We start from the raw sequence: 144,179 nt of genomic DNA on the forward strand, positions 1-144,179 counted from the left end.
TTTTACCTTCTTTGTTGGAGTCAGGACCAGATGGTCGCAGCATACGATGACGTTACCAATAGCCACTGCAACGAGACACCATGGTGTCCCCCGAAGGTCACTTGGGGACAGGGTCAATGGTAAGGTTCCACTCAAGCGTTAAAGGCAAATGAAGGATTGTCACACTTACTGAAATAGGATGTTAAAAAACAAACTACCTCTGCTTTCATCAGCTAATAGAACTGAATTTCCACATTGTCCAAGAGAATTGAAACTAAACCAATTTGGAGAGGCCTTTTCTCCTTTCAATAATTACCAAGTTGCAGAAAATCAGAATTTGTGGGATATTTTTTAGGTTACTGCAAACAATATTTCAACAGTAAATTCACTGTATCGTTTCAATACTGATACACACACCATCCCTGGAACTAAAGGAATATCTTCTCTACAAAAGTTTTTACATGTTTGAAAATGAAAGACCACAGAAGTGTTTTGAAACCTCTGTTTCAACAGTATGTTACAGATGGTTTAGAGAAATTTTGGCTGACTCAAGAAATGTACCAGTGGAAAGACTTCCTTAAAGAAAGTCCTTGTGAAGAAGATACTGTAAAAACAAAGAAAGTTGATTTTTCAAGTTCTCAAAAAAGAGGAGGAAGAAAGATAGTGACTCTGATTGGAACAAAGTGGATGAGAAAGAACCTGTTGAAACTTTAGACACCACAATGTATCCACAAATGTTAATGACCAACAAAGCATTCTCTCTTTCACATCCAGTGGGGGAAATGTACCAATTAGGTCATTACAGGCTGAGGAATTGTTAAGGAATTATCATTTACAAATATATTCTGCAGGGAAAGAAGACAAGTAACAAAGATAGAGATATTCCTCTCAAGAATGAAAATAAGAATTTGAACATTCCAACCAAAGCAGCAAGAAACATCTTTTTTTCCAAATGCACGAGACTACAAATGAAAAAGATCAAAGACAAACTTTGGCTTTCACTCGGGTGGTATAAAACATCAGGAAAGTCATATACTGCAGGAGATGTCAGACAACAAGATGTGGTTGAGTTGGTAGGAACTAAAACGGCTGATCGATGTCGATCAATCATAGAAATTTATCGTAGACAGAAGACCCCCTAATTGTGCTTACTTGATGCTACCTACCGTACTACTAAGTATGCACTGCCTTTGTTCTTTCTTGCGGTTAAAACAAACTATGGCTACTCAATTGTTGGAGAGTTCGTCGTGCAGTTTGAGACAGCTGAAGCAATCCAGAAGGGACTACAGACTATAAAGGCATGGATGGCAGAAGTGGGGAATGAGTGGCTTCCATCATACTTCATGACCGATTTCTCTGAGAGAGAAATCAAGGCCATTGAACAGACAATGAGTGAATATCTGCGCACGCAGTCTGCACATGGCCATCGGAATGGCGCATCCCCATCCGAATAGTGATCTCCTTGAGGAAATACAGAACTCTGACGGAAGCTCTATCCTGTTGGCAGAGACAACCGTCAACTTCAAGATCAACACCAAGGTCCACGGCCGTGGCCTCTGCCAGCTCTGGGGCCGCGGAGTCAAGCACCAGGCCAGGGACTGCATCGGGGACTGCATCATCATTTGCGTTGTCAGGGCCAGCCCTGGATCTAGATTGTCCCGGTCGAGGGCTGCCGCCCCAGGGCCAACGCCAGTGTCAAGTCTGCGACCATGCCGGTGTTACCAGCAACACTAACAGTCTCTGGGAGTTTCGCAAGTTATTTGGCCTATCTGGATCCGGATCTGGACTCGAGGCAGGACGATCTGCAGCAGCAGTAGGCATAGGCCTAGATCTAGTGCTTGTCCAGCTACAGGCCGTATCTCGGGTTAGTTTTTACTTTCTATTCTAGAAAATCTACTTTCTACTTTCTATTCTAGAAAATCTACTTTCTACTTTCTAGATCTATCATCTAGATCTAGATCTACTTTCTTTTAAAGTTTTAGTTTTACTTTTTTTTTAATATGGTTTCAAAATTATAAAAATGATAGATCTATTATTTTATTAAAAAGTCTAGGCCTAGATCTATCTAAAATCTAACAGTAACAGTTAGATCTAGATCTACAACAGTTCTAGATCTAGTTAATTTGTAGATTGTACGACTAAAGTTAGACCTAAGGCTAAGTAACAGTTAGAGCTATTGAGAGTATGATGCATCCACCCTGCATTAGAATCTATAGATCTATTGGAAGTCCACTCTCACTCGAAAATCTAAATTCGCACACAGAAAGCAAAGTAGATATCTAGATCTCTATGCACTTCACTGCTCGCAATGCACACTAAAATTGTACAGGCTTAATTAAACTTAAAGTTTAGACAAACAATCGAGTGGTAGACTACTGCCACAAGTAGGGCAAAAAACAATACAATTATCAGTGTTAATAATTGTTAAATGGAGGAAACACACTTTAATCTTCATTCAATATCAATGCATTTTTGTTTACAACACGGCGTTCTATGACTTATGAGGCTTGTTTATTTTGTGTTTACTTGCTATGTCAATGACAAATCCAATGGTTTTTGTTTCTGAGTTAAGGAGGAACCATTTTGATTGTGAGAAAATGACACAGCGGGGGTTGAACGGGGATATATTCGTGCAGATGAGACAACATTTAGGTTTAAGTTGGAGATTTCGAAATTATACTTTTTATAGAAAATTCTTATATTTTCGATAGATGGTGGCCAGCCTCCACCATAGTAAAACTGGGATCTAGACGAGTACACTGTATAGCACTAGTCCTAGTAGTAGTAGACTAGATTCCAGGGGGGGAGGGGGCAATCAAATATATTGCTGTACACATGCTCAACGAAAAAGGCGCGTTAAATCCTTTTTTCATGATAATGCGTGTGACGCGTTTAGGGTATCAAAACGGGTATGTTAATATATACGCTAGCCCGGGCTGCACTAGTACTATCGGCCGGTATCGCGATAAGTGGCCCAGCTGCATGAGGATTTGTCGAACAAAATTTTGTAGTAAAATGAAATTTTGCCGAATGAATTGATATTTCATCGATTTTAGTCGAATAAAATGTTTTTCGCTTTGAATACTATTTTTTCGAATTAAATTTTGTCAAATATAAAATTATCAAATGAAACATTGTCGAATTTTTTTTTGTGGAATGAAATTTTTGTTGTGGAATCGCACGTATGGTACGCCAAATGTGTAGGTCAAATGAAATTGTGTCGAATTTGTCAAATGAAATTTTGTCGAATGAATTTTTGCCAAATGAAATTGTGTCGAATATAATTTTGTCAAATATTCTTTTGTCAAATCTATTTTTTTTCAAATATAATTTTGTCAAATATAATTTTGTCAAATATATGTTTTGTCGAATATGTTTTGTTGAATATATTTTTGTCAAATATATTTTTGTCGAATATATTTTTTGTCGAATATATTTTGTGTCAAATATAATTTTGTCAAATATATTTTTTATAAAATATATTTTTGTCAAGTATATGTTTTGTCGAATATATGTTTTGTCGAATATAATTTTGTCAAATATTCTTTTGTCAAATATATTCTTTTGTCAAATCTATTTTTTATCAAATATAATTTTGTCAAATATATGTTTTGTCGAATATATGTTTTGTTGAATATATTTTTGTCAAATATATTTTTGTCGAATATATTTTTTGTCGAATATATTTTGTGTCAAATATAATTTTGTCAAATATATTTTTTATAAAATATATTTTTGTCAAGTATATGTTTTGTTGAATATATGTTTTGTTGAATATATGTTTTGTCGAATATATTTTTGTCAAATATATTTTTTGTCGAATATATTTTTGTCAAATATATTTTGTGTCAAATATATTTTGTGTCAAATATATTTTTTTCATCAAATATATTTTTGTCAAATATGTTTTGTCGAATACATGTTTTGTCGAATATATTTTTGTCAAATATATTTTTTATCAAATATATTTTTTTCAAATATATTTTTTGTCAAATATATTCTGTGTCAAATAGAATTTTGCTGCGTCAAATAGTATTTTAGTTGGTGTCGAATATAAATATTTGATTCCCTTCTGGCGTGCCATACAAATCACATCAGAAAGTCATGTACAATGGGCACAAGCAGATACATGCCTTAAAATAGCAAGCCATAAATAACTGCATCAAATGGTTTGATTGCCCACTTGTTTGGACCAGTTGAAGGGCGAAGACATGATAGTTTCCTGTTCGTGAGTCATGTCTTGTTAATGAGTGACAGAAGCATCATATGATCATCATGGTAAATGTTGAAGCAAGGACGAACATTCTGAACCATCCAGTGGAACAAACAGCAATGGAGTTTAACCATCTCATGTCTGCAGATAAAATGTCAGTATTGAGTCTCATTGAATTTCATTTCTAAAATGAGAGCACTTCTCCCATTCTTCAAAGACTGCCCTTTTAATTTTGGTGATGTATGTCATTTCTACGTACATTCTTGAAAATGAGCTTCTCTTCAAAAGGATACAAAGAGTGAATTGCTTGATGAAAATGAAGATATTTACTCGAGTAATAATCTCAGGTCAATGTTGTATACGTTTGATGTAGAAGTGGGTGAGTGAGAGGTAAACATGGTACAAGCCAAGATCAAAGACCTGCTTGACCATGATTCAACACAATGAAGACATTCTAGATCATTGTATGGAAGGAAAAGAATACACAATGACCAGCCGATTGTGTTTGAGAAAACTGTGTTCAACGTTCAGTTTTGTCATCAGGTAATGGGTGATGACAGTTGAGAAATAAGGCTAAAAGTAAATACAGATATTACTGGCAGTGAATGTGAAAAAATAAGAGTGGAAAATAGAATACTAAAAGATAAACTGGTAGGAGTGTATCAAAAATTATTGTAGAGCCAAGTGAAAAGATATACTTACTGTTACTGCGACGCATTGCGCGCATTAATTGTTACGTAATAAGTGTCATTTTAATCTTGATCGCTGCGTCATGGTTGCCATGCATATTTGCGCATAATGATAATAATAATAATAGTTGCGCATGCTTTATCAATAATTGTCATTGTCAAGGAAGAGCTAAAGACCAGGGCTGCAGGGACACTTGCCAGCTATTGTTCTAGCGCGGCCATTTTCCTAGATTATCTTGGAAAAAACGAGGCAGCCCAGGTGTGGAGAAGGCTGGGCAGCACCTGCAAGAAGGAACAGAACATTCATTCCATAGAGGCCGAAGAAGAGGTGTTGCATCAAGTCACCGTGGACGACATACGTCAGATCGCCAGTGGACTAGAACTTTTCTACAAACGCGACATAGAGCCTTTGAGACGAATTAAAGCGCATGAAAAATCTTGGGATTTCCCCTTTTTTGAGACTGCACTGAGCATGCTCAGTATCATAAAAACATAAATATCTGCAGCATATACACAATAAACCTAAAATATATTATTCTAAAATACATGTTTGCTGGTACAGACCCACCCCCCCCCCCCAAGAATTATGTTTGCTGGCATTGGTTGTTGTGTATCTCTACACACACACACAAAATAGAAGCACATCATCAGCTAGCTGCACTTGATCAACCATAGCCTTGAAGTGGCAGAAAGCAGAAATCCATTATTTAATCAAGTTAATCTCAGAAAGACAGGATAAGATATGTAACCAAGAAACTAATCACAAAGCCAATGCGGCAAAGAACCAGGCATGGAACGAGGTGGAGGAGCAATTCTGCGCTCGTTTTGGAAGGCGGTGGCCACTAAACAAGATGAAAGAATTATGGAAACGACAAAGGGTGTTCACAAGAAAGGAGTACAGCAAGTACAAAGCCAAACTGAGGCAGACTGGTGGTAGTCCCCCACCATCCCCACTGTCTGCCTCAACTATCCTGATCAAGGAAATGTTACCAGATTTCGTTCAGCTCCAAAATCCGTACGACGATGACGTAGTTCTCGCAGACAATCAGGAAATGACAGCGCTTGATTTCATCAGAGGCCTACACAAGTAAGTCAAAAAGAGTACAGTACTGATAAAAAAATTGATGAGAAATGCATTTGATTTTATGCTTGTAAACATACTCATGCTGATAAAGTATGTAAAATCATTATTTTTACCCCTCCCATGCATTACTAATAAATTTCCTTTGAAAAAACAGGATTATACCTCACTTATCAATTAAAAACTTGTCAATTTTTTTATATTGATAATATATTACAATGTCGTCTGCGCCACCACCGCACCGCAGAAAGAATTTGTAGTCCCATCGTTCGTGTTTTATAAGGACTCTAGTATGGGCAACAAAAACAAAAAATGCATCGTTAGATCAAGAAGTTCAGTCACTCATATCTCACACTAAAATGTTGTAATGACTAATTAGCACTAGGAGAAAATATGAAAGACAAATTCCCATCTTCTGATATGAACAATAAAAACAAGTAGCAGACGGCAAAATTGTCAGCAGGATCGCGAAAGTCGAAAAAATTTGTCAACATTCATTTGCATCTAATTTACCTATAAACAAGCTCGCTCATGAATATCAGTGTCTTTTTACTAATCAATCACACTTAGCTTACGAGCAGCTATATAAAACTGCATTTCCGAGTTGCATGGAGCTAAGTTGCAACTTCGATTGAAAGATAAGTTTGTGGTAGGGCCTTTCAACAAAGAGCATGGTCACATTGTTCAAATGAACGAAGAGTATACGACCGTAAACACCTGCTTTGAGAGATGGTCAAATGACTCAAGTCGTTTCTTATAAGGTGAAGATGTTTAATACCACCCCAGGAGGCACCTGTAAGCACATCGAGCAGGAGATGAAGTTCTTCGACTTTCCTTGCCGACCTGATCTGGTCATCAAATATTTGACTATTCTCAGCTGGGTGGGGGAGGGTAGTGCAGGAGAATGTTCCCCTATCCACCCACAATAAGTGGTTATACATATTTAATGCCACCCTAGGAGGCACCTGTAAGCACATCGAGCAGGAGATGAAGTTCTTTGACTTTCCTTGCCGACAATCGGCAGTTGTATGCAGATGCTGTACCTTTAATGGAGGGCAGCACTAGATAACTGCTGGGGGTTCATTGATGGAAGTATTACATCAGAGAATCATGTACAATGGACACAAGCGGATCCATGCCTTAAAATATCAAGCAGTAACTGCATCAAATGGTTTGATTGCCCACTTGTTTGGACCAGTCCAAGGGCAAGACACGATAGTTTCCTGCTCCACGAGTCACGTCTTCTTAATGAGTTACAGAAGCGATCATATGATCATCATGGTAATGTGCTTTGTTAATATGGAGACCCTGCGTACCCTCTTAGGGCACATCTTCAGTGTCCCTTTAAAGGTGGCCACATAACCCCAGAGCAGCAAGCATACAATCAATCTATGAGCTTGGTGAGAAAAAGTGTTGAATGGCTCTTTGGGGACATTGTAAACATTTTTTCAAGTTCATTGACTTCAAGAAAAGTAAAAAATTGTGTCTATCTGCTTGTGGCAAAATGTATGTAGTATCTGGATTACTCACAAAATTGAAATGCCCATGTATGTCTGTATGGAAATACTACCTGGATTAAGAGACAGGAAGAATCCATTTGAATGCTATTAGGATGAACTTTTCAGAGTGAGGTACCGTTTCTCAAAAGAAACAGCAATATATATCATCAATATGCTTGAAGGGGTTTTGGAGAGATTTGAAGAGAATCTAAAACCACGAACGAGCCTTGCCTGTGCTTCTGCAAGTTTGCATTGCACTAATGTTCTATGCTAAGGGCATGCTGCTTTATCAAATAGCACGGGCCCATAGAGTGAGCAGTGCATCTGTTTCAAGATGTGTATTAAGGGACTGTAACAATGGCAGACCTGCCAACCTCTGGGAATGAAAAACTGTATTCTGTGATTAAAAAAATGTATTTTTCCCAAAAAGTGTATTTCATAATAAAATGCTTGGCGCACTCGCGCATCGCGGCGCTCAAGCTGCATGCAAGCTAAAATGCGCACTGCTCTTGCAGATGAAAAAAAAACAACATTAAAACATGTGTATATCGTCACCCTGGTTTTAACAAAATGATTGAAAAAAAAAACAAGTTACCTGAAATAACATTGATCTAATAACCATATTTGTGTACGTTTTATGAAATAGAGACATATAGAGATTATTTTTCTCAATAAATTACGATTTAGTAAAAAAAAAAAAAAATTTTTAATATATATATATTTTTTTTATACAAAAAACATATTTTTCAAAGAAAAAACGTACTGCCGTATTTTGGTTGCAAAAAACGTACTAAATACGGCTAAAACGTACTGGTTGGCAGGTCTGCAATGGCCCTTTTTCGACGACAAAGTGATGTATGCAGTGACCTTTTTCAATATATTACTGTCCAATGCAGTTTGTTTGTGTTTTTATAAGGACCGTAGTATGGGCAACAAAAACAAAAAAATGCATTGTTAGATCGAGAAGTTCAGTCACTCATATCTCAACCTAAAAATGTTGCAATGACTAATTAGCTCTAGGAGCAAATACGAAAGACAAATTCCTATTTTCTGATATGAACAATCAAAAACAAGTAGCAAACGGCAAAATTGTCAGCAGGAAGATCGCAAACATCGAAAAATTTGTCAACATTAATTTGCACCTAATTCACCTAAGAACAAGCTCACTAATGAACATCAAAGTGTCTTTTTACTAATCAATCACACTTAGGTTACCAGCAACTATATGAAATTGCATTTCAGAGTTGCATGTAGCTACGGTGGACCTATGAGTGACTCTTTATGAAACATCCCCCCCCCCTCTCCCCGGGTGTAAGTCAGATAAGCCAACAGAATTCCAATCTTACTTGAAGGCAAAAAGACTTTACATCAGTTCCCCTGCCTCCTTTCAAGGGGGATAGATATAATATTAGATTTAACAGTTCAGCAGGAGTATTCTTTCTCCTAAAAAAGTTGAATTCTTAAGAGAAGAGCACAAGGATGACAAGTTGTTGTTGAAATCAGACCTTGGTGTCAATCAGGACCTATCAACCATACAGGCTCTTTGATTGATAGATAAGTTTGCGAACAAAAAGCTTAGTCATATTGTTCAAATGAACGGAGACTATACGACCATAAACACCTGCTTTGAGAGATGGTCAAATGACTCAAGTCGTTTCTTATAAGGTGAAGATGTTTAATTCCACCCAAGGAGGCACCTGAAGGCATATCAGGCAGGAGATGAAGTTCTTCGAGTTCCCTTGCCGACCTGATCTGGTCATCATATATTTGACTATTCTCAGCTGGGTTGGGGGAGGAGGGGGGTAGTGCAGGAGAATGTTCCCTTATCCACCCAAACTAAGTGGCAATACATCTTCAATGCAACCCCATGAGGCAACTGTAAGCATATCGAGCAGGAGATGAAGTTCTTTGACTTTCCTTGCTGACCTGATTTGGTCATCATATATTTGACTATTCTCAGCTGGGGGTGGGGAAGTTGTTGTTCCGGAGAATGTTCCCCTATCAACCTCCACTAAGGTGGTTATACATATTCAATGCCACCCTAGGGGGCACCTGCAGGCATATCGAGCAGGAGATGAAGTTCTTAGACTTCCCTTGCTGGCTAGATCTCATCGTTGTTGAAGCAGGGACGAACAACCTGAACCGTCCAGTGGAGGAAACAGCAATGGAGTTTTACCACCTCCTCATGTATGTAGATAAAATGGCATGTGTAAAGATATTTGGATGGGATGTACCACTCATGTGTGTGTAATAACATTTGACATGATTGATCACATACATGACAACTTTCTTCATTTGTTGGGAACAATGGATCAACCTTGGCTGTCACCTGACAATCGGCAGTTGTATGCAGATGTTGTACATGAAAGGAGGGCAGCACTAGATAACTCCTGGGAGTTCATTGATGGAACTATTCGATCTGGCAACCCAAGCTTCATCAGAGGGTGATGTACAATGGACATAAGCGCATCCATGCATTAAAGTACCAAGCAGTAACGGCATCAAATGGTCTAATTGCCCACTTTTTTGGACCACTTGAAGGACGAAGGCACGATAGTTTCATGCTTCACGAGTCATGTCTTCTCAACGAGTTACAGAAGCGATCATATGATCCTCATGGTTAATGTACTTTGTTTATATGGTGACCCTGCGTACCCTCTTAGGGCACATCTTCAGTGTCCCTTTAAAGGTGGCCACATCACTCCAGAGCAGCAAGCATACAATCAATCTATGAGCTCGGTGAGAAAAAGTGTTGAATGGCTCTTTGGGGACATTGTAAACATTTTCAAGTTCATTGACTTCAAAAAAAGTAGTGTGTCTATCTGCTTGTGGCAAAATGTATGTAGTATCTGGATTACTCACAAATGCCCATGTCTGTCTGTATGGAAATGCTACCTGGATTAAAAGAAAGAAGCGTGAGGTACTAGTTCTCGAAAGAAACAGCAAAGTATATCATCAATATGCTCGAAGGGGATTTGGAGAGACAGAAAGAGAGGAATGACCCATTGCCCACCGTGTTACAGGTTTTGACAGACTTTGTTTCTATGTGGTTGGTGAGTTAATCCTTTTCTGGTTTTAACATCCCTTGACTTTAGGAAGTTTGCATGTGCCAACTATTAAACAGAAGATGATGGGGAGGTATGTGCTATCAAATTACATTCTTTAAAAGGTATTCTACAGGCAGAAAATAATAAGATTTTTATATAGAAAAATCCAGTTAGCAAAAAATAAAAAATAAAATAAAAATCTGATGAAGAATTATGAAGTTATTGAATTTTTATTGAGTGTTACATTATCTGGGGGAAACTGATCTGTGTGTATCAGTCATCCGTATACAGAATCATCAAAGATGTTTCTGAGGCAATAGCAAGGAGGAAGAGACAATTCATGAAGTTTCCGACAACGAGAGATGAAATTGAAACCACCCAGCTACAATTTTATGATTACTGCAGGTTTCCAGGAGTCATAGGTGCTATCAATGGGACCCATGTCTACATTAGGAGTCCTGGTGGGGAACAAGCCCTGTACTTCCTTAACAGGTAGAATAGGTACTCTGTAAATGTATAGGTTGGTATACTCTTACTCAGTTTTCAATTTGATATTTTCTGTATTCAACACCTACTGGAGGAATGTGATAATGAAAAAAAAAAGAAGACATTGGCCACCCACGGTCAATGCCTTTATGTCTAATGGCCTTACTACCAAGAACAGTAGTTTCTATACTGAAAGTGGTGCACAACTCTTCCTGGTTGACTATGTGATATAAGCTGGAGGGTCCTAGTTTGGTCTGAAACACTATTAGGGAAAAGGAAGGAAAACGATCCACTAGAAATACAAATAATCATGCCGAATGAGAAAGAGGAAGAAGTCAGAAAAGTTCTTAGAAATGAATTATCAGAGTTTGCGATAACAAAAAAATATGCAACGAACATAATGGATGATAATGCTAAAGTATTGGGCCCAACATCCAGTATCAAAGAGTTTTCCCAGTAACGAAGCAAATTTTCATGCTATTAAAAAGAACCATTTGCTATTGAGACCAGTAAGCTCTTTTTGAAGTCATGCATGAATGGCTATGTAAAGAACTGACTTCATTTTACAAAGCAAGAAATTGGAAAAGTACTGTGAAAGATAACACGAACAAATGGTTATGTTAAAAATTTGTAACAATGATAAAAAAATAGTAGTGACACAACCTTGTGCATCATTTGCCTTTGTCATATTGATCAATCATCATTCTACATCAATCACATCTGGGGCCCATAACACAAAACTTAGCAATGATCGTAGAACATTTTTCTATGATTGATTCCATTGACTACAATGTACAATCGATCGTAGAAATCAAGCGTACCATCAATCGCTAACCTTTGTGTTACGGGACCCAGGAGATATTGCCATTGTATTGACTTACACCATGCTATTATGGAGTGCTTACAGTCATTGGTCAACCCAATCTACAAATAATAGATTATTTGAACCTGCAGTGAAAAGCACAAATGAAATAAAAAGATAATACAAATATAAAATTTACTTCAACAAAATTTTTGATACATAGCTTCTTTCATTGACATTGGATAAGTGAGGTGAGCTAACATTCTATAGAAATGTGGGCTGAAATTCTTTTAACCAAAATGTAAATGTCAGGTAAATCCGGCCATTCCCGCTAGTCAAGGACAAAAATTGATTTAACACTTTGGACAATGGTATAATATAAATTAGGTAACTTACAATACCACAGAATATTTTTTTTTTTTTTAGAATAACTATCATCTATCCTGTGATATTTCATCTGAATTCTTTCCTTCTAACTCTCCACAATCATCCATCTCCTCCTCTTCTTCTTCCTCCTCTTCACTTGATGTCGCATCAGGATCATCACACTGCAGTCTGCATTTCGGACAGTCACAAGTAAAGAGATAGTTCTCCCTGCAAAGGGTAAGAGAAGTAGTGAAATGTCTATAATATATCATATGTGCTAGCATTTTTTTTATTCATTTATATTTTATTATTATAACATGACCTTGTGACCAACATGGAATTCTTAAAGACTAAAATGTGGTTATTTCAAACATGCATATTGTCACATGAGTTTAAACTTCCTATGAATGAGAGAAATTTCAAATTGAATATATACTGTATATATAGTATACGAAAACTGTCAATTATTGTTTTTATTATTTCAATATCATAAAATGTAATAAAATTCAATAAGCTCACTTGATTTCTAGGATGCACTATCATGGTATAAAAATTCAATTCAATCACCCAATTCTGACCCTCCAAAATAGTGTTCAAACTCATGTACATAACATTTGTTTCTGTATGCTGAAATCATCTCGGAACAGTTCATGAAAACACTGATGACAAAACACAGACTCATTTACATTTGGTTGTACAAGAAAAACCTTGAAATAAGTAAACAAAACAATTTTCATCTTTTCACAATCAATTTTTTACTTTGAGAGCTTTTGCCTACTCGTTTCTTCAGACTTGACATAAGTATATTTAGAACAATTATCTTAACAGGATTGCGAATAAAGAAATCTTCTCACCGTAACTCCTTTTGTCTAGAGTGTCTACTTCTTTCTCTGCTGCATTCATCAAGATAGCTGATTAATACTTCCTACATTAAAACCATTTGATACACATAGTTTTCAGTCATAACCTACATTCAAATAAAGTCTCATGTGTGTAATCTTACTAAGTATGACAAAGGAGTGTATTTTCATAATTCAATAATTGAAGCAGGGTTGCTTATTTGAAACAAATTGAAATCCAGAAAACATAAAATAAAGTAACAATTTATTTGTGCAGCTGATTTACCTACAAAGCTGAAATATCCAGGTTGTAAATATCAGCTTGTGAAATAGTTGTTTTTATACAATCAAAAAGACCTTATCTCAATTTCCAGAATTTACAGATTTGATATAGTTGAGAATTTAGAATATCTGTGCATATACATCCCATCATAGAATGATCATAGATGTATAGATAGCAAGTTTATAATTTTGTGACGAGTTTTAAGATCAAAATAGGCAAAATTTGTACAAACATTAGAATACATACATAAATGTCAGTTCAAAGCTAAATTACAAATTGCACATTCAAACTGTATCAGACATTTTGTTCTGATGATAATAATAATATGCATTTGTAAAGCGCCTTTTATCGAGAAACAATCTATTCCCAGGCGCATTATTATGATTATTATCATCAACCAAGCTTCAGCTCGAGCTGCCTTTCAGTGCTCGTGCATTCAAGGAACTAATCCTGCTGGGTACCCATTCACCTCACCTAGGTCAAGTGCAGCACATTGTAGAAAAATTTCTTGCTGAAGAAAAACACGCCATGGATAGGATTTGAACCCACGACCCTCTGTTTGAAAGGCGAGAGTCAGAACCACCAGACCACGGCACGCCGATGATAATATGATAATACTACTGACAAACATAAGAAAATTATAATATATTTCATTTTACCAATATTAGGTTGGAATGGGGATCACAGCCCTTCTTGCTCATTCATAAAAACAAACATAATGTAACCTTACCTCTCCCTCAGAAATATCTGTGAGAGCAGTGAGGCTAAGAGTAGAGTTGTTGTGAAGAAAATTAATCTCAGCGTTTGGTTCACAGCTGTGATTACCTGAAGCAATAATAGACAAAGAAAAGGCGTGTCAGTGACTGACTTCCAAGTCAGTCTTGAAAAAAAAAAAAAATGAAAATCCATATTTTATTGTTCGAAATAGACATAAATGAAATACTCCGAAAATTTCTTTTGCCCAATTGATCGAGGCCTGGCAGCCGCTGTGAGCACCAGATCGACGAGGCTCTATCCCTTGGTCGAACGCCAAACAGGGTAGCAGCAATCTCATCTTTTAAAATCTTTTGGTCTGACGCGGCCGGGGTTTCTTCTTATTATAACAAGTATCTATGTATTAGGACCCTGGTGCACATTCTGGATAAAAATTTGTGAAATTTTGTACAGCCACAGATGGCAATGGGAGATGATGGAATTGACAGTGGCAATAATATTTGTGATGACATAATGAAATAACAATAATGTTCATAATAATATATATATCCCTTATTTCAAGATTGTTGCTATGGGAGAGTGTATACAAGGGTAAAGAATGTTTCCCATGAATTTTTCCTTACTGACGTCATATAGTCCATCTTTTTCTCTTGGGAAAAATTGATTTTTTTTTTCAGACCACCACTACGAGCAGTACAGTCAAGATGGGAGTTAAGTCATATTGTACACATCTCACAAGTGTGCTTCGCTAAGCTGGCTGCCAAGCTAGCTATCCGAAAAGTTATCAACTTTTTTCATTATCATTTATTTGATGAGGAATGATACAGGTGGGAGGGAACTATTGTTTCTTTGATGTGAATAATTTTAGCCAGCTCCTCATGCACCACTGTAAATTTGTTTAATATGAGCTTTAATATGGTCAATAGCCATCACTGTACTTACAGCAGCTTTGCAATTTATAGAGTGCTGAGCCCTCACAGTTCAAAAAGGCTCCAGATTCTAGAAAAAATTAATTTGATTTTATATTTAGAATGTAACTTGTAAAGATGGAATATAAAATTGGATAGAATTGTAAACATAATAATAATAATATTCCGCTTTTATATAGCGCTTTACAAATATATTATTACCCTGGTCATCAGACTCAATCAGTCATTCCCAAACAATTACCAAAGAATCTATGCTCAGGTAAATCATTGACAATTGAAATGGAATTGTACCATAATATCATTCTGATCAAAGAGGATTGAAATATGAGTATTCATGTTACAAATTTGATACTATATTTCAAATTTTTGATTGCTCATGTTTAAATATCAGCAACAGGGAAATTCAATGTTATCTACATCCTTCTACATTATATTCAAGGTAAACTCTCTGAAATGCTTATTTTTTGCTCAGATCACCTAACTTTGACAAAGAAACTTATAGATCTCAAATAAGCCACCAAGATATCAAACTAATATATAATACCTTTCTCCATATCAACATAAAGCTGATCAATAAACTGGTCTAGATTCTGCCTTTCTTCTTCCTCCAGATCAAGATCATCACAATTATGAACATACACACTTACAGAACTAGAAATTAAAAGATAGAAATTACAACTTAGTTTTGTTGTCAATAGATATCATAGAGCAATTCAACAGCAAATGGATCCCCAATTGGTGAAAAACATCACAATGATCACAATTATGAAAATACACACTTAGAGAACTAGAAAAATTTAATGACAGATATTACAGTTAAGTTTCTGTTGTCAATAAATATCACTGAGCAATTCCGCAGCCAATGAGATCACAACAACAACAATTATGAACATACACACTTAGAGAACTAGAAATTAAACGAAAGGTGTTACAAATAAGTTTTTTTTGTCAATAGATGTCATAAAACAGGTCAAGAGCCAACGGGCCCCCATTTGGTCATATATCTAGTATCTCTGGTTGAACCAGATTTAAACATGCATTTTGTGTTTAAGCAAGGCATGAGCCATTTTGGCCTGAATTTGTGCAATACACTTGCCTATTTTCATCATCATTAATTATCACTTTTCTCAAATCACTTATCGTGAATGTCTTCTTCAGGGTCCCGTAACACAAAGGTTAGCGATTAATCGTGCGCTTGATTTTACGATTGATTGTACATTGTAGTCAATGGAATCAATCGTAGAAATATGTTCTACGATCATTGCTAATCTTTGTATTACGGGCCCCTGATTGTGAGTGAAGGGTTTTACCTTGAACCAACTCCCTGTCCATTCATACCAATGAGAGCAAACAAAGATCTCAAACCATCTGGAGTAAACCACTAGAAAAGAGGAAGAGAAAAGGGAATCAAAATAAAGATTGTACAATACATGATGGCCATGCTCAGATGACTACTTGTCAATATACAACATTTGGGTCCTGCCATCCCAAATTGAATTATCAGATTTCTTACTGGGCTTGTCAAAGCATTAAAAAGGTTTTTCTTAAATTGTCAAAATTTATCAACAATAACCCATATATTAAGTACTCAATTGAATGCAGATAACAGTTCAGAGAGCTTCAAACAATATGGAGATAACAAGGTTTAAAATTTGTGGACCACTCAAGCATGAGATAAACACACTCTGCAATCTCTGTGAAGTTTCAAAGCAGTCCCGAAAAAGAAAATCTTGCGCATTTTATTCAAATTTTTTAACTTAAAATATCGTCTTAACACAGACCCAAACTCTATACACTGGCAGCTCTACCTAGTGTAGTGCTCCTTAGAGCTCAGCTGATCGCAAGGTGCAAAGTTTCTCACATACAGCGCTGGGCAAGGAAGGGAAGAGAGTTGCGCGATGTGTCAATCAGCGTCCAGGGATTCTATCTACTGCAATGGTGTGCAGATTCTTCCATGTGTGGAGCGGAATGAAACTTCAATGACTCGGAACAGAGGCTTTTGGCAACTGGCCACGGAGTATACATTCTATATTTTCGTTTTGTTTTTTAATGTCTTGAAAGCCTCTGACAAACTTTCAGGCAGCAAAACAACCAGTTCCTCAAAAGTTTGCAGAGAGTTGAATGAATCAGTGAATGGGAAGAATTATTGAAATGAGATATTTATGGCAGCATACCTGAGCAACAGATTCTTCATAGAGAGCATTGAGCAACAATGGCTGGAGAGCTTCATACTGACCCTGCAAAAAAGCAAGAGAATACATTTTGTAAAATATTTTATCAAAATCATAATACCTCCATACAGACACTGATTGTAAGAAACCAGCATTGTGAATATAACTACACTGGAAAGGTAGCTAATGAAAATATTGAACATAGTGTACACAGGTATGATGGCTATATCACAAAAATATGAATGTGAAGTTGAGAGATAAATACTGTGTTTAAATGTAATTGGCTTTTGGTTCAGAACCGCGAGCCGATGCAGAATCGGCTTTTGGGTTTATTTTGCACCACGTTTACACGCTGCATCGGCTCGCGGTTCAGAATCGGCTTTTGGGACAAAAAACGAAATGATCCGCGGCACCAACAATATACGTCATAATAAAGAAAACGCTAGATCTGTGCGCTTATAAGTACGTCATAATGGTAAAGTAAATGGAATGCGCGCCAATGCCGATCCAGAACCGGCTTCCTGTTTAAACGTAGTAAAAAAGCCGATTCTGCATCGGCTCGCTGTTCTGAACTTACTACTTTGGTGGTGCAAAATTGCCGATTCTGAACCGAGAGCCGATGCAAGTTAATCACGTTTACACGCTATGAAAAAGCCGATGCAGCGTGTAAACACGATAAATGACAACTAATTGCATTTTCATTTTACTTTGTCCATGAAATACCATAGCCTTACATTCATTCTGTTACACAATTGATAGTATTTATCCCCTTACAAGCTTTGGTATACCAATTTGGTAGAAATCATTCTGATGGGAAAATAACATTTCTTGAAATTGTCCTTTCATTGATAATATCTCTAATATGCCTATTATATTTATTTTTGTCTTGCTCTCAGATCTAACATGATTTATGTATGTGAAAAGAGAAAAAAGAAAATTTAACAAGAAGTGTTCATGATGATCAATGTGAATCTTTGAAGATGTGAATTGCAATGTCCTACCTTGAATTGCTTCCCAAGTAGTTTATGTGACAGTTCCATCTCTTCATTATGAGGTACATGGCAGAATTGGTTGAAGACTGCTATTATCTCTTCTTTTGACTTGGCCTGGAAAACAATTCAATACATCGTTATTATGCATTAACCTAAAAAACCATCCAAGGAATACAGAAAATTGACCTTTATTCAAATTCCTGTATTCACGTTTTCAATGGGAAACCAATCTTTAATTCTATGTAGTCAAGAGATTATTTCATTACAGATGATCACTTGGGCCTCAGTCACATTCGCCGGCCAGTGGCAGTACACTGCCAGTAATTGGGGTAGCTGGGGGGTGTTTAGCAATTTTTTATGAACATATCATGTCCTCACCGGCCAAATAATCGTTAACATATCGCAGACCCAATTGCCATTGTGCTGAGGCCGTCCATACACCCACCGCACTGTTGGACAAAGCCCGGAGGGAGCGACAGAGGGCACCCAGAGGTCAAAGAAGGTGGTGGGTCCAGGGGAGCGTTTCATGAAAGGACTTGTCGGACGTTTTATCCGACAAGTACTGTTTTATCCGACAGCTACTATGGTAACAGTGAATCTCAGCCAATCATTATCAAGGAAAGTTGTCAGATCTGACAACTTGTCGGACGAAAATGTTGATGAAACGCCCCCCAGGAGTGGATCTTGTGAAGACCCCTGTTCAGCCAATATGAAACCCTGATGCATGAGCTTGAGATCAAACATGAGTAGACTTGAAGTCGTACCTAAGAGTGGAATCCAATTTGTGGCAATGAGCTGCCTGACAGAGTGAGGCCATGCATAACCAAGAACCAAAAGTAATTGTTGTGACTTGTACTTAATTTTGCAAGCACATTTTCAAAAATATTTTATTATGCATGCTTTATGTTTTTCAACCTTTCTTGTTTCGCAGGCAGTGAGCACCTTTGGAGCCCAGCATCAAGTTGGACATAACACTGCTATAACTCGCCACAGGAGCCAGTTACTAAGACTTGGCATATGCTTTCTAATTCTGGGTACCGCACAACACAATCTTTGTTTGTCCGAGGTGTGCCAGGCTATCTTTGATGAGTACCAGGCCAAGGTGTGGAAGACTCCAGAGACCAAAGACGAGTGGCGAGAATTGGCACAGGCCTTCCACGACAGGTGGAACTTCCAACACGTGTGCAGGGCCCTCAGCGGGAAACACACAGCTATCCAGAAGCCAGCAAAAGACGAGTTGCTATACTACAACTTCAAGGTTGTTTTTTTTCTTGATTGTGATGCTAGCCCTCGTCCATGCTAACTATAAATTTGTCTTGGCTGACCTTCGGGTGAACAGCACATCACTGACGCGGGAATTTTGTACTAAGCTTGCGCATTTGCGAAAAGTTGATTCAAGATCTAGTTGACATTTGGGAGAATGCATCATGCATCAATGTGAAGAAAAACAAAGAAGAGTATACATCTCATCTCTTCAGAAAACATTGACAGAAAGAGTATCAGAAGTTAGATACCTGCACAGCACGCCAGAAGGTTTCTATTTTCCTATTTCAAAGTATTGATGAGCATGGGAAATAAGGCAATAAATTTTGGAGATTCAAAAGTCTCTGACACAAAACTGAGATACTCAAGGGTAATCGGTGTACAAACCACTGCAAGGAATATGGGTTTCCTTGGCATGATGGCCTGTGAGCTCTCATCTTTGCCTACATCATTATTAGATGACAGTGAGGATATGAGAATTTCCAAATCTATGGTCACTTTAAAGAATATGACTAAGGTCAAACTCCAAAGTCTCAACAAGAATACTTGAAGACATCAAGGTCAATTACGTGCAGTGATTGATTGCTATGCCCTCTTGTAGATCCCCAGCTGGCCATCTTCTACTCCATAAAGACAAGCAACTGTGACTGATTACTTGAAAAAATTCAAGGGCAAGATAGCTGATTATCCTAGGTTTGGAGACAAGTATCTAATCTGATCGGTACCTTGATTACAGTATGAAGTGTACAACCTGATCGTCCAGAGGAAATGACAGAACATGAGTATATCAGGTTAAATTGTCCTCACCACTTCCTTCACAGAAACTGACTCTTACTGGTAGTTAAAACAACAGACAACTGATTCAAATGATATCCAAAGAACTCCAAACTGACCTTGAGTTCATGAAGCAGAGCTCCATATGCTTGTCATCACTGACCAAAAAGCAACCGCTACTGAAGTTTGACCAGATGGCTCACTAACATGGAGGCCAGATTTGTCAACCAATCATAAGTAGGCTGATACCATCATTGTTCAGCAAGCCATCAAACTGGCAAGCGATAAGGGAAGTTTCACACATGTGATCACAGATGACACAGATCTATGTGTATATCCTTTTGCTTCATCTTTATCATGAGCAAAGTCTTTCCTCACTATTAATAGTGGAGTCACGAACAGAGCTCTCACTAGACCCATTTTACAAAGTTTTATCAGGCTGAGTTAGTGGTTTTAAAGCCAAAAGTAAAGGAACATCAACGTCAATAACAATCTGACTATTACCAAATCTTTGAAAATAAACTAATATTTATCAAATATAAGAATGTTTAATGTAAATTATGCAATAAAACAAGATTAAAGATGGAAATGAATGCAAGTGCAATTCTAATATGCAAGGAGTAAGTTTTAAAGCACTTTTCATTTGAAATCAGTGGTGGGTAGAAGCGGTGTTTTTCATGAGTGGTGGTCAAAAATTGGTTGGTTGGGCCCAATCACTACTGTCCACTGTAGCTATAACACTGGTCACTAATAAAAGACAGGACGGTCCTAGACATAACTGAAAAAGTCAATAAGATGCAACACACCATCCACCTGGTGCTACCTGGTCATGCACTGACTGGCTGTGAAACAATTGGGGCATGTTTTGGCATTGGTAAGGGAACTCTGTTGAAAGTACTAAACAAGTGGAATGCCTCTGGCCGTCTCACCTGCATCACGCGATTCAATATAGCAGCAGTGCTGATTTTGAAAACTACTATAACTCACACAAGATGTTCAGTGATACTTGGTTACTCGTATTTCCACGTTTTATGAATTAGACCAATACACTTATAGAGATATGATGGTAATTCAACAAATACCCCCAACATGGCCAAAGTTCTTTGACCTTACATGACCTTTGACCTTGATCATGTGACCTGAAACTCGCACAGGATGTTCAGTGATACTTGATTACTCTTATGTCCAAGTTTTATGAACTAGACCAACACACTTTCAAATTTATGGCTGTAATTCAACAAATACCCCAATTTGGCCAAAGTTCATTGACCCTAAATGACCTTTGACCTTGATCATGTGACCTGAAACTTGCACAGGATGTTCAGTAATACTTGATTACTATTATGTCCAAGTTTCATGAATCAGATCCATAAACTTTCAAAGTTATGATGGTAATTCAACAGATACCCCCAATTCGGCCAAAGTTCATTGACCCTAAATGACCTTTGACCTTGGTCATGTGTCGTGAAACTCATGCAGGATGTTCAGTGATACTTGATTAACCTTATGTATAAGTTTCATGAACTAGGTCCATATATTTTCTAATGTATGATGACATTTCAAAAACTTAACCTTAGGTTAAGATTTTGATGTTGATTCCCCCAACATGGTCTAAGTTCATTGACCCTAAATGACCTTTGACCTTGGTCATGTGACATGAAACTCAGGCAGGATGTTCAGTGATACTTGATTAACCTTATGGCCAAGTTTCATCAACTAGGTCCATATACTTTCTAAGTTATGCTGTCATTTCAAAAACTTAACCTCAGGTTAAGATTTGGTGTTGACGCCGCCGCCGTCGCCGCCACCGTCGCCGTCGGAAAAGCGGCGCCTATAGTCTCACTCTGCTATGCAGGTGAGACAAAAACAATGCTTAAATGCAGTTGGAGACATTTGAGGCTAACATGGCTTACGTCATGCATGATGGGACTATTGCAGTTTGCTACGGGCAGCCCAATATTATTCAGATTCGATTGTAAATCTTATTCACAAGTTTGATCTCAATATCATCTTCATGAGTTCAGAGTTTATCGCAGTGATTCAATGTACCCTCTAAATGAGAAATGAAAGAATTAATGAGAAATGGAAGTAAATACCTGTTTGATAAGTGCAATCATCTTGGCAATCAACATAATACTAGTCGTCTCTGGGGGATAGTGCATCGTTCTACAAGAAAGTATGGAAAAATGAAATAAATTGAGTACATCCATTCTTCTTTTGATCTATATGGGTGGTTTAGATGTTAAAATTCAAATAATTAAGTTGGTTAACAAATAAGAAAAAAATCCAGGGCCCCATTGCATAATAGTTACCATTATGGCAACTTTGCCATCCAATGCCTTTGATTTTTATTGGTTGATGATGAGCATTGTTGCCATGGTAGGTTACCATTGGATGTCAAAGTTAATAGTAATAATAAAAGTAACTATTTTTGCAACAAGGCTCAGATTAGCTAGTGGTCAGATAGGATATGAAGTGATGTCAAACCGCAAATCTCACCGAAGGTGATTGAATAATATCTGAGGAGCATACATAAATGTAAATAGGCATTCTTCTCTGAATTTATTTTCATTGTAACCAAGGCAACCAACTTCCCCAAACAATTAAGAAATATGTCTTGCACATCTTCATCTCCCGACCAACAAGTATGCCAAGTTTCACAAGCATTAGGCAATAACCAAGAAAGTAAATTTACCGGTAGTTATTGATGCAGGAATCAAAGGATGTTTGAGATAATTTGAAATATTTTATTTAAAAACAAATACAAAATATTAAATCTCCAAGGCTCTTTGAAATATTTTGGGGGCAAAATTGCCAAGGGCCCATTTAATTATTTCCCTGCATCATTGGTTCCTCATTCTCTTACTGCCTTTGTGGACCATTTTATAACTGTTTGTAAAATTAAGAATATCTCTCAAATGCCATAGCCTTATATTACATCACATTTTGATGAAATTTTCAGACCGATGGCATGCTTTTTTTCATTTTTCTCTACTTTTTAAAACTCATTGTCAGAATGGCCTTGGCCTTTATGACTTATTTAGACAAACAGGGGGCCGTTTCATAAAGCTGTTCGTAAGTTAAGAGCGACTTTAAGAACGACTGGTGAACCTTTCTTATGCGCTAAACCATCGCCAATTCAATATACTATTTACCACAAGAAAGGATCACCAGTCGTTCTTAAAGTCGCTCGTAACTTACGAACAGCTTTATGAAACACAGCACTGGTATCACACCATGTAGGATATGTCCAGAAAGGCAAAACAAAGAAAAAGTGGTATTAAACCAAATTGCAATACACCAGTATGGGTTCTTGATCTGGGGCCCATCTTACAAAGAGTTGCGATTGATCCGATCTATCGTAACTATGGAAAGCCAGCAAAGTCAACATATAAAATGCATGTTTGTTCAAAAAAAAATTCTAGATATGAATGTATATCCATAAATTCATTGATTTGACAATTTGGTGTGTTCTCCTTTGTTTACAAAAGACATTTTGCATATTTCCTTTAGAAAAAATTATGACACTAATGGATTTCCATAGAGTTACAATTGATTGGATCAATCGTAACTCTTTGTAAGACGGGGGCCCTTGACTTACTTCCAAACTTCCTGAAGGATAACAAGAGGATGATTAGGATCAGGTGGATGATGTGATATACAGAGTACTTGATGATATTCATTCCATGCTTCTTCTCTACATTCACTGCTGCAATATACAACCTACAACAAAAGGGTATCAAAAGTATCATCACACTGAAAAAAAGAAAGTTTTCAGAAGTTCTGTAAAAAAAATTCTTTCAAAATAGTAACAAACTATGCTCAGAATACCCTACAGCCTGAATTGATGTATAGATATTTTCTTATCTACAGTCACTGTTGCAATATTGAACCTACAAAACATGGTATCAAAAGTATTATCACACTAGAAATGGTTTTCAGAACTGATGCAAATTTTTTTTAACAGAAAACCATGCTCAGAATATGCCGGAGCCTGAATTCATTATATCTGTTATATTTCCAATGGGTTACAAAATGTAACAAGTGGAACGCCTCTGGCAGTCTCGCCTGCATTACACAATTTAATATAGCAGCAGTGCTAACTTTGAAAACTACTATAAAATAATCATTAACAAAAACATCATTCATATGACATAATACCACGTTCATTGACCATAAATGACATTTGAACAGAGACTTAAGACTGTCAACTACACCCATGTCCACATTTCATTCACTCTATCCATAAACTTTCAAAGTTATGATGGCACTTCAACAATTACCCCAACATGGCCTAAGTTTATTGACCTTAACTGACCTTTGACTTGGTTTTGTGACCTGAAACTCACAGGGGATGTTCAGTGATGCTTGATTACTCTTATGTCCAAGTTTTATTAACTAGATCCATAAACTTTCAGAGTTAGGATGGTAATTTAACATATACCCCCAACACGGCCAAAGTTCATTGACCTTAAATGACCATTGACCATGGTCATCAGGTCATGTGACCTGAAACTCGCACAGGATATTCAGTGGTACTTGATTAACCTAATGTCTCAGTTTGATGAACTAAATCCATAAATTTTCAAAGTTATGATGGTAATTCAACAAATACCCCCAACTTGGCCAAAGTTCATTGACCCTCAATGACCTTTGACCTTGGTCATGTGACCTGAAACTCAGGCAGGATGTTCACTAATACTTGATTAACCTTATGTCCAAGTTTCATGGACTAGATCCATAAATTTTCAAAGTTATGATAGTAATTCAACAAATACCCCCAACTTGACCAAAGTTCATTGACCCTAAATGACCTTTGACCTTGGTCACGTGACCTGAAACTCGAGCAGGATGTTCACTAATACTTGATTAACCTTATGCCCAAGTTTCATGAACTAGGTCCATATAATTTCTAAGTTATGATGTCATTTCAAAAACTTAACCTTCGGTTAAGATTTTGAAAATAATTTTCCCAACATGGTCTAAGTTCATTGACCCTAAATGACCTTTGACCTTGGTCATGTGACCTGAAACTCAGGCAGGATGTTCAGTAATACTTGATTAACCTTATGTCCAAGTTTCATGAACTAGGTCCATATACTTTCTAAGTTATGATGTCATTTCAAAAACTTAACCTTAGGTTAAGATTTGATGTTGACGCCGCCGCCGCCGCCGTCGGAAAAGCGGCGCCTATAGTCTCGCTCTGCTATGCAGGCGAGACAAAAAGCACAAAGACCAATTTTCATTGATTTAGGGCAAGTAAAAACAGATTCAGTTTTCTAACCAATCACTTCTGTACTGCATCATTTGGTGGCCAAACATACCTTGGCAGATACAATGGTAACATGCTCAAAATTTACACGATTATTTGCAAATTTTCCATGATACATTCTACTAAAAGGGCAAGACAACTGTCAGAAAATTTTTGTAAATTTTTTAATAAAATACCCATCTTCCATCTTCCTTTTTATGTTGCCATCATATCCCAAAGACAGTATCACATAACAAGACTTACCTGACAATGAGGGCAGTGTACAAAATTTTCTTTTTTCACTTTACAACACTCCGTGTAGGGAAGGACCAGCGAAGGGTTGGCTGAAAGACGTCTAGCCATCTCTTCAGCATTTTCCATCGACCTCAAGCAATGTTCACATGCTTCGTAGTTATAAAACTCATTCCACAAGAACTGAGCACAAACAAGAGGCTTTTCTTCAAAGAGCACCGTTCCTGCAGCTACATCTCTTGTAGAAAATAGACCTCTTCCCTACACAAGAGTGGATAGGTACAACAATTATGAATGGATATTTTTGGAGATGCTGTTTTACTGGTTTTAATTTTTTTATGTGATTTTTTTTTTTTTTGGGGGGGGAACAAACCAGTGCAATCAAGTTATTTACCACATACCCCTGGTACCTCTTCATTTCATTTCATGGTTTATTTATTTCCAGTAAAACAATCATACACATACTGCAGCTAAAGAGCTGAAATGCATGTATTTACAAAGGTATAACAATCGCACATGTATGATGTAGCATAAAACAATTCTGTAATAATGATAAAACTAATGGTACATTAAGAAGATCCAGATTACAAAATGAAATTACAGTGAAAATATGCACTTCACAAGTTATCAAGGAGATTGATAAAATACGGTATTGCACTGTGTTTTAAAACGGGAGGTCCTGCATTTGTATTGCATTTACTTTTGTTTATTGCGTTTAGTCATGCCAACAACATACTGTCATTATAATTAACATTCCTTTCCAGTAACTAGTTTTTACAATGTGGATTTTTTTCTCACTGCAAAATCAGAGCATAATTGTTCACGTTTATCTTTTAGTGCATCCAGTTTGCATCGTTTTAAAGCATTTTTCATAATTTGAATAACTTTTGCCTAAGATAATTTTACAAACTCTTTTCTGGATTCTTTTTAATTTTTGTACATTAAACACAGGGACACAATAGGCCTATTCTAAAACAGGGCGGATGTATCCGATATAGTCAGAAATCAGGGTTGTTTGAATGTTTGAATGTAATATTTAACCAGATTTGCAATAGGCACTTCCTGATATGCTTGTAACAAAATACACATTTTATGTTTTCATTACAGTGTAACCTCAGTTCCAAATAAAACTTCAATAAATTTCGTTGCAAGATGTAGGATAAGCACCACTGTCCACCACATCATTGATGTGCTGTTTTTTCAAACTATTACAGAGATGCCAACCTAAAGGGATGGTTGTCAGGAATATTTACCATATTTGTCAGGAACAAATGGGAGTTTCTCAGGAACATCCCGCGAAGTAGCATCGTTTATACAGGGATGCCACTAGGTGTCCTCCAAAAATACTGAAACTCATCGCGGGCCGGGACAGTGTCAAAGAAAATTTTTTTTAGGGGGGTCCACCTTTAATTTTGGGATGGACACATGTCACAGGTAAAAAATTGGACAAATTGTTGTGATCGATGACTTTGAAGTCAATTAGGTTTGAAAAACTGACGGTAGTTAGTTGTGTGTTTCTCATAGAACGCTAGACCAAAAGCTTCAGTCTCTGTATTTTGGTTGTTCAGCTGAACCGCGTTGGCTCCACTCACCAATACATAGACTGAAGAGTTGTTGGCCCGTACATAAAGACAACGTATCAGCTAACCCAGGGAGCTCTGGGCTAGCTGATACGTACGTAACCCAAGGAGCTCCGGCCCGCTTTTCGGGCCGGAGCTCCCTGAGTTCCGTATCAGCATGCAGCAGTAACGTTAGATCTAACATTCGGCGGAAACCCGATTTTCGGATCGTTTTTGGTACATCAAATGTCACATTATGAAAAAATAATTACATCCAAACTTACGAGAAAATATATAAAATTCAGAAACATCGTACCTTAGACCGCAGTTACCGCTAATTCCTTTCAAATGATGATCAAAACTTAGTAATCCTCGATTCCTTCGTTGGTCATCGTAAGTTGCCATCTTGGATGACGTCATCATCTTTACAGTCGTATTTACCAGTCGCTATTATACCGCGATTCGTGCCGCTGATTTGTGCTTGTCTATGTGCGTGCGTTCGGAACTTGTCACTCGCATTGATTGGCCAGGATATCGATAATTCTAATCAGAAAGCCTTGATAAAAGCATAACTCAATGAACGTAGTAGGCAGTGCGCGCGTTTATAAATTATAGTAGAGAAACTCCCGTTGGTTTACCGTTGGCCACACACACGCTGCATGCACGATACATGTATACACAATACACGCATATACATGCACAATACACAAATATATACACATGCACAGCAAAGCAATACACAATACACATGTATTGTAGTTGTTTTTCCGTAACCTTTTTATTGTTGCCGTAACACCGTAATTGGAGGAATAAAATCGGAACAAATACGGCGAATCCGTAACGGTTGGCATCTCTGCTATTACATGAACAAGCAAGCACAGCAGTTGTATTGCTGCATACAGTAACACTTGCCCAGCAACTTTCCCATTTTTAAATTCTTACTTATTAAGTATACATGTGTACTTTGAAATTGTGTAATTGAATGTATGGGTATTGATAAGAAAATACACAAGCATGCAAATATACATGTAATTCTTATCAAATGTACACATATGCCTTCAACTTAAGTAATTGAAAGAATGGGTATTAATAGTAACAAGAAGGAGGTACATACAAGTAGTTCAGCTGTTTTGTAAAAGTATCCAAGTTGTGGACTTTGAGCACCTTTGTAGATTTTATATATTATTTTATTGAAGATTTAACAGTTTGGTGTACATACAGAGTTATTTATCATTACTTTGTTAGAAACTTGTTGTTTTCATCAGTTTTGCTTGTTTTACAATTTGAAAATAAAACAGTGGTGTTATATCAGACTCCATGAGGGTGTATCATTCTTTTAAAGTATCTCTAAAGCATGTGGAACAGAAATGAAAATGATTACATTGAAAGTATCTGTTAAGAAGAAGAGAAAATAGAGAAAACTAATTTTTTTCATAAAAGTTGATTTGAATCAGTGATTTTTTTGAAAAAAATCAAGTGATTTAAATCGTGATTTAAATCATGATTTAAATCGACATTATTTAAATCAAACAACCCTGTCAGAAATTGGTTATTTTATATTTTTTTCACTAATCTAAACATATAAAGAGCTTTTCATTGCACTTTTTTAACATTTCATTTATATGGAAGTCCCATTTTAAATTTTGATAGATATAAACTCCTAAAATCTTTAATGTATCGACGTAAGGCAGTTCTGCTTCGCCAATATGCAAAAACTCACAAAAGGGGGCATTTAATATGTTCATTTCCATACACTTACTAGGATCCAGTTTCATATGATTACTGTCTGTCCATTCTAATAATTCATCTCATACATTTTTTATAATATTGTTTTTGTAAATTCTGTTTTGGAGTAACGTAAGATCCATGAGCAAAAGCCATTGTTGGAGAAGGAAAACCCGTAACGAACCATGGAAAACCTAAATCACCCTGGGCCAGTTATTTAATGTTTCTTGACCTCGATGGGTCCGGGAAAAAAAAAAAATTACATACGCAACGTGCCCATTCAAGCAAACTCACTAGCCATCGCATGCAGTCATTTTTATTGCTCTTTAATAGTTTTATTTCCGGGCTGATTTTCTTTGCTCAAAACTGAAAACAGAATTAACATTGGATTTCAAAATACAATATGCCTTTGAAAACTTGATTAAATATCATATTAGGGTGTCTGAAGCCGCACTGAAAAGTGTCAGCATAAAACAGGCTGATTTAGGGGGAAATATGGCACATTTTTACAGGCAGTTCAGGCTGCTAGAAAAATGTGATCTGAATTGATTATTAACTTGTGTTTGGCATGTATGGAAAGAGAAAATTCAGGGGCTTCTTTTGAAAGTAAGGACAAGTTTATATGATTATTTTAAATAAGGATTTAGAGATAAATTGCAAACCCTTATTTGTGTGTGTTGAGATTGCCATTTCCCCATGCGTTTTCTATGGGAAAATGAAATGTCTGTTTTGCACAATTTTTTTTCACTTTGTCGCAATTTTTCATTGTGATCTGGTTTCCAAATCTTTATAAAAATCATACCATCAGAAAGAGCATAAAAAATCCTATTGGACACTTTATGGACAAGTTTTTGGCATTAATTGGAATTGTGTGTGTCCATTTCTTAACTACAGTCTATGGCAAAGAAATGCTGAAAATTGACCTAATTTCATTCTTCTTTTTTGCAGCCAATAATTGGATTTTTTTCAAAAATGTTACATTTCTTTCAGTCTGAAGGTCATTTCTCTTCAAATTCACAAAGAAAATGTGATATTTTCTAGTAATAAGAAAAATAATTTTTTTCTCCAGACACCCTAATCAAATACAATTTAATTTTGAAAGGCCTACTACAGGCAGAGATCTCTTACGTAAATGGTTTATGGTCTAACCCTCGGGCTTGCCTGCGGATATGTTACATACGAGGGATTATTGAGCGATTCAGGGTTGATAGCGATGAGCTCAGACCCTTGTGCATGCGATGGTTTGAAATTGGCAGCAAATTATTTATTCGTGTGAGGAACTCGATGTTGGCTCTAAATCACCAATTTTGATCTGGAGTGAAATTAGGAAGAAAAGTAAGAAATTAAGCTTCTTATTCTTTCTTAGACAGGAATAACCGTCGTTTCTGGGGATTTATTCAACACTTTCTGACATTTTACTATAATCCCCATTCACCGAAGGTAGTGTGTTAGTGCGAGCCTGCATGTGTAATCTGGTCGGCATTTCGGAGGACGGGTTTTGTCCAGATTTTAATTTCTTTTAGATTCTAAATGACATTATATTTTCTTGAACGAAGGCCCACTATTTTCGTTAGACTCTAATTTTTCTTTTGATACTATGTAAGTTCTATAAAATATCGAAAATATACGTTACCGATGAGTTTTTCCCCGGGTTATTCCTTATTTTTTTAATTTTCTGCCGGAGAGGAAAAAATGGCAGCCGTCAACGAGTTGTGCTTTTATCAAGGCTTTCCGATTAAATTTTCGATATCCTGGCCAATCAATGCGAGCGACAAGTTCCGAACGCACGCACATCTACAAGCGCAAAGCAGCGGCACAAATCGCGATATACAGTGCGTCCCACAAAAAACAAAACCAAGATTTATAATAACTTAATCACAAATAAAATAGACAAATGACCTACCATTGTAAAGCTTAGGCTTAGGATCTCTTCTTTCATCTGAAATTACTTAGATTATTTCTCATTCGCGCATGAGCGAGCAAAAACAATTTGAAGAGGGGATACCAAAAAGTCATTTGGCGGGCTGTATCTGGGTTTCAAAAAGAAAACCACATTTAAAAACAGTTCAATATCTGCGCTTTAATTTGATACCTCAATTACAGAAAATGGTCAAGAAATAACAAAGTTCTGGTTATTTGAAATAAGGCTTGAATTTCAATAATTTCATAACATGAAGAGGTTTTGCGTTCAAACTCACTCGACACTCCGTTTTGTTGACGATCAGCCATGCATGAAGTCTTTTGTTTAGCTTCTGTAGGAAACCAGCGAAAACACGTTTATTTGATAAAATTATGAAAATACAAGCATTGTTTCGAGTGAACATAACTTTTTTACTTCTTGACCATTTTTTGTGATTAAGGTATCAAATAAAAGAGCAGATATTGAACCTTTTAGGCATGTGATTTTCTTTTTGAAATTCAGATAACCCCCGCCAAATTAGTTTTTGGCATCCTTTCTTCAAATTGTTTTTGCTCACTCATGCATGAATGAGGAATAATCTAAGTAATATCAGATGAAAGAGGGGATTATAAGCTTTACATTGACCAGTAGGTCATTTGTCTATTGTATTTGTGATTAAATACTGATAAATCATCGCTTAATCTCGGTTTCTTTTTTTCTGGGACGCACTGTATAGCGACTGGTAAATACGTCTGTAACAATGTAAGGATGATGACGTCATCAAAGATGGCAACTTACGTTGACCAACAAAAGGATCGAAGATGACGATGTTTCGATCATCATTTGAAAGGAATTAGGGCCTAGCGGTAACTGCAGTCTAAGGTACGATATTTCTGAATTTTTAAAATTTTTTCGTAAATTCTATGGATGTGATTTCTTTTTCATAATGTAACATTTTATGTACAAAAAAACGATCGGAAAATCGGGTTTCCGCTGAATGTTAGATCTAACGTTACTGTCTGTACGTACGGGCCTCCAAGCTCTTCAGTCTATGTATTGGTGAGTGAATAGCCAACGCAGTTCAGCAGAACAACCAAAATACAGAGACTGAAGCTTTTGGTCTAATTCTTTCTAAGCTAGTTTCGGTGTTGGATTTTATTTTACAATAAATATGCATTTTTCCCACCTTTAATTGCCACTCGGAGTATCAGAGCGAGTTTTGGACCTTGATGTTCGGGTAGGCCTAGGTAGGTGTAGTGTAGACTGTAGAGGTATTCAGGTAGTGAAGTGGAGCCTGCACGAACATCACTTGAGGTAAGCTAGAACTCTACATGTAGACTCTAGATCTATCTAGGCCTATGTAAAAAAGTTAGGCCCAACGTTAGATCTAGGCCTTGTCTATGTTAGATCTAGATCGACTTTACAATTAATACATGTCGGACTGAGCAGCTATAAGCCTATAGCTTACTCTACTCTAGTCTAGAGTCTTGAATCTAGACCTAGACATATCATCTCTAATTCTCTGAAATATCAAAGTTTGGTGGCTTATATAATTCCTGAGTTTGCAACAGCCATTTGAGCAAAAAACTGACCGAATACAGGGCATGTTAGACCTACTTATTCTACATCCTCTCCGCTTTCATGCGACAGCGGAGCTCCGCTTAACTTGCACATCAAGATCAACGTGTTCAAACTCTAAGACATAGGCCGACGGCTACGCGTGTACCGGCGGGTCAATGACTTCGCGACGAGCACCCGGTATCTAACCTAGATCGAATTATTCGAATACGATAATTAAGTTCCTGGACATTTTCAAAAGTCATATAAATAAACAGCAAGTATTCATATATATATAGACCACACAATTTAACATACCTTCAATGAATCGATGAAGCGAACATCAACGCAAGATCCGTTCGCCATGGCATGCTCGAATTAATTGATCAACACACCCGGACCCGGTCCAGTAGCTATACGCTTTGATCAGCTTCAGCTTCACGGCCGGCCACGCGGCCACGTGCACTGACTGTACTTGTGCGCGGCATAAATATGGCGGGAACGTTAGACTCTAACTCTAACTTAAAGTTTAAACTGTTACTACACAATCGCTCTATAAAAATGTTTTAAACTTTGTGGGTTTTTTTTTACTTCTCCTTGTTTCCTTGATTTTGCTACAGTATCATTAATTATGGCTTATCAACAATTTTATCAGAACATCAGGGAGTACAATTTTATTTAAAAAAGAAAAGAACCTTTAAAAAGGTTAGCTAGGCCTAGGCGCTAGGCTAGGATTGGTCAAAAGTTAATCATGTGATATGCTCGTACATAAATATGGCGGGAACGTTAGACTCTAACTCTAACTTAAAGTTTAAACTGTTACTACACAATCGCTCTATAAAAATGTTTTAAACTTTGTGGGTTTTTTTGGACTTCTCCTTGTTTCCTTGATTTTGCTACAGTATCATTAATTATGGCTTATCAACAATTTTATCAGAACATCAGGGAGTACAATTTTATTTAAAAAAGAAAAGAACCTTTAAAAGGGTTAGCTAGGCCTAGGCGCTAGGCTAGGATTGGTCAAAAGTTAATCATGTGATATGCTCGTACACAAATAAGCTCAATTTAATCTGCTTTGGGGTTCACTACACGCATCGCGTTTTGGGAGGAATTGTTTTCTTGGTACAGTCTGCGTGTCAGGCGAAAAAAAAACCTCATAGTTTGTCCAAGAATTCATTGATATTTAATATCTAAGTTATCAACTAAGTTGAACCAATGATTGTTGTTCATCTCAATATAGAAAGGAGAAAGCCATTTTTTTAATATGGCATAACAGGCGGGGGCAGGGGGTCAAGCTGCCCCCCCCCCCCCCCTGGCGGAAGTTCACCGGGAAAATAAAAAAGAGGAAAAATAGAAAAGGGAGGGAAAAAGAAAGAAAGAGAAAGGGGAAGTAAAGGGGAAAAGTGAAAGAAAACGAAGAAAAATTATTTATAAAAATGGAAAAGGATTAGGAAACCGGGAAAAGGAACGACTGAAAGAAGAACATTCCGAAATAGGCCTATGTAATGCAATAGCGTGATTAGTAAGAAAGGGAAATCGAAGGTAGAATGGAATTAGCCAAAAGCTAAAAGCTAAACTGGAAAACGAAGAAAAGGGACACTAAAAAAAAAGAACTTAATAACACGACCGGGCTGCCGAGGATTAAAAAGAAAGAGCGGGAAGAAAGATGGACTGCATACAACTGCATTGTGTTATATGCTTGCTAAATTTTATGCAACTAAGCTACCGGGTCTCTGCCCCAGACCCCACGCAGTAGGGGATCTTTATCTATAACCTTCAAATGGCTCTATAACGCCCCCTGTATAGGGACCTTCCTATCCATCATATATAGCTTTACGTTCAATCACTGGCATACAGGCGCGGGGGGTATTTGGTTCCACACCCAAGGGGAAATAAAATAAATTATAGGAGACAAAGTAATGAAACGAATAGAAACAATGAAATGTGTTATTTGCTGAATGTATGGACAAATCTATCACGTAATTAGAATTTAATTTCAATGGGCATTTTTAACAAATTTTCCCACATTGCTGTGTTGTGCCACCTCAAAATATTTGTTTCATTACGCAACTGGGTTGAATAAATGTGTTGTATAAAAGCTATATTCTGTATATACCCACGATTTGATTAAAATAGGGGCAATCTGCGAGGTTTAAAATGGCTTTGATAACAAAAAGTTCCGGGGGCTCCTCCTCGGAATCCAACCACATAGCACTGCCGTATATGATATGGAAGGGTAGGGCCAAGACCCCAAAAGTTCTACAACCAAGAACAAATAAAGGGAGGAAGGAAAAGCAAAAGAAAAGTGTCGGATATGATTTTATTTACTGAATATAATGTCAAAAATGTCTCAAAGTTAGATTCTGATGAAAGGATGATTTTTTTTTCTCGCTCGCTTTGCTCGCTCGGGTTTTTTTTTTTTGCTTGTCAAATTTTTTCGGGTAGGAAATATCCTTAATTTGTGGTTGAAAACCTTGTTTTTTTCAAAATTTTCCTCCGAAAAATGAACCCCCCCCCCCGTTTTGGGAAAAAAAAAACAAGTATTGGAAACAAAACGATACTCTTGGCAAGTGTTCCCTGAATTGAACCCTTAAACAAGTCACGGTACAGCGATATTTTGATTATGTCACGGACGTCGGTTTTACCTTTACCTACATCATTGAGTTTAGTACGGCCCAACCTCCCACATCTCGCGCAAATCGTACTCTAAACACGTAGTGTTGACTGTTGGGGCAAAAAGTACATCCTTTATAAGACATTTTAGTCTTAATTTTTTTGTAGCCTCGCAAATTTGACCCTAAACACGTAGCTTTCCTATATAGCGAAATAGATACCCTTTTTTTCATTATTTTAGTTTTTTTGACACCCTTGTTACGTAACGTACGTAACGTGCCCTATCTTGAAAAAGACATCCTTTTTAGGTTTTTTTTTTGGTCGCGCATGGTATCCACTCGTCAATGTAAGCGCCCCCCCGGGTTTTCTTACAAATACCCCCCAAAAATGAAATACATAATCTGACTGGGCGTTCCGTTCTCCTACACTTTAAGGGGCAAGCCCAGTAGGCTCATAATTCACAGGACATCTTCTACCAGACCGAAATTAACTATATTCTTACAAATACCCGATAAAAAATATAAAAAACATAATCTGACTGGGCGTTCCGTTCTCATACATTGTAAGGGGCAAGCCTATATAGTAGGCTCATAATTTACAGGACACCATCTCCCAGACAGATATTTCTTATACAAATACCAACAATTAAAAAAAACTACTACATAATCTATATGGGCGTTCCGTTCTCCTACACTTTAAGGGGCAAGCCCAGTAGGCTCATAATTTACAGGACACCATCTCCCAGACAAAAATTAACTATATTCTTACAAATACCCGAAAAAAAAATATAAAAAACATAATCTGACTGGGCGTTCCGTTCTCATACATTGTAAGGGGCAAGCCCAGTAGGCACATAATTCACAGGACACCATCTCCCAGACAAAAATTAACTATATTCTTACAACCCCCCCCCCCCCAAAAAAAAAAAAAAAAAACATAATCTGACTGGGCGTTCCCTTCTGCTACCCTTTAAGGGGCAAGCGCAGTAGGCTTATAATTCACAGGACATCATCTCCCAGACAAAAATTAACTATATTCTTACAAATACCAAAAATTAAAAAAATAAAATAAAAACAGAATCTGACTGGGCGTTCCGTTCTCCCACACTTTAAAAGACAAGCCCAGAAGGCTCATAATTTACAGGACACCATCTCCCAGACAGAAATTAACTACATTCTTACAAATACAAAAAAACACATAATAATCTGTCTGGGCGTTCCGTTCTCCTACACTTTAAGGGGCAAGCCAGTAGGCTCATAATTCACAGGACACCATCTCCCAGACAGAAATTAACTACATTCTTATAAATACCAAAAAGAAAAAAAACATAATCTGACTGGGCGTTCCGTTCTCCTACACTTTAAGGGGCAAGCCTTGTAGGTTCATAATTCACAGGACACCTTCTCCCAGACCGAAATTAACTATATTCTTACAAATACCCGAAAAAATATAAAAAACATAATCTGACTGGGCGTTCCGTTTTCATACATTGTAAGGGGCAAGCCTAGTAGGCTCATAATTTACAGGACACCATCTCCCAGACAAAAATTAACTATATTCTTACAAATACCAAAAATTAAAAAAATAAAATAAAAACAGAATCTGACTGGGCGTTCCGTTCTCCCACACTTTAAAAGACAAGCCCAGTAGGCTCATAATTCACAGGACACCTTATCCCAGACCGAAATTAACTATATTCTTACAAATACCCGAAAAAAATATAAAAAACATAATCTGACTGGGCGTTCCGTTTTCATACATTGTAAGGGGCAAGCCCAGTAGGTTCATAATTCACAGGACACCTTCTCCCAGACCGAAATTAACTATATTCTTACAAATACCCGAAAAAAATATAAAAAACATAATCTGACTGGGCGTTCCGTTCTCATACATTGTAAGGGGCAAGCCCAGTAGGTTCATAATTCACAGGACACCTTCTCCCAGACCGAAATTAACTATATTCTTACAAATACCCGAAAAAAATATAAAAAACATAATCTGACTGGGCGTTCCGTTCTCATACATTGTAAGGGGCAAGCCCAGTAGGCTCATAATTCACAGGACACCTTCTCCCAGACAAAAATTAACTATATTCTTACAACCCCCCCCCCCAAAAAAAAAAAAAAAAAAAACATAATCTGACTGGGCGTTCCCTTCTGCTACCCTTTAAGGGGCAAGCACAGTAGGCTTATAATTCACAGGACATCATCTCCCAGACAGAAATTAACTATATTCTTACAACCCCCCCCCCAAAAAAAAAAAAAAAAAAAAACATAATCTGACTGGGCGTTCCCTTCTGCTACCCTTTAAGGGGCAAGCACAGTAGGCTTATAATTCACAGGACATCATCTCCCAGACAGAAATTAACTATATTCTTACAAATACCAAAAATTAAAAAAATAAAATAAAAACAGAATCTGACTGGGCGTTCCGTTCTCCCACACTTTAAAAGACAAGCCCAGTAGGCTCATAATTCACAGGACACCATCTCCCAGACAGAAATTAACTACATTCTTATAAATACCAAAAAGAAAAAAAACATAATCTGTCTGGGCGTTCCGTTCTCCCACACTTTAAAAGACAAGCCCAGTAGGCTCATAATTCACAGGACACCGTCTCCCAGACAGAAATTAACTACATTCTTATAAATACCAAAAAGAAAAAAAACATAATCTGTCTGGGCGTTCCGTTCTCCCACACTTTAAAAGACAAGCCCAGTAGGCTCATAATTCACAGGACACCATCTCCCAAACAGAAATTAACTATATTCTTACAAATACCCCCCAAAAATATAAAAACATAATCTGACTGGGCGTTCCGTTCTCATACATTGTAAGGGGCAAGCCTTGTAGGCTCATAATTTACAGGACACCATCTCCCAGACAGATATTTCTTATACAAATACCAACAATAAAAAAAAACTACATAATCTATATTGGCGTTCCGTTCTCCTACACTTTAAGGGGCAAGCCCAGTAGGCACATAATATTCACAGGACACCATCTCCCAGACAAAAATGAACTATATTCTTACAACCCCCCCCCCCTCCCAAAGAAAAAAAACATAATCTGACTGGGCGTTCCCTTCTGCTACACTTTAAGGGGCAAGCCCAGTAGGCTTATAATTCAAAGGACACCATCTCCCAGACAGAAATTTACAACATTCTTACAAATACCAAAAAATTAAAAGATAAAAAAATAAAACAAATGGCCCGTATTCTGAAGTCAGGTTTAACTTAAACCATGGTCTAATTCTGTACTGAAATTATGGGAGCCAAATTTCTAACATTCTGTTTATGTTGTATATTTCTTATGTTTACTATTTTGTTTTCTTTAGCTTTCATAATGATGAAAAATACTTCAAAATACTTCAGTTATCATTCCCAGACAATTTTTGGGTGTCATATGAGTTAATAAATTAAATGTGCACTGTTAGGGATTTGTGCCCTAATCGGCTCTCCATAGTTAAACCACAACTTTAAACCAGGGTTTAATTTAAACCCGAGTTCAGAATACGGGGCAATCTGACTGGGCGTTCCCTTATGCTATACTTTAAGGGGCAAGCCCAGTAGGCTTATAATTTACAGGACAACATTCTTACAAATACAAAAAAACCATAATAATCTGTCTGGGCGTTCCGTTCTCCTACACTTTAAGGGGCAAGCCCAGTAGGCTCATAATTCATAGGACACCATCTCCCAGACAGAAATTAACTATATTCTTACAAACCCCCCCCAAAAAAAAAAAAAAAAAAAACACACACACACACAATCTGTCTGGGCGTTCCCTTCTGCTACACTTTAAGGGGCAAGCCCAGTAGGCTCATAATTCACAGGACACCATCTCCCAGACAGAAATTAACTACATTCTTCCAAATATCAAAAAGTAAAAAAAACGTAATCTGACTGAGCGTTCCGTTCTCCTACATTTTAAGGGGCAAGCCCAGTAGGCTCATAATTTACAGGACACCATCTCCCAGACAGATATTTCTTATACAAATACAAACAATTAAAAACACTCCATAATCTGTCTGGGCGTTCCCTTCTGCTACACTTTAAGGGGCAAGCCCAGTAGGCACATACTTCACAGGACACCATCTCCCAGACAGAAATTAACTATATTCTTACAAATACAAAAAAAAAAAAACATAATCTGACTGGGCGTTCCGTTCATAATTCACAGGACACCATTTCTCAGACAGAAATTAACTATATTCTTAAAAATACCAAAAATAAAAAAATAAAATAAAAACAGAATCTGACTGGGCGTTCCACTCTCATACACTTAAAGGGACAAGCCCAGCATGTAGGCTCATAATTTACAGGACACCATCTCCCAGACAGATATTTCTTATACAAATACAAACAATTAAAAACACTACATAATCTATATGGGCGTTCCGTTCTCCTACACTTTAAGGGGCAAGCCCAGCATGTAGGCTCATAATTTACAGGACACCATCTCCCAGACAGATATTTCTTATACAAATACAAACAATTAAAAACACTACATAATCTATATGGGCGTTCCGTTTTCATACATTGTAAGGGGCAAGCCCAGCATGTAGGCTCATAATTTACAGGACACCATCTCCCAGACAGATATTTCTTATACAAATACAAACAATTAAAAACACTACATAATCTATATGGGCGTTCCGTTCTCCTACACTTTAAGGGGCAAGCCCAGCATGTAGGCTCATAATTTACAGGACACCATCTCCCAGACAGATATTTCTTATACAAATACAAACAATTAAAAACACTACATAATCTATATGGGCGTTCCGTTCTCCTACACTTTAAGGGGCAAGCCCAGCATGTAGGCTCATAATTTACAGGACACCATCTCCCAGACAGATATTTCTTATACAAATACAAACAATTAAAAACACTACATAATCTATATGGGCGTTCCGTTCTCCTACACTTTAAGGGGCAAGCCCAGCATGTAGGCTCATAATTTACAGGACACCATCTCCCAGACAGATATTTCTTATACAAATACAAACAATTAAAAACACTACATAATCTATATGGGCGTTCCGTTCTCCTACACTTTAAGGGGCAAGCCCAGCATGTAGGCTCATAATTTACAGGACACCATCTCCCAGACAGATATTTCTTATACAAATACAAACAATTAAAAACACTACATAATCTATATGGGCGTTCCGTTCTCCTACACTTTAAGGGGCAAGCCCAGCATGTAGGCTCATAATTTACAGGACACCATCTCCCAGACAGATATTTCTTATACAAATACAAACAATTAAAAACACTACATAATCTATATGGGCGTTCCGTTCTCCTACACTTTAAGGGACAAGCCCAGCATGTAGGCTCATAATTTACAGGACACCATCTCCCAGACAGATATTTCTTATACAAATACAAACAATTAAAAACACTACATAATCTATATGGGCGTTCCGTTCTCCTACACTTTAAGGGGCAAGCCCAGCATGTAGGCTCATAATTTACAGGACACCATCTCCCAGACAGATATTTCTTATACAAATACAAACAATTAAAAACACTACATAATCTATATGGGCGTTCCGTTCTCCTACACTTTAAGGGGCAAGCCCAGTAGGCTCATACTTCACAGGACACCATCTCCCAGACAGAAATTAACTATATTCTTACAAATACAAAAAAAAAAAAACATAATCTGACTGTGTGTTCCGTTTATAATTCACAGGACACCATTTCCCAGACAGAAATTAATTATATTCTTACAAATACTAAAAAAATAAAATAAAAACAGAATCTGACTGGGCGTTCCACTCTCTTACACTTTAAGGGGCAAGCTCAGTAGGCTCATAATTTACAGGACACCATCTCCCAGACAGAAATTAACTACATTCTTACAAATACAACAAAAAAAAACATAATAATCTGTCTGGGCGTTCCGTTCTCCTACACTTTAAGGGGCAAGCCCAGTAGGCTCATAATTCACAGGACACCATCTCCCAGACAGAAAATAACTACATTCTTATAAATACCAAAAAGAAAAAAAAGAAAAAAAGAAAGCAAATGGCCCGTATTCTGAAGTCAGTTTTAACTTAAACCATGGTCTAATTCTGTGCTAAAATTATGGGGAGCCAAAAATTCTAACATTCTGTTTGAGTTGTATATTTCTTATGTTTATTATTTTGTTTCCTTTAGCTTTCATAATGATGAAAAATACTTCAGTTACAAAATACTTTAGTCATCATTTCTTGGGTGTCATATGAGTTAATAAATTGGATGTGTACTGTTAGGGATTTGTGCCCCAATAGGCACTCCATAGTTAAACCACAACTTTAAACCAGGGTTTAATTTAAACCCGAGTTCAGAATACGGGCCAATCCGACTGGGCGTTCCGTTTCGTCCTTCTATACACTTTAAGGGTCAAGCCCGGTAGGCTTATAATTCACAGGACACCCTCTCCCAGACAAAAATTAACTACATTCTTACAAATATCAAAAAGAAAAAAGAAAAAAAACATAATCTGACTGAGCGTTCCGTTCTCCTACACTTTAAGGGGCAAGCCCAGTAGGCTTATAATTCACAGGACACCATCTCCCAGACAGAAATTAACTACATTCTTACAAATACCAACAAATAAAAAAACTACATAATCTATATGGGCGTTCCGTTCTCCTACAATTTAAGGGGCAAGCCCAGTAAGCTCATAATTCACAGGGCAACATCTCCCAGACAGATATTAACTAACATTCTTACAAATACCAAAAATTTACATATACTTATATGTACATGTATAATTTCTCTCATATATGTACTGTATTTAAGCAATAGCTTTGATCTATAGCTTTGGCATGGCGGCTTGTCATTGTTTAAAACCTACTTACACCCGACAAAGGAAAATAAAATTGGTACGGTGTCGAAAATTTGTTTATCTGACGGTCAGAAACGGTCTAGTGTTTAAGGCACCGGCGTTCAAAGCTCGGGGCCCGGGTTCGATTCCCGGCAGAGACATTTTTTCCAAAAGGGCAGGTGGCTCTGGGGAACCTTGATTTAAGCAACGCCTACCATTGCTCTCCTCATTCATTTCTTTCACACCCACACACACACACACATACAAATGTATGTATATATATATATATATATATATATATATATATATATATATTATTTGCAATTATATAATGCGCCAAACATTTTGTGGGGTGCATATAAAACATCGCTTATGGGCCAACATTTTCTTTAAAATTGTGAGAGAGTAATAATTAAGACTTTTTCAAATGAAAATCTTTGTTTTGTTATACATTTTTAAATGATATCATATTCTAAAAGGGATATCATATTTTACCTATTGTTTTTTCCATTTCATTGCTTTTCTTGTTTGTGGAACACTTTTATAATGTTTTAAAGGGGTGTGTCCTCCTAGCCCCCCCCCCCCCCATCTATCCATCAGTGTGTGCGTTTGTGAGGGTGCGTGTGCGCGTATCCCCCAAAATGCAACCTTCCTGGATATTGTAAAAGAATATTGAGAGTGAGCGAGAAAAAAATCAACTCTCTTGTCTTGATTCCATTGTATAATATATAATTATAATCATTAGAAAATAAAAATGAGGATATTATTAATAACTATAGATTTATTTAACGAATATCATCACACTTCTCCCATCCGGAAAGTTTGAGGATGCATTCCCCAAACCCCCATGCCCCCCCCCCCCCCCCCCCGCTGTCTACACTCCTGCCCCCTATCATGGGTTCTGAATATATTTTAAAGCAGTTTGAATATTATGCGCTCCCTCTTATTACAATTAGAAACAATCATTCATGGGGAGGGGGGCTTGTATTAGTCAGTAAGCCTATATAGTCTCCCATCCTCGTTCTGACCATGACAGACAATGAATGACCAATGCCAAAAATTCCTCAAGCCACCCCCCATAAAAAAATATTGTCTAGTATAGTATAATATAGTACAGTATAGTATAGTATTTATTTATTTTCCGTATAAAAAAACACACACACAAAAATGCAAAACGGATGGATATCCCATATTCAGTTTAGTCGACATGACTATACTGTTCTTCCATGTGGTCCATATTATACCAGGATGACGCCAGTGACTTTAACGGATGTATTATCTGATTAATAATCAAAACCATATTTAAAAGACCAAAGTTGCTTAAATCATAGAAATCATGAATGATCAATAAGTTCTAACCATACTTTAATAGGCCTACCCGTGACGCAGTGCAGTAGACGCGTAATGGCCAAATTCAGGGGAGCGTTTTATCTAAGGACTTGTCGGACGTTTTATTCGACAAGTACTGTTTTATCCGACAGCTACTATGGTAACAGTGACTCTCAGCCAATCATTATCAAGGAAAGATGTCAGATCTGACAACTTGTCGGACGAAAATGTTGATGAAACGCCCCCCAGATGTCCATGAAAGATTTTGCGCGGGAGTGGGGCGACCGCCCGCCGGGAAATGTGGGGGGGGGGGGTTAGAATGCAGCAGAGTTTAAGCATTTGAACTACATTTTAAGATGAATATACGCAACAGTAGTATTAATCATCAGGTTACCCCCTCCGAAAAATGTGGGGGCGATACCCATCCCCGAGATTGCGCCAGTGTCTTGTATGTCCAAGTATACTTAACTGATTATTATTCATGTCTGATAAAGGTTCATTTGTTACTTTTTCCAGCAGAATTGATGAATGACTAAAACTAGATCACAAATAGTGCCACCAAATCAATTACTTCATGGCAATCTGGAAGAAGAATAAGAAGGCCTAATAAATATTTTTGTCAGTGCCATTTATTAACTTTGGACGTTAATTATTATTCTTGTAAAATATTGTCACCATGGTCTCCATGTATATTTTTTCTGAAACGATAATAAGACTAAATTCATAAACATCAAATAATTTCCCATTACAAGGGCTTCAATATACAATATTTTCGTCTAAATACAGATCCATAAAGAAATCAATTGTCTAAAATTGTAAAATAAACTTACTGAAATAAAGAGCATTTTGTGCAATGTAGTTTTCAAAAATAGAAATGAAACCATACTTACTTGCGTAGCCTATATATACACGACAACAATACAATAAACGGGTGTGATTTGGTAATGAGAAGCGGCAATTCACCTCTGTTCTTAATTGATAATACAGGGTCCTCATCTTTTTCACACGCACACACTCTCTAAAATTGAAGTCATTTTGGTAAACACCGTTTATAATGTGTTATGATTAATGCCGAGGTAAACACACACTTGATACATTACCGGCAGATCCACAGATGTCAAAGACAGAGAGAACACGAACCTCGTAGAGAGGATGGGTGAGAGAGAAGAGGATCACTGACTGACTGGATTAGCTGTCATATGCGAGTCTACTGAATTCAAAAGTCCCGGTTTTAAACTGATACCAGGAGTGAGCTTTTCATGAGACACGTTGTGATTTACATAGACAAAGTGGGTACCAGCCAATAGGATGCAAGGATATGGCTGTAACACGGTTATTAATGAAAATCTGTGAAAGACCTTCAGATAATGATCGGATACCTTTGCATTGAGTTTGACCACTGGACTCGTTAAATTCAATCGATAAGGCTTTCATTTAAATTGTCAGCTTAACCATTTATGCTAAAAGTGCTTGGACATCACAAGTTCAATAGTAGAACGTGTACCACAGTCAGTCACAATTATGGCGAAACCAACGCAGATTAACAAACAGTGGCGTATATACAGATGGGGGGACTACAGCTTGCCCCCCCCCCCCAAAAAAAAAAGAATCACTACTAAAAAAAAAAGTTAAAGGGAAAGAAAAGGAAAGAGAGAAGGGTGAAATATGATATTATTTTCTAAATATTATGTCAAACTCTATCACAAAATTTGATATTAAAATGTAAAAAATTTCAAATTTTTCATAAATTTTGCCCATTACGCCATATCTAGCCCCCTCATATGCCAATGAACAGTAGCGTAATAAGCAAAAAATTTGAGGGAGCTCGATTTGGTGTATTGCGTGATTTAAAAAAAAAGTTGCGAGAGAGTGAAGCGAGCTAGCAAAAACTTCGACATTTTTATTACAAAAATCCAAGTTTGTGATAGATTTTTACATAATATTAAGAAAATAATATCGTATTTCACCCTTATCCCTTTGCTTTTCTCTTTTTTTAACTTGGTCGTGAAAAGGTCATTATAGTGCATTATATTGAAAAACAAATAGACCAGTTCTTTTTTCCATTCTGTGCATGATCAGAAGAAGGTCTTGCATGGTGATTTAATATTCAATAAGATAACCAATAGACTTTGATTTCTTGACTATTCATGAATTCAACTTGATTATTCATAAATTCAACTTGAACTTGGGGGCACGATTACTCTCCCGCTACTTTAAAGTCATACATTATAATGCTATAAAGTTTATACTGCTATCCCCCGAGGGGGGTCACTCTCCACATGGACTGCTACCCACCCGTGTCCGACAACCTCGGAAATGCACCCTAAATGGCGCAACTACATTAACTAAACTTGCAACCCTAAATGGCGTAACCCATGAGAAAAGCCACCCTAAAGTGGCGTGAACAGGGGAAATCCCCTAATTTGATACCCTAAGTGGCATATATACGTAAACTTTCGATTAATTCGATTACTTTGATACCATACTGATGACTGATGTTAAATTGAAGGACAAGTCTGGGGGACAAGTCCAACCCAACAAAAAGTTGGTTTGAATAAAAAGAGAAAAATCCAACAAGCATAACACTGAAAATTTCATCAAAATCGGATGTAAAATAAGAAAGTTATGATATTTTAAAGATTCGCTTAATTTCACAAAACAGTTATATGTACATCCTGGTCGGTATACAAATGGAGAATGATGACGTTATCCACTCACTACTTCTTTTGTATTTTATCATATATGAAATATTCTTATTTTCTCCTCATTGTCAAGTGAAAAAAATATTAATTCCTCCCTGAACATGTGGAATTAGCATTGTTTAATACCATATGGTTAAGCCAAGTTTGTCCTCATTGTCAAATCTGTAAAAAAACGAAATATTGTATAATTCAAACAATAAAAAACAAAAGAAATAGTGAGTGATGGACATCATCGACTCTGTCATTTGCATGTCACTGAGTTGTGCATATCACTGTTTTGTGAAAAATAGCAAAACTTTAAAATACCATAACTTTCTTATTTTACATCCAATTTTGAAGAAATTTTCAGTGTTATGCTAGTTTGATTTTTATCTATTTATTCAAATCAATATTTTTCTGGCCAGGGTGGATTTGTCCTTTGATGTTCAATACAACAGGTATAGACCTAAATGCATTTTCTGGAGTTATTACCTTACCTTACCTTACCGCAAATACTGGAAGAATGCTGAATTAGCAGTCGAGCTTCCAGGTCTATCTTCTAATTTTGTCAGCTTCCTTCATGCTTCAATAAGTTTCAATAAGTTTAAGGAGGCAGTGGGGCAAGTTGGTGAAAATTGACTTCTCATATCCAGTTAAGAGTAGTGGGAATCATAATGCTTATCTTTCCAGTGTCGGTCTAGCCTGATTTTGAAGGTGTCTACGTGGGAGCTTCAACTACCTCAGCTGGGAGAGTAAGGCCATCATGATCCTCTCTTAGCCACTTTGAATAGCCATCTTTTAGCCTAAATTAATGAATTAGAAAGTCAAAAAGGGGCCTAAGCATTCGATCCTAGCAGAATCTTCGTCGGATGCAAAATGACAAACATATAAAGTGGAACAACCATAATATAGACCACAAACAAGCTACAGCAACACTAGAAACAAGGAGACAAAAGGGGCATTAGTGAGTAGAGAAGACCAATCAGGTTAGTGAAGGGGATGAAAGAAAAGGAGTAGGCAGACACAAAGGGAAGTTAGTGTAAGTAAGGCCAGTAAAAGACCTCAAGCCAAGAGGGATTAAAATAATGAGGCAGGCAACATCAAACAGGATCTGGAACAAAACAGTGATAATGGGATGAAAAACAAGAGAATTAGTGAGAGGTGGGTCAAACAGGTTACAAAGAAAGGCTTAATAAACTGGTGCATAAGAGTGGGGAAAAAAAAAAGAATGGGGAACAACTGATAATGTGCAAAAGACATATAAGTATATATAATAAAGCATTAAACAAACTAAGAGAAGAAGGTAAGTGTAAATATGTATCTATAAGTGATATGTATATAAATATATCCAAAAAAGAAATGTATATGAAAAAATGTATAAATACACATATGGTGTAACTGATAGTGTAATCCGCTAGGTGTGACGGGAAAAAAACATAAGACTATATAGTAGGAAAAAACAAACAAAAAAACCTGTATATGTGTAAAAGAGGAAGCAAATTGCCTAAAAAGGTAAAAGCAAATATAGAAGAGAGGGGGTGTATTATGAAGAAACCATAGTATACATGTAAATAAGCAAATGTGGTAAATCTAAAAGAGGTGAGTGGAGAAAAAACAAATATATATATATATATATAATAATTATTATATCGCCTGAATAAGGAAGGAAAAATTGGAGCTGAGCTTGTATGAGATATGGGAGGAAAGTAGAGTAAGAAACTATAATGTAACTATTCAAAAGAGCTGAGGGGAAAAATTATATGTATATATAAATTGAAAGTGGATAGGAAAGAAAAATCAGTCGTTCCCCTCTTGGATGTTCAGGCCATGAGGTTGGGTGGTGCGAAGTCGTCTCATCCAGAGCTTCTCCCTGCTAGTACGGACTGAGTCAGGACGGGTACCTAAAGATTCGATGCCCTGTAGCATCATGTCAGTGATGGAGTGGTTGGGGAGGTTAAAATGGCGGCCAACTGGAGTGTCCAGCTTTGCTGTGTTGACGGTGGATCTGTGCCCGTAGAATCGTTTCTTGAGTGTGGTCTTGGTTTCCCCTATGTATTGTACCCTACAAACTCTGCAAGTGATGAGATATACAACATTAGTGGTAGTGCATGTGATGTTGCCCTTGATTTGGTGAGACAGGCTGGTAGAGTTTCTTTTTTGGATATATTTATATACATATCACTTATAGATACATATTTACACTTACCTTCTTCTCTTAGTTTGTTTAATGCTTTATTATATATACTTATATGTCTTTTGCACATTATCAGTTGTTCCCCATTCTTTTTTTTTTCCCCACTCTTATGCACCAGTTTATTAAGCCTTTCTTTGTAACCTGTTTGACCCACCTCTCACTAATTCTCTTGTTTTTCATCCCATTATCACTGTTTTGTTCCAGATCCTGTTTGATGTTGCCTGCCTCATTATTTTAATCCCTCTTGGCTTGAGGTCTTTTACTGGCCTTACTTACACTAGCTTCCCTTTGTGTCTGCCTACTCCTTTTCTTTCATCCCCTTCACTAACCTGATTGGTCTTCTCTACTCACTAATGCCCCTTTTGTCTCCTTGTTTCTAGTGTTGCTGTAGCTTGTTTGTGGTCTATATTATGGTTGTTCCACTTTATATGTTTGTCATTTTGCCTCCGACGAAGATTCTGCTAGGATCGAAAGCTTAGGCCCCTTTTTGACTTTCTAATTTACTCCATTGGCTCTCTTTTATTAGATAAGCAGTTTTCAGCAGCTTCTTTTTGCCATAAATTAATGAATGAAAGCGAAAAATGTTGCTTGCCTTGACTGACTAATGCATCACTTACTATTCGTTTTACCAATTCTATCAAAACTTGAAAAAGTGGAATCCATTTTCCATACCAGTTAACGTGTTGAAAAATACATACATTAATTAAACCTGTATCTTCTTTTTTATTGATAATAAAAAACAAATCAATATATGAATCAAACAAAAAAAGACAAAAACAAAAACAAAACCCAGCATTACCAACATGCATGGGGGGAAATCTGTCCCCAAAGGCCCAAAGGTATAGGAAGGAAGGGGGGACCAGGGGCTGGATAATTTGACAAGCAAAAAAAAAAGAAAAAAAGAGTTATCACTCAAAAAATACATGTATTATTTCGATTGTGAATGATGTATTTTCTCCATCATTAAAGACCAAAAATAGTAGGGGGACATTTGATATTGTGTCTCCAGCTATTATTTTTGGTAGGGAGACGCGTCCCCCTGTCATATATAAATTTATAAATCAATTCAACTGGTCTATCCATTTTTCCATTTCATTGAAAGAAATTGAAAGAAATATGATACATAAAATAAATTAATAAATAAACCACACCAACACAAAAATTGAATTAATCCATATTCCCTGTCCTTCAGATCCCCTGAACATCCCCCCCCCCCCCTCCCCCCGGTACGTTGTAAGACACCGTTTTTAGCCCTGAAATCCGATTTCTCTAAGATACCGTAGACAGCAACCGAACAACAAAACTAAACTATGGCGCTATCTTGGTTTCAAGATTTGTCTTTTGTATCAAAAACTGCTGTTGTTATTGGAACTAGTGCATCAATAATCGGTGGAACATACATCCTTTACAAACGATTATTTCTTAGTGGCACAACAGGACCTGGAGAAAGTACTCGAGAAGATGTAAGCCCGGTTGTGAGTCGTAATTACTAATTACAAGCAGCAAACTTGAAAAATAATATGTGGGCACGCATTAAAAAATCGGGGGGGGGGGGGGGTTGTACCGTACCTAGTTGTTCTTGTTGTGTGTCCGGACAGTCGATTTTAAACAGTCATTTGAAAACGTCAATAAGCAAAGTTTCATCAATTTTTAGTGCTAAGTCTTAGGCAATATTATAGAGAACCAAACTGAAAAAAGTTGCATGAATTCATATTTTTTGTGTGAAAGGAATCGGGTTTCTAATTTTTTTATTAAAGTTTCCGGTCACCGGCTAGCCAGGAGGCTCCAGACCAAGAGAGTAAAAATAATTTACTAACGTATGCTTACTCTCTACGGAGCCAGGGATTTCGTTCTGGGGGAGGGGGGTACTCGACCAAAAAAGTGGTAGGTATGTGCCGCGGGCGAGACAAAAACCGGGAGCCTTGGTCTTGGAGCAGGCTTATTGTACAGTTGTAAAAAGGAGCTAGGGTCCTCGGAATTAACGGGCTTCGGAACTACAAATGTTTGTGAAAACGGGGGTCCGCGGCACATACCCACCACGCATTATATACTGAGTGCCCTCCCCTCTCGGGATTTCGTCCCGTTCATGTGTGTGTACCGCTAAAAAAAATTGAAACTTTCGCCCCCGAGATTTCTACATTCCTCCTAAAACTACATGTAGTAAAAGATCTAGGTCTAGCCCACTCAAGGGTTCATTACCATCCTGCCTGTTGGGAATCAACAGATAGGACTATGGTATGCCAATGCTGTACACAGCACACAATTTAAAAAATCATTAAAATATCACTTTTGTGACCAAAAATATGAATTTCCATACAGTTGCACTTTATTTTTCATTAGTAACTTGGGAGTAATTTTTGTATTCACCAGAGCGCTAGAAAACTTGAATTTTGGGCATATTTTTGTGTACACCCTCTATTGGTGGTAAGTAATAGGGCAAGATAATTGTCATTTTTCAATCTCTATTTTTAATTAAGAAAAAATAATTCAAAGAATCAAATTTACTTAAGAGCCAAGTTATATGATGAATAGCTGTAATGGAAACTGACAGTGTCAAAAAATCAAGCATTTGTCCCAAAGAAATAAGCCAACCATTGCCAACCTTATTTCACCACACAGGGAGTAGTAACAGAGAACAAGGTTATATCATAATCTTGTTCATAGAATGAGTGGGTCTAGCCCTAAATCATGTAAATGGGATGCAACTTCATTTCCGACATATTTTTATGATATTGATTTCAATTTTAAACAAGAATTCATTAAAAAGAATGAAAAAAATATTTTGAAAAGACAGGAAAAACTTGCCACCGCGTTTACGTCACTATCTTGTTTTCTTTGTTTTTCGCCAAGACGAACATGCAGCGAAGAAACAGGTGAGCAGACAGATCTTTGGGTGCAAACTTCAGTCCATATCAAAACTACGGCGAAGCAATGTCTGAAAGAGAATTTGACAATGACATTGAGATCAAGCCAAAATACAGCCGTTCCGATCAGGATATTCAGAAAATAGACATATTGAACTTGAAATGTGACAGAGAGACTTAATTGCTACATGGCATTTGCAACAATTATTGGTGGGGAAATTTGCGCAAGTCAGCCAGTGCAAAACTGCACAAGCGCCCCTGACTCTTATTCTTAATTATAGTTGATCTCGCCAAAGTAGCCCACAAGTTCATATCTTAATTTGTGGTTTATTTTGCATCATACTTATGAATTGTTTGTGTAATGCCCAGCCCAGTAAAACGTCCCTCTTTGATTCAGAAGGAACTATATAACAGTACCAGTAATGTTGAATCCAATTGAGACTGTACAAAAATCGTCACATGATGTTTGACAAAATGTATGATGATCTCATGAATTATTTTTTCTGACATTCAGCTCAAATGGCGCACTACATGTAAATAAAGATCAAACTTGGAATTACAGTACATGTACAATGTAAATCATGCCAGCCAAGAAGGCTGACATGTTGAAGAAAGATAATACACCTACATATAACTGTAATATAATGGTTGATGTGTATTGTTTCATCAAATATTGATATCTTTACTTCGGTAGATCACACACCCTGAGAAGAGAGTGTTGGTACTTGGATTAGATGGAGCAGGGAAGAGCAGTCTACTCAAATGTTTAAGTCACCAAGAAGGAGATGGCAAACTTGAGCCAACAGAGGGCTTCAATGTTATGTGTATTCAAGGAAAGAATACAACTCTCAATGTATGGGAAGGTATGCTCATTTACTTATTATAGGTATTATAGAAGGTAGATTTTTTTTAAATATTATTTTGTGGTTAAAAGTAGTTCCAAAAGAGGAGAAAACTCAGAAAATTGAACTTGTTTAAATTATGGCTACACAAGTTTATTATTATTTGGTTTGGGTTTTTTTTTCTTATGATTGCGCAAACAGCATCTTATTATTTTCTCCTTTTTCATGGGACCCGTCGTTCATTACAGATTGTGAGTTGCATATTGTTGTTCGGTATATTACTGCCAGGGGCCAAAACCGTGTACAAAATCATAAAAATGACTATCTGATTATGATATTTTGCATGGTCAGCCCCCCCCCCACACTTTCAAAACTGTTCCACTGCCCCTGATTGCTACTCATAATAGAAATGCACATGTAGCTTGTACAATGTTTTCTGGTTATTGTGGAATAAGAAATTTTATCATCCAGAACGGCATGTGAGGATTCCCATTACTATGGGCAACAGGGAAGAATTTCCTTTTTGTGAACTCTGACCCACATGCCACTCTGTCTTTTCTTTCTCTTTATTTTAGATCTTTATATTGTATGTACATTCTTAAGGTTGAATAAGTAATGAGGATAATAACAATGAGTATAATCTATTACTGTATTATTAACAGAGCTTTTAACATGTCAACTGCAGACAAACAAGAGATTTTTTTTTTTTAAAGCCTAGTCAAAATAATTTGAAAATAAGGTGGCATCTAAAAAAAATCCCTGTCGTAATTACAGAAATGTAGAATGATTACTCTCTAATCGCTGTATCCACCAGGGGCACTCACATTGCTCCTACTTCAAATCTTTACACTGACTCCTTGTAAAAGCAACATATTTCTTTCAAGGTTTCCATTATGTGCATGGTTCTTTTCTGCAGTACCTCATTTCATTGATTAAAAGCTACACCCCTTCAACGGAGCTACCAAGTAGTACAGATTTTTCGTATTTACTACTGAAAAATGAGAAGAATAATGATGGTTTTAAGCAAAATACTGATTTCTAAAGTTTCAGTTTGATGTGTTTTCCTCTGGCATTTATTTGAAAATACTGATTTCCAAGGTTACCATTATACTGATTTTCAGCTTTTACAATACCGGTACTGAAATGTTCTTGTTCAGATTAGCAGCCCTGCTTCAAGATCCTTACGTTCCTCAACTTCCAATTCTCTTGTTACACCCAGTTTCCTAAACCTGAGGGAAAGATCATTTGTCCAATCTTCCTTTATATTAAGTTATGGAACAGTCTCCCTTAAGACATTAAAACATGGTTAACTTATGAAACTTCAAAATAATGCCTAAAAACATTTTTCTCTAATTCTTTCAATTTCCTTTTAACATTTCTTGAAAAGCTCCTTGAGCACTCTACATAATGAACTTGGCATGGTGCAAGTCCAATTTATCATAATTATTATTATAAGACTACATGTATGAATAATGATTTATAACAATAAGCATTTTGTTTATTTTGTTTGATGTACAGTTGGTGGAACCAAGAATGTGAGGTCATATTGGGATAACTTCTTGCAGGGCACAGAGCTTCTCGTCTTTGTGGTAGATTCAGCCGATGAAGTCAGGTTTCCTGAAGCCAAAGAAGAGCTTCATAAACTCCTTAAAGACGGACGTCTAGAAAAGGTTCCTCTTCTGGTTGTTGCAAACAAACAGGTGAGAACATTAGCCAGGTTTTATTCATTTAAAGTTTTGAAAATTCCTAGTCTCCTTGAATTTCAAGGTAAAGTCTAGGTTACATTTGGTCTACAATAAATATACAATACCTGTAAACTTATCTTAACCCCTGGAAAATATGACATTTTGTTTGCAAATGCACAAGGAAAGTCGTTTGTAATTTCTGGCAAAAGGCATGTTATTGAATTAATATCACATAACATAGGTAGGAGCTGCTCACAAAATTAAAATGCTAAATCTCTATAACTCCTTTTAGTCTTAAACCAATTTTTGCAAAATCTTCAAACTTTTTATTTTGCATATCTCTGCTTTTATCAAAACCAATTTCCTCTTAAAGCCTGATTTACCAATGAAATTCCAAAGAAATTTTCTGTTTATCATATAATAGTATTATGATACCAAGTATCAAGCACAATATGCATATATTAGCTGCGTTATATAAATGGACCATATTATCATAATGATTTATTTTATTAATTTATTTTTCTAGGATCTACCAGGGGCCAAGAAAGGAGGTGACTTTTTAGCAAGTTTAGACCTTGTCCTTCCCCTCAAGAGCAGAGATGTTCATCTTCTAGAAGTAAGCTCTTCAGCAGAGAAAAAGAGTGCAAACATGTCCGAAGTCTTGGATCTCATGTCCGTCCTCTCAAAAAATTAGTATTCCAAAGGAATCCCATTGTAATTTGATAGCACAATATCTATGCTCCAGTGAACATTGCTCTGTGACAATCTTTAAATCCTTATAAAGTGTTTAAATGTGGCCTTTAAGTTATGTGCACTAGTGGTCACATTTGTTGTACAATTTATGTACTAAAAATCATTCTACTTTGGCTCAGTAGTGAACACACAAAAATGAACTGACATGATTGAAGTTTAATTGATGAACAATTGAATAAAGTTGGTCTGGCATGCTATATTTACACATTTAGACAAATATCAAATTTTGTAATGAATTTTGACTAAAGAATTCATCATAACATATCTCTTAAAAACTTCCCCTCTTTGCATATTAATTTCATGTCAAACTATTTTTTCAAGGTATGATTATGATAAGGGACGGTCTTTCCGTTTAGGATGGAATAGCTAGGCATTATGATAATCTACAAATCGCAATGCATTTAGAAACAATCATGTGGACTCATATGCCTCTAAGGAAAGCCAATTGTCATATTTTTACTTCGCAACAAGAGAGTTATCCATCATTTCCTGACAACCTATTGACCACATTTTTTATTGAAATTCAAATGGATTTGATTTTACAAATAATGAATGTTTATGAGTGCAATGGACAGGATACTTCATGAGGGAAAGAAAGATTAAACTCAGCTACTCTGTGCGCCTTGTTGATCATTCATTTCATCTTTCACCAAACGAAGTATTCATTCCATTGCACGAATGATAAGAACATTCATTATTTGGTTTATATGACACCTAAAAATTGATTCTTTTTCATATGAAATTTATGAATTTCGATACACAATATGTTCATGCAATGCGAGCTTGGTCTGTTGATTGTCATGTATGTACAACACACGCGCTGCAAACACGAGTGTTTAATACTTGTGTTGCCTGGGGTCTCGGTGCGCGTGTGCAATGGAAATCATATGGATTTAAAATTGCACAGACAATGACGTCATTGGGCTGAATGATTGATATCTCAACCAATCAAATGACAAGGATCTATGTAGGTGTCAGATAATATGTCCTATTCCATCATACTTTGTCCAGATTGTAGGCTGCATAGGAATGCAGGATTAACATCAGTATTTATCCTAGGTGACTACCGCTGTACCGGTGTGTCATTTATTATGTTTTACTCATTGAAAGTTATAACAACTTTCTATTTGAGATGGCCGCAAAATCAAGTGTGAAAATGAATCAGGTCTTAAACCAGTTTATATGTCCAAAAGTCAATAGACTGTCTGTAAAACGCATTGTAATCACAACTTCCTCTTTAGAATTGAGACAGCATTGCTAAATGTTTATGTGGTTTTTACTTTGTTTAACTAAGCTCTAACTGCTCTGCTTTCAGTATTAAAACTCATTCAAAATATTTGATAGTCCCTTAGGCATTGAGTAGTTTTCACTGGAGCAAAGGTCACATGACCTGTCACATGAGCTGTCACCTGTTAGCAGCACATTGTAAATGGTACTTGTAAGTATTTGTACAGAGAGTTTTCTGTTCTTGTTATTAATGCTTGGCATGGAGTTGTTAATTTAAATAACTGAATTAAATTCAGTTGGTCTGGCTTGACTTTATTTATTTGTACTACCTTGGTGTATCTATGTTTCATAATAATGGTAATAATTGAATTTTGGTGTCATTTTAAAAATAAATAATTACATTCCTCTTCATGTTCATGTATTTGTCTCTGATATGCTTCATGGAGTATTTCATTAGAGATATGCATATTTCTATTTGACAATTCAATTTTAAAGAATTCTTCACACAAGCACTCACTCAATACCACGTCTCTTCCTATTCTCCTTTCCTTTGTTTGAGAATGATTTTGTTTATTTTTTTTTCTTTTTACTTCTCAGTAATTCTACCTCTTGTTTCTGTCTTCCCCCTTCAACTTCACTATCCTCCAAATAAATAGATATAAATATATTACATTCATACTCATAGTCTTTTTAGAGTCAATGCAAAAGATTTTACTCCTTCAAGGCAGAGTGTACTAAGATTGGAATTGTTAGTTAGGTTCCCAACATAGCTTGCAACATTTCTGGTATATCATGAAAAATTATAATTACTGTTTTTATTTCTTCAGGCATTAATTCAGAACAGTCTGTTCATGTAAAAGTGTGACTGATACTACAGATAATTGCCACATAGTCCATTTACTATTTTGTCTAATATCCACTTGGTCCAACTCCACTTAGTCTATATTATTAGATGAATATTTTGATAAACTAAATATTCATATGATAAAATGTGAAAGGTATAAGATGGTCATAAGTGGAAATTAGTTCATCTGGGCAATAGACTGGATGACAGTCTTGCAAAGTGAACATTGGATCAAGTGGGAACTAATAGTAGATCAAGTGGAAATAGCCAAGATGGCATCATACAATGTTTAGACCATACATGTAGATGTGGGATGAAGGGAGTAACAAACATCCATTATAGCTTGTGTATCCATCATCTTGGTCCTAGTTGTATCATATGCGATGATGTCGGTTTGTTGCAAATGCATTGGTAAAGCTCCTTTGGACACAGTACTTTAACATCTATGACATGCTTGTAGAGAACAACCCTTATTCAAAGTTTGTAAAAGCTAGTTTTAATTGCCCTAACGAAGCAAATGAGTGTAATTATTGACTTATTACAGAGTAAATCTTACATCTCTGTCTTAAAACATAAGTTTCTGTGTGTTTTTTTATTATTATTTTTTTAATTTTGGTTCTTCCATTGTTTACCTACCACTGAATTGCCATGGTTGTGTAACACAAGTCTTAGTGATTGACCTTACAATCAATTCCTATTGTCAATGTACATTTTGGTCAATACAATCAATCATAAAGATTTGTTTTATGATCATTGCTAAGGTTTGTGTTACAGGGCCCTGATCTTACATACAAATATCAGGGCCCTGTCTTACGAAGAGTTACGATTGATCCAAACCATCTCAACTGTATGGAAAGCCATTTCATACCTTAATTTTTTCTACAGGAAATTTGCACAATCTCCTTGGTAAAGAAAGAGAATCACACTGGATCTTTAAGAGAACGATGGATGTAAGAACATACATGATATCTAGTAAAAACTTTGAGCAAATGTGTATTTTAGATGTTGACATTGCTGGCCGTCCATAGTTGTGGTTGATAGGATCAATCGCAACTCTTTGTAAGACAGGCAGTCACAAGGCTGCTGGGTAAAAGATCTTCTATAGACTTTATGCATGTGACTCAGCCCTAGACCTACGCCCAGCAAAATGTAGCCTCGAGGGTAGTTCACCACTGCTTTAGAGTGCTCTGTACTTGATCACCTTTGATTTCAGTGAACCTACATTTAATAAAATCTATTTTAGTATTATTTTCAAGAGAAGTTATCATTTTGAATTACATTTTGTTCTTTACAGGGTTAGATACATGTGGTTAGTTGAATTACTGTGTGTTTGTATTATTTGTATTGCAAGTAATTTTCCTCCTGCTTGTGTTAAATAATATTTTGGAGAAAAGACGAGTCAAAATAACTTGTCTGTTCATTTCTGACCACTTACTGTATCCTACGACAATCATTTTGCACATGATATTCTGATGTTATGAATACATGTATACACCTGGTCATTCAGATGGTTTGGTGACCATGTGTAATACAAATTGATTTGAGTTGTGTCTTGTTTTGCTCTTTTTGGAAGGGATGAAAGTGATGAACTACATGTAATTTTAGCACCTTGAAATAGCACTTGTACTCAAAGATGACAAAAAATACACTGTAGATATTAAATCATCCGTACTTGTACAATTAACTGTTTCAATATAAGTAAAATTGAATGTTGTGTACATGTATATACATGTGTGTTTTGAATATTCGGTGTAAAAAAAATAGAAATTATGTATATCAGATATCTATTTGATGTTTTGTACATGTATGTATTAAAAGTTATTAAAACTTTCATTCAGTCTGAAAATGTATTGTTTCAGGAGTTCTCGATCTTAATGTGAAACCAGTTGTCCCTGTACAAAAAGAGTTGAAATTGCAAAATTCAGTATTCATCAGGTGAAGTAAAAAAAAATTGAGTGATTCAATCAAGGTCAGTGTTGACCTTGTGGTGTTGGGGTGTATTTATACATTACAACACTGTTAATGGAATACCTTCAAGTCTCACTTGACATTGAGCTATCAATGAGTTTGGATCATTTTTTTGTAAACTCAGACCGACTGATGTTGGAGCTGGGGAAAGGCAACCTAAATTGTGCTTCCAACACAAACCCTATCACTGAACTTCATATCACCATCTGTGGTAGCTAAGTGTTCATTTTTCTGGAGTATCTGGTGTCAAATTATTCATCATACAGCAGTGAAACATGCCTCCTTCCCCCAAATTAATTCAAATTGCAATAAAATGAGAAAATCATAAATAAATTTCAATTTATTTTGGGACATTATCATTTTTAAAATGTTACCCAACATTCCATTGAGATGTGAACAGGTAAACTGCCTAGTCAATAGTGGGGCAACAAAGACCTGGAGCGTTTTTAATGAAGATTTTTGTCAGTGATTTCAGACAAATGTTATAAGCTACTGGAAATCCTTACATCTGATTGGTCAAGAGGAAATTTGTCTGAAAATCACTGACAAGATGCTTGATGAAATGCTTCCCTATTTGAATTGCATGAGAGGTACAGGTTTTTCAGGGGCTGTTTCACAAAGATTTAAGAATGGCTTGGCAATTGTTGTAGAGTCAACATGCACATAATATTCACATGTAATTTCACTGAAAAATTTGTGGAAGTATGTGTGTCTCGGCATGATCTGACCAATGTTTGTAATTTATTCTATATACCACATGCAAATGGTAATTTAAGTGTGATTTAAGATCATACTTGACTCTTGGCGAGACAATCCCTCACTATTTTTCTTAATGTGATTATCTGACATCTGGAACCTCAGAATAGACAGAGATAGTGTACACCATTCAGGATAATCCTGATTTGCTTCTTGAAATGACTTCAAATAAATTTCAATAAAGCAAAGCTTGGTCAACTTACGGTATCAACAGGTGAAATTTAATAAACCCAATGATATATATCCATTTACAATCATACATTATTTACATAAAACACACACATTATATTTGTACATAATTTCAAACTTAAATTTCCCTTCAGTCTCCACTCACAACTATCGTAATTTATATGTAATGAAATAAAACAATATTCATCATTTACATACAATAAAAATAGGACAAAAATCAAGTTGATAAATTTCAGATAATTAAAAAAAAGTTATTACACGAGAAATGGATACTTAACTTGGATTTCCAAATTTACCAAGTATGTGCACACATATATGCATACAGAAGCACCAATTGGGAAAGAAATGACTGGTCTTTTAAACTGATGCAAGCAACTAATACTGCAGGTTCTATTTTCCCGGGTGTTGAATAAGTCCATCACAATTTTATTTTGTTTTTCATGTTCCCAAAGATGTCTTTTTGTGTGGATGTTTACATAGGACTATTTGTTTAACTATTTCCTAAAGGCTAATCAAATTTCAAAATGAAAGTATTCCATGTACATGGAAATGAGATGACGTCAAGTGTTTTGCAATACAGGTATAGGATCCTGAAATAAAATAAAAGTTTGATAGTTGAAGGACCTTATCAATCATCAATTCCAAAATCATCAATTCCCATTACACTTTTTGGTTACAAATATTACAGTAATAGATCAAAATGATCAGATTTGCAATCCATCGCAAGCCCTTTTTGTTACAGAGCTATGATACATACCATTTTCATTAGTGATGATAATGAAGAATTTGCCAATTGACTCAGAGAAATTAGATTACACATTACGAAAGTCTCAAACATGAAAGCATGACATACATGATTGTACTGTAAGTGTTTATCCTGAGTTTTGGAGTTAACTGAATACATGTTTGAACATTTGCCCTACATGCAAAAATCAATTGACCATTTGAATGAAAATAGCAGTCTACAATAAAGGGTATCACCGACCAATGGGGTATCCAACATTGACCCCTCCTACTCAACAGTCGGTCAAGAAAATTGCATGTAGTTTTCAGATAATCTGATACTGTACATTGGAGTGCAAGCTAAAGCTACAGATGTACATGTACATTAGATCCTTAGTTCCTTACCCAGAATGCAATAGTTCAATGTTGATATCTGTACTATCCCCAAAAGTAATCTTTAAAACAGTAATTTTCCACACATTTTCGTTTTGTTTCTTTTTAACATCAAGATAAATGACCATTGTAGGCCTACTTATATGAAAATTCCTAATTCCCAATTTCATTTCATTAATGATACAACTGTCATTTTTAAACAAAAAATATTGTACACACATGATAATTTTGTTACACAGAAACCATGTAGGCCATATGGCCAGGCACATTTCACTCACAAATAGCCCAAACCAGTAGTTCTTTGGCAATGGAATATCTGAATCACGTTCTAATCCATCCTTTGCCCAAGCCTCATAAAACCTTAATTCTCTCATAAATCCTAATATTCTGTTTCAGTAAATCAATTAATAAAATCATCAATCCGGAAATCCTGCCAACCTTGCCTAATCAATATGAGCATGTCAAATTACATAATTCTTAATTCTCAATGAGTCTCATTTGAAGCAACTTTTTGACTTCACATAATAATAATAATGGATATTTAGAGGTGCTAAAAACAAAAAGTACCATAGCGCATACAATGCGCGTACAACATACTTAGATATACAGTGTACACTAGCTATACTACAGTAGAAAAAAGTACCAGATATATATGGTCTGAAAACTAGCAGGAGTCATTGAATAAAGTGACACCAGGGCCCGGTTACACGAAATTACCATTATGGTAATTCAATTGGAATCCTTAATTTTGATTGGCTACTGAGTAGTTACCATTGATTGGCAATGTTACCATCATAGTAACTTTTATGCAACTGAGCCCAGATGTACATGTATGATGTACACAGATGTCAACTATTAAATTCCACAAGACATCAAACACATTTTATCTGTTGTTGTTGTTGTTAATGGGAAATTTCCTTCTGCAAAGAACATCTGGAAAGCTCCTCCACTGAGTCCACTAGCCCCAAAATACATCAGAACTTGTTAAAATTTCTTATATGTACAATGAAATTTCAATTAAAGGCAAGACCCTTTACATAAGTTATTATTGCAAACATCTTTTTCATGTAGAAAAAAGTATGAACTGATAAAAAAACCCAGTTCATTTGTACAAATTAACAAACACATGATTACTCTACGAGTTTACATTCTGGGGCATTTCAATTCAAATCTGAATTAAACTTTCCTTTACAGTTTTTGCCTCCTCCAGTTATCTGTGCAGATGATAATTAAAAAATTATAATAAATACTTGACAGAGTAATAAAATATTCTTACAAGCTTTGAGAACTGTCATAAAATTCATTGAATATGTTGACAGCCATCAGATATAATTCTGAAATAAAAAACAGTCAGCACAGCAGTAAATGAAAATGATTTGTGTCTTGCCAAATCATATAAGAAAAAATATCTCACTGATGGTCCATAATGTTTACATACTGTACATGTTCTTGAGTATCTGGACTTGCACATAATATATCCCTACGGGTACCAGGTTGTTCCCTTTCTAAAGCATAGTAATGAACAGGTTAAGAAATGAGCCACAATTCTTATGATCTCATATCTACACATTACTTGTTGTGCTGTGCTTGTAGCTATTAATCTCAAGCAAGCTTTAAAGAAGTGAGGAACACTCAGGAAACTATATCCGCACTGCAAAGTTTTTACGTTGTGGAGCAAAGCTACATGTACTTGTAAAATAGAGCATGACAATTCAAAAACTCCATTGTGATTTTGAGAAAAATGGAACACAAAAATGCAAATTATGCCCTTATTCATTCATTAGGCACTAGTTTGTGTGTGTTTTTTTTTTTACTAATTAGTGAAAACCTAGAATACACTATGCATACAAACTTTAAAAGAATGATTGATTTTATTTCATAAATTATGAATTTTTTCTATTCATGCAACAGATGATAATGTCAACTACTAGTGGCTGCATGATGTAGCACCTGTTAATTCAAACCTCTTGAACATACAAGTATTGCCCAGCCCAGTAATGCCGACCTTATCTAGTGAATATGAGTACTTTCAAGAACTTCATTGAAAGACGGGTGGAAATCAATAAGCAAAAATATCTGAACTATTGTACTGAAATAGGCGGCATTGATATAAAAGGCTCTGACAAGTTGTATTCAAGTGTGACAATGAAGAGTATTTGCGCAAAAAAAAGTCATGCAGTTTTTCCATTTATATCTTATATCGATGTGAAGAATCTGCCAACCACGCTTCCATCCTGATGACGGCAAAAGTCCAGTTGATGACAACAATTACTTCGGAACCATTATTAAGCTCCTAATTGTGATTGATGTTCCAGAGCATGTTCTTGAATTCAATCACTTGATGAGGGCGTCCTATTATTTTCGGCAATCCAACCCTAATACCTAGAATTCTGACTCCTATTTGTCCAATCCTAGAGGATACAGTTTACTTTGTTCCCTGATCATAGGTTGGTCTGCCTGCTCCCATGGCAACGCCTACTAGGACGGCTGCAATGGTCAGTCCCTGGGCTGCTACTCTAGCTCTCATCATGGTCTGAGATCGGGCTGTATTACCCCTCTTGAACATCACTAATCCATACGTCAGAGCACCGGCAGTGGCCAAGCAACCTGGATTAGAAGAAAGAAGATTTGGCTGAAATTATCTTGAACTACAGTATGAGCGTGAATGACATTACTGTGAAGCGCTTTGAAACTGCAACAAAACGGCACTATACTCAATGAATGGGATTTGATTGTTTGTGTTAGGGTGTTGATTATGAGTATACTGTCTCAATATTTTTTTCTTACTTAAAAAAACATACATTTGTATCATATCAGACCTAGACATCTAAGACATCACAAAGATTCAATCGGCCCAAAAGAGAGGAAATTTTGGCCGATTATGCATAATTCATAGCTCAAATATGCGAAAGCTCCCCTACCACAGCCCTTCCTTACCAATGGTCACTCCACTCCTCGCCATGAATTAAACAAGAAACATTACCGGTACCGGTAAAACATTTTCAAGGCTTCAAGTTGTAGTTGTACAGTCAGTGTAGTAGACTATGTCTGTCTGGCAGGTTTTGGCGATTTTTATTTATTTTACACAATAAGACAATAACATCATGCCATGGCCTAAATGTGGTTTTGGGGACCACTCGATTTGTACGAGCGCTTGTACGAAGTTGTGCACAACTTTATTTATTGTACTAAACTTAAAGTAAATAAAGTCTTTAGTTTGGAAATTGTGCGGGTGACTGAATCAGTGAATGGTTATTGGTGGTTCCCAATTTCCCAATAATGCTGACATTAAGTGACATCATGGTTTTAGACCTCCTTAAAGTGTGTGGTAGTTACAGAGACAGGTTTGTTCCAGGGCCAATATTTAAAGGAGACATACGAAGAATCAAAAGTATTTTATAATTAGTTTTCGTGGTCATTATTGTAAAGGGGAAGTATTTTTAATCATATACATAACTTCACTTTTCAAAATAATGATTAGAGTTTGCAGAAATCAGCTCTCAAAAATGATTTATTTTCATGCCATATTTCCGCCTTCGTCGGTCCTCCGGCGGGCTCCAGTTTGAGTGACGTCACACAATGAGCGGTGATCAGCTGAGCTGACAGCAGCAATCTTTATATCCATATACTTTGCGTGTGGTTTGATTTTGTCTCAATCGGTGTCTGTATATTTGCAATCAAAATGACGGCTGTTGATGAGGAAATTGAATTTTTGGATATGGACATTGACATCAGTGACGAAAGTGATTATAATGACAGCGATGACGATGATGATGGGGAAGTAGGAGAGCTTGAAGGAGACGAAGAAGAAGAGGAAAGACCCGTCGTTGATGATGAACGAGATCAAATTCCGCAACCTTACCAGCACGAACCAGAGCCTGTGCAGCCGCCGGAACCGGGTGCGATACCTCTCGGCGATGGTGTGGGCTTTCGTGGAAACAGAGACATTACTCGTCTCGACCCAAGGAATACCGATAACTGGTAAGTTTCACTTTTTTACCATGCCTATAATTTTTCTTGGTTGTTGCAGCCAAGTGTACTTGGAGTTGGTCTGTCGCCAACATCAAAATTGATTTGATATTTTGAAGTTTGATTGTACTACCGTACTAGTACTGACCATGGTTTGGGCCACTCAAGGGTTCATTACATGCCGCCGCGCACAGAAAAATCAAGCCATGGAAGTCGTGTGTTGTGGACACCAGAAGTGGGATCGCAGCACGCGCGACCCACTAGTTAGAAATCCACTGCCAAACGCCGTTCATGGTGCGAGGTTAGTATACTGACCTCGCTCGCAATACATGTGAGTGGGTTTGGGCATGGCATGGGCCAGTTAGTGCCATGACAAATCCATGACTATGACCTATGTACAGTCAATGACCAGGGGCCCATCTTACAAAGAGTTGTGATTGATCCGATCAATTGCAACTATGGAAAGCCAGCAAAGTCAACATATAAAATGCACGTTTGCTCAAAAATTTCTCTACATATGTATGTATCCATGAATTCATTGATTACTTGACAATTTTGTGTGTATTCCTTTGTTTATAAAGGACATTTTTGCTAATTTCCTGTAGAAAAAATTATGACACTGATGGATTTCCATAGAGTTACGATTGATTGATTGGATCAATCGTAACTCTTTGTAACTTTAGACAGGGCCCATGTGTCTCTTCTGATTTATTGCCATTGGGCAGTTTTGATACTATTTTTAGTGTAAATGCGCTATGTCAAATTAATGTGATATTTAATTTGTTTATTTACTTATTTATTTTTTCAAATGTGTGCTTGCCTATTACAGGTGTCAGTGCGGCCATTGTGAGATTTTACTATCGTTCAATGTTGGAGACTGTCTCTGCTGCAGAGAAATTGCAGAGGTGGCAAAAGAGGGGGAAGGCGTGGAGTGCATCACCCAAGCTCGGGATTTTTATCCAGCAATACTCAACCCCGCCACATTGTACATTGCGTGGCAACATTTCACGGAAAGGTGGCGAAGGCAGGCAAGAGCGTTTGGTGCTCGAAATAATGAGTAAGTTAAAATCAGAATATGTATATTGATCAGATAAACTAATTACATCTACATGTAGATGTCTCAATACCATTTTTTAAACATGTTCGAGTCTGAATAACAGCCTCTAAAATCACCATCCATGAGGCAGAGAATACGACATAGATTTACATGGGAGTCAGCAGCTTCTATACTAGTAACTGAATTGTAGAGCAGCAGATACCTATACCATTGCCTGTTAATATTTCCCATGACTTTTGATGGGGGATGGAGGTACATGAAATGGTTGTATAAATTTGATAGTTCATGATAATTTTTTATTGTAGAATTATACGTGAATAGGCCTACGTGTACATTGATCATGTTTCTTTTTGTAACTATAGATTTACCTTACGGCTGTACATATATTTGATTGCTATTTGTTCATGCTAATCTTTTATCGACAAATTATTAGCCTAGAATTACAGATGGATCTAGGCTTACATCAATCGGGGAATTTCAAACTAGATTTAGCATACAGGTTTTTACAATTCTGGCTTTCCAATGAGTCTGTAAAATGTTTTTATAACATTTTTTTTCACTATTGCTTACATACAGGAAATATCGATACGTTGCCTATCGCCAATTTGTTAGGTGGTGCTGGGGCATCTTGGGCAAAGACATCAGAGTACAGCTCCCTGCTTGTGTCCAGGCCATCATCAAGAATACATATCCAGATGGTAATAACAACTATCGAGGTACTGTGCTGAGAAGGCTAGATATTTGATTGACAAACTATAACGTTTTTGTGTTCTCACTACATGAATTTGCTAGACTCATTTTCTTTGATAATTCCTTCACCTTGTTTTGTATAAGTTGTGTTCTTTGTACATTCCAGTATTTGTAGTTCTCTTCTAGTTATTAATAAATATTTATAACATGTACCAGTCTCTGTCCAAATAAGAAATCATGTACAGTAGGACTATGGAAATCTGCATGACAAATGAAAAATGACTTGCATAATATGGATCTTTATAATTTTGATAAATTTTTCGTTGTACCATGGGAACCTTTATTATAATTGATTAGCCATGTGTTACATGTAGTTGGCAAAACTGCCAAGTTACTCTGAGAATATTCTTTTTGTGTAACGACTTGTGATTTTTCAACATATAGTTTCAGAACAACTCAAATTAAGTCATAGGACACAATGATGCAAGAATCATTCGTCAGTCTTAGATTAGGGGGATCTGTGCTTTCATTTTGGGGTATAATGTATGTTAACTTTTTGGATTTTTATATGCATCCTTTTTATTGACATTCATAAGAAAACAATTTTGTTTGTGATGAGATAGCTACATGTAGATATTTGATCAATGTTATGTAACATTCTATTTTTATGTTTTGCAAGCTGGATAACATGCTCATCCTCTAAAATCACATGATAAAGGCCAGTGTGCAAGTACAACTTATGCTCATACATGTATATGGAAAAAAGGTAGCAAAATTGCTGAAATCAGGAAATCTACATTTTCATTATATTTTTAATAAAAAATACATGCAGTACAGTGTATTTTAATATTTTGTTTCTCCCACCTATTATTAATTTCCTCATTTCAGCTTGATGATGGAAGACTTACCACAGATACTCTTGTTTCTCTTGCCATGTAAATTTTGTAGTTTCATCTCAGGTATACAAGTTGGCCAAGTGGTATACTGTCAATAACTTTCAACTTTTATAATGTAAACCAAATATCATTACTAGACATTATCAATCAGCATTATAATTTTATAATTAGGTAAAGTAAGTGATGACTTTGCCTATTCACGGCAGCTGGTATTGTTCTTGAGGTGTAAAGAATTCATGTAATTCTATGGAACAATTTGGTTCTAAGTTCAAACGGATATCTTTACATGTAGGGCCTACATGTAAGTGTCTTATAAATACAAACAGCTTTCCAAGTCACGTCACCTGTGACTCTGAACTGTTATTTTTTTTCCCTAATGTTCTTTCATGGATATTTCATAAGTCTACTTCAATATATATTAAGAAGTACATATTATGTTCATATATTTGTATTTAACCTTTTTACAAGTTCTTTGTTGTTGTTTTTTGCAATATGATGTCAGACTTGCCGCAAATAATCTTGTCATGTAGATTTTGCGGTGTTAAATCAGGTTTTTTCTTTTGTAACAACTAAGCCAAATAATATCCATAACTTGCCACTTTTATCAAGCAAAAATGTTTTTCACCAAAAGATATTTACATAAAGTATTCTGAAATGTATACAAGTATTCTTTTTATGTCAACTGGTATTTATTGTAAAGTGTAAATAAGACGATGCTATGTAAACATGGTGCATTAAATCTATAAATGTACAAATATACACATAACATTGAAATGATTGGTTGATTTCTCTGTTTTTATAATATAGAAGTAATGATAATTGAGCGTGTTACAGTTGAAAAACATCTTGCCGCCCATATGTAGTAACACAGGGTGTTTTCAAAATTTCCAGCTTTTCAAAATGACTCTTCAAAGTAAGTTCTGTCATTTTTATAATGTTCTTACTAAATACAACTTTACGGATCCAAGTGCCATGAATTCAGGACAAAACGAAAAAATCCAATAGGTCCTGGTGGGTGTTTCATAAAGCTGTAAATAAGTTACGAGCGACTTTACGACAAATGGTGATCATTTACTAGGAACTTTGTCAACACCATTGAAAATCTAGTGTGTATCATTTACATGTACCAAAAGAAAACGTCACCAGTCGCTCATAAATTTGCTTGCATCATTTGAACAGGTTTATGAAACACCCACCTGAATCCATATGAACCCTGGATTACTCTGACAGGGCAGGACAGTGACGATTAGGGTGTTGATGATGATTGTGATGGTGACAAATCACAATAGTTCTGATAGATGGCAATTATGAATCAATGATCCATTTTATTGATTAGGGATAACAGGGAACTGCTTGGGCCACATTAAGCCCCCCCCCCCCCATTTAACTTTTTTTTAATGCTAACAATTTTTTGCATGGTCAGTGTGTTCTGCCCTTTCAAAGCCAGTTTGCAGCCCCAGGACGATCCTTATACATATGTATATGATGGTGTTATCTAAATGATGGTGATAATGATGGATGACGATGATGATCATGCTGGCCATAGTGATGGTATTGATGATAATTATGGTGACATGTGTATTGATTTTGGTGGCAGTTGAGAAATGTGGCAATATGGGGTAGGTTTATTTGCAGGATTTGGCAGAAAGAAATTGATTCCCTTTTCCCTCCCCTGGAAAACTAATGATTTTAATGGATAAGGGAACTAGAACAACAATTTGTCTACTGCAAATTATTCATCAAATTATTTTGTTAGGTTTTGAATGGCTGTATATACACATTCATTGGTAATTGGCCCTTTGCAAAATATTCTTGTATTGCTGCCCCATGCACACCATGGTCCCGTAACGCAAAGGTTAGCAATTAATCGTACATTGTAGTCGATACAATCAATTGTAGAAAGATGATCTATGATCATTGTTAAGCTTTGTGTTGCAGGGCCCCTTGTTAGTTTCTACATGATCACACACCAAACCAGCACCTACTGAAAGCATCAACCAAACCTGACCTGTGTTATTGCATGTGCAGTCAACCTTGCCAAGTCAAATCCAAGAATTGAATAAAAAGTTTGTACTTAATTTTTTTCCACCTGTGAAGGGTTAAGATCAATGGGATGACTTGAAAAACATTCAATGGCAACCATTTGACTTCTGCAAGGTTGACTGTACAATCAATACTACATGTAAATTTTTCTTCCAACACAAAGGCACATTCAGGATCAGAGTTTAAAAAAAAATTGGGGAGGGAAGGGGCGCAGGCTTTAAAATGAGACCATGTAAGATGGGTCAAGTTTCGTGAGCATAATACCTTGGTCACATTTGATCTACGGCGGCCGTACGGCGAGTAAAAAACAGCCGTTTTGTTAATTTTAATTCAAACCACCTATATGCAGCTGGTACAAAAAATGTTGAAACGACTGTTTTCAACTTGCCGTACGATCGCCGTAGAGCAAATGTGACCAAGGTATAAAGGTGTGGATTCGTAAAATAATAATTGACCAAACTTAAAGTGCAATGATCCTTGTAATCCACCGCGCAATCAGGGACAGAAATCAACATATCACTGCTATTCCACGTATGACATGATGAATACAAGATGACCTATTTTTTCAAATTCCCAGATAACATTGGGATATAGTTTATTTTTTTTAAATATGACATTTTCTGAATATATATCTGCAGAGAATAAAAAGCTTTATCATACTTTCAAACTCACTAGTAGAACGGATATGAATGTATGAAATGTATTGTGAAAGGATAAATGTACTTGTGAACAAAAAATACATGAATGAATACTGTACATAAATACAAAAATAAATACTAATAACTTAGATACAATGACATAAAATCATTTCTTCAACTGCCTCCATCCAAGTGCTCTTCTACATACCAATCAAATTAGCAGTCTTGCCAATTAAACGAAATGTACATGTAGATGTGGTTATAAATTTTATAAAAACAAGGACCATTCCATTTGATAGACAACACAAGCTGGTCGACAATGCAATAAAACACCTTGCTTCTAGCCATTACTTCCTCCTGATATTATCAAACGATGTTGTATTATTCACAACAGACTGCCTACACTTTTCTTACATACAGCTACTTGTATATTCTAATACTTTGGCAGGAAATTTCTGCATTACTAAAAAGTACCCCCAAGGACATTCACATCATCAAAATAACAAAAAAAATGAAAACACGTTTTTTATCAACAAATCATACAGTTTGGTCAAGCTTTATCATAATAGTACAGGCAAAGGCTGCCATATCTATGCTGTAACAGTAAGTTAGATGTAAGGAGACAGGAATTTTGTTTCAGTGCCAAAAGATTTGTTCATATGCTGAAATGTATGTTGGTTCACCACAATAGAAGTTGGCTTATATGTAGCCTAAAAACTGTAATTATAGGCTAGTCTAGCCCACACAAAAACTCCTTGACCTGTGCTGGCCTTTAGATTGAAAAAAAAATCATGTATATACATTATAAAGCTAACAAAGACACCACAGGGAAAAGAAAACCTATTCACAGCATACTACTCCAGGCAAAATCCCAGCTAACACGGGCATTGCTTAACAAATGTGATTTCCCTACTGAATTTTGAATGATTTATGAATATTTCATGCATATCAACGTGCTTAGACTTGATGTGTAATATGAAAAACATCTGAATGAGAAATACATGCTTGTACAGCTAATAAGCTACCGGTAATGCAATGCATAGAATCAGCATAAACAATGGTTCTAAAGTTACTTTTACTGACCATTATGGGTCATAGTTTGATCTTTGATGGTAGAGAGAAAATACAATGTACTATCGTGCAAGTACAATGTAGATTGGTGATTTTTTTTTTTTTTTTTTTTTACCTTTGCTCACATTAACAAGATGACACCCCAAGTCAAATTACTATCGGAAAGAAATAGAATCAACGGATATCTCAATAATACCCCTGAAATAGAATTTAAAATATATCTTTCAGTCGTCTTGTCCTGCCTATCACATTATCATGACATTGCCACACTTATTTACAAATGCATACAAATCAGACTACAACTGAGGATGAATGATATAGTTAGAATTGGGAAAAGCAAAATACCGTAGAAAAAATATACACAGAGCTGGTCAATCTAATTAGCTTGATCAGGGATTTTTCTTTTTAACATTTCATACAACACTAACCAATGCTTCAAACAAACTAATGGTTCCAGCAATGATTAAAGACAAGTGAAAGTTTCAGTAATAATTGAAATAGTATTCTAAACACAGTCAATTCTATTCCTTCTATTCCATGGCAAATCGATGATGTGCTGCTGCCTTCTGAATAGCCTCCTCCCTGTCTGGCCTCTCATATTTCGATGACAGTGGCGGTTTGTTTTGCAGCTCTTCCATTTCAGAGCGGAGTTTCTGCTTTCCAGAAACGAGTCGTACTGTCTCCACCATCAAAGCATTCACATACTCTATATTGGGAATGAAAATTGTAGAACGGTTTTGTAATTAGATGACAATACTGATAAAGTGGTGACAATGTCTTCTTTGCATTTATTGTATATATGGCTCTAGGTAAAGATATTCCTTCTGTGATATACATTACTAGACTATGCATAGTCCCATGTTTAATTACCTTCCTTCAGACTTTGAAACATTGTGTGATGTGCATATGAAATGCAGTGTTAGACAAAACAAAAGATGTAGTAATAAACAAAAAAGAAATATTACTAAGATTAATACTTCCATAAAATATTTTGAACAATATTTCCTACATGAGACATAACTACGCTGATTCATTATAGTCATTAATAAATAAACATACCAAAAGTACATGCAGTTAGCACCTTGCTGACAGTTTGACGACCTTCTTTGGCTTTCTGATAGGTGACACGGAACATTGGTGACCCATCAGACTTCGTTGCTTGAGACCGGTCTGAATTCTCGTTCCAGTGCAGAGCAGCAAGGTACAGCCTGTAACAAACAAAAAATAAACAGAAGTCTTCATAGAGAAATATTTTTGAAACAGTCTCAAATAAACAGTGTCTCCTTATTCCTTATTTGTATGAATATTTTCTTGAATTCATTTTTAACATGTCGGAAAAAAATAACAATCTTGAGGAAATTTTATGTATTCTACCGGAAAAAATAGAAATAGAAATAATGGGAGAAAATAGAAAAAAAATATATTAAAAGCAAGGAATAAAAGAAGGACTCTGGTATTTGAAGTAGGTATAGGATCTGGTGACAGCTGAAGGAATATTATCTTACCTGCATTTCATCCCAGCATAAGAGTATGCCAGCATCTTTGGACACCAGTACAGGAGGACACTATGGAAGGATTCCACTGAACTGGTTTGTGCGAGAGGTGACATTTTCTTCATGTCATTCAGCAGGCGAGTTTTCAGCAGCTCTTCAGACAACTTCTCATAGACTTTTGTTCCTACATGACATAACAGTTGAGTAATAAAAACATGTTATGACTTTTGGAGGAGAATTTATAAAATAAATACTCTACATTATTAGGTACAAGTGAATCTCCCTAATTTAATGTCCTTTTAATGTCCACAAAAATCTGATAGACTTGGGACACTGAAAAAACTAACCTTGGTTAAGATGTTGACATCACTGTAACAAAATTATATCTCGCTTCCAAATTTCAATGATTTGCTCAAAACTTTAATACTGGTAACTTTGTGAGATGTACAAGTTTCAACTCCTTCTCCCACCCCATAGTAAAGCTCCGCTTACCTTCTCTCATCCATTCACGTGGAGGGTAATCATCACCATGGCCGCACTTAGGATAGACGCCTTCATGAGCATGCACATCTCTCATGTGGTTGAAGACTGACTTGTATTTCGATACCATAATATTTCCATCCCCATCCGGGGTAGATGCAGCCGACCAGTATATGTGGGTGATCATCGACTGCTTCCACATGTGAGCTACCTCGCAATCCTTCAGCTTTGATACAGCTGTGATTTTCTTCCTCACTCCTGTAAATTAATGCATTTGAAGTGGTCATTATTCTAAAATATTCATCTGTAACTTCAAAATTTTTCACTATTGAGTAAACAAGACATTTCCTGATATACACATGTGCTTTCTTATATGCATCATACAATGGTCCAATCAGAAAAATGCTTCAATTCCAAACTCATGCATTATAATCCTATTTCTTTAATAGATCCAGCAATGCTGTGCTAAAGCTGGGATAATATTAGTGCTTAGACATATCAGCACTGTATAAATGTTGCATACTGTTATTATTACCATTATCATTATTATCATATACTCATATACTCCTTGTTAAAAACTTTTATATCAATAATTGGCATGGATGTCAACAACTTACCTTTTGCGATATGCCAAACATCATAACGGTGATCAATCTCTGGGTATGTCTCCCGTAACCACTTAGCCACCGAGGCATGTCGATCAGTGATGAGGGTTCCTACCTCTACTCCCATTCCATAAAGCTTCGCCAATCCCCTCGCCAAACCTTCTTTCTCCATGGCGTTTGAGCTTGACACCTCATTGCTCTACAAATATTGGAAAAACAAACAAACTTTGGTAAATTCAATTTTTTTTTTACAGGCTGATGAATATTTCATTTGAACAAAACATATATACAGTTTATTTTGAAATGAAGTAATTACAATTACAAGAAATGTTTTCTTGACATTAAGTAGCATTACTAAATATAGATTACATTTAAACATCTAATAACCCCATATACAATACATTGGATATGCTCATTTGCCCTCTATGCGTGTATTAGAGATTATCCCTGGGTAAGCTTACATGAGTATTGTAACACTAATTTACATAAACTTCTTGTTATTGGCATATTACCTGCACAAGCTCCACATTAATGATCTTCTTTCTCTTCATGTCCATAAGGGCATAGCTGCCATATTTGGCAGAATGCCCTGGTGAGTCGGCACGGCCATCTCCTCCCAAGACCAACTTTTCCCCTCTTGACTGTCTGAGGAGAGACCTTTGCTCTCGTTCATACACCCTCATGATGGCTGGCTGCAAGTAGGTAGACTGATATTCCAGGAAGGTGTTGTTAGTGATTGCCTTTAAATTCATATGCTGGAGTACTCGTAAGACTTTGGTTGGACTGGCTCCACCGTACAAAATGGCTGCAGACAAAAGCAAATTTCCGGCAGAAACATTCCCAACTTTTGGTTGACTATGCCATTCCTTAATCTTACTGCACTTTAGACACGTTTGCCTGATCTTTATCTGCGAGCCAAAAGATCTAGGGCAAATCTTCTCAACCTGTACATCACTGGAAAGGCAACTGAAGCAATTGTTGAACAATGCAAACAGGTTGGATTCAAAGACTATGTACTTTTCTTCTTTCAGTACATCATCTGATTTGGTCCTGCAAAGATAAAAAAAAGTGAAGATACTGTACTAATGCAACTTGACTCTACATAGGTTTTATCTTGGCGTAATTAAAAATATGTTATAAATTATGTATAATGTGAAATATTTGAATTCTTTCATGATCTGAGCATGTCACATTGAATGGCAAAGTTAATATAATAGCAAATTTTGGCCAACAGGTCCTCATCTACATGCATGAAGCGATACTGAGAATACAAAAGAATCTATGACCCACGACATTTGACCTGGTGAACTCCAAATCTAGTCATTCACTTATCGCACAACTTTATGCATACATAAACACAATTGAAACTTTTATGTCTTATATTTTTTTATTTACAGACATAAAAATGGGCTGAAACCGACAGTGTTGGATGGAAGAAATGGAAGTATGTACATGCCCACTCAATTGCATTGACAAATAACATTTTTCAGGTGTCAACAATTCACTTTCAAGATACTAATACCACTAGTTATTTCTAGTATTAAACAGAGTAAACAGTTACAATAACTGCTAACGGAAGGGAGATCTTTCTTCAATTTAACAAAATTTATAATTCCAGTTATAAAGCTGCTTACACTTTGTATGTTTCCTCATCTGATGAGCTTCTATTTCTTCTGGATTTGCCTGGCTTGTAGGTTGGATCTTTCTTCTCATCCGAATCTGAACCTATCTCAAAGTCTGGATCCTCATCAGGTTCTTCATCCATCATATCCTCATCCTTGTCCTGTGTATTAGTTGTCTCAGTTTGAGTACCAGCATCTGAAATCTGAAGGCCTACTGGATGCTGACTATGTGTCTTCTGTGTCATATTCACTTGAGTTCCTGAAGAAGACATAAACCATCAGAATATTATCAAATTCATAAAATATTACAAGCTAAAAAGAAACATATCTATGGAGATGCATGTATAGGAATATGCTGGCCTCATGTTATATAAAAATTAAATAAGGAAATTATTACGATTCAGGTTTATTGTCAAAAGAAGTATTAATATTATCATTATTTTAGTAGTTATTTATGTTACATTTATTGGTAGTTCAAACTCAACAGGTCACAAAAAATGATATTCATTAATTCGAATTTCTAACAAACTCAGAGGCACAATCAACTTATATCTATTACCACTCTTTCTGGACATTGAAAGAACCTACATATTACAAATAAAATGATACATACATGTAATACCTAAACTAAAATAAAGACAGAATAAAAAATGCTGTGATTTATTGTTCTTTTGAATGTGATACGGGTAAGTTAATATCATTACCTTTTGACATGGTCTTCGGCTTTACATGAACTTTGCAGGAACGTTTCTGTACACGAATTCCAACTTTGCGATCAGCAGTCTGTTGAAATGAAAAAAAATTCATGGAAATTAATTATAATATATGAGTTGCAAAAAGTCTATTCTGCTTGATTTCACCAATGCTAGTACTGGTAATCAAAATTTATTACAAAAGCTTGTTTTTAAAATATTTGTGTCTGTATTTCTTGTAATATAAAAATAAATCATTCTTATTCAGCTAGGGTAGCCATTTTCAGCTCTTAAGAGCTGTTCTTCCTGCGAGCCCTGAATAACATGTTATTATTACTCTTCTAATATGCAAGAAGGAAAAAAGTATCAAGTATTTTTCAAGTCGTTGGTATAGTCAATCAGCCATGGCAAAACCCACAGTATCCTATTCATGAGGCAGGTGTTCTTTCACTGAGTAACAATTTCTGATATAACAGTAGTAAGATAAAAATGTAATCAGAGGAATTGTATGCTGTACATACATGTACATGTGAAGACCTCCGTTTTTGTAAAGTGGGCAATCTTTACAAATCTGAACTTGACCTTCATATGATATGAATTGAAAACCTGTAAAGTACTTACTCTGACGCCACACTGTTCACCTTTTGAGCGATCTAGAATGTCTTGGGCTTGTTCTTCCTCTGCTTGTCTGGCATATTCAATGAACAGTGCATCAGCTTCCTGTAGCAGACACAAGAAAAAATGTTACTTTTAAAATTTTTATTTCCATGATGTAAAAACAGAGGTGCCAAAAACTCATTAAAAAAATGTACATGTAGCTTATATTTATTCTATACATTTATGAAGTTTATGGTGGCTGATCCAATTAAGAGTGGTGGAAATTAAATGAACAGGAGAACAACTCTAATGCGATCTCAATTGTCTGATCCCATCAATTTTCCTTATTTAACACATGTATGCAGGTACATCATGGCTCAACAATGACACCATTCCAATGGCCAAAGAGCAGTAAAAATCTGCCACGCCATTGAACTTGGTCTGAAATTCCTGTAAAAATAATTTTGTCATAGCCATTTTCAGAAAGATACATGTACATGTAAACATATTTCCTTCATATTTTGGATTATTGTATCAAAGGGGAAAAATGTGTTACCTACAGGTCTGTCAGACAAGTAAAAAATAGATTAATTCACATGTATGTGCTTACCACATGAGCATGTCCAAGTATGCACAATTGTAAATGAATATTAGAATATTCTTTGGTGTAATTTTTTTCAGTGGATGGCATCTACATACATATGTACTATAAACTAAAAGTCTTAAAAATCAGTCTTACTCTTTTTCTGATGTATATGGATTCCTTGCGGCTTCGCTTTGGCTTATCAGGACCATGCGCCAAGAGAGACGGACTTTGGAAATCAGTTGAAGGTGGTGCATTAACAGCAGGTGTAGGTGGTACTGAGCAGCTGGCACTGGCAAACTCAGAGTGTGGACTATCCGCTGTTGATGTGCCTGAAGGTGGTGATGATGCCAAAGACAGTAGAGAAGATGGTGAAGGCAAGAACCAGTCAGATGGAAATGGCTGTACAGCAATATCCAAAGAAGGAGAGGAACCAGCCTTTAACGATGGTGGTCGTGTCCTTAGTCCTCTCCTATACATTTCTACTTGTGTTGGCTCGTAGTCTTCAAGCAGGAAGTGGCCGCTACATACAAATATTCTCGCATATTGTTTTGCATCTTTAAAGTCAAATTTTCTTTTTCTCCCAATGAAAGCAATCCACTGTTTCTGAATGCTATCAAATCGTTCTTGCCCTAGTGGCATCTTTCCTGGCATTTGGTGCATAGCGAAACCCTGATATATGGTATTCCCGCATCCATATACGATGCACCGGGTACCAGTTTTCCTCTTCTTTTTGCCTTCTTTTGGTTTGCCTTGGTTGCCATTTTCTGATGATTCCATCTCCAACGCTCACCTACATGAATGATGACAAAAATAAAGGGGGGATAAAAGTCTATAGGGCTACATGTACACATAATTCACAAGATGCTGGGGGACGCATTCCATGAAGAAAAACAAACCCTGAAAAGCCAAAAAGGTCATCATCAATTAAAATTTATCCATCACAGTCCTGTTTAAATCACAAAAATATAAGAGAAAAAAGTAATTTAGTTTCAGCTGAGGGTACACTACAGAGTGTATACATACAATGTACATGTAGCTAGTCTGCTAATGTTACAGCACATGAACGATAACTTATAGTTTGAGTGAAATCAATTTTACAAAATGATAAAATTCCAAAGGTAGAAATGTAAATGGAATGTAAAGAGAAGTACTGGGAAACCACACCCCCCCCTTTTTTTTAGCATCTTATTTCTCATACATGTAGCCTAAGCAGAAATTTGAAAAATATCAGAGAAATTTTGATGCAAATCTGTCAGAGACATTCCGAGCAGCTTTCCATATATGCTCTGTCATACATGTATATCCAGACACTATCATTACTTAGGTCGTTTAAAATACATGTATGTGCATGAACAAATACAACATAAAATTCATGCATTCATCACAACCAATAAATCTGGCAAATTACGGATAATAGAAAGCATACTATATACTGTATAAACATTAAAATTAATCTCAGCAAAAAAAAAATGAAAATGAAATACAAATAAATAAATGAATTTGCACATTTAGTAACATCTTAGTCTTGCATCACATTTTTTTGCTGAACTTTATACACATGTTTTTTTTTACCATACATAATTTAAAAAAAAAATTCATGTTGTTTATCTAATGAAAAATCATGAGGGGTCACAGAGATTGCCGCACATTTTAATATCTCAAGTTTGGTTGAAACAAAACTGGAAGGGGGGAGGGGAAGAGTGGGAAAATGTGAGAAAATAAAAGAAAGCATACAAACTGTAGGCTATTATATATATTTAAAAAAAATATTTGGGCCTAGCTAGATTGCCAAGAAGTTAGACCGACATCCGTTTTTGGGTCGTCTCGCTGTGCTAGACGTCCTGAAATTGATGACAGCCCCCATATAAAAAAATAACTTGGCACAAAGAAAATCATGTATATCTGAAGGTGTCTTTCCAAGGACAAATTCTTTGTATCGCCCAAATCGGCTTTGTGAAACAGTTTGAGCGATATTTCGTTCTTACGTAGAGTGGTTAAACCAAAGACCATTTCATGAAACAGGCCCCAGGTTACTACAAAGAGTGCATTTATCTTCAGCACTCTGTCTCTGGAAGAATAAAAACCACTCTTATTTCGGTCAGAAATCAGGATACACCCCGCTGAAATTTTGTCTAGCTTCGTGGACGCGTGTCATTCTCTTCACAAGAATACTAAATCAGAAACTGTATTTTTTTAATTCCTCTGAAACGGCAGATTTTTCAGTCTAACCAAGCCATGCCCAATCGCCATGCCAGTCGGTTTAAAATTATGTTAGAAATCTAAAAATCTGCTGATAAAAAAAATAGAGTCTAATTCTAGCAAAGCATGTCTAACTCTAAGTTAATTCAACATAATAGACCCTAACCCAGGGATCTCCGGCCCACTTTGCGGGACTTGTCCGTGTAATATTAGGCAGAGGATACTCCCCAAAATGGGAAATGGGGTCGCAATAGCACCCCAAATGAAAGGGGAAAAAATAAATTATATGGATGGTCTATAGTGACACAGAATCCTGACATGATCGAGGTACAAACTGGACCCTCAAAAAAAGGAAAAGTTCTGTATCATTCGTTCTCCTTCTTAATTCAAAATTGAAAACAAAATGGCCTTAGTAATAGTATTGATTATTTGATACCGCCGAGAACGAACACGACATGGACTCATTGGATTTGGAGGTCTAACTTTTCCTATATTTTTTATTTTTGAGGGTCCAGTTTGTCATGTTTGTGCCTCGATGTCAGGATTCTGTGTCACGACTCACGCTAGACCTTCATCCATATAATTGAGGTAAGCGGGCCGGAGCTCCTTGGGTTACGTAGAGTCGTAGAGCCTAAGTTCTGACTAACGACAACGTTAGACAGTGACAGTGTTTTAAAGTTTTAAACTTTCATGCTTTTTAAACTACCGGTACCGGTACTTGCTAATCTAAAATAAATAAAATAATCAATGCATGATTCGAAAATTATTTTAGATCTAGAGTCAATAAAATCTTATATCTGTATCAGTCAACTGACCTGAATGCATCGTCAGAACAAGTACAATTTCCAAACATGCTTACCTTGGTAATCAAACAGCGTAACGTGAAGAATCGGCTCCCCCGCAGTACCCGGCAGCCAGCAGGGCATAGCCCGCTACAGCTTGGGGACCCCTTTTCAACATACACCACTGGAATCTGGAGTGAACTTGTGAAGCAACACAACGAAGACTTCCAATCCAGAGGTCAAAATCGGACTTTACAAGTTGACAATTCAATAAAAAAGGGTACAGTAACACAATTAGTGTTCAAGAACTGGAATCGGACGTCACTTTATACGAAGAAAACGGTAAATTTGGACAATAAATACAGATCCAGCAAAAGGCAGCAGGGGGAATCAATGCAATATGTAGAGAGAGTATGAAGAGCCGTCGATTGTGTGACGTCACTATTCTCGACCGTTTTCGACTCGTAATATCGTCCGTCTGGGGGGCTGAGAAGGGTCTCTTATAATTACATTTCTTGCATTTCCACGACATCTATAAGACTTTTTAGTGACGCATTTGTGTATAACAAGACAAGACCTTTCCATCCATATATAATTCGCCCATAATTATCACTTTTGTGATTTTTCTTCGTGTGTATACTTTAATGAATGCACCATCTCTGCACTGGGCTGGCCACTGCACGTACGGTGTGGTACGTGCATAAATACGGTACCGGTACCGGTACATGCAAGAAAACGGTTGCGTAACTTACCGATCGGGACAAATGGATTCTGCTTCACTTTTTTGATCAGTTTTTCTCTAAATCCTTCCTGCTCAGCTGGAACCCAGTCATATAACTCGGGTGGTATATCACCTGGATACTGGAAAGGTTTCCTCATCTCTTTAGGTCCGTTAGGGACTGAACTTTCCTTGATTGTAGCCATTTTCAGCCGATTTTTTGGCGTCTAATTTCGCTAGCAGCGCAGTGGCATCAAAGTACCGTATATTTACAGCGCCATCTAGCGACAAACTGAGAAAAAAGGAAATGGTAATATAAATAATGATGATGATGATTACTAATCATAATGATGACGACGACGACAAAGATGATATAATAATAATAATAATAAAAATAACAATAATGATAAAAATAATAATAATGATAATAATAATAACAATAATAATAATAATAGCAATGATGATAACAATAATGATATTAATAAAACTCATAATAATACTATTACTAATTCTTGGAATGATAATATGCACATATACATGATACACATACATTCATGCATATAAACCGTCTATTAAGTATGGCAAGTGAGAAAAATCACTTCGTCACCAAGTTTATATCGTTTTCTATCCTGTAAACTGTCCTGTATTAACAAAACGTTTCTGTCACCCTACAGGAAGATATGCGAGAGAGCGATGCGAGGCAATATAACACATATTCCGTAGTATCATGCTATAAAAGCATAAAAGGCTGCAGCAGAGTCTTGAAACCTGCTTTCATTTTACTGCACACTCCTTATAAACAATCTGTTTTACGACAATAATTACTCCTACTCTTATTTTTGAGAAAGTTAGTTCATCCTTTTGATAAGCTAACGTTTTTTTAAATATCATTTTCTCATTGCGAAATATAATAATGATCGGCATAACGTTAACTCTTTAAGAGCCATTGGCAGCTATGCGTGCCCTTAGCCCTCTAGTGCCATTGGCACGTATACGTGCCCAAATATTTTTTTTTGTTTAACCAATTTTACAGCCAGAAAATCAACACCATATTCTGTGTTTTTAATGTTGTTATACTGGCAATTAATTCACAATTCATTTTATCATATAAATAATAGTGGTTTACATAGACATTTTTTGAGTAAAATTGTATTTTTGCATCATTATTTTGAAGAGTTGATTTCGGATATTGCCGCGATCTGAATCAAGATTTCCCCTATAGACACGTGTGATATAACGGTTGTGTGTAGCAATACACATACTTCTATGGGCAGAGCAAAGGCGAATGTGCGAAGGCATTCAGTTCGGAATTGACCAATGACAGAGCGGTACGATATTCCTCACCCAACACTACTCGCCCATTCGCTATTGTTACATGAATATTCATGAGCTATCGATCGGGTGTTTTGCAGGCCCGTATGGTAGTATTCTTGTGTCAAGGCTTTTCTGCCTGCAAATGTGCACGGTTTGGGAGTTTTTTTTGGGGGGGGGGGGTGGGGGAGGGGGCGGGGGAAAGGTCTTATACTTTGTTTTTAGCATTCTCACACAAATTTTCTCGTTATAAATATATGAGTAAAGAAGGCTGTCATTTCCAACTCTCGTCTGCGCACTGCAATAATCACACTCATTATTTATTTATTCATTTATTATTGTTATCATTATTATCATTATTAGTATTACTATTATCATAATCATTATTATCATTATTTGTATTGTTATTATTATCATTATTCTTCTCCTTCACCTTCTTTTTATTATTATTAATGTTATTGCCATCAGAATTATCATCATCATCATCATGATTATTATTCAAAAATAATTGTTGTAATCATATCAATTGCATTCCTTCTGCAGCCAAACTCTCTCTTCATAAACTTAAGATCAGGTAAATAACGGTTCATATTCGTTTGTGTTTTTATAGCCCAAATCATAAAAAAAATGATTGTTATGCTTATCAATATCATATTCAAACTTCTCAAAAAAAGATGAATCGTTCAATATTTTCCTCGAATTAAATAGGAAGAAGCAGAAAAATAAATGTAATAATTAAAACGGCCGATAATACCGCTTTATTCGTCTCAAGATTTTTTTTTTTCAAGGTGGATGTTTTTCCTTTGCTAAATCAAACCATTGGTCAGAGAAAAAGTAAACGGAGTTTATAAAGTGATATCAGATGTTTTTAGGAAAAGAAAGAAAGGGATACATTAACAAAACCGATTAGACCGACCTGTTAGTTGCTGCATCATTGACGTCACTATCAAGGGGATTTTAAATCGACTTTAGAGAGTAGAAATGGAAATGATAATGATGATAACGGGTTGAATATTACAATTCTTTATACCACGCATATTATTGTACACTATGTTATCTGAACAAATTATTTATTTTACCATGGATAGTGCTACGAGCTGGGGAGGCCCTGGGCGGATGCAGGATTTTTCTGTAGGGGGCAAATTGTTTTCTCTTTACCTGGGTCACCCATAAGAAATCAATACCGGAACCTTTGAAAGTATTCAAAAGTCAAATCAAAAGACACGCGTGAGCCCCGATTTCTATGAACATCCTGTGCTAAATTACTCTTCTTTTAGATAATAGGTCAGGAGGGAGCGCGGATTAGAGATTCCTCATGAAAGAGAGTCTGGGCATCTATTGTTCATGACTTGGTGGCATGAACAAAAGAATGTACTCACGTAGAATGTTAACAGGTGGCTACTTTGGTCAGACCAGTAATACAGAACAAATAGGCCTATTTTATTTTTGAAAATTTGTATTGAGTTTTTTGTTTGTAACTGATCTGCATTCCCTCTTCTTTGATTCACAAAAAAAATTAAACTTTTTTTTTCTTACTTCTGTGCACTTTGCCAAGAACGCCCATATTATTTTGTGGGATTTTATACCCCAAACTTGTAAGTATTGAATCTGTCCGACCCCTCTTTATCTATATTTCAATATATCATCTTTAGTTCTTTTATACTTTGTCTCCTTCTGACTGGCAATAACTTTGTTTTTTACACTACGAATAAAAAAAATTACAGAGTCTTATTTTGAAGACTACACGAATGAAAGGGTATGGTTGGCCGCACTTTGAAGATACATGGCACTAATATATTATTGTGTGTGTTTGCGTGGGGATCGCAGCTGTGCTGTGATTGGTCACTTGATCGAAGACAATGCCTTTATACATACTCTCTCGTACTTCAGAGGAAATAACTTGAATAGCAAAATAGTATTTCATTCAAAAGAGCATACTTTTTCGTTATTTCTGTTTGTTCAATTTCATAAATAGATACGTCATTTGAAAGGTTAAACATTGAACTTTCATTTTATCTTCGTAATTTCTTGGTATCTCTACAATTCCTCAGGCTATTTACTCTTTGAAATGTTCATGAAATCATTATTTTCTAGGTTTTACTTATTGAAAAAAAAAACATGTAAAATATTACATATTTTCTCAATTTTTCCAAACGCGAATATGAAAGATAATAACACGATTATAAAGCCCATGAACCATGCATCATTTCATGTGTAGAAGGTTTTATTATACAACGTACGGGTAAAAAAATATGACCGTTTTAAAATCAGTCGCTGCTCACGTTTCGGTCAATTTAGGATTCCATCGAATACCCCTGGCAGTCAAGGGGTATTCGTATTGGCACAGTAAGAGTTAATAGAATACAGTGATTCCAGCCCTAAATGCGAGTGCAATGAGCGAGAGAAAAAAATCTTTTCTCATACAAAACAACCTTAATCTAATATGAATTCTCCACGAATCTCTAGCCAAATAGAACATTTTGATCTGTGACAACTTGGTCCATTGCAATATATATAACTTTTATTCAGATTACACAATCGTCAAAGACTGATGTTCCTTCAATAATTGTGAGAGAAAGAAACGTATGATTGGCGTACGAAGGCCTTACTTATAATTTGATTTAAGAGAGATATTTTTAGTGCCTTACTTTTCTTTCTCACATACATGTAATTTTATTTTCCATTTTCCCCATTTCCCCTCTTTGCCTCTCTGTTTCGATATATATCTGATTAGGGGACTGGGTACTAATGCATCTCTATACCCCCATCTGTAGTTACATCACTGTCTAACAAGATACAAAGTTGATTTTATTCCACCATTGTTTTGACATCTCATATCGTGTTTCATCAGTACAATTACCGTATGACCAAACCATTAAATATGTCTGCTTTTGTAAATCTTAGCACAAACCACTACATATTACATTAATATTTAATGCAGCTTCTTGGTTTAGTATTAGTATTCGGATCATAGCACATACTAGTAGTCGAGTGGTGATCATTTACTGTATTTCACCACTCATTTTCCTTCAGTAAAATATTCCTATATTATATACTTTTCATTATTCGTGCATTGTGCGACTCATGTCAATTTTATCAGCTTTTATTTGAAAAAGAAATGAATAGGTGAAATGGCAGCAATATTTTATGCATCATTTCACTATTGTGTCAACCAATAAAAATCGATGTGCAATTATAACGTCGTGCTTGCATTGGCATGTGCAAGGTAGAATCGTGCATTTTCATAGCACGTCCAATTGTTGTCCTAAATGGTGGTAACCCACATTTTGTTTAACAATTTTAAGTTACAAACCAACGTATATAAAACCTTGATCTAGGTTGAGTGGCTCTCAGAGTACCATTTTTCTTTTTTTTGCTATAGTTCAGACATACGTAGAGTACTAGGATAAATACATTCACCCACTGGGCCCTCCATATACGCACTTCGTGTAAACAGCGGCGTAACAGGGGTCGGTGGCCAGGGGGGGCACTAAAAGCCAACAATTTCCCGGTCATATCATGGAACAGGCAATGGCGTCATAAGGCAAAAATTTTGAGGGGGCGATATGGCGTATCGGGCAAATATATATATATAAAAGCGAGCGAGCAAATTTTTTTGACACTTTTATCGTAAAAAAATCCAATTTTGTGATAGATTTTGACAAAATGTTAAAAAGATGATATCATTTTTCACCCTCCTCTCTTTCCTTTTTTCTCTCTTTTTTTGTACGCCACGGTGAACAGGATTTTTTGTTATGATTGTGAGCATCAGGGCGAAGCTCTAGGGGGCCGAGTATGGCGCTTCTGGCAAGAAGTAGCTTAATTTAGGTCCCGAGCGAGCGAAGCGAGCGAGATAAAAAAAATCACCTTTGCATGAAAATCTAACATGAAGATAGATTTTAACGTGATATTCAGAAAAATATAATACGCTTTCCTTTCTTTCCTCATTTGTTTTTGTTTGGTTGTAGAACTTTTGGGGGCCATGGTCCAAACTCATCCATATAACAGTGCTTTATGGGTGGGGTGGGGTCCAGGGCAGAGCCCCGGAACCTCTTGATATCAAAGCCATTTTAAACCTTACAGATGGCCACTTATTTTAATCAAATTGCGTGTATATTTATATAGCTTTAACACAACACATAAATTCAATACAGTTGTGTATCGTAATCATCCAAATATTGTGAGGGGCACACCATAGCAAATGTGGGAAAATTTGTAAAAAGTCGCCAGCGAGCCAAGCGAGCCAGAAAAAAATGGCCTGTTAAAATGAAATTCTAATTATGTGATAGATTTTTACATCATTATAGCAAATATCATGTCATATATTTTTTTTCATTCATCTCATTTCGCTGCCTCCTTTATTTTCTTTTATTTCCCCTTGGCTGTGGAACCACCCCCGGTACGCCAGTGCTTCAACGCAAAGCTTAATGCAGGAAGGGTCCATATGGGGGCCCGTTATAGAACCCAAGCATTAAAGGTTACAGATGAAGAGCCCCCACTGCACGGGGTCTTGACTCTTGGAAAGAGCCTTGGGAGATTTAGCAAGTTTATGATAGACTTTCATACGACATTATGCTATATACCATCCATTTTTCTTCCCGCTCGTTATCTCAATCCTCGGCAGCCCGGTAGTGTACGTTATCTTGTCCCTATTCTTTATTTTCCAATTGAGATTTTGGCTAATTCCATTCTGCCTTTATTTCCCGCTTTTGTTTGCCTTTTTGTCATCTTTAATTTATTTCTCTGTCTTACTAATCATGCTAAATTAATGTATTTGTATATCGGGGCGAATTGTTCTTTCTCACTTGTTCTTTTTTCCTTCCTTTTCCCGTTATCTTTCCGTTTTCCCTTTCTTATGTTTTTTTTTTCTTTTCCCTTTTCCTTTCCCTTTCCCCTTTTTTCTTTCCTTTCCCTTTCCTTTCCCTTTCCTCCCCCCTTTTTTTCTTTTTCCCGTTTTTTTTTTATTTTCCCGGTGAGCCCCGCCAGGGGGGGGGGGCAGCTTGCCCCCCCCTGCCCCCCGCCTGTTACGCCACTGCGTGTAAACGCTACAGATTACCCCCCCCCCTTTCCGTCCTACTGCGTTAAGACTCTTCTAAAAAGAAGATTTACGGGACAAGCATTATAGTAACCACTTAAGAACCTTTTTTTATATTAGTGTATGCTACTTATGATTCCTTAACATTTCGATGTTTATGCAAAACATGCTCAAAGGTCGCTTGAGGTAATTGTTAAAGTTCATTGACTTCAAGTTACATTAGACCTTAATTTTGTGACCTGAAATTCATGCAGGATGATTTGTACCACTGTGGAACTTGATGATCATTTTTGAGCAAGTTCTATTTAAAAAAAAGGTTAAATCAAGATTTCAAAAGTTCAATCTCTGGTTCGGATGTTGACGCCACCGCTGCATATGCCATCGGAAAAGCGGCGTATATTGCTGATGAGGCACTTTGAACCCTACCCCCCCCCCCCCCCCCCACATACACACAAACACTCCGATGAACATACATACAAATTAAAACTGAAAAAATACTATAACAATTATAAATGATTGCAAGCCTATATTTTGGGGTAAGGCCAAATTAGTTTTAAATTGTAGCAAATCGCACGATTGCTATGACGTCATTACGACTAGATATTAAATTCGCTTTCATTCTAATAAGGAATCAAGGATGATAGCACAGTCACATGCAGATTTGGACATAGGTATTCGTAAGATGATTTAAAACATCGCACAGTAAGATATTCCGTGTCTCAATATTAGCATCAAAGTCTATTACGTTTTATTCCAAAATCGGATCGCAGACCAATCGTAAGGTATGCGTGCAATGCATGGCCTTATATCCACGCCCGTCGGAGCAACTACAGTATTTACCTTAACACTTTTTCATTTATCAAAAAAGGGAAATTGAAGAGAAAGATGAAGAATGAATACAGAACAAGTTAAAAGCCAAAAAAAAGGGGGATTAGATGCGGAGAACGAAAATCAGCGGAAAAGGGGGTTGCGTTGTAATATTTTTATGGCACTAAAATAGGACATTTCAAAGTTTTTTGGGGATTCATGAAAGCATACATTACCTCACCATGGTCAACTACTGCGAGTGCGAATCGTAAAAATTATATGTATCACATTAAAGTTGCGAGCGCGAAGCGCAAACCGAGAATGTTGATATTCAGATCAGAAAAGGGACGGTTGATATATTTCTTTTCAGGAGTTTCTACATTTTATTCATAAATCAATAACAAATTGGCATGTTCACATAATAACAAAGATAAATACAATTTAAATGTCACAATCGGATAGATAAATAACACTGATAAAAACTAATAATTAAATTACGCATAAAGTATTATACACAAAATAAATGAACGAGAAGCGCATACCCTTTTTATACATAGACTCTTCAAAAAAAGTTTGGAAATCTGAGTTTGGCCATTAATTTCTCCCAACTTCCAATTTTACATAATGAATCTTTGATATCATTCAAAAGATCATTTAATTTTCTTTAAAATGATATGCTATATGATATGATTATGGTTTACATGGAGGTGCATTGCCTTGAAATGTGGGACAAGGTCAAAATTCAAAAGTTGCAAAATGACACAATATTGAAAGTCACTGTTCCGGTTTTTTCCGTGGTGATGAATGAGCTTCTCAGTGGTTTCTTTGGTTTTCATGCACCTTAACAACATTAACATGGAATCAAACACGCCTCTGCACAAGCAAACACATCACAAACAAACATGCACGGGTATTTCAAACCACGACTCAAACCATGATATCTCACAGATCTCCATGTTGATATTGATGTTAAGGTGCATGAAAACAAAAGAAACCGCTAAACTCACTCATAATCACGGGGGGGGGGGGGAAACAGTGACTTCAAATATTGTGTCATTTTGCAACTTTTGAATTATGACCTTGCCGCACATTTCAAGGCACTGCACATCCATTTGAACAATAATCATATCATGTAGTGTATCATTTTAAAGAGAATTAAAATGATCTTGTAATTGGTATCAATCACACATTAATATTCGCTAAAACTGACGAGATTATCAATCAAAGTCAGATTTCCAAACTTTTTTTTTGAGGGGTTTATATTCAGACCTTGAAAAGGGGCAATCACTATATGTATAATCAAGTAAAAGATACTTGTGTCATTATAAAAGCTCGAAGCACGAGGGCAAGTATTTGTGTATATTAACTTGAAAACAGGATCTTTGTGCAGCCATTTAATCTACTTGGACAGGGTTATGTCTCTCATTTCATGATCATGTACCAATGGATATCAAGGGGGCACTTGAGAAGGTTTGCGTTCAAGTAGAGATCTTTATCGACTAACCTATCAGGCTACCCGGAGCAAGGCTGGTGAAAGTAGTTTTACTGTTGCTGCGGCAAAAGATCTGAAACTTCTCTTCATAGATTTAAGAAACAGTTGAAAACTTACTTGTATCCAGTATAGATGTAGGTTTTAAGTGTTGTCAATTGATCTACAGTGTAAACGCTATGATATAGTGTACTATGTATAGCGTTCCTAAATGCCTTATTATTATTATTAAACAGACAATGTGAGCGCCAAGAGTGATGAACACATACATGTATAGGCAGTGGCGTACCTAGGATTTTCCACAGGGGGGGGGGGAACTGTCCGCCAAAAAAATTGAAAAGCAAAAAAAAAAAAAAAAAGGTCTTCAATCACAAATAAAGGATTTTGTACCAGAAAAAAAAAGGTCTTCAAGCTCGTCGGGGGGGGGGGGCAATAATGGTCTTCAAGCTCGTCAGGGGGGCAAAAAAGGTCTTTCAAGCTCATCAGGGGGGGGGGGCAGGGATACGTCCTTTGCATGGGTTGTGACCTATGGTTGTGACTCGTCAGGGGGGCAGACTGCCCCCCCCGTAGGTACGCTAGTGATAGGCCTTTTTCCACTTTCTCTTCCTTTTCCCGGTTTTTTTTCTGCCAGCCAATTGGGGGAGGGGGGGGCACGTGCCCCCGTGCCCAATACGTCTTTACGCCACTGATTGGATAATATCCTAGAGACATGTCCCAAATATGTAATTTGCTTGAGATTACACATTCCGATTGAAATGGTTTTTATTTTCTTAAACATGATTTAAAAGTACCCACTATCAGTTTATCAACGAATTTCAACATGGAATGTTACAAGAATTCAAATATTACAAAATTTACATGCAAGAATAATACTTAATGCAAAATTTCATACACCTTATAATGGCCATTCAATGTTATCTCAGCTCTACTGGAAAACGGTTAAAATATATATAGAATTAATTATCAAATCCCAAAACTATCTAATGCTTTCATATTTGAAAAATGTAACCATTCCGAGAAAAGTTTCCATTCGTATCCATTATGCTGCTAACTCCCGACTATTTTTTTTAAATACCGAGAAAGGAGTTGAACGTTTCTGTTTCTACCCGTTGCTCCTCACTATTTTTAACAAATCAAAAAATTAGTTGAAAGTTTTTGTTTCTACCCGTTATGCTGCTTACTCACCACTATTTCTAACAAAACCGAAAACTGAGCATTATAATGAAGACTATTCAGTTGGAACAATCTTCGCCTGGTATAATTAGTACATATACTTCTGGAAATTCCCCATTCTGCTGACTGACGTTTGTCGAGCTCAGAACTATTTGAAATTTCTTCCAGACAGCTGAGATCAACATTTTTATATGTTGCAAGTAATCATTTTACCGACCCTTTTGGAGATCTAAGTAAAGATGAAAATGGAAATCAGAAGTCTGAGTTCTTCTACCTGTTACTGGGAATGTCCATCTTGTTGTAAATTCTTCAGGAAACCAAAGATTATATATTTACACCTCCGATGTGATTTCATTAAAAAGACTAGCAAAGCCAATGGTTCTCATCAGAAACTCACCACTGTACCCCATCGCTACCAAACACAGTGGAAGAATTCGACCTGTCATGCAACAACCTCATAGTACTTCACAATGCATCATTTGTAAAGTATATAATAACCTGATTCGGAGTTTGAATATCTCTAAACATTTCATCGCTAGTATCATCGAGGACAACTCTTTTGGAAATCTCGAAAGACTTGAGAAGATCATTCTGAACAACAACGTCATAAAGGAAGTGCCACCAGTTTAGTTCATGAACAATTCAAACATTTAAACTTTGATTCTTTCTTAAAATATTAAACTCAGGAAATTACACATCTAACTGGACTCTGTAACAAGATGTTGCAAGGGAACAACGGAGTTTTAGAATTGAAAAACATAACGTTGATAAAATTTCTCGCACAATAATTTGACATCAGTGTAGGAAGAAAATGACTTTGTATCTTTTAGTAACTGCTCCATCGATAGATTCAATTGAGCTATGATAAACCCTTCAAAAAAAGTTTGGCAATCTTAGTTTGGCCATTGATTTCTCCTAACTTCAAATTTTACACAATGCATATTTGACATTATTTAAAAGATCATTTAATTCTCTTTAAACTTATACCATGCTTGTTATGATCATGCCATCACGAAAAGAGCAGGATTCAAAAGTATTGGATGAGATCTGAATTGAAAAGCTGCAAAACGAGCAAAAAAAGTCAAGATTCTTTTGTCTGTGTCAATGGAGATGAAAATCCATTCAAATCAAGCCCCTGCTTCTTCATTTTTTATGTTTTGTTTTGGTTTATGTAGTGATGGTTCTGTGAGATAACATGGTTTGAGTCGTGGTTTAAAATACACATGTATGTTTGTTTGTTTGTTTGTTATGTGTTTGCTGTGCAGAGGTGTGTTTGATTCCATGTTAATGTTGATGTTAAGCTGCATGAAAACAATTAAAAGAAACCGTTGAGAAACTCACTCATCACCAAGGAAAAAAGAACAGTAACTTTCAATATTGTGTCATTTTGCAACTTTTGTATTTTGACCTTGCCCCACATTTCAAGGCACTGCACCTCCATGTGAACCATAATCATATCATCATTTTAAAGAGAATTAAATGATCTATTGATTAATATCAATTAAACATTGATATTTACTAAAAGGAGGGATTATCGATCAAAGTTAGACTTTCAAACTTTTTTTAGGAGTTTATAATAGAATGACAAATTTTCAAAAGGGAGTGTTTTCCCAATTTTCTCGCGTAAGAAAATTAATGGGAGTGAGGGATTCATATAAACCTGAAACAATTTGAAGTTTCTTCATTCTTAGGAATTAATAGTATTACAGAAATCATTCTGGAGGTATCACGATTAGATTTGATAATTCCTTTTAATGACTCATGTGAAACATTCTTTGCAATCGAATTATTAAATTAAAAAAATAACAAATTGAAACAAGTACCGGAGTGTGCCTTTCGGTGGTTCAAATATTTGGAAATCCTTGATCTTAATTCAAATAGAATGAATAACCTGTCAAATAAATCTTTCTGTCAATTGAGAATGTTGAATGCTATGATATCGGCTATAGACCAAATCAGGGGTCTTCCGCATGGCGCTTTTGCTATAGTCTTGAGAAGTTTGAATATAGCAGAAAATAGCAATCTTTGGAACCAGTTTGGTTTATTGGTTGCACATCTCTTGAACGCTTAAATCTCTTTAAAGCTGTGGTCACATCCCGTCGTACTTGCACGTGCGCGCAGTCTACGTGCGAAAACGTGGGCAAAAATCGGGAAATTCGTACGTCACGCACGTGGTGAGTACCGACTCGGTACGGATTTGGCAGTGCGCAGACACGACGCAGAACTTTTAGTGCAGGAGGAACTTTCGCTGCGTGCAGGCTACGTTCGAGCTACGGATTTGCCCCACGTGCGCGCACGCACGCCCTCGGTACTGCCAAAGTACGCACAACGCACCGACTCCGTGAGACTTTTTAGATATTCGCCGCGGCCTCTTCCTGTACCGAAGGTGCACTTAGCAAGTGCGCGTTGCCGCACGGATAATTGCGTGGCCCGTGCTTACTCGGCACTTTCCCAATCTAATTATTCAAATGAACGTGAAGAACTCACGTGCACGTGCGGAGTAAGCATGTGATCAGCACTTACAACGCACGTTGTGCTCAAATATAAACAAGAAAACACAAAGTCATATTCTATTACCATGTTCCACATAATGACCTTATTCTTATTTATTCACACACTATATAATACATGAATTTCATGAACTATGTCAAAAATGTATTATCATGAGTGCTTGAAGAGGTTGTAGAATGTAAAAAAATGAAATCGAATCGTGTATCATGAGTTCAAACAAAGACAGTGGGAAACTGTATTAGTCCGCCAAATAAAATAAAAACAAGAAAAAAAAAGAAGATTTTTCATAGATTTCTATGAAATGAAATAATGCTTATTACGAGTTCTTGTGTTCACACAACGAGATCCTGCCATGGTATTCGTCCGAGCGGGGAACTGTAATAGTTCGCGAAGTAGTTCCTTAGGGGTTTTCCTTCCCTCGCGGCCCGTTGGCCGACCATCTGGTCGGGTTCGGTCATCTGTACATCATTCCTCCAGGCCCCGGGGATTACCTTGCCATCCGCATCCTCACGGTCCACATTCACGTCAGTTTGTCCGGGCCGGTGCTTTCTAGGCAAATTGTGAAGGATGATACAACCCAACAGGACGCAAATTCCGTTGTTAGGCTCCATCTGCAAGGTAGTCAAGAGACATCGCCATCGATGAGCCAATATCCCGAAACCGTTCTCTACGACACGACGAGCCCGAGAGGTCTGATGGTTCATTACCCTCAGGGCATGGCGACAATATGGCTTCATCAGCCACTTTCGAAGGTGAAACGCGTCGTCGCCCACTAGGAAATTAGGAAAATTCTGGTCGTCACCTGGCAGTGGATCCGGTGGTGGAAATCCAATGGTGGTTCCCTCAAGTGCTCCCGGAATGATCCCCAAAACGTGGACTGGTTGAACACGCCTGCATCTGAAGAGGAGCCGTTGGCCCCAATATTGCACCACAAGCATGACAAGAAGGAATAGTTAGAATCCACGATTGCCATGAGCACCACAGAGCAGAACCACTTATAAGAGCGATCCACTCGTCCTGGGTAGAGGGCATGGTGCGCATCTATCTCCTTATATTCCTCGTATAGGTCGGTGCAAACTTCCGGTACGAACATGGATATACTATTGTGTGCCACCCGGAAGTCATATGCAAGGGACCTGCTTCCCGTTGCCAAAAAAGCGAAGAGTGATGGCGAGTTTCAGGCCAGGTTCCAAGGCGCGGCGACTCCTGAAACATTGAAAGTATCTACACCATTGATATATAGTCAATATGTGTAATCACACGTAAAGACAATTCCTTCTTTTTTCTAAAAGGAAAGGCAATCCCCCTCCCCATAATGGAGAATATAAGTTTTAATTGGCATTATAATTGCAGTTAGTTTTTCCCAAACCTTTCTAATAGTACATGGACCTTTTCTATTCAAGAAGGATTGCTTCAAAACTGTCAATATTCTTTATTACAAAATTATGGAGTTAGAAGTAGCGGATGAAATAATTGTTTATAACACGTCAAGTAATATTTGCCGTCCAAGTTATCGATGTTTATAAAGGTGCCACGTCTTGCTCATGCCCTGCCACTTGAAGCTGCTCTTGCAGTATCAGAAGTATTTGGAGTCTCTGTGGTAGAAGAGGCGGCATTTTGAAGGACGTCAGAAGATCAATCTCTATAAATATACCCCACCACATAGGGGGGGGGGCTTACGTTCATCGCAAGTGCATGCAATTGCAACCTGCGCGTAAGTAAGGACGGCGTACGTGAGCAGCACGTGTAAGTACGGCCTCCATTCCAAAATATGTCGAACGCACGGAGATCGTACGTTGTAAGCAGGTACAACTCACTCCACACGTGCGCGACGTACATTGCACGCAATCGCTCACTGCAAGGCGTGACACGCGGGCAGCGCACGCACTACGTACTTACACCTTGCGTAGTCGTACGAGTGACGTGCGTCGATGCACTTGCTCCCTGCGTTCGCCACTTTTCCCTACGTTTTCAGAAAAACGCAGCGACCGTAGCCTCCCCCAAAAAACGTACGGCCAAAAAAACCGTACGGCGGCTTGTGACCAGGGCTTAAAACACCATCAATGAGATTAAACCTGGGTCATGGAACGGAATGAACTTGCAGACACTATAACATAATTATCTCAAGTTTATTAATAGATCCATGCTTATGGGTCTATTTGGATTGAGGGTTATAATATTAACAGGAAATAGGCCACTGTCCACCATTGCTAAAGACACATTCAAAGACATGAGAGTTCTCGAAACTGTTAAAATGGACAACGTAGATGGATTTAACATAAATGGTTTTCTTGTTGATTTGAAGAATCTATCATTCTTCGACTGCATAGCTCCTATCTTTCATACCGAGGGTTAAAATTAGACTATAACCCAATGTAAACATAACTCATCATTAAAATCATTACATATGTCTCACTCTCATATCAGTCCACACGATTTGGTGAATAATGAAAAAAAAGAATCGTTATGAGATGGGCTGATATCACTTCAAACACTTATATTGAGGGGAATAACCTAACTGGTATGCCAAATGAGTCTTGGAGTTTGTATCCTCTACGAAAAATGACAATGCTTTATCTAACATTTTATCAGCTGAGTAAAACCACGCATATATTTACAAATTTTACTGGACTTACACATCTCTTATTTCACCCCGAAGAATACTGTGGAATCAACATGTTTCTAGTTTCTGGAGTTAGCATTGCAACCACCGTAGCGTTGTTTCTATGTTACAAGCGCTGGTGGTTCAATCACAAGATATTCCTTCTTAAACTAGCGGTCATTGGCTATGATGAAATCACAGAGGATGCTGATCCCGATGACTATGAATACCAGCTTAACATCATGTTCCATGACGATGATGCAGAATGGGTTAATGAAAATCTGAGACCTGTACTGGAAGAACGGATGCCTCTGCAAAAGGAAGCCTTCGGAAATGAAGACCTTCATGCAGGGATGTACTATCTCAATGCCTTATATCATAATCTTGATAATAGCTTCAAGACAGCTTTGTTGATCAGTAACAAGTCAGTGGATGATGCTTGGTTCCTGACCAAGCAACGGATGGCCGTTGATCAAGGTAAACAAGATCATCTTGATTTACCTAGAGGAGATCGAGGACGCCAATTTACCACATCTTGTAAGATTCTTGCTAAGTAAGAACAATTTTGTTGGTTACAGAAGATGAAGACGGTCAAGGGTTGTTTTGGGCTCAGTTTGAAAAAGAAATGAGGGCAAACAAGGTTGTGAACAGTATTATTCAAATTTAAAGCAAGAATGAAACATCAAAGTGTTGGGGAGTGTCTATTATATAGCAGGTTATTTAAGGACATATGTTAATAAGTATTGGAAAATAGATGAATGTAATTGCAGTTCACTAGGAGAAGGTTAAAGGTCATGTCGGGGTCAATAAAAAATTTTGAATTAAAAAAATAATGAGAGAATATGATTCTAACTTTCAAGTAAAATTTTAAATAATTAGGCAGTATTATGTTAAACATTGATATAATGGATTAATGGTTAACATGTATAAGAACTTAAACAAGTATAATTTCGGGTTATTTGGGTCAAGGATACGAATTGATACTTTTTAATAATTTTTAGAAATATTGAATCACATAAAATAAAACTAATAGGATATGGTCACAAATGACATGGAATTTAAAAAAAATTTAGTCAAAATTATAGGTCATTTGAAGTCAACAATCTTAAAATTTTATTATGAAATGATTCTTTCTCTCATTTAGAAAGAATCTATCCATCTTACATTTACTTGCTTAAAGCACTGCTGCTATATTGAACCCCATACTGCAGGCGAAATTGCCGTTCCATCTGTTTAAAAGCTCTACCACGGGTGTCGATCACGGGGTGTGGGATATATCCCCCTTTAAAATAAATGTTTACCCCCTTCCTGGCCCCCTGTTTATTTTTACACTCACTAAGACACAGACCCCCTCCAAATAAATAGATAAATAAAGATATGAATGAATAAAAAAATGAATAACTAAATAGATTAAAATAAATAAAATAAAATGAATAAAATGAAATGAAATGAAATAAAATAAAATAAAAATAAAAACAAATTTCTCTCAGATAACAAACTTTGTGTCAGTCATTCCCCCGTCCATGTACGCCGATCGACACCCATGCGCTCTTACTTAAGGTGCCTTAAATGTTCCCCAAAATGTTTGTCCACAATTTCCGACTAACACAATTCCTGTCTTCCAACGCTGAAATCGAGCTTACCTTAAAGTTTTTTATATTTCAAGATGTTCAACCCTTAAAATACATGCAGCTTCTTGGTGTTTCCGAATTCTTTCTCTTTTGGGGGGAAAAGTGGTTATCAACTTTATTTGAAGTACAATGTGAATGTAGATTTATACTTCAAATATCACACAATACACGTAAAATATATAACACGTATTATATACGGATGTTATGAATGCAGAAGAAAACAATATATCAAATTAAATCAAATTTGCAAAAGAGAAGATTTGATTTGAATACTTAACTCTAATAACGTTTCTCTCCCGGTTGCTTTGTGCATATACTGTAAATATTCTTATTTCCCCCTTTTTCATGAATTGTAAATTTGTATCTGTATTATTATTGAATAAAGAGTCAACAACGTGATTTTATATCGGTTTATCTAACTGTTAATTCTAATAAAATAATTGTGGAGTAATTTCATTTCCATTGATTAATAGTTTTACTGTCATAGAACAGATTCAGCGACCTCTCTTGGTTACAATATTTTGTGAAAGACAAATATTTTACAGTAAAATGACCATGTTCAGCATGAAACCCATTCAGGGTCGATTTAAAGGTCGAAGTAATGAAGAATAAGGTCACTCGGTAATGTTTGCCAACAATAAAGGAGAAGTGCGCCTCGGATCCTGCATTTTTTCCCTGCTTTTAGCCATACAGAATGCATGGACTGGTAGTCTGCTCATGCTTTTACCCCGGCTCTGCGTTTCGGCATCATCGCATGCAATCCAGGCAGCATGTCTCGAAATAGCTTTCGTTCCCGCGCAGTTCGATTGAGGCATCAAGTAAAAGTTGAAATCGCGGCATGTGGCAGTTTGACTTCCCGAGTGATTTTAGGAAAAGGTATTTAGTCCTGTGTTCACTCTGCTGACTGACATACCACACCTATTTGGCGCACACTCTTCAAACTCTGCAACAGCTACATATTATTTTCTCTCCCACTCTCTCCCAAGCTTTCAATCTCTCTCCTCACACCTATCCAAACAGCCGGATTGATTTACAAACGAATGGTTGCATAAAATATCTCGTTTTGGTGGGAGTGTTCCGTTCGCTTGATGTCATCTCGTTGTTTCTATAGCAACTCCCGCCAATCTGATCAATTTGAACATTATGTACTGCAGATGTTATCACCTTTGCTGAATCCTAACTCTCATCAAGTTCATGTATGATTCTGTTTCTCTATCTTCACTACCTTGCCAGTAACTGGTTTGGTCAAGCACCAAAGAGCTGGAGCTGGTATAAAGCTGCTCCAAGTCAAAACAGACTGACCCTTATACGGAGTTTAAAGGACTTATCAAACGGACTATCAGAGGACCATTGGAGTACTGCTGATAATTGGACAAACATACAAATGGCAGCTGCAGGAATCCGATCAGCAGGAGCTTCGAACCATAGGAGAGGTAATATAGGCTATATAGACATCAGAGTCTTCACGTCAGTCCTATTAAAGAAAGGGTAGATTTCATTATATTTTGACATGCTACGAGAGAAGTGTGTGTGGGTGTCATTAAAGGTGCGTTGGGTGTGTGTTTTAGAGTTGGGATGGGTGTGTGCGTTCGCTTTGATATGTTGTGCGTGCATGTGATCAACTGGTGTATGAAGGATGTGGAAGCGAGTTTTGTTATTTGGTATTTTATGTGGGTTAGAGAGATGATGTACATTGTTCTGTGGGTGTGTGTGTTGTGAGGTTGTGTGTGTGTGTGTGTGGGTGTATGGTGGCGAGGATGTGCATTTGTGTGATACAACGTATGAGATAATGTTGATAGTGCAATTGTGGGTGTGCGTTATCATTAGTGTGTGTGTGAGGGTTACACACAATTACCAATACATACACATCCACTATGTTGTCTCTATCATTGTTTCTAGTGCATTATCATCTATGTGACCTCAGAGGCCTCAGAGAGCAGTTAAAGTGAAATCAGTATCTGCTCATTATACACATGATTCGCACCAATAATCAATGCAATGGCGCCTAAATTCCTTTTAACTGATTGTAACTGCTACAATCATCACCAGTATGATATCAACAACAACAAAAAACAGTACGTTTGGCAATGTCATCATCATCATCATCCCCATCATCATCGTCATCATCATCACCGTCATCATCATCATCATCACCACCACCATCACCATTACCACACCCAACACCGCCGCTGTCATCATCAACACCACCATCATCATCCACAACCACCATTATCATCTCTATCATTATACAAAGATACATAAATTATTGTATTATATACCGTATGCCCTCATTGCCCTGAAACCCACCTTTCATTTTTTCACATATTAAGCAATGTTTCTTTCAACCAGAATTGAGCGAAGCATTTTTAGCGGAAAACGTGAGAATTGCGGTGTCGGAAAGCCTCCATACGGGTAAGTGTTTCTCAAATAATTGTAACCGTAATCTGTTCATCATCACAAGAAACAGCATCGCCAGCCATCATTGTTATCATCTTTACTGTATTACTTATAAAAATTGTGTGCTAAATCACTGTTGAAATGCAAGGAGTGAACAATGTTGAATTATAGTATCTTAACGACAATACCTTGACAAGATCTTATCAATTTTCAAATGTTCATTTTTCAAATTTGGTTTATAAACCATTTCCAACTTAAACATATTTGTTTATATTTTAGTACAACTTAAACAAGTTTCCATGAGGCTGAAGGAAATGAATTGAAGGGAGGACTATGAAGTGTTTTTTTTTTTGGGGGGGGGTCCTAAACCCAGTCGTTATTAACACATGGTACATGTTGTACAACACACGCATTTACAAGCACAGTAACACATAACAGTCAACTGACTTTATTGAGATCGCATTTATAATTAGAGAACAACTTGAGAAATGTTTAATCAAATTACGTGAAGCAAGTACGTGAGTCATTTAAAGCATGCATAATGAATCGGAAGAGAGAGAAGAGATAATTATTATCTGTTTTAATGATGACAAGTTGGAACTATCGTTCTTTAACATAATCCTGCATTGTTTGAAGCGTGGTGTTGGTCGTCGTTTTATTTATCTAATATATACATTCCTTCAAGAACACTAATGACTGGAAAAGTGTAAATATATACGGAGATGTAAATGAAGCACCTTGAGTAAATTTTCACGTATGCATATCTTGGATTCCAATTGTTAAAGTTTTTATAGATCAGCTTAAGATACGAGCCAGTCTTCCAATGAAGTCCATTACACTCCAAAATCTTATTATATGATAGCATGCCTGTCCGATTAGGGGGTGCCATGGAAGTCTATTTTCTCCCTTATTATTAATGTTTAGTAGGCCATTAAGGTTTAATCTTTATTATGCATCGTTTCATTACGATCCGAAATAATGCATATAATAATGAAAGAAAATATATTCTTTCAGTGCGTTTTTATATACATATTGGTTTGCTGCAAGTTATCATACGAGTAACAAAAATGTGAATTAATTGATTAACCAATTACCTTTTTTTTTGTAATCCTCACGGTGGAAAACCCTGCCTATGGCCATGAATCAATCTTACATCTGTCAAAAAGTTTAGGGTCTGAAATGGTCTTTTGTTTGTTTGTTGATGTCGCTTTTTGATACGAAGCGATATGTCTCGTGATTTTATTTAGCAGAAGTCGAATAGTGACATATTTTCAAGATATCTGACTAAACTCAGCTAATAAAAGGCAATGTCAGAAATAAATAAATAAATAAATGTCATTTGAAGCATGAACGAAGTGTAACTTAATTATGTGAACAGTGTTTGGTCCAACATTATCATGATTATGGCTGTCAAAGTATTAATGACTGAGTGACTTTGAAGCAGTTTATGTAAAATAGTATATCCCACCTTCTTACTTTCTCACTGTCATATAATTTTATTTCCACCAAAACAAAACAAAACAAAACATAGTAATTTTTGTCAAAGCCATGAATCAGCATTTTAAAATCAAGCTGAAATAATTCTCCTTGGGAAAAATAGTAATGCCAGTTCTACCTCGGATGAATAATTCCCGCTATACTTACTCAAAGCCTGGTATATTTGTATATTATGATTTCATTACATTATGGTTGTCATCATTCTCACCATCCATATTATTAACAGTAAGCGTACTATTGGCGTTGTCATCATTATCACTGTTAATTTTACCATTAGAATATTTATTATCGTTGACTAGAATAATGTGTTTTTTAATCAAACCAAGTGAGTTTGTTCGAAGAGATGAGAGATGAGCTCGATGGAGTACGTGTTGGAGAGGGGGTGATATCCGTTCTACAGGGTTAATCTCTTTTGCTTCTTCCATGCTGGAAGGGTGAATAGAATAAGGGCAAGATGTCAGACACAAGGAGAGATATTTAATTATCTATGATGTGTGTTATTCAACGTCTATGAAATTTATATTCATTTTGGGTATATAATCAAAGCTCATACTTTTTGTATCGGTCTCCGCGCACTAACACTATACTACCGCTACCACCATACTAATACTACTTTAAATGATTATGATAATCATAACAGTAACGATGATGATGGTGAGGATGATAATAATACTAATGATGATATTAATAATAATAATAATAATAATACTTCTACTACTACTACTAATAATAATGATGATGATGATGACGATGATGATGATGAAAATAATAATCAGGATAACAATAATAATGATAATGATGATAATAATAAAAAATGATGATAATAATAAAAAATGATAATAAAATAACAATAATTGACCCCGTCCCATCCATGCACCCCACACGCACACATACACGCCCTTACACACTCACACACACACACACGTATGGCCGTTCCTCCTCCATTAATTTCTCTCTTATTATCTCCTGCAGGATTAGAAAACCTTCGTTGTATGCGGTTAGTATTTCGTTTAGGCATCTGTGTTTGTTTTAATTCTACATTTGATATGTGTCAGACGACATATTCGAGCAAACATTAGTGTATGTTATACTAAACAAGTCTATAGGTCAGATACATTGATCTTGATATTGAGTCGTATGATATCAATATGTTACTCTAACCTCTCAGTATGTAAGGGGAATAAATAGTTTTACATCTAACCTACATCGTAAAAATGGCGTTTAATAAATTACTACACGGTAGTAATGTATGACCATTGAGAGTCAATTACATGGGTTACAAGTCAGTCGACATGGTAAATATTCTCACTCAATATCGGATATGAAACTGACATTTATAGGAGGGTAAAGAAAAATCCAGTTCACTTTACATCAGTGACTCTACCCTATACACTACTATGTGTAAATGAAACGAAGTGGAATGTATAAGTTTTGACGTGATCAATAATTTTATGACTAGAATAGCAATTTTCTCGCACAGTCGCTATGCTTTCCCTGTCTCATACAGGTGACAGGTAATATGCTCAATATACTAAGTCACTCTGTTCAAAATAGCACATTTTCTTGGTCGGTTTCAATGTTACCCTACAACTGTCTGGAATTTGAAAATGTTTACCATGTTTGGTGTTTTATAATGATAAGTTTCACTGGTAAAACATTCAAAAATACATTCCTTTTAAATACAGTTAGCAATTTTAAACTGTGCCTTAGATTAGAGATGCGGAGGTACGCAATTAAGTTTTATTTTTGCTTGGCCGCTACGTTCTCTCTCATACATTATGCTCGTCCACTGAAATCTATTGGTGTATACTGTTGGAAATTCAAAATGCTAAGTTTCACCGACGAAAATATGAACTTTCTTGGTCGATAGTTACGCTAGTATGCATGCACTGCATGCAATGTCTCATTGTATGCCGTCTATAAATCTAAAATACTAAGTTTTAGAAATGGAAATAGCACATTTTAGTGTGAAGGTCATACAATTTTCATGTATGAAGTTTTAAATTGTAATTAATGTTTTCAGCTAGATTTCAACTAGCTTATGCCACAGCCTAAGACACTTGTCACTTACACCACTATACTACAAACAAAAGATTTATATTAGGTATATAGAATCGGAAATTAGAATAATCCTCTTCAATGAGAATGTAAAATCGAGCAGACCCAAATGTGACGTCACATTTTAAGTAGCTTGCAATGTCGTCAAGCAAAAACACGACCCAATAACGCAAAACTCGACTAGGGACTGCGTCTTTTTTCTCCAAGCTGTGCATGTATGTTCTCATAATGGTAACTGCAGACATTCATGCCCCAACCGCTTTGTCTCGAGTTTCCTATGTAATCCCGGCGGGTGGTTTATGATATAAGATACATCAGGGAATGAGGAGTCAAGCAAGCAATATGATGGAACATCGCCAAAAAGAAAATTTGATAATGTTAACCTATAGCTAGAGTTATTACATGCATATTTTAAATAAAGGGATAGGTGCATCCGGGTGTAAAGATGGGAGGAGAGAAAGGAAGATGAGAGAGAGAGAGAGAGAGAGAGAGAGAGAAGGAAATATAATTAAAGTTTATGTAACGTTTGCTACAAGTAGTACAGAAAAGATTAAAAAGTATGTCATAAATTAACAAGGATTTAAAAGCTGGGGGCACGTGATTTGAAGAAATAATGCTCTCTTCTAAGCGCCTTGAGCGTTTAATCTAAATGGAAAGGACGCTATATAAATCATATATGTATTATCATTATTATACTTACGAGGTGCATTTCCCGTCCAAAGTTCTTTTAAATGCAAAAAAAAAATCGATTTGGCGGGGTGGGGGGCGTGCCCCTGTATCCGCCACGTAATTGGATGTTTGTCAGAGAAAACTGATTTCAAAATCAAATATAATACAAAAATAAGTAGATTGATGATAAAAAAAGGTCAAATATCAATGGTTACTGTAACACCATACAATTGCAATAATAGTTATATTAATAGTCATGATATTCATTATCATGGTATAGTAACCCAAGGTTTTGCCAAGCCAGCGTGGCAGACGACATGTAGGATGAGATGGTATTATATCATTCGTGTTTTAAAGATGGTCAGTGCAGTTTTCTTCTCTCAATACGAATGGAATATTTCAAGAGATATCGTGATGGATTGGTTGTGGATTAACATGCCACAGGCTATATGAATTGGGGATAGAACAAACGTCTTTCCTATCATACAACACGAGACGACGAATAATATGCAGTGTTTTAATGAGCTGAAACGCTGAAATTGTGTGCTTAAAGGTATTTCTAATATAGATTTTTTTTTTCTGCAATCCATGCAATTGTGAATTGTAGTTTTTGGTGGTTACCTTCACCTTCCACATTCCTTACTATTACCCATTTAAGATAAGGGCAAACAGTAAACCTTAAAGAAAAGAAGGCCTGCACTGCAAATACTTCGGTGTTGATTTAACACCAGCCCGGTATCTATATATGTCCACACCAGAGAGGTTTCGAAACAACACCATTTTGGAATCAAACCGATGCTATTTTAATACTAATCATGCTAATTGGTGTTGTATAAAAACCTATCTGGTGTTAGACCAAAACCAAACTGGTGTTGTTCAACACTTCTCTGGTGTGGATATAGATAGATTCAGGTCTGGTGTTAAATAAACACCGGGTTTTTTTTCAGTGTGGGGTACTTCACCCACTATAGATACAGATGTGTTTAATAATCTTTTTTTTAATTAAAAAATAGTGTCCTATTTTCTTCAACATAAAGCCTTATGAAGGATTTTTGTTCAGAAAAACGACAGAGAAGACTATATATATATATTTATATATATATATATATTATACTCCATGATTGGGAAAAGGGGGTTTGCTCCCAAATATCCGTCATTTACAATAACCTTTTTTTGAGGGGTTGTCAACCTAATTTCCAGGAGGTTCTGTGCTGCCTTACAATGACATGGGCAGTACCCCCTGAAAAATCCGCTTCCCAGGGCAATATAGGGATGGGTAAAACAAACTTCCTGGTAATGTAGGGTCTCCTTGCTTCCCACATCCTCTCCCCCCTCCCTGTAGAGGAAAACCCAGTCTATATCCATGTTCAACAGGCATACAGCTGGGTTATTACTTCACCGTGAAGCTACAAAAATGTGTCCTCGGATAAAAATAAATAATTAACAGCGTTTTCAATATGCACTGATCGGGGGGAAAGTGTTTTATTAACGCTTCAATTTCGATGATTACCAGTCCATTTTAGCCTGCTTGACAGAGACACATCACTTCTTACATGACGTGTGTCGCCCGAATCCGTCACAATGTTGATGAGGAGCTAACAAAAGGATTTGCAACCAGAGGCATTTTGATCGTGAACAAAATTGAACGGGATTTCATTTTCACTTTCTTTCTTTCGGTGTTTATCCTATTCACACTTACCTTCACACACAGAGTGCTACCATTATTCTCATGTCCTCAGAAGAACAGCGAACAAAAACTTTAATATATAGTTCGAGCATCCGAGGACCATCATTCTTTCTCCTAAAAATGGCCAAATTCCTGATGTTCCAAAATAATAAACTCTTAAAATAAATTTATATGAGACATTTTACTGAGCAGAGTTAGATGATATTTTTTACGTCTACGGCCCAACCTTGAACGTCACCATCCGGTAGGCTTAACGAGGTCTCGGATCATTCTGTTACTTCCACGTGCCGAATTATACAAGCGCATTTACAAGAGACAAGAGGTATCTATATAGACAGCCAAAAAGAAAATCTCTCTCTCGCTTTCTCTCTCCATCTCCCTCTCTTTCTCTTTCTCTCTCTTACTCTAATGAAAAATCATTTGCCAGTGATTATTGTGTAATATTCTGATATTCATTCTTTTTGGTACTTTCACATCTACTTTAGATCTTTCCATTGCAGGAGATGCAACTACCAATTTCCCTTTTTTTAATTAAAATTCAAAATATATAATGGGATGATGAGGGTCAACTCAAAAGATGACGCAGTAAACCATTCTTAGCTTAAGCATTCGTCTTTATTAAGACTTGGTATATATAAATATATATATATATATATATATATATATATATATATATATATATATATATATATATATATATATATATATATATATATATATATATATATATATATATATGAATGTGTAAAGTTATACATGTACAACAGCTTTGGCAACTCTTTGGCAAAGCTGTTGTACATGTATAACTTTACACATTTGTATACGTTCCCACTACGTGTACTGTATCAAAGCAATAGCTTTGATCCAGCTGAAGCATGGTGGCTTGTCATTGTTCGAAACCCACCTTCACCCGACAAAGGAAATTATAATTGGTATAGTGTCGAAAATTTGTCTATCTGACGGTCAATCGGATCGGGGTCGCCCTAGCAACTAACCCGTCTCTGTGGTCTAGTGGTTAAGGCACCGGCGTTCAAAGCTGGGGGCCCGGGTTCGATTCCCGGCAGAGACATTTTTTCGGCATCACCAATTTTTCCAAAGGGTAGATAGCTCTGGGGAACCTTGATTTAAGCTACGCCTACCATTGTTCTCTTCATCCATTTCTTTACAATATATATATATTTATGTATGTATGTGTTCACTCGGTATAGTAGTATCTGAAGTTTCCAAAGGTGCTTGATACATGAAGATCTGCAAGGGTGTGAAACCACCGCATTAGCAGACATAGCAACGTATGATTATAAGAAAAGACAAGTACGAGTACAAGTTGCTCATTTTTACTGCAATGCAGAACTATCATTATACATTATAAATTATGGTATGTGAAATAGGCCTGTGCACATGATTTAGTATCAATAAGTGAATTCGCCATATGAGATTTGTTGAACTTACGTGACCTTTTGTTTTTAAAAATCACCCCCCCCCCCCCCCAAACAAAAAATATTATTTTTTAATTGATGCAATATATAATGCTAGCGTCACCTCAACAGTCCCGTGCCATTGGTTCGTATGCTGTATATCAAACGATGATTGTATGCACATGGAAGTATTCCTATACTCGTTTTAACAGAGCCTCAATCACAGCGGTACGAAGGAGATTGCGACCCACTAGGTTCTCATTTACGTCACTTGGTCTTGACACAGACAACTGTTACATTAGTGGGCGAGATAGAAATAGAGAACAAGGTCGAAAATACAGACAGCGCATGCATGGGACAGGGAGAAGCGGAGGGGTGGGGAGGTGTTATTTGAAGAAGAGTGAGAGAGTGTGTGTGTGTGTGTGTGTGTGTGTGTGTGTGTGTGTGTGTGTGTGTGTAAGGGTGGGTGGAGGTGTGGGGTGGAGGTGTGTGTGGGGAGGGGGAAGATTGGTGTTTAAGCAATTTTATAATAACTGATTTTATTGTTTTCTTTTAAGATATGTATGATTCATAATTATATTAAGTTAGTTAAAAAAGTGAAAAAATGATATGTAAAGAATTATATGTAATTTGAAATGTTAAATTGAAATGTTATGTAACTATTTGTTCATGAAATCAGAATAAAACAGTATTAAAAAAAACAAAAAAAAGTGTGTGACAGTGAGAGAGATCGCCTATGAGCGATTAGGCAACAAGAGAGATGGTGAAAACGGAAACACATAAATACCATGAGAGAAATGTCATATTTAATTACTCGTAATACTACGATGATTGAAAAGAGAAACCCCATAAAAATTCCATGAGACGGCATTCATTTTTTATTAGGAAGGTAATGATAATGGTTAAGATAGAGATACTAACGATAATTATATCGCTAATCTAGGTACCCACCAGATACTGCACTCTGGTAAATTCTTATTACTCAGCTTTGACAGTTTGACCATTTTGCCTGGCCAGGAAGCAATAAAGAAATGTCCCACATTCATTTGAACCTTTGGTTGGCCTACGTAGTGGCAAAGTTAGATTTTTGAAAATTCCATTTCGAAGAGTAATGCTCTCTTGGTCCCGTTGCTTAAAAATGTTATGGTGACTTTGATGTCTATTAGTGCGTTTTTAACGATGTTGTACAGCCAATTCGCATTAAATGACAAAGATTTTTATGCAAAGGGGACCAAGACTTTAACCGCTCTTCTTGTGAAAATTATCAATTTGATTTGATTTCTTTATTTTCGTTCCATAATTTATATACAATATATTATATCTATGATGACCAAACATTGGCTCTCCCAAGGATGTCAATAGAATTGTGGGAAAATAGAACATCTCATAAGGTTAAGTGAACCTTGATAGGGTACCTTATGTTCGCCGTCTTGAAAATTACCCAAGTGATTTCACATTGCGTGGGATCCCATCTGCACAGCAAACTCTCATTTTTTAAAGGAATCATTATTTTAGTGCAGTGTACCGTTCATCTGACATTACATAGCATTATACACGAGGGACCCTTTCTCTTTCATTGTATATGGCATATGGCTAGATACGTCATGCTCGAAATCTTATCCAATTTAACGTGGTTTATATAGCAAATGGAAATATCTCCGATATTGTCGCTTTGAAGAGCTAACGTATGTTAGACGAATATATTTTGAAGATATAACAAAACGTTGGATTTATCTTTCTTTTACATATGAGTTTGTAAAATTAATGTTAAATCACATAGATATTGATAATGAACAAAGAAAACGATATACTTGTAGTATGTAAAATTGCTTAGATGTGATACCATAGATAATATTACGCCAGACTTTTCTTTAAGAATGTAAGTTTGCTCCTTTTGACTTTCAAAAAGTCTTTTAAGTTTTGACCTGAATTCCATTTTCAAATGCACAAAAGCATCGCTGATAAAAAAAAATAGGTTTGGCAGGGTGAATATATTTACCCCTACCAGACCTTTTTTTTTTGGGGGGTGTATATCAGGCGTCATTAGAATCCTAATAGGGTAATCAGTCATTCAATCATGCTATTTTTCCAGTAGATTTTCTTGTTTAACTTAAAAAAAGCAATAGTCAGGCAAGTATCATTGATTATGTTTTAAAAAATAGATAGCACAAGATATATTTGTTAGTTATTACTCTGCTGCCCCCCCCCCCCCAAATGAATAAACGTTGGCTATTTCTTCCCTCGTTATCGATTCTAGGATACCTTAATGAAAGTAGTAGTAATGTTTTGAACGAATTCAAAATTATTGTCATTCACTACGAAGGTCAATCAATACTAATTAAGGAAACTCGTGGGTTTAGGATGCTTGTAATTATGAGGTCATATTTCCCTCTCCAAAAACGAACATGCTGGGGAAAGAATCAATACTTTAACCGACCCTTACAAAGTTACATCAAACAGATAAATTAACCATTTGGGCGCAAAATGAGATTTATTCGTTGGGACTGAATTTTCAAAATAAACTTACATATATTTCCATATGTCAGAATCTTTGTGGGAAGCGAGTGATCATGCTTCGGGGAGATTTCTCTGTACTTGTTAGCTTAATTACTGTATACACCGCTTTGGCAGCTATGGCAATACAAACAAAAATGACTGTCAGTGACAGGCCCATGTCCTGATATGAAAACTAGCCTTTTGTGCCAGATGAAACTTTCAGATGCCTTACTCATTTTCTATACTATACTTCTCCCTTTAACCTTGTCCCAAGTCTGAGTCATTATCATGATATTTGCCTATCATGAACAAAATATATAGGCCTATCAGTCTATTCCACCAGAGCTTATTCTGATTTACAAACTCTGTATATTAAACATCATGTAACCGCTTCATAACAACATGATTACCTCATTGATCAATCTCGCGGGAAGCCCGTGTTGCAAAATTTCTAAAGTCATCATCGGGTGTAGCACGTGACACCTGTCTGGGATCGACTCGCGTCTTGATAATCAATCTAAAGTCGATATCATAACAATAGAATTCATTACTAGTTATCATTGCTAATTTGATTAGTCTAGGTTTAAAGGTACCTAAGGGCATATACGTTTGCTCCAGTGTCATCGTATCCATCATATAGCAAATAAAAAGTGTTTATCTGATGATGAGGATGATGATGATGATGATTATGATGAATAGGAGGAGGGTAATGATAATTGTGATAGTGACGATGGCGACAACGATGACGACGAAAACGACTGCGATGATTATGGTGATGAATGACGACGATAATCATGATGATTAGGAGAAAGAGGAGAAGGGAAATTATGATGATGATGATGATGATGATGATGATGATGATGATGTTGAAAATGATGAAAAAGATTATGATGATGATTTTGATGATAATGATAATACAAATTTTATAGGTGATAATGGAAAAATGAGGTAGAGGAAGACCCCTGTCAAAGACTCATATCATGTTGAGTTTGTCACTATTGGTATGGTCAATGAACTGTGTTGTTACACCCTCTTATCATTTCCACTGTCTTTACAAAAATGAGAATGCACTAAGCTGCATATTTCTGTTTTTGTATCTTGGTTTGGAAACGGATTCAGGGATTTCTGACGAGAGAAGTTTATATTAAAAAGTGCGTGATTATTCTGTAGCAAAGGTTCAATATTGTTCCTCCTACTATCTATAAAAATAGTATAAAAAAGGTTGCCACTTACTAGTTTAAATATACACCATGGGAATTCGACACGTCGAACCAGGAAGTAGGGAGTAGATTCCAACTCCCTGCATGCTATGGTCGAACATTAATAGGCATATTCATGTGAATATAGTGTATGAAATAATGTATGGATATAATACCCAGATTAAGTTTACCTCGCAAATGTTTTCAATATTGGCACTTTAAACTTACATTGGATTATTGCTTAGTGATCGTTACGATGATGGTTTTGTTTAGCGTTCATTATTTCATTGATCTATAGGAGAAAAAAAATAATGCCTCAGGGACAGACGCATGGATGCGATGTGAATAAAGAACGCCGAGTAGCTATACGTAGGTGTATTGGGGTGTTGCATGCCGCCTTTAATCTTGTAGAAGTACGTTTTCCCTGCTTGAAATGGTACTTAATTGTGTTTCGATTATTATACAATATGCACATTTGAAGGGACTGCACACTAAGAAAAATATAGGTTTAACTTTGCACCTTTAAAGGTGCAGACCAGATGTCACACTGGGAGCACACAATCATAAGGTGCAGAATTGCACCCCAAAGGTTCTTATTTGCACCTTCAAGAGAAATACAAAGTTGTACCTTTCCAAAAAGATACAAAGTTACACCGTAAAGGTGCTCCCAGTGTGACATCTAGTCTGCGCCTTTAAAGGTTGAACCTATTAAGACGGCCACGGATCCAACTTGCTTCGGTTTTCCTATCATGCCACTGCACCGTGCCTGACCGTCCACTTCATTCTGTTTGGCCAAACCTTCAGGTGGTTACGGAATTCTTCTGCGATGCACATAATCAGAGTCAGTGATTTCTAACTCTACCTTTAATTCCGCAATAATTAATTGGCACAAACAGGAAAGAAATGGTGGATCGTGTGCATAGAGTACTGAAAGCCTCAAAACACACACCTAAGATTGCAACGTTTTGGTCCCCGGTAAAAGGGATTTACAAACAGCTTATTGAAACAGTTACTAAAACATGTAAAAGTACTATCTTTGCCAAATGACCTGATTCCACAAATAAAACTGCAAAAAACATGCTAAGAACACATTTTTTTTACAATTACTTTTCATAAAACAGTCATGATAAGCAGATTCATAATTCAAATTATGCAATTATTTTGTTAATTCACAGAACCCTCAACACGTGCGATTTCTACGTAAAATGTTCCCGGACCATAACTATATACGACATTATTTAGGAGCAATTTCGCAAGTAAAGATAAAATTATTTTTTTGCGGGCCTGCGCAGGCGCGGTGGCGAGTGAAAGGTGCAACTATGCTCAAATACTCGCTCTGCACCTTTTCCTGCAGAGTTGTACCTTTCTTGCACTTCTCTTTAATGAGACAATGCAGGGCAATAAAATTCAATACAGAATAAAAAAATCGAATCTTAGAATATAGTACAGTATTCAAAATATCAAATATATCTAAAAACACCAGTGGTGCCTTTGAGGAACCGCAACAGGCACACATCTCTACATAATTATTTATGTATTGAATGTTTAATGATTTTAAATTGCTGTCTCTGAAGCCTAAAATATCTCTGATTTTATCTATTTTAAATGATAATACAGACAAAAACATTCCTTCACTCCGGTAAGAGGATTGCAAACATTATATCCCAGATACACTCCAATTTAACCTCCATTTTCTGCACCATACGGATACCAGACGTGTATCCCCATCTATAAACAATCTTGTTGTAAAGGTAGATCGCTCCACCGGTTTGATTGATAGTTGTAAACATAACCTTTGTGGGTCGAGCAATTAAGATGAGAAGGGCGCATGACCATGATAAACTCATATCGATAGACCCCATGCTTTTCTCTCTGTCTGATGCACGCTTGTATTGCAGATAGAAGGTCTTTCGTGCAGAATAAACCAAGCAGAAACATATTACATACATGAGAGTGTATTACCAGCAAAAGAAAAATCGACATCAAAAACATAATTTTGTTTGAAGGGCATGTGGCATATAGTATTATTGTTTTATGTAATTCAGTTTATATTATTTTAATCCAGTAGTTTTCATTAATTTCTCTTGTACAATTTTTAAAGATGTGCTTGTATTTCACCTTTTTTTCGTTCCTTTTAATCTCTTAATATTAAATAACGCATTATTCAATTTCATCAATCATTTCACATAATAAGCTCAACTATATTTTCTAAATACAAATGATGAGCATTCCATGCCTATATTGCGTCAATGCCTAAAACAAAATATATATCGGATGCATATGGCCTTCATAATATACAGTTATAGGAGAGATATAGAAGTCAAGTATACAATAAAACAGCTGAGAATGCTGATTTTTTTTTTCTTCATAAACTGTAAAATTTGGTGCGAAACTGTGAAACTTTGTATATTTTTTAGATTTTATTACAAGTCAGGGAAACTTGGTAAAAAATATCCATTAAGCATAACTCTGGCTAAAGGTTCACCCTGCCCCCATGATTCGGCTGTGATGATTTTGGTATGTTTGCATGGTAGGATAATCTACAATGGGAAACGGTACTCATATACTTTTAAATAAAAGGAAATTAATATCTTGTCATCCCATACCAAGAATAATAGGCCAATAGAATATGATCCTCTTTTTATTCCAGATGACTCTGACTCTTTTGTAGTAACTTAAGCTTTCCTACAGCATGCAAAAATAAACTATACCACGGATGGAGTAAAAGTCATTTCAATTATAACAGAATGACTTTTAATCATAATCATCGATATCATTACTGCGGTATAATGGTCATAATTGCTAAAGTGGGCATAATGAATGGTTATATTACCTTGTAATTAATCACTTAAATTGATATACGTACGTACGACTGAATAAAAGGGTATTTGGACTCCATTATGAGAGAAATAGAAAATGAATAATGCATCTGAATCTGTTTCTCTGTACTATTGTCATTTACAAAGAATGATGTTTTAAAAGTACTTTAAATATATATTAAGCTAAACGCTCAACGTAAAAATCCAACAAGTGTTAAGGTTTCCAATGTGTTATCATAGTTTAGCTTGCAATGATTCAACCACTTTTTAGTTTAAACTAATAAAATATGGATTTGATGGATTCGATTACTGACCCCTTTTTATAACCATCGCTTCTCTGGTCTCCGAGCCATCTATTTGTTTTATTTTTCGATTACTTTGTTCATCTTTTATCTTGTATACTGTTTATCCTTTCGATGGTAGAATAAATGCATTGAATTGTATTGAGTTGAATTGAGTTACATACCGGTTGTCAGTCGCTATCCTATATCATTAAAATGACAATATCGAGCTTCTACCAGTTTGTTGACATCATTTCTTTATTCAATAAAGGTAGGAGATATAAGTATCAAATTAATGTTTAATAAATTCATCAGTTTTCTAAGTAATTGACATAGAGATATAAATTGACCATTGCAATTATATCAGTTACACTGCTTTAAAATGGCAAAAGGCAGGTTTTCCATGGTATAATGGAAGACAAACAAATAAAGAAATGTAATTAGACAAAAATCAGTAACGGCCTGATAAGATTGGTCATTTTTTTTTTTTGAAACTATATCGAGGTTTTCTACATCTCCCTATAATTCCCTATCATGTACAAGATATATCATGACTACTGTCGAACACATTCTTAGAGTTGGTTTTCTGTCTATGTCACATTGTCACTCAATAATGCACGATACCAGTTTGCCATTATATTACCTCAGGAGATCATGCACTGGGTTTAATTACTTGTGGGGATCCTATACGAACTCGTCTTTTAATGGGATGAATTAAACGATAACTTGAGCCAGTGGAACCAAATATCTGTAGACCTTGTAACGGTATATCCTCTCCACCACCTTGGTATATTAATCGTTAATTAACATTTTGAATTATTATTAAACCTCAATGGCACAAGTGACGTCAACTGATTAATAATGATATTATCCCTGTAGTATTCACATAATCAATAATTCTTGTATGTATTCCATGTAAAAACTATCGTTGGGTGTTTATCATGACTTGTTTTTGTAGAGATATAATGATCCCAAATCATGGAAAAGGAGATTATTATAGAAACTTGATGGGAATAAAACGAGCTATAGGATGATGAAGTCATACACATCAAGAGATAAAGAAATACATATAGTCTCATCTTCAATTTCGGTAACTCTCAAATGATATAAGCCTATTACATTATGCCTACATTAAAGTGGAACAAAAGACGTAAATGGTGAGGTGAAAGCACAGAGAAGCACACATTTCTTATAATTGGGTACAACTGATATACCTTTGAAGTAGTAAGCGGGTTGATGTTTTACAATCTAATTCGACATGTCATAGTATTTATTTCTACTGGAATGGTTGAATGTACCCCTTTCATGATGAAAAATTTACAAATTATTGATAAATTGATGGGAAATCACAAAATCAAGCAATGTAACTTCATTCATGAATAAATAAATGAAATGGATAAGTTGTATTATAGAAATAAGTATTAATAATTCAATAAATCAATCAATAAAATAAAAAGATAATAACGAAAACAAAAGGATTAGATGAATAAATCAAAAGATCATACGTTGTCTTTAAGTAAATCTGCCTCTTCTCCTTCCTCTCAAATTATTTGGATGAAAATGAGTTTTATCGCGAAACCAATCGAAAATCTCTTCCCCATTAGAGATTACAATCATTGTCTGCTATATACTATTAGTTCAACTCTTTGATGGAATCAATTGTGACCTATGTCGCGATGTTATCATTTTTCACACAATATTATGTATTTCATCACACCAACTACTAAAAAATGCGTAACTGTTTCTATGCAATTCTATATTGACCTTTATAGTTTAAGGCACCATCTATGTGGTGTTTGAATATGTATATATAATCATAAAAAATATATTTTAGCTCCCTCTCCACACACACCCATTTCACACCTTACTCAAGTTCAGATTTCGTTAAAAAAATGTCAATGACTTTTTTTACTCTTATTTTATTTTGTATGTCTGTGTTATGTATTTATTTATTCGTTCATTTTTATTTTATTTCATTTTAAATTTATATTTGGAGGTGGGATGTAAAGATAAACATTTTAATAGGCGAACAAAGTAAAATAATCAATAAAATCATTTTTCGTTTCTTTCTTATTGAGGGGCGTGATTTCCCTTTTATTCGAATGAGGCAAATGGAAATAAAGAAAGAACTTACAGAGAAAAGAAGGGTGGAAATTAAATAAGAAAGAAAGAAAGAAAGAAAGAAAACTTATAAATTCAGACAAATATAGTAAATAATAATAATGTACCAAAATAATAAGATCGCATTTCATTATCTTAGTGATATACGTTTACTTGTTTATTTCTTGTTTAATGATATGAAGAGATAAGAGCCACTTTACATGGTGGATTACTCGTATTTTTCTGTATTGATGTAGTACAGATTGCCGCAAGCAAGACATGGCTGGCTACTTCATTTGATTAGATGGAGCTGAGCGATGATCCTACGAATAAAAAAAGGCGATGCATGCAGTGACAAGTCCAAATAAACAAAAGGTATAATTACTAAACCCATGACAATTCAGAACACTTTTTGTGACAAATTTGTTCTAATGTGATGTGGACTGGATAGGCTTAAGATTCAAAAGGGGAGGGGGTCAGGGAAACAACCATAATGCATCGCACCAACTTTGTTCTTGTGTTTCACAGACAAATTGGGAAAAAATATATGCCTTTATCGAAGAGGAAAGAGTTTACAATATGAGAAGAATTCTATTGGAATACTTTTTAAATTTTTTTAATATGATTTTTTTCAGGGGATGTGGCTAACCTCTTTTTTCACGTCTTTTTCATTATCATCATTAAATTGTTATTATTATCATAATTATTATCGTAATCACCTCACTGCTACTACGATCAACATCACAATTAAATTTGCTCTACACTGTAAAAAGTGAAGTGCTAATTTAGCACTTACAGTGCTTGTATAGTGACTGCACTACGAGTGCTGATTTTCTAGTTTAAATTTGAACTACAAAATCAGCACTAGTCGTGCAGTCACTATACAAGCACTGTAAGTGCTAAATTAGCACTTCAATTTTTACAGTGTAAATTATATGTTGGTATTCTTTTATTATGAGGACTACAAATATTCAATCATCAAATCTATTAATAAAACAGAATGCCCACTCGCTCTTTATTACTGCATTGTAAATTATTAATTAGCTGACAGCTTTAGTGAAAACCCATGGATATATTAAATTATGTCATCTACCACTACCAAATTATGCATTTCTCACAATAGTATGATATTGATGATTTACTGGGTGAATCTACACGAGTCCACTCTGCCAGTTTACACAATACAATATTTAGTTACGGTGAAAGCTTTTAAAGGCTTTCCTGTAAAACACAATTTATGAATATGTGTATTTATCCCTTTTTTGCTTAGGGAATAAGCTCGCTTTTAACAGCCAGTGAATAGAACTCGGAGTGACGTAAGAGATCTATTACGAAGATGTCTTCATAATTGAATTGTTTGAGCTCTTATGAAGCTTGGAGTGGTCTAAATTGAAAACGATACGGCCTATGTTTAGAATCAGATTGTATAGCAGCATCGACCATTTATGCAAATGGAAGATGTGGCCTGGAAGATAGTCATGGAAATCTGATCGGGAGGGGAGGGGGAAGTCTGCAAGAAGGGCATTAATCCGAAAACGGGTAAAGGGGCCTAAATTTTACGTGACTTTCTTACATTGATAATAAGAGTATTATATAGAGTTACATAACTCTTTTATATTTTTCCTCCCTTTTCTTCTTACTCCATTTTTTTAGTGTTACTACTTGATGTAAAATCACGCTGGGCGGCCGCCCTTTCTGCCCCTGTCATTAAGAAAGAGAAATACAGCCCCCTTCCTTCTTTTCACTCTCTTCCCTCCTTCATTTTACTTGCCTTTTCAGATATATTGCGATAAAGAATTGTGAAACTATTATAATGTTTCAGTTCACCTTTTAAATTATATAAAGATAGTGGAGCCACGGATATTGTTATATCTCCATTGTATAACCAATGATGCACAATGTAAGTATTTGAAGTGAATTCTTAGTAGCTCCATGATCAAACCGCGATTGTTGATTGTTGCAATATATTAATATTGCAATGTATTACAACACAATAATGACTGCTTTGCTAAGTGCTTTGCCCTCGACCTCTGTAATCCATCTCAAAATTGAGAAGAATCTGAGCTCTCATGACTGCTTCCCTTTGACATAACATGCAGACACACTGTCTCCGATCCTTCAGAGGTTCTCTCTAAATTTCAATGTCCTTGTATAACCCACTTTTCCCGATCAGTCCACAACCCTCTCAATACATCCCTTTCAAAATCTATTACGAATAACATTCTCCAGATTTAATTATAGAGCAGTCCGCACATAACTGTAATTTAATTAATTTACTTTTTCATTTCGGTATATTTGGCTTAGTACATGTACCGGCTGTTAATGTTTGCTGTCGTTGTTGTTAGTGACCATGAAGAATTGCTTTTCTATTGTTTTTCCTATAATTATGTTAGACTGTCGTTTGTCATGTTTACTAAAATCTCCATAATGGATATTATTTTTTTTACACAATCGATGTCAATGGTTATATTCTAATAATAGAATGGTGGAAATCTAGACATGCTAAAGGAACATTATTTTCGATATTGTTGTATATTCAGAGCGGCAGGGCAGGATGATTATAGGAAACGACAGCCCCTAAGATCATTAAAATACATGTAATACCAAAAATAGTGGTGATAACATTGAGAAGGAAGATGAAAGGGATAAAAACATTTGCTTTTGAAATGATATATAGGCGTTCATTTAATTTAAAATTCTTTTTCCGATAAAATTCTTGGCTTGGGGAGTTAACATGTCTCCATCTACTTTAGATAACATACCATTCGAATTGTGGTGAACGCATTTTTTGTCATCTAAATATATTTAATAATATAAATATTCTAACTATTTTAGCCCACCTGTAAACACACTATCGACGTAATTTGTGAGTAATTAAAGAGTTGGTTGACACTAAAATAAAACGATTTCATCTTACTCCAAATATCCGCTTTAAAACAAACTTTCACGGCTTGCCTTCATGCAATACAGCTGTAATTCTATAGATGATTCTTTGTATGTAGCAAATTTGGTGTAATATTAAGAGACATAGTAAGTTTTTAGATAATTTATTTAAATTTGGGGTAGTTTTTTTTTCCATTGACCTTACAATAATTTGTGTGATTGATTTTATATATTTTGTCACCGGGCCATGATAGACTGGTAGTATAATCGATTGTTAGCAGGTGGTCTGTTCTATAGCAAAGAGGACCGATGACGTTCATTGTAAAACGTGTTATTTAGTGCTGATGGATTGATGAAATAATAAGAACTGGATCAAAAAATGAAGGGTTGAACATGGCAGGCTTGAAATGTTACATTGGAAATTATAATTTACGAATGTCTTTTATATATTTGGATGTTGACTTTATATGCAATAATGGTAAAAAGTTATTGCGTAACACATCTCATTATGACCTTCAAACCAGATCTCTATGCCTTACATTGCATTTGGATCATTAACCCTCTTTAGCACATGCGATGGTTTCCAGCACTAATTGCGTTCCATGAACTTAAAGATCAATATTAACCTGGGTCGGGTGCAGCAGAATGTGAATGAGATTCTTGTTGAAAGAAATTAACGGCATTATCTGAAATTCAGAAACGCCAGAACTCAACGGCAATGCACATCAATAAGACTAAACACATATTTGCACCCATGCGTTCTATTAGTTAGCTATATTGATAAGAAAATTAATGTACCCATTATAATTAGTTTTATTTAAAATCTATTCAACATGTTCAATGTGATATTACTCTCATTGGTGAATGATTCAGTTGCATGTATTCGCTCGTCGAGCCGATTGAATCTGGATAGGATAATATTTTTGAACAGCATTTTGTATTGTCCCTCGACCCTTTTTTTTTGTTCTGTGCACTTTTCTACCTCCGTATTAATTATTTTTATTTTGTTCTTTCTTGCTGTTCCTTTCCTACTCTGTAATTTTCCCGACTATTGTGTTCTGAAATTGATCCTTTCTCTTACTTTCCCCACATTAATGCTCACTTGTCTTTTGTATTGTCCTTTTTTCCACGTTTATTTTCTCTGCCTACATGGTGTTGTTTCCTACCCATTAATTATCACAATTCCTTTTCCTCTCCCTCTCTCTTCTTCCATCACTTATTTCTAAGTGTCTTCACTGTCACTGTCATGTATGTCTCCCGTACTCTTTACCTCCCTTCTCCCCCTTCCTAATCCCCCTCTGTCTCAGAATGTCTCTTTCTTTCTCCCTACCCCTATCTTTTCTCTTTTTCTCTCCGCCTCTCTCCCCCTCTCCTTTTGCAACCCCTCTTTTCTCTCTATTATTCTCTTCCTTCCCCGTCTCCAGCTACGCCCTCTCTATTTCTTCCTTATTCTCTCCCTGTCTCTCCCCCTCACCCCCAGTCTTTATCATCCCTCTTCCCCCTCTCCTTCTCCGTACTCTATCTCTGAGAATGATTGATCATAGGTTTCCATGCTAGCTATCCAGACAATTATGGCTAGGGGTATGTGAGCAAATATACTCAGTCCATACTTCAACAACACGGAGCTAGCCAAATTGGTACAACGGAATTGACTACAAGTGAAGCAAAGAATCAAAGTGCAAAGAATGGGAAATGATGAAAGGTGGAGCAAAAATGAACGCATGTTGCAATCTTATTTGAAATCGTATGGAAGCGAAATGTATCATTCTATCTTTAAGAAGCAAGACGAGGAAGATTATTAGCTGAAGACTTTAATGTATGAAGTTGTGACTAAGGAAATATTTGCGTTGTTTCCAAAAATATTCATTTGGTTAAGTATTAAATGGAGTACCGGTATTCGAGTCCACCTTGAAGTTATAAAAATAAAAAAAGGAAACACTAGTAGACACAGCAAACGGCAAATGGAAATTGGACCCAACATTTTTGGCCTCTTCCTTTCTTTTATTATTCAAGTTTCAAGTTTTCCTTTATTTCATTTCGACTCAACATATTACACAAGTATGAAATAATAATCAATCCAAAGGAATATACTATATGTAAGCAATACGACCATACAAAGGAAATGATAATCATACAATTATGATAATTATATACAGTGAGGGTAAAACTATGTGTAGAACAACTCCGATTAAACATCTGCAAGGCTATTTTCATTTATATCTTTAATTAAACAAAAGTTGAGGAAATTTTAGGGGGATTAGTTTAATATGCCAAATGGTTTTTCATTTTATCCTACTGCTAACAAAAAAAATTGTTATACAGTCAGTCTGTTTTTTCTTTTCTTCAAAAACTGTAATTGACATTTTCAGGCCTAAGATAATTAAAAGTGATCGTTTCTTTTAATTCAATCCAACGAAGCATTGCACTTTAAGTTCAACATGTTTAAAATATCCAACTCTAATTTATTGCTATATACCAATTGACCCCGTCCCTTTTCTCTGTCATAATTACAAATGTAAGTGGCTCTGTTTTTCATGTTATTTTATTATGTAAAAAATGCGTCTGAAATAGTATTTCTTTTAAAATATCATGAATGAAATTATATATTACAAACGATTTATTTTATGATACGAAATACAGATAATAGGTGATGGAAATAAAGTTTGATGTGATACCCAAGGGCACAGTTAGAGCTGGTAGAATGTTCTTCTAAAAACAGAAAAAAAAAGATGTAGGTCATTTCAATCTCTTAGGTCAGGTGCATGCGTGATAAGACATTACATCTTGGTAGAGTCGCATTCTCCAGGAATTCACTTCTTCTCAAGCTCATGACAGAATGATATTTATTACTCGTGACATTTTCAATCTTCCGACCGCGAAACGAGACGTGTCTATGATATTAGCAGGAAAGAAGTGCATGTTTTCTTGCGTGACATATTTTATCCTCGTAGATAAAGCATTAACGCTGCCAAGAGCAAGGCTATCAGGTGTCAGAGTTTAAAGGGAAACTTCCTCGTTATCCTCTACATGATTTTCTTGTTTTCCCTAATTTCATTTTGACAAATATATTAAAATACAGAGTACATGATGACGATGATAATGGTGTTCGTGGTGATGGTGTTAATGATGACGATGATGATGGCGGTGATGACGATGATGGTGGTGGTGGTGGTGTTAATGATGATGATGATGATGGTGGTGGTGGTGGTGGTGGTGATGATGATGGTGTGATGGTGGTAGTGACGATGATAATGATGATGATGGTGGTGTTGATAATGATGATGATGGTAGTGGTGTTAATGATGACGATGGTGGTGGTGATAATGATGATTATGATAACGAAAATAAAAACAACGAGAAAATGAGATACCGTGTTATCCTTATTCGTCGCAAAGGAAGATTGCAAATGGTGTCGCACAATGGACTCAATAATTCTGTAAGTATGTTCTATCTGCTGCCATCTCTTGACCGAAGCCCATTTTCCCTTAACCCTGCAACTTTTGAGTTGATTTGCGTGCCTAAAGTTCTCCGAACAAAAGTCAGAGTGGCGTTCTACACTTAAATCTTTTGAAACATTGAATTTAGGGTTATTTTCCTTTCTTGCACATATATGAATCAAAATGTAGATATTTATGAAGTATTATTCTTATTAAAAAGTATAGATATGAATAATATAAAATAATATTTTACCATCCTAATTGCTGATTTTATTTTGTCGTCGTAAGTTGCGTCCGTTCATGGAATGCAAATGAATTCAAGGTATATAGGCCTTTACAACCTAAACAATCCATATATATGTTAATCACAGTCAGTGGTATAATATTTCTCGCTCGCTGCGCCCCCTCTCATTAGATACCCTATAAGATGGTATAAACGGTGTGGTAAATACCGAGTAATTGTTGAAAGTAAAGCAATTATATAAATCAAGTGACCATATGAAAATGGTATACCAAAATACCTGCTGGACATGATAACAATGTATTTTCTAATAAATTAACCGTTTACCATAAAAGGGGGTGTTAAATTCCTCACTCGCCATGCTGACTCGTAATATCTACAAAACAGGGAGAGCGCTTTATTTCTGCAGAAAACTTCCTCAAAATCATTTAATTAGACATAAATAGACAATTAGTGCAATATATTGAAGACATGCAATAAGTATATTCGCTTATAATGATTTCACTTTGTTTCATAATTTACAAGTATGTATAGTGACCATACCTATCTTTCCTGATCATTTCGCTAATTAAAGGAGATTGTAATTTCAGCCACAATTTTTTTCACATGGACTTCTATATTAATTGACTTGTGCATTATACTAATTCACTATTCAATTGTCTCAGATTACAATGGATAACCCTATGTGTGTCCTATATGTTTTAAACATAATTATGGCGGCTTGCAAATATTTGGAATAGCATAATCATGTGGATGAAAGGAAATCCTAATCTTATTTTCATATCTAAATGTCATGATCTGTTTTACAATTTGGTCTTCATCAATCTCTCCTATAATAGCCATCGAAAAAAAAACCAGGAATGGAAAGTGATAATATAGAGGACGTTGATGGCGTATGTCGATATTGGTAGGAACTTCATTTTGGTATCAGATATTGATGACATTTTCAGCATTTTGCTTAGTGAATTTTACTCTTTTTATTTAAATATAATAATTTTCAACCCGGGGTACCCTCTTTAACTGACGTTGATAGTGATGATGATGATGACGATTTTTACTAGTAATAGTAGTAGTAGTAGTAGTAGTAGTACACAGTAAAAAAAATATATACAACGCTGTTTACTATATGAACCTTACAGTAATTGTTTAAACAGTTTAAACAACTGTTTAAATCTTAAGCAACAAAGTTTAATTTTCAATATCTAATTTTCAATAAATTAAACATGATTGTTTAAACGGTTAAACAAATACTGTAAGGTTCATATAGTAAACAACGTTGTATAAAATCTTAAACAGTGTTTTTACTGTGTAGTATAGTAGTAGTAGAAGAAGAAGTAGTAGTAGTAGTAGTAGTAGTAGTAGTAGTATATTAGTAGTAGTAGTAGTAGTAGTAGTAGTAGTAGTAGTAGTAGTAGTAGTAGTATAGTAGTAGTAGTTGTTGTAGTAGAAGTAGAAGTAGGAAAATAATAAGAAGAAGTAGTATCCGACGATAATCATGATCATAATGATGATTCTGACGTGGAGTTTTTAGCTGGTGATAATGATGACGATTACGTTGGTGATATAGACTTAATGGTCGCACTCAAGAGATGATACTCTTCATGGTGAAAATTATACTGTGAAAACTGATCGAGTACTGTAAAAACTGATCGGGTACTGTAAAAACTGATCGGGTACTGTAAAAGCTGATCGGGTACTGTAAAAACTAATCGGGTACTGTAAAAACTGATTGAGTACAGTAAAAACTGATCGGGTACAGTAAAAAATGATCGGGTACTGTAAAAACTGATTGGGTACTGTAGAAAACTGATCGGGTACTGTAAAAACTAATCGGGTACTGTAAAAGCTGATCGGGTACAGTAAAAAATGATCGGGTACAGTAAAAAATGATCGGGTACTGTAAAAACTGATTGGGTACTGTAGAAAACTGATTGGGTACTGTAAAAACTGATCGGGTACTGTATACTAATCGGGTACTGTAAAAAACTAATCGGGTACTGTAAAAACTGATCGGGTACTGTAAAAACAGATAGGGTACTGTAAAAACTGATAGGGTAATGTAAAAACTGACCGGATGTTAAAACTGATACCAGTTGGTGTCCCTTGGGGAGAGCACCCTGAGGTTTTGAGATTGCGCCCTTGACATTGCAAAGAATGTTAAATTAACAACCAATTGTGTTGTAATAAGCCCACTATATGTTGAACTAACACCAAAAAATAAAAACTGGAGTAAATGACTGGTGTAGTCTTTTATGTACACCAATCAACCTCACTCTCGATATAGAGCTGTAAGAATGGAATTTCTCTCACAGCAAGCCAGCACATCGATGTTCCACTTCTTCCATATATGATCATATATATATACCAATAAGGTCAAAGTCGCTCTTCTCTGCATCCCAATATTCAACAGTCGTTAATAAATAAACAGGTGAATTTGTTTCTCTAGCATCAATGATTCATCTTCCTCTTGGTAGATCAAGAAATCAGTAGATTGTCTACCAGGGGACATGGAAAGAAGCGATCCCCCTGCAAGGGTTAAGATCGAGTGCTGCATAGGGGTACTGGTGTAGGGGTGTTAAGCTCTCTCTGCATTGTAAGTTAAACATTGGGTTTATTATAATGGCAACTTGTTTAGTGAGTTATTCAATAAGAGGGTGTTTTAGTGTGTGTGTGTGTGTGTGTACTGGCGATGGTGCTCATTTAACTTTTTATTCCGGCACTATTTCAATTTATATTTTGAGAGCAAACTGTCAATTAAGGTAACGCTAAATCATGTCATTGATTATTGCAAAGAAACTTTATTTTTTATTTAGGAGAAAAATCACAGTAAAGTCGTTGAAAGCCATGTGCATTATCAACGTTGAGAAAGTGATGATCAACTTCTTAAAGGTCAAGTCCACCCAAGGAAAATGCTGACTTGAATAAATAGAGAAAAATCAAACTAGCATGTGCTGAAAATTTAATCAAAATCGGATGTAAAATAAGAAAGTTATGACATTTTAAAGTTTTGCTTATTTTTCACAAAACAGTGATATGCACAACTAGGTGAGTCAGTTGATGATGTCCATCACTCACTATTTCTTTTGTTTTTTATTGTTTGAATTATACCATATTTTATTTTTTATAGATTTGACAATAAGGACCAACTTGACTGAACAATATAGTATCAAACAATGCTAATTGAACATGTTTAGGGAGGAATTAATCATTGTATCACTTGACATTGAAGGGAAAATTAGAATATTTCATATTTCATATAATAAAATACAAAAGAAATAGTGAGTGGATGACGTCATAGTCTCCTCATATGCATACCAGCCAGGATGTGCATATAACTGTTTTGTGAAATTAAGCGAAATTTTAAAATGTCATAACTTTCTTATTTTACATCCGATTTTGATTAAATTTTCAGTGTTATGCTTGTTGGATTTTTCTCTTTTTATTCAAATCAATTTTTGTTGGGGTGGACTTGTCCTTTAAGGGGATCATAGATTTGTTGGGCTGACAGTAGAATCAGTCATTTAAAGGGGGAACATTAATTAAAAAGATTTTTATTCTAACTTCAGGCGCAAGTTGTCATTGCAATCACCGAACTTATGCGACCTATATACATGCATAAAACAATTATTAGTTGTCATGCCTTTAACAAAGTAATAAAAGATAATAGGAATACAAAAAACAACGTTGAACAAAGATATGAAATTTAAAAAGAAGTCCAGTATGTCAATGAACCATTCCCTTTCTGAGCCAATGGCCTTCTCATAAAAAAAACTACTCGGGTATTTTGAGATAACCGTCTTCTAAAGCATCATTTATGTTCCCATCCTATGCCTCTTTCTATTTCATTGGATTAACTCGAATGTAATAAGGATTGCGGCAGAATAATCATATACAATTGGTCTGCTTTTAGTGAAATTGAAATGGGACTACTCCTTAGATTGCTCAATTTGTTTGATGTCATTCAATAACCGAACGAACAAACACATGCACAACTGCCTGTTTTCAATTCCCTTTAATCATCCCCATTCCTCTATAGTTTTTGTACAATTCCGTTTACTTTTATTGTTGTCGTTATTTTTGTCCACATTTTTATTACTTCGTCTCTTACAACAAAAGCATCTTTTCTTCATTTTTTCTATATTCATTTTTTATCCCAACTCTTTTTCAAAAATGTACCATCATACAACACACACACACCCGAACACACCCTCACCGAGTACACGTACACCACACTTTCTATTCTCTTCTGTCATACATTCCTTTTATGCCAGACACCCGCACCACACACCCACACTCTTCCACTCAAATCTTCTGCAGATACTATGTTTTTCTCCCACAAATACACAACTTCTCACATTTCATACTGCTTCTCTTCTCTCATACATTCTTCACTAAACACACACACCCCCTCACACATACACATTCTCTCAATCAGACGAGATGTCGCAAGGACTCTCTCCTTCTCTCACACAACACACGCTTCCTATTTTGTATTCATCGTTTCTTATACATGCCACACGCACTCACACACCCTCACACACACACCACACAATACACCAACACTGAACATTTCTATCGCATAACAGTATATAGGCCTACACATACACCCTGACACTCTCGCAAGCACACATCCCACATAACATACACGCACCCTCGCTCAATCTTTTTTTACTCTGATTAATTTCCCTCGCAAGCGTACACACGACTTTGTGCCATATACTAAACGGCATCTATTCTTTTCGCTTTCTTCTGATATATTCCTCACATCTCGGTTTCGTTTCAGATTCTATTTTTTTTAATTTCAAAATCGAATTCATATCTACTTCTATTTGTTGAATAATTTTATTATTTTGTAACTGAGCATCGTAAGTCGCCCTGCGTGGCTGACATGGTTTTTTGTGCTCTCTGAGCTGTGTATAATTTTTACTGTTTACATGTATTGTTTCTCATTAATAATTATAGGTTTGTTATTTGCAAGGGTACTTGTAGCCAAATTTGCAACTGTAGGAAACTGGCTGGAGATAGGACTTTTACCATAACCGCTTCAAAATATTGGAATCGCTTACCTTTTACTCTTAGACAATCACCATCTGTTGCTTCATTTAAATAGGGACTTAAAACCTTTTTTTTTTTCAATCCAGATTTTTAGGATTGTAAGGTTTCATTTTTATAGTTGTAACAATTTATTTTTCTTGTTGTAAGCGCTTTGGGCCATTCTGGGAAAAGCGCAGTATATAAATAATGATAATAATAATAATGACTGTGACACGATTAATTTTGCCGTTTTTTCTTTGATCCGATGCTCTCCAACGGTAAGCAGTGCATGGTTACCCACAACGAGAATTATACTTTGCCTTTCCGGTCAAGTCCGGAGTGAATAATGTGATCATTCAACCCCTCTTTTCAATTCTGCAATTGTATTGGCTTTACTGGAATGTAATCAAATTCTTTTTACTTGTTTCCTGACGCCTGTTGACGGAGTCATTTTGTTGCGTCTAATCATTGAATAAAAACGGGAAAATCCGACTTTCCCTTTTCTCCTGTATAGTCCTGTAATTGACTTTTTTTTTAAAGATGTTTTCGTTTGGATAGTCTTGATATTACTGCAGTTTTCATGGACAATAAGGCCACCGATGTGATCACCCTCAAATTCGAAATAATGTACACTGTTGAAGACAATCATATTGAATGGTATCAGTATAGCTTAAAATTATTATTACAAATTTGTTATCATAACAAGTTTTATGAACTGTGTCGTGATCTGTAGTAGCTGCCACGGAAAAATATATACCCACTGAGTGTGGCACGCACTTCCGATGTCGATGACGACGACGAAGGCGTTACTCATCTCATCATACCTTCACCTAACTTGTACAAGTGGTTACTGATAGATAGGGGTCCTCGAATGCCCAAATGAAAGAAACATATCAATGAAACCCTGACGAAATTTCTCCAAAATAACAAAACAAACCCAACAAAACAACCAAGTAACCAAATAAATATTGGGGAAAAAATCTACATAAAAATTCACGTTTTTGTAAATACTATATTATTTTTTGACTGATTAGTTGATTAAGTATATAGAGATGTACGCCAATGCTCCCGCCTTATCAACTTAGGATATCATTCATTGTATATCAATGACTCTTCACACTTCAAGTTATTACCGCTAAGATTCAATTAACCGCCTCGTTGACCATCACGAATATTAAAGCACTCCGCTGGTGTAATTTTGAGTGAATGTGCCCGTCAAAAAGCATCATTATTACCGAATAAGGAAACATGCACATTTTTTGACGTGCTATAGGGTTAGGCTGGCTTGGCAAGTCAGTTAATTTATCTTCAATATTTGTTATGAAATGTCATTGAACTGTATGTATTATTTTTAACATGTACTTCGATTATATTATTTTGTTGAACGGAAATAAATCTAAATCTAAAGTCACGGTGGGCAATACTAACATTTCCAGAACATGATTGGTGGACTATATACGGCAATCTTCATTAACTCGTTGACTACAAAAGAGAGGTATACCTGGGTCAAATAGCTTCAAACTACCCGTAATATCCAACAGAGAAAATATTTGGAGTGTAAAAGTTAAATAGACTAGATGATCAAAAGAACTAATTCTACAAAATGCATGATATTTAAAAACGAAATAAAATAATTTGGCAAGTCATGTAATATTGACAGCAGCACCCACTCCCCGCTCAACCTTAACTGTTTACCGGAGTTATCAAATAAGGACTGATAATTATTTTTTTTTAATTTAGAAAGAAGAATAAACCCATTCACTGGCGGGTTGAATAACTTTTCTTGTTTTCTCTCTTTTTTTTTTGCTCGTCATTTTTTTTTCGGGTACGAAATATCCTTAATTTGTGGTTGAAAACCCTTTTTTTTTGGGTCAAAATATTCCTCCTTAAAATTTGCCCCCCCCCCCCCTATTGGAAAATCCTGGATCCGCCCCTGAACCCATTGAATTTGAACGCAACAACCCCCACAATTCATCATTGCAGGCAAAACGTGTTCAGCCCATGCACTACCAATACGCATTAAATGTTAACATCTATCATCGCCCGCGCACCGATACCCTTAACAAAAACATTCTCGATTACAATTTCTCTCAATCATCACTCTTACCACTAAGGCTAGAATGCCATACTCTCTTCACCATGATCATTCAACGTCACCCACAACCACCACCACCACCACCATGACATGGGTTCAAAACACTTTAATCATCACCCCTAATTCTTTTAAACATTCCTGATCATCATCAGATTCGAGACTCCCCAACATCTCTTGTTAACATACTCAAGAATGCGCCCATATTTTATTTAGCACGCCATAATACGATCATCAGCCTCTCTTCAGCGTCATAGCATTTCTCTTATTATTCATGACGTATAGAGCCAGTGAACCTCCGGTTGACTAGCTAGCCCATCACCCTCTTTCGAAAGTGCGCTATTAACATGCAATCATAATGATACTAAATACCATTTCCAAAACATGACATTCACCTCCAAAAATCCCAGGAGCGTGCCTTTACAGGTTCATATCTAACACCGATAGGTCGCTATACGAGTCGAGCTAGGGGGGAGAAGTCGGGCTCAATGCACGTGGGCCGTGACCCAGTAATGACCCGAAAACAAGCCGTGCACTGGCAGAGAATTCACACGGTATTTCCCATACAAATACACGGAGAAACGATACGCACGGGCACCGCGTCAAAAGGCATAATCATACCCATAGCACCCCCGCACGACAGAGCTGTTCTTTTCGATTAATTTCCGCACACTGCATGTGTCTAGCCGGGACTTCTTATTGTATATAAAGCTGGTGTACAACACAGCGGCGCCTCTTTTGATTGTATAAAATTGGATATTCAACAAGCGGACTAACCAGTAAGTATTGCCCAATTTTCGGTCAAAAATTAGGATTTTTTTTACCTCGAAAGACTTATCCATGAATTGGATTGATCTGACTTCGCTCTTTCTCTGTTTACAGTGGGTCAGGTGTTAAAACGAGCCAAAGCAAAGCGCAAGAAGGAAAAAGGTGGACAAACCGTGCAGTGTTCTTCAAGTAGTGAGTACTAATACCTAAAACAATCACATTGATTAACCCTGAAAACCTTCCCAATAATCAAGGTGCTTTGACGAGTGTAACTGTAACAACTGTCCTTAACGACTTTGTCATTTATGTTGCCATGGTTTGGGCATAGATCTAGGCCTATTGGATTGTACTGGTAGAGTAAATAAATGCGTTTTCAACTATATTGAATTTAACTAAAACCATTGACTGACATTGTTAACAAGAGTGAGATTAAGAATTTATCACTACAGCAAGGTGGTGGAGGTAGAATCACCCGACACATGAATGTGAGGTAGTTTGGTTGATCCCTGGCCAAGTCATATCAAAGACTTTAAAAATACAACCTTCTGCTTTCTTGTATAAGTTGTAAGGCACCCAATGCTTAAATCATAAAATTAAGAGCTGAAGTGGCTACCCTGGAAATAAGAATTATCTCATTATTATCATTCTAAATTACTAGAATTTAAACCAAGCTAGCTCTCTTTAGTTCTGAGTGACATGTGGTTGTTAATGGAAGGGGACCTGGTGTCCTGGTCATTATGACCATTTCTGTCTGGTGACCTTGGCAGCTTCACAGCAGCAGGTGCCAAGAAGATAATTGATGAGATATTGGACTTTCCATTAGACAAGAAAGAGAGATGACCTAATAACACTGGACAATGGTAAATGTTGATCTACAGGAATAAAACTGTATTTTCTGCAAGTAATTTATAAGTAAATTAGATGGTTGACTGAAGGGAGGAGAAAGAGAAAGATGGGGGGAGGGGCTTTGAATAGAATTGGAATGAATTGGTTGTAATAGAAAATATGGAAAGAAGCAGAGGGAGGGAGAGAGAGAGAGGGGGGGGGGGGCAGATATGATGGAGAAACCATTTAGTTGGTGACATTGAAGAGGAAATAGTAATTGCAGTATGAATAGATACAACATGAGTGAAAATACTGTAGAATATGATTTAGAGGTATAAAAATCAGACAGAAATATATGTAGAGAAATGAGAGTGAGTTTATGACAGTGGCTTAGGGTTTGAGAATGAAAGTTCTCTCTTTTTTTTATTAAAAGTATCAATAAAACATACAAATATATCTAGAGATCTGGCCCCTGTTTCAAAAAACTTGTTATAATTCAAGAAATATGCAATAACAGTTAAAAGCTACTGAAATCATTCAATTTGTTTGGCTGGTAGTGAACTTGTTATAGAAATTGTGCATTTGCTAATTCCTTGTGAAATTGGACCCTAGAGATAAAAGATTTGTAGCAGATTATAAGGGGAATGCTGGCTCCAACCAATTGAAAAAAAAAGAATCAATAGAAAAGATGTTGTTTGAGAAAGGGAGATACAATAGCAATACACAATGAATAAGAATAATGATTAGTCAGGCTGTTGTCCTAGTACAAAGAACTATATAGTCAATAAAGTAACTCAGAATGCTCCAGTCCATTTTGAAATGGGTAAAAATAAAACATTCCCAATTAGGAAATATTTGAGAGTGTAATAATAACCAACCTAACCTAGTACATACAAATGGTACATATGATTCAAAACACTAATACAAATTGCATTCACAAGGTACATTTTTGACAGAATTAATACTCCCGAGACATAGCTGAGGGCATTTGACTGTTTCAAAGGTAATAAGTGTGTGTATAACTGAGTAGAATGATGTGTATTAGGCCTAAAGTGTATATGTTTTCTAAGATAGTGATATGTATCCTTGATCTCAAAACCATGACTTGTCAAGAGAGCTATTAATATTTGTCCTTCTCAGTTTTCTTTGAGATCTATTTTCTGGCAGTAGAGAGGTAAAAAGCATTAAATAGAAAGTATTTATTTAGAAAACATTAATTTTACATAGGTAGGCCTACATACTTTCAATACCATGTTAGTTTTTCTGCCAAAAAGAAAAAAAATATTTATGCAATAGTGGTATACATGTTATGAACATCATTGTTGTATTAGCCAGATTATATTTTCCCACATGCTTTGAACCATCGGCATATATATGATGTGGTTGGAATTTGTAATTCCGATTCTGAGTATAGATCTATAAGAAGGAATATCAATTGACCATGGCTCAAAGAATAATTGAATTCATTAGCACACTTTTCCAAAAGGAGATACACAGCTTATTCAGAACATAATGACCTGGTGCTGATAGTATATTGGAGGAATTCATGGTGGGATTTGTATTTTTTGACAATTAAAATGAACTTAACAGAAATAAAATCAATGGTTATTTCATATCTAGTGAGGGCTTTAGTCATAAAAACATAAGGGAGCACATGTTTTAAGCAATGAAGGTGTGAGTTGAAAAATTTATGGAGATCAAACTAGGACCACATTCTTGTCCATTTGTGATTTGACTGAAAGATGGATCTTAGTGAATCAAGGAGGGCTGACTATTAAAGTAACTTAAATGTTGAATTGAATACCACTCAAACGTAAACTCATTTTTAATAACTTTAAAATGGGTTTGAGCAAAATAATTAAGGCATTCATGGTAAATTGTAACTTTTTTTAAATCAAAGATCATATTTTTTGCCATAACAACTTTTAATTTGAGGAATTGTTGCTTTATTCCAAAATGTGCATTACCCCCTTTTTTCAAAGGGAATGACTGAAGTTTGTATTCTTAGGCCATTCAAATGCAAAGCATCATTTTTGGAAGGATACAGATGGGACTAGCAATGAATGATAAACAATCAAAATATTGACATGCAATTTTTGTACCTTAATATTTTCTCAAAATAAGAAAGGAACCTTCAGATAATGTGTACTAACTAGGGCTGTTATCATTAAGAAAATTTTCTGTCGATATATCGCTAAAAAGATCTTACTGATATCAATAACTATCGACAAAAGAACATAATCAATACGCATTTCTTATGCATTATACCGATGTCACATACTCGCGTTAGTCAAAATTTGTATCTGCCACTGTACAAAAAATGCTTTAAAATCCACGTTCATTGGATATAAATGATTATATAACATCTTTTAACAAACATACTTAGCATAAATACATCCTCACCTTTCATGTTATTAGCATTATTTTAGGGTTTGATGAAGTTTTATTGATAATTTGGGGGCTTTTTGGACATTGTTCTGAGCATTCAACGTCTTTGCCTATCCGCCATTTTGATATCGTGCTCTTCATCTTTGAACGTAGAGGGCAGCAACATACCGCAGTGTGCTGCCTTCTACATTATTTGGTTTTTCCATGATTTTCTGTTTGAAAAGCCACTTTCAAAAGGTCGTTTCCATGAATTCTGTGAAATCGCAGAAAACCACTGTGTCCCTACATAATAGCGGGTATTATCGACAACGAGAGAACTTTATCGATATTGCTAAGTGGCAAAAAACATGCGATTATCGACAAGACTAGCAATAAAGACATTATCGATAACAGCCTTACTACTAACATTGGTATTTGAACTTTGTCTGTTGTATTAAGTATTTAGAAATGTTCTCTCAATGCTCTTTCAGATCTCTTATCAAAATGCTTGTAAATCTATAAAAGAAAAAGGGAATTTTAATCTATCAAGTGACTATAGTGATGATCAGGTATCCAACTTTATTTTTTTTCCCACCTGTAAGAGTCCCTTCTGTAAGAAACCACAAACTACTGTTTACTGCTTCCTCTGACACTAAATAAGCCACAACCATCACCAAGAATACTATTTTTACACTAAATTCTACTGTATCCCACTATGATTATTTGACATTTTTCTGGGCTAATTAGATAATACTCCTCTTACTATCACTTCTACCCAGGATAACCAGACGTCCCGTATTTCAAGGGACAGTCCCGCGTCTTGTATGACCCTGCCCGGGATGTAGTTTTGTCCCGTATTTCACCATTTCGAACATATTTATTTTTTCCTCATATGCAAAGTAGGAAAAAAGGAAAAAGGGTGATATATTATGATATCGTTCATTTCATTTTCTGTCAAACCTATAACTTTAATTTTTAAAGGGTAAAATTTTTTGCTTGCTCTCTTTCCTCTTTGCTTGCTTGCAGTATTTTTAGAAATGTTGCCTTGTATGCCATGTTAACCCCTCTGAAAATATTGGGCTCATCACGTCACTGATCTGACCTCAAAATGTCCAGTATTTCAACTGCCCAAATAACCCTGCCTCTTCTGGGGAGTCCATCTAACACCGGTAACTCTTCATCTCAATCCTATTCATTTAAACATGTTTGATATTTTTCAGATATTATATTGGAATGGTACAATGTCATTGCAATGTTTGCATCACACAGTCTTTATCTATCTACACTAATCAGACAACACAAGACTTTCTCCTTGACCCTGTACTATGTGGATCAAAATCTAGACTAATCCAATTTTGATGCATGTAATTTATTCGCTTGGTTTGTTGTCACCAACCATCTGACACACTTGAAAGATCTTACAAGCACATCTGATAAAAACACTACATCTGGTAATCAGTCGCTGTATGCATTTTCTTTCTCTCTCATTGTTACAGCTTGATAGATTATTGACCTAAACTTTGAATCAATATCTGCATCAGTATTGTGTCATGATATTCTTTCTGTTCACACTTGCATTGTACATGTATGTAGGCCTACTACCCATCTATAGTGTACATGTAGGCTCCATGTGCATCTATAGTAAATGTGGTCAGGTTTGATTGTAAGGTCAGGGTAAAACTTTGTCACATTTCAATCATATGAGTTAAAAATAAATATAAATTAGGAATGCGATTGGTTTGTGTGCTTACAAAGAAAGTAGAAATACTTTATTTATTGGGTTATGTGATCAGTCAGTTTTGTTGCTATGTCAGATCTTAAAGTGATATTTCATGCATATTACAAGCTCTCCAGTTATGGTAAAATCAACAATTTAAGAATGCACCCACCCTAAGGTCTGACCATTAATTGTGTCCCGTTTAATTGCATTATATGCCATGATACAGTGCTTGAACAGATGTAGAAATATAAAATAATAATTTTAGTGATTAGAAAGGAATAAAGTGGGATTTGCTTATTTGCCATTAAGTAATAATTTTGTTAGAAACTGTTTATTACACATTTGATTGAAACAAAATCTTAAAAGCTTAAAGATACATTCCAGTTGTGGGGACGATCTCAAAATGACTTTTTACAGAATTTAATATAATGATCACCAAAGTGTCTGTTTGTATGAATAGAAAATATGTGCCAAAGGATTCTGGAAGAAATTGTGTAATTGCTGAGAAATAAGCAAAATAAGCGTGGATTCTGTCACTTCCGTCGGGTCTTTATTCCAGCAATAATAATACACTGTCCCACGTGTGCCTATCTGAGTTGGCGATCTTCAGTGTGATCGTTTTTTAACTTAGATATTATGATTTCAAAGTTCAGTTTATGTAACTACCAGATCTAGATCCACGATGATATAGTAATACTTAACCTTGGTTTTACAGACTTTCTCACGAAATCAGTATTTTACTGCAACTACTGTCATTTAGCTTTAACAATTGATACATCGCTATGATATACATGACACAGGAAACATGTTGTCATTGTCTGGACAATTTTCCCTTTTTGTCTCAGGTACAAGATATGGGCTGTCCATTATCAAACCAATTTATCCATTTAACATGCAATTTTACCTTGGGCACATGTACTAACCAGTGTAAAATCTACCTATCCCCACTGAACACAACTTGCGGGTCAATTATACCATACTCCATTACCAACTGAGACACTGGTTAAGGGGCTAATTTCAATCAATCAATTCCCCTTTCACACAATACCATGCATGGCTAACCCACCCCTATACCACCCATTGTCCTGGCCCACCCTACCCCCTCGTGCTCCTTGTTATACCCCTTCTTCACCAACCATATCTTCTGATGGACAATGAAACAAGTTATGTCCTACAAATCTAGAGGATTCCAAGGCCATGTATTGATTCATTCGGAGAAGAGAGAGTGCAGTGTGTACTCACTCTGTCATCGTCACAAACAGACCTGTTATAATGTGTACTTATGTACGTCACAATAATGGAGTCTGGAGGGTAGCAATGGAGCCAAAGCAAGTCTATATTTCATTTTTTTGACTTGCAAGGCGACCATTTTTTTTTCTAAGTTCAAGTTCCCTTGTCATTGATTAGCCAAAACATAGATCATCTGCTCATATTCACTTACAGGTGTTTATACAGTGTGACAAATCATTTTCAGTTTATTCAAATTAATGATGTTAGTATTGCTATCGTAATTGTTATTGTTGCTGAAGCTGGTACTGTTTTTGTTATTCTAGTAATAATTATTATTATTACCGGGTATCATAATTTTTATTACCTGACAGATAGAAGAATGTTCCATTAATTAATAACACAATAAACTCCAATCTGTATGAGTCGAGATGCATTGCTAAATTAAAAAAATGTCTGAACAAGCACTATTTCAGCAATTGTCTTGTCTGTTGGAAGTAATGTGTATGTTTGAAATGATGGCATATAAAGCAGGTCTGAAATTCATGTTAGTATTAAATGCTTTATTGATTCCCCTATAATGTTAAAGGTACCTCATGTGGAGTGCATATTAATATGTTATTTGATCATGTAGGCCTTTAGATGATAACACAGGACAGGTTTCCTTTGAAGGTTGATGGGTTATTGTGCGGGAAGCCTATGGGATAATGCTTTCCATCCATCCATTCTAATATGCATGTGTGGTACTACATGTATGTATTTGATGAAATATTGTCTACCACACTCTGTAGATGAATTTCTAATTCAAGTTCTTTTTTCTAAAAGTATGTAAAATGTGAAATAATAACTGTTGAAAGTAGAAAAACTTGCTTTGGTTGGATTGAGAGGCAAACAATATCTTTTAGTGTGCAATCAATATTTAGAAGTTTTAGAAGAATTAAAAATCTTTAACTTTTAAATATAAATTAAACAACAAATAGTTGAGAATTGTGCGAAATTTACCAAGATTCAGACCATGTGTGTAAGTTAGCCAAAGAAGGGGTAGAAAAACTAAGCCCACTTTTATAGGGATACTATTCAGTCATGATTTTTCTGATGTTAATATGATAAGTGAGTGACCATGTAGTCCATAAAGCTCACTCCTCTCTAAGTTAAAGGTTTACAATTACACAGTTAGTGCTGGAAAGTTTATTTTTATTTTGATACCTGCATATTTAACATAGGTACTACATTAAATACCTGTAAATACAGTATAAGAGAATCACACAATACTTCATGTTGGAGGTCAAAAAGCTTATCCCTGAAATCTCAATCCCTTTTGAGGACTTTTACAGGTTAATTCCTTTGAAATTTTCTAGGAATGTGTTTTAATCACACAAAGGTTTTGCTCACTTCAACCAGTGCTTCTTAATTTGTGATTTTGATTAATAATAGAGACTTTGGCAAGTGAATAAAAATAATACACCCAACACAAACCAAACGTTATCAATTTGCAAGTTATTTGTCAGTACATTTAACAGTTTTCAGTCTTGGGAAATATCCCCCTTTTAAATGATGCCTTTTGTACAAATAAAACAATGTAGTTTTCAATCAAAACAATGCTTTTGAAAATTCTCAAAATACTGTGATATTTATTTCACTTTTTATTATTTTTTTTTTTGGGGGAAAATACTGTTTCAAAATTTTCTGATTTTGAATTAAGTGGAACACTAGGGAATTCATGTTTGTTATCACTCTGTTAACAGAATGACATCTTTACATAAATATAGTCACACATCTCCAGGAATGTAATCTACACACCATCTGGTTAATGAATTGATATTGCTCCTATTGCATTAGGGCAGATGCAGTGCATGATATTAACACTTGTGAATGTACCATACATGTGTAGCTCACATGAGTTAAACATCATTGAAAAGGAATTGTAGGCCTACATATAGAATTTAGATTTAAAGCTCTATATTTTCTGTATAACCACACAAAAAATGAATATGAATCATATGGAATATTTAGGTATTAATGTCCTAGAATCATGTGAAGTTGTGAGGTCATGCTTTAGATCTGCTCAATTTCTCTGCTTGATTAATCATACTTTTCTAATGAGAATGACCTTGATTTATATATCAGTATCTTTGATATTTCTCATGGATCGTGCTGGACTGTTCTGAGATGATTTTGTGAACTCTATGAGAACTCATTTTGGAATATTGAAAGTCTTCTCAGTTTGCTTTCCTCCATGTTGGAGATGGCAACCATACTGTAAGTAGAACATATAGGCCTACTGTATGGTTCAAGTTCACTCATCCATCTTGATACCTGCCTGATAAGACTGCTCTGAATTTGATCCTAGCATAATGGAAATCCTTACTTTGATCACCATTGTCTTGTCTTTCTGTTAATGCCCACAATCATTATATTGATTGTTATGGCATATGAACGTCAAGATTGACTTGACCTGAATTTTGCCAGGACCAGCAGGTGCAATACACCAGGTGAACACCCTACTCTTTAACGAATAGTTCAATAGTGTAGGCCTATTGGTTTTAACATGCATAGGTTGTGACTATCTAATACACAGGACCAACATTTGCGTCCTTTCTGATGGACAGAGTGTTTTCCAACTGCATTCACACCTGCACTGAATACAGTGGTGAGGCACGCTTACAACGCTATATAGCATCAGATGCGTTTTGGCATGAGCGGGACTCGAACCCTCGAGTCACGTTGAGATATACGATCTTATCCGTAACATGCGCTCTAACCAACTGAGCTACGCTGCCTCCCATTCTCTGAGCTTATCAAGGAGCTTATCCCAGACAGAGCGTAATGGAACAGCTACCATAATCCCTGATCGAGCAAGAGGTTGAATTAAATTGAATAACTTTATTGTCCATAATGGAAATTCCTTTTTTTCACTGGTTTACACACAGTCATGTAGATATGTACAATGTAAAATAATAATAATAATATAGGATTTGTATAGCGCATGTATCCACCTTGCTAGGTGCTCAAGGTGCTCCTATGTTACCCCGGCTAAGCTAGTCTATACCGATTCTGGTACGCACAGCTTTTTGAGGAATTCCTGCCGGTACCCATTTGCCTCACCTGGGTTGAGTGCAGCACAATGTGGATAAATTTCTTGCTGAAGGAAAACATGCCATGGCTTGGAATCGAACCTACTTCCTTCGGATTGAAAGACGGGAGTCTTATCCACAAGACCACGACGCCCCAAACAGAATAAAACAAAAAATGGTGATAACATGTCAACATAAGGAAATTATTTTAACTCAGGTATACATAATTCATGCAAAATTTACAATACCGATACAATACGATGTACAGAACTAAAGTTATAGATCTATACAGTAAAGCAAACATTTGTCAGCCCGCAGCCTGGCTGCTATAGCTACACTTTCAATGCATGACATGTAATTGTAAACAACCTCCCACTCAGGCCAAACAGCCCAAATTCATGGAAAAACGTCAACAAAAGTACAGAAGTCAAAATGTTACCTTGTTTTTTCTGAGTCAGTTGTTTCAACTTGTTATCACTGTTGGAAAAAGGAGTAGGAAGTGTGTTGAAACTAAAGAAATAAAAGGTTATCAAAGGGGAATTACATATCTTTGTCCCACACTGTTTTGAAATTGATATATTTGGTCAAATTCAGCTTAGAATTCGTCATCTGCATCACATTCTTTTGCAGTTTCCAATCTGAATTCCTAACAGTTGAAACAGTGATAAGAATACTTGCAATTTACTTGAAGCACTTACATTCCTGTCTACTCAAAACTAGCAGCAGCTTTCGACTATCCAATGATCGTTAATTAAGGATCCAATAGAAGATGCAATTATCACATGATTGCCTGCAACAATAGGCCATTAGGCTTGTGGGATAAGTGTGCAATTAGTACAGGCTTTGAAAGGATTAAAAAGCAAGCAATTTACACACTTTTTTTCTCTCTTTCTCTCTTGGAAATTCTCCATAACTTTCCCCAGCATCCACTGTAGAGTTGAGATGAATTCAAGGTAAAAGAAGTTTTAAAAGAATGATACATATCAAGTATAGTTCGAGTTGTATAGAAATGTTGAGACTCCAACATCATTCATGACAATTTGATTAGAAAGTAATATACAGTAGCAAAGGAAAAGGCATCTCAAAAAAGATCTAAATCCAAATCTGTATTTTTCTTGATTTTGAAGTTTTAATAACTCTTTCACTTTATACAATACTCAGTATAGGAATAAGCCAATAATTTGAGTGGCTCAAAAATGGCATACTGTATGGGGCCATATTTCTATAAAGCTGTCCTTTTTAATATGCAAATAAAGTTTTGTGATATTGACATGATATTCAGAATAAGATATCATTTATCACAATTTTCTTTCTTTTTTCTCCCTTTTTCCTGCTTGTGAAACTTTGGGGGCCATGACCCCCAATCCCGGCCACCCCCCCCCCCATCGACGCTATTAATTGCCCTTTCTTCATCAGAACAGCGTCTCTGTGCTTTACAAATATGATATTACCCATGTCATCACATTGTACTTTCTCTACTTCCTTGGGAGCATTCCAGGAAGAGTTTTTAAACTAAAATAATAGGCATGCTCCATTGCCCTTCACATTCTACCGGGTTTCCATTCAACACCTGGGTGGAGAGTGACAAAGTGTAGATCGTCGCCTCACCTTAGGATGCTAGCTGTTGGAAATCAAACAAATATCCCTCCTGTAAATTCAAAGTTATCTGAACAGGAAGTTCTCATGACTTAGATCCTGTTCTGACATTTCAATACTACTTCATGTAGATGGTGAAGCCCAACAGAGAACTAAATATCATGAGATTAGTGATTGCCATAATATACATGCTACTCCAACCCATGTTGAGGGTTTGTATATCAACTGCAAAAGCACTATGAGCACTATGAAGTGGATTATAACCAGATAAAGTGGATTATGACCGGGTAAAGTGGATTAAAGTTGGGAACTGCGGGGATAGTCCGATGATATTACATTCATTTCCCCTTGAAGGGGCAATTGTAATTTTCCATACTACTTAGACAAGTTTGGAGATACGTAGCCCGTGGTGTTTTCACATGTTTGATTTAAGTTCAGGATTATATTACATTACAGTGTAACTGTATCAGTATTGGGGTATTAACAGTTATTCTTTTCACATTTACCAACAACATCAGCAGTGACTTCAAAATATAGTTCAGCTCTCTTGGGGTATGCAGTAACAGTTTTCATATTTTTATTAATGGTAATATATCTTTTGACTTTGTAAATAGTTGTTTGTTGATTTGTATTTCCTCCATTTTACTAAAGAACATTTCAGGTGATTCAGAAGTGATTACTTTGTAATAATTGAAATGAATTGCTTAAAAAGGTAACTCCTCATACCATAGAAATGACACTTTTGTCGTTTCGAGTTATTAGAAGCTCTTTCAACTTTCACACATTATAAGTTATTTCTTTTTATATCCACAATGAAATTTAGCTTGTTGCACCTTCTTTGATTAAATAACCCAGTCTCTTTTGCTCCTTGTAAAAGTTTTACAAAAATTTAAACTTTCTTTATGACCAATTATTACCCCTATTGTCTGAATATTTCATTTGCTAAACTTTGAACAACAGCTCTAACTGCTTCCGTAAAGTCTGAAAAATGGGGGTAATAAATGGCAACATGAGAACATTGACATACTCAGTGCAGTCATGTGATCAGTCATGTGATCAGAGATTAATGTGCAGTATTCTGTTATCCATCTACTGGTTTGAGAGCTCAGGCGGATCAGTTTTCATAGAATGCACATAAATGCATTTATGAATGGGAATGAGAAGCAAGTTGTTTATTCAAAATCTTATTGAGGCAGACAGGGTGGAAGGGGTTTGTGGCATGAATTTCAAGTGATGTTTTCTTCAAGTTTAAATGTATTCATGGTTTTTGCACTGATCCTCACTTGCATGATAGTGGTCTCTCTTGGGGAGTGCAAATCTCCAGTTTTGTATATTTTCAAATCAAATAAGAATTTTATAATTTCCGTTTGAATTAGCAAATTATCCATCTTTGTTTGCGAAACTGAATTTTTGATTTTTCTCACTGATTCTTTGCAATTTATTCTTTAAAAAAAAGCAACTTTATGGTTGAATTGGTCTGAATGTAGGCTTTCAATCATACAACATATATGGGTTTGAAACCAAATCAATTCATTATATCATTTCATAAAACCATCCTTATAAGAAAAAAGTATTGTCATTTATTTTTTATGAGCAAATATTTTCTTATTAAGGTAAGTTAACAAATTTATCAGCCATATGCAATTTCTTTATTTGTGTTATTAATGTTCCTGACAATGGTAACAATATTTCACTGTCATTTGGCATTTCAATACATCAGAACAATGTTTCTATTAAAGAGCTCTTTAGATGTTATTATTATTATCATTATCATTATCCTAGCTATGACATCCTGGTTTGTACAATATAGACACACTGTCTCCACTCCCTGGGGAGCATTTCAACAGGAACACAATGTTTTTGTTTTGTGGACACTGGATGGTGTCTATAAACATTTTTTTTTTGCTAACCAAGTGATAGATACATGTGTGGAACAGTCTCCCAGAAGATGTAGTTACTGCTTGTTCAGTGCATGCATTTAATAATAGACTTGATAAGCATTGGGAGAAGATTACCTATGATTTTGAGTGATTCTCGATTTTCAAGTGTTTTCATGTAATTTTTTAGTTATTGTGTTTGCTGCCCATTATACCCCTGCCACCCCTACTTGCCAATTCAAGTAATGCATCTGTGTCATTTCTGTCTGAAGGAGAGTAGCAATGGACCTCTCTACTTTGATCGATGAACAGGCTTAGTCTGATAATATCGTTGGAGTAAAGTAAATTACTCCAATGAAAGAGCTTCCTATTTAGTGTTATATCAACTGGACCAACAGGTTGAAAGTTTAGATCATAACACTGAAGATATTTGCTTTATATTACATGATACGATTGAAGGGCATTATAGAGATAATTGATTTTTCCTAAAATTACTACACATAAAAAAAACCTGGGATGGAGGTGTGATGAACACATTGCGTGAGAGGAAAGCTTACGGCAATTTACTGCCCGATGCAAAGGCAATCACCATAGCAATTGAATTACAGTGCAGCAGTACTGCTCTAAACAGCTGTGTACTGGAAATACATGCCTCTTGATTGGCTTATCCCGAATTGCGTTTGTATTTTTAGTGTCTAGCAATAACGATGTAAGTGGTATTTGTGTCACCTGATCCCAAATGATAATGAATGGGAAGTACACGTTTGATTGGTGTGTCTTAATTTAGTGGGTTGATTTGGTCTGTGATCAGGAGCGATAAATGGAACGGAGGACTTTATTGCCAATTTGTGGCCGTGATCAGTAGACCAGATCAGAGTGAGGTTGTCTTTGGACAGCTAAAGCTCACGTACTCTAGAAAGATACAGCATAACAATTAACACTGAAATTTTATTACACAAATTTTTTTATTGAGGATATCCACGATGATGAAACCAAATTAATTGGATTATTTTGTTGGGAGGGATGGCAATGGTAATTCAATTTACTTTCACTTGTAATTCTGGTTCATTTTAAATTTTATTTGCAATAATGGAAGGTCTGCATCAATTCATTAAAGGCTTGCAGTGATAAAAAGTTTGCATTTAAAAAGGCTGTTGTTCAAAAAAGTATTTGCTTAACAGATTTGAAAAGTCTTATTTTTGGCAAATATTTGATGATTTATGAAGAGTTGTGTTTTTATTTGAGATGTTTTTTTACTTTGATTTCCTGTGAGTATTTATTGATTTACTGATTTAACAATGGAAGGTATTTCTAATATTTAACAAACTTTGGAGAATTATCAGAGAATACAACCCTGCTATATATATGAATAATTCTCATGCCATAGGAATGTGCCATCAGGAGAAAAATTAATGATCATTGTACCTTGTGGGTTTTTCATAAAGCTGATCATAAGTTAAGAGTGACTTT

General features: G+C 36.0%; 4 protein-coding genes across 5 annotated transcripts; 2 read left to right on the forward strand and 2 right to left on the reverse strand.

Annotated features, from left to right (window-relative positions):
• Nucleotides 1-10,609: 10,609 nt before the first annotated feature.
• Nucleotides 10,610-32,850, reverse strand: LOC129273186 (histone-lysine N-trimethyltransferase SMYD5-like). The gene is made up of 12 exons (XM_064107481.1): nt 32,690-32,850; nt 25,643-25,891; nt 23,729-23,850; nt 22,224-22,293; nt 18,100-18,204; nt 17,102-17,164; nt 16,238-16,308; nt 15,472-15,578; nt 14,941-14,997; nt 14,015-14,109; nt 13,017-13,087; nt 10,610-12,390 (listed from the first exon to the last, which is right to left on the reverse strand). The coding sequence occupies exons 1-12, from the start codon at nt 32,735-32,737 to the stop codon at nt 12,231-12,233; spliced, it is 1,218 nt and encodes a 405-aa protein (XP_063963551.1). The 5' UTR covers nt 32,738-32,850; the 3' UTR covers nt 10,610-12,230.
• A 16,399-nt stretch (nt 32,851-49,249) lies between these two features.
• Nucleotides 49,250-58,057, forward strand: LOC129273347 (uncharacterized). 2 transcript variants are annotated; one of them, XM_064107559.1, is made up of 4 exons: nt 49,250-49,472; nt 51,568-51,736; nt 53,234-53,415; nt 53,927-58,057. In XM_064107559.1, exons 1-4 carry the CDS (start codon nt 49,320-49,322, stop codon nt 54,092-54,094), a joined length of 672 nt encoding a protein of 223 aa, XP_063963629.1. In that variant the 5' UTR covers nt 49,250-49,319; the 3' UTR covers nt 54,095-58,057. The 2 variants fall into 2 exon arrangements, with proteins under 2 accessions (XP_063963629.1, XP_063963628.1); XM_064107558.1 differs by having other exon boundaries at nt 49,272-49,484.
• A 1,098-nt stretch (nt 58,058-59,155) lies between these two features.
• LOC135156136 (uncharacterized) lies at nt 59,156-67,636 on the forward strand. Its single transcript, XM_064107557.1, has 3 exons — nt 59,156-64,234; nt 65,052-65,279; nt 65,856-67,636. Exons 1-3 carry the CDS (start codon nt 63,936-63,938, stop codon nt 66,022-66,024), a joined length of 696 nt encoding a protein of 231 aa, XP_063963627.1. The 5' UTR covers nt 59,156-63,935; the 3' UTR covers nt 66,025-67,636.
• A 3,048-nt stretch (nt 67,637-70,684) lies between these two features.
• Nucleotides 70,685-80,365, reverse strand: LOC129268390 (uncharacterized). The gene is made up of 11 exons (XM_064107556.1): nt 79,751-80,365; nt 76,846-77,482; nt 76,131-76,229; nt 75,522-75,600; nt 74,830-75,076; nt 73,708-74,245; nt 73,208-73,394; nt 72,603-72,848; nt 72,123-72,294; nt 71,677-71,825; nt 70,685-71,323 (listed from the first exon to the last, which is right to left on the reverse strand). Exons 2-11 carry the CDS (start codon nt 77,467-77,469, stop codon nt 71,148-71,150), a joined length of 2,517 nt encoding a protein of 838 aa, XP_063963626.1. The 5' UTR covers nt 77,470-77,482; nt 79,751-80,365; the 3' UTR covers nt 70,685-71,147.
• Between the last annotated feature and the right edge of the window lie 63,814 nt (nt 80,366-144,179).

This window comes from Lytechinus pictus, chromosome 12 (genome assembly GCF_037042905.1).
Source record: "Lytechinus pictus isolate F3 Inbred chromosome 12, Lp3.0, whole genome shotgun sequence".
In the NCBI taxonomy this organism is placed as follows: Eukaryota; Metazoa; Echinodermata; class Echinoidea; order Temnopleuroida; family Toxopneustidae; genus Lytechinus; species Lytechinus pictus.

What these genes read in the sequence shown, in the direction of transcription:
- LOC129273186 (XM_064107481.1), bottom strand. Translation starts at nt 32,737, where the DNA reads ATGGCGAACGGATCTTGCGTTGATGTTCGCTTCATCGATTCATTGAAG. An exon ending in TTATGTTGATATGGAGAAAG is followed by an intron (nt 14,998 to 15,471) that starts GTATTATATATT and finishes AATTTTTTCTAG; the next exon opens with AATCTGGAGCCTTTTTGAAC. An exon ending in CAGATATTTCTGAGGGAGAG is followed by an intron (nt 13,088 to 14,014) that starts GTAAGGTTACAT and finishes GTTTTAATGTAG; the next exon opens with GAAGTATTAATCAGCTATCT.
- LOC129273347 (XM_064107558.1), top strand. Translation starts at nt 49,320, where the DNA reads ATGGCGCTATCTTGGTTTCAAGATTTGTCTTTTGTATCAAAAACTGCT. An exon ending in GAGAAGATGTAAGCCCGGTT is followed by an intron (nt 49,485 to 51,567) that starts GTGAGTCGTAAT and finishes TTACTTCGGTAG; the next exon opens with ATCACACACCCTGAGAAGAG. An exon ending in AACTCTCAATGTATGGGAAG is followed by an intron (nt 51,737 to 53,233) that starts GTATGCTCATTT and finishes TTTGATGTACAG; the next exon opens with TTGGTGGAACCAAGAATGTG.
- LOC135156136 (XM_064107557.1), top strand. Translation starts at nt 63,936, where the DNA reads ATGACGGCTGTTGATGAGGAAATTGAATTTTTGGATATGGACATTGAC. An exon ending in CCAAGGAATACCGATAACTG is followed by an intron (nt 64,235 to 65,051) that starts GTAAGTTTCACT and finishes TGCCTATTACAG; the next exon opens with GTGTCAGTGCGGCCATTGTG. An exon ending in TTTGGTGCTCGAAATAATGA is followed by an intron (nt 65,280 to 65,855) that starts GTAAGTTAAAAT and finishes GCTTACATACAG; the next exon opens with GAAATATCGATACGTTGCCT.
- LOC129268390 (XM_064107556.1), bottom strand. Translation starts at nt 77,469, where the DNA reads ATGGAATCATCAGAAAATGGCAACCAAGGCAAACCAAAAGAAGGCAAA. An exon ending in CCATATACATCAGAAAAAGA is followed by an intron (nt 76,230 to 76,845) that starts GTAAGACTGATT and finishes TGTCTGCTACAG; the next exon opens with GAAGCTGATGCACTGTTCAT. An exon ending in TATGCTGGGATGAAATGCAG is followed by an intron (nt 71,826 to 72,122) that starts GTAAGATAATAT and finishes TGTTTGTTACAG; the next exon opens with GCTGTACCTTGCTGCTCTGC.